At 51.7% G+C, this 129,420-nt stretch overlaps 9 protein-coding genes and 1 long non-coding RNA gene across 24 annotated transcripts in view; 7 read left to right on the top strand and 3 right to left on the bottom strand.

Annotated features, from left to right (window-relative positions):
* SRSF3 (serine and arginine rich splicing factor 3) lies at positions 7,338–13,377 on the bottom strand. Its single transcript, XM_021376949.1, has 6 exons — positions 13,226–13,377; positions 12,282–12,489; positions 11,361–11,495; positions 9,166–9,204; positions 8,406–8,492; positions 7,338–8,161 (listed from the first exon to the last, which is right to left on the bottom strand). The coding sequence occupies exons 2-6, from the start codon at positions 12,485–12,487 to the stop codon at positions 8,134–8,136; spliced, it is 495 nt and encodes a 164-aa protein (XP_021232624.1). The 5' UTR covers positions 12,488–12,489; positions 13,226–13,377; the 3' UTR covers positions 7,338–8,133.
* Positions 21,300–33,413, top strand: STK38 (serine/threonine kinase 38). Of its 2 annotated transcripts, none has more exons than XM_021376915.1 (14): positions 21,300–21,563; positions 22,448–22,580; positions 24,390–24,441; positions 24,577–24,699; positions 24,971–25,054; positions 26,078–26,201; positions 26,340–26,494; positions 27,494–27,596; positions 28,197–28,258; positions 28,733–28,850; positions 29,036–29,159; positions 29,886–29,981; positions 30,207–30,301; positions 30,501–33,413. In XM_021376915.1, the coding sequence occupies exons 2-14, from the start codon at positions 22,450–22,452 to the stop codon at positions 30,629–30,631; spliced, it is 1,398 nt and encodes a 465-aa protein (XP_021232590.1). In that variant the 5' UTR covers positions 21,300–21,563; positions 22,448–22,449; the 3' UTR covers positions 30,632–33,413. The 2 variants fall into 2 exon arrangements, with proteins under 2 accessions (XP_021232590.1, XP_021232591.1); XM_021376916.1 differs by lacking the exon at positions 21,300–21,563 and adding an exon at positions 21,838–22,034.
* KCTD20 (potassium channel tetramerization domain containing 20) lies at positions 33,795–54,509 on the bottom strand. Of its 9 annotated transcripts, XM_021376922.1 has the most exons (11): positions 54,491–54,507; positions 52,956–53,128; positions 51,758–51,830; positions 50,917–51,001; positions 41,348–41,538; positions 40,751–41,021; positions 39,772–39,874; positions 39,196–39,316; positions 38,028–38,225; positions 37,419–37,529; positions 33,795–36,849 (listed from the first exon to the last, which is right to left on the bottom strand). In XM_021376922.1, the coding sequence occupies exons 5-11, from the start codon at positions 41,487–41,489 to the stop codon at positions 36,557–36,559; spliced, it is 1,239 nt and encodes a 412-aa protein (XP_021232597.1). In that variant the 5' UTR covers positions 41,490–41,538; positions 50,917–51,001; positions 51,758–51,830; positions 52,956–53,128; positions 54,491–54,507; the 3' UTR covers positions 33,795–36,556. The 9 variants fall into 9 exon arrangements, with proteins under 9 accessions (XP_021232597.1, XP_021232596.1, XP_021232595.1 ...); XM_021376921.1 differs by lacking the exon at positions 50,917–51,001 and having other exon boundaries at positions 52,956–53,041; positions 54,491–54,509; XM_021376920.1 differs by lacking the exon at positions 50,917–51,001.
* ETV7 (ETS variant 7) lies at positions 54,656–59,532 on the top strand. 5 transcript variants are annotated; one of them, XM_021376934.1, is made up of 8 exons: positions 54,656–55,109; positions 56,580–56,691; positions 56,919–57,083; positions 57,287–57,394; positions 57,510–57,758; positions 58,102–58,244; positions 58,435–58,535; positions 58,961–59,532. In XM_021376934.1, exons 1-8 carry the CDS (start codon positions 55,104–55,106, stop codon positions 59,211–59,213), a joined length of 1,137 nt encoding a protein of 378 aa, XP_021232609.1. In that variant the 5' UTR covers positions 54,656–55,103; the 3' UTR covers positions 59,214–59,532. The 5 variants fall into 5 exon arrangements, with proteins under 5 accessions (XP_021232609.1, XP_021232608.1, XP_021232611.1 ...); XM_021376933.1 differs by having other exon boundaries at positions 56,580–56,700; XM_021376936.1 differs by lacking the exon at positions 56,580–56,691.
* On the top strand, positions 62,606–66,903 carry LOC110388077 (apoptosis facilitator Bcl-2-like protein 14). The gene is made up of 6 exons (XM_021376931.1): positions 62,606–62,689; positions 63,493–64,214; positions 64,743–64,862; positions 65,206–65,267; positions 65,509–65,772; positions 66,364–66,903. Exons 1-6 carry the CDS (start codon positions 62,682–62,684, stop codon positions 66,406–66,408), a joined length of 1,221 nt encoding a protein of 406 aa, XP_021232606.1. The 5' UTR covers positions 62,606–62,681; the 3' UTR covers positions 66,409–66,903.
* On the top strand, positions 69,001–74,637 carry PNPLA1 (patatin like phospholipase domain containing 1). The gene is made up of 4 exons (XM_021376955.1): positions 69,001–69,999; positions 71,599–71,831; positions 73,198–73,263; positions 74,317–74,637. Exons 1-4 carry the CDS (start codon positions 69,798–69,800, stop codon positions 74,620–74,622), a joined length of 807 nt encoding a protein of 268 aa, XP_021232630.1. The 5' UTR covers positions 69,001–69,797; the 3' UTR covers positions 74,623–74,637.
* LOC110388084 (patatin-like phospholipase domain-containing protein 1) lies at positions 74,650–84,515 on the bottom strand. The gene is made up of 7 exons (XM_021376943.1): positions 81,755–84,515; positions 81,085–81,308; positions 80,916–80,981; positions 80,354–80,563; positions 80,211–80,271; positions 79,689–79,843; positions 74,650–78,723 (listed from the first exon to the last, which is right to left on the bottom strand). The coding sequence occupies exons 1-7, from the start codon at positions 81,945–81,947 to the stop codon at positions 78,706–78,708; spliced, it is 927 nt and encodes a 308-aa protein (XP_021232618.1). The 5' UTR covers positions 81,948–84,515; the 3' UTR covers positions 74,650–78,705.
* Positions 109,088–111,044, top strand: LOC110388064 (potassium voltage-gated channel subfamily A member 3-like). Its single transcript, XM_021376902.1, has one exon. It carries the CDS (start codon positions 109,219–109,221, stop codon positions 110,959–110,961), a length of 1,743 nt encoding a protein of 580 aa, XP_021232577.1. The 5' UTR covers positions 109,088–109,218; the 3' UTR covers positions 110,962–111,044.
* On the top strand, positions 111,066–120,524 carry LOC110388100. 2 transcript variants are annotated; one of them, XR_002432778.1, is made up of 2 exons: positions 111,066–112,408; positions 118,724–120,524. It is a non-coding gene; the product is annotated as an uncharacterized LOC110388100 (long non-coding RNA). The 2 variants fall into 2 exon arrangements; XR_002432777.1 differs by having other exon boundaries at positions 118,687–120,524.
* The window catches only part of KCNA2 (potassium voltage-gated channel subfamily A member 2), a 9,821-nt gene continuing 9,642 nt past the window's right edge, over positions 129,242–129,420 (top strand). Inside the window, exon 1 of the mRNA XM_021376908.1 lies at positions 129,242–129,387. The gene's annotated coding sequence lies outside the window, so the exon portion shown is untranslated. The remainder of the gene's footprint in view (positions 129,388–129,420) is intronic.

Below are 129,420 nucleotides of genomic sequence, written 5' to 3'. Positions count from 1 at the left end.
GATGGGATGGGGTTGGGTTGGGGATGCAGTGGCGTTGGGATGGGATGGGGTTGGGTTGGGTTGGGGATGGGATGGGGTTGGGTTGGGGATGCAGTAGCATTGGGATGGGATGGGGTTGAGATGGGGATGGCGTTGCAATGGGATGGCGTTGAGATGCCGGTGTGGAACCGACGCGCAGAGGAAACGGGAAGTGAATAGAGGAATGGCATCAGGGTCTGGGTCAGGCGGTGCACGGTCAAGTCTGCAGTGGCATCGCCAGCAAAAAGGGGAAAAAAAAGTGTGATTAATGCAGAAGGTGGTACAGGAACTAAGGAAAAGCCCAAAGGTGACTCACGACGTTCAGTCCCAACAACGCATGGGGGGAAGAGGTCGGACTGGGGACCAGGCGTGGTGGGAACCAGGAGCAGTACTGGGGACAGTGTTTCCTTCTCACCCCCCACGTCAGAGCTGTCACCCCCGTCCCATCCTCCCCCCCCCCACTGCGAGGGCTGTCCCCAAACCCTGCGGCATCACCATGGGAGAATCCCTCCTTGCAATTTGCTTGGAAAACAGCTCCTAAGGGCTGATGGCAAAAGCGATGTGCTAAATGAATGCAAATTTCCTAACTTCAAAGCATCCTTCTTCTCAGGTGCTTAAAACACACAGGATGTTGCTATCAGGGCTGGGAAAATCCTTTGGGAGCGTCTCCTCGCTTCAGGTGGATCCCAGCGGATGCCGAGGGCAGAGGAAGCCGCCTCAGACACGTATGCAAACAGATTATTCAGAGCAGGCAGGGAGCTGTGAGTCAGCCCGGGCTCAGCAGTGGTGGAGGAGCGTGTCCGGGCACAGTTCCTCTGACACCGAGTTTCATCCTCGCCGGGACGCGGTGAGTGGCGCTGGGCGGAGGATGGAGGCTGCAGGGGAGAGGGAATGGTCTGAGCTGGGGGAGGAAATGGGGCTTCGGGCACTTGGGCATCACGGAGCCACGTAATCCTGAGCCCAAAGCGAAGAATCTGCCAAGGCAGGATGGTAGCTCTCGGTGGGTTGGGTTGCTAAAGCGCAATCCGTGCTCTGAACCGCTTTAAATGTACTCGTACGGGAGGATTTTCTTAAGGCTGAGTACAAAATGCCATTGATAGAGCAGCGTGTGATCGGCCCGGAGATGTTCCCCCAGGAAGAACCCAGTGGTGACGGCAGGAACCAAGCAGAGCTCCTCGCCCAGCGCTCCCCAGCCGAGGCAGGAGGGCTGCTTCGGGAGCCCGGTGGTGCTGGAAGGTGAAATGAGGCATGGATCGTTCCCGGATGGATCCACGTGGAGGGGAGCAGCAGGAAGGCTCAGGTGGATGGGCCCCTTCGTGCCACCCGCGATGACAGTGGCGGCAACACGCCGCGCCACTCTTCGAGGCAGGATGAACTCAAGCTCTACAAAAGCCTCCGTTTCTGCCCAACCTGATAATGAGGGAACTGAGATCACCGCATCCGCTCGTTGGCAGTTTGTCCACGACTCAATACAAAGCCCCTTTGACCGGTGCTCCCCGTCAAGAGCCCTTCGTGCCCCAGAGCCCTTCTGCCCCGCTCCAGCTCTGTGACACGGAGCACGTGGCCTCGGCGGCGCGGTCCTGCAAAGCGCGGCACCCCAAGGACCAGCTGGGGCTGAGCCCGACCCCCACGGGGCACAAAGCGAATCGTCCCCTCCTCAGCACCCCCGAGAGCACCCCAAGCAGCTGTGACAGCGCCCGGCTCGGAGCAGCAGAGCTCCGCCGTCACTCAGCATCGGTGCAGGATGCTCCGCTGGGGACCAAGCCACGAGACAATGCTGTGAACATTCAGGCACTAAAAACCTTCCTCAGCAAGATTCAGATCTCCAACATTTTTGTTGTTGTTGTTATTATTATCTCTGCTAACGAGCTTTTTTTTTTCTTCTATGGGGAGGGAACGTGAAGGCTCTTAATGAAACACTCACGCTCCAGCAAAAGTCTAAATGAGCCCAGTGTTCGGCTGAATGGCGTTTATACCCCGGCGAAGGCTGTTTTCCCATCAGCTCTTTGAAGTGCCCAATTAAGTGATTTTATAACTAATAGGATTTTCCCAGGAAAGAAAGGCAAGAATGACAAAACGCTGAATGCTTGATTAACTCTGCCCCTAAAAGAACTGGGATCGTGTTAATTGACTGTTTCCCTGCCATATACAGCCCTTGTTTGCTCCATTTATGAAGGCATTTTGATGAGACACCGGACCCAGCAGAGTGGAAGCGGAGTCCCAGCGAGCACAAATGGGGGATGAGACAGTCCCTAAAACAAGGCCTTGCACGCTGGAAATGTTCCTGGAGCCGAGCTATGAATTGTTTGCTTCATTCAGCCCCTCACTCATTTTCATCCGAGATTGTTTTTAGCCCCGTTCACAGTCATTAACGTAATTGCTTCACTGACTTTCCATCAGCAGCTCGGGAGCTTTGTGTTGTTATTTTTTTCAGCTGGCAGCAAAGGGGCTCATTGTTCGTTGCAGGGAGTACCTGGGTGCGGAGCTCGCGCTGCTTTGCGTGCTTCTTTACTGGCTGCTCACGGGGTGCCAAGTTCCCGTTATTTGAGGCGGACTCCAAGGCCGGGGGCCAGCAGAGCCTGGCGCTGCCAGGAGGGCTGAAGTCCAGACCTGCAGGCCCAGCCCAGCTCTGGGCCCTTTTACCTCTCCTTTACCTTTTTGCAAAGCTCTTTGCAGGGGAAAAGATCGATCCAGGACGCTCACAGCTTCCCGTCTCAGTCCGGCCCTTCCTTGCGCACAGGAGAGGCTTTCCCATCAGGGTGGCAGTGGGTAGGGGTAGAAGGATGGGGGCAGCTCCGGCCCCACAGGGCCCTTCTGCACGGCAGTGTTCCCTGCAGGTGTCCTGAAGCAAGGAGCATAGGCTGGAGGCGCAGTGAGAAGCTGGTGACCCGTGTCTCCTCCTCCCCCCAGACGACACACGCATATGGCATTGCTGATGGAGGCTGCCTTTCTGCACCAGCCGTGGATCTGCTTGAAATCCACCAGGAGCACGACCTGGCCCTTTGTAGCCACGCAGAAGGATGTTCCTACGGAGCCCTGTTGACTAACGCTTGCTCACGGTGCGTGCCTTCAAAGCAGGGCACCCTCCACCCAAAGCGACCAGACAGGAGAAGCACAGGAGCAGCAGCTCCGCTCATCACGCCCTGACCGTGCCCACGTGGAGCCCCGAGCCCCAGCTCTGCAGGACGTGTGCCAGCCTGCTGCTCCTCTTCAGCACTGCCTCCCCATGTGTCAGCATCTCCTTACCCGTGTCACACGTTTCATTGCAGGCAGGCAGACTGCACAGCGACTCAGCTGCTGCAGAGCCCCGGACGGAGCAGGAGTTGTGTGCACAACATCCTACAGAGCCACCGGCAGCGGTGTGACAGTGACAGCTGCCAGGGAGAGGCTCCTGGTTGGGTTCTCTGCCTTGTCTATGAGAATCCATGTGGAGCCAAGGAAAGATTTGCTGAATTTGGAGGTGCTGTCAGTAGTGAAGTGGAGTGTCCCACACTTCACCCACCAGCAGTGACTCTGTGCAGAACCCTTCCTGTCCTCCCACTGTAACACACAGGAAAAAAAGCAGGAGGGAGATAACAGAGGTGATGAAACAGGAAGCATGAAAACCTGACAAAGTCCACTCCCCTGGTCCATGTCCAGACATCGTGGTGCAGGAGAACTCCCACCACCAAAGCTGGTGAGCCCTCAGCCATGAGTTCCTGAGCAGGACGTGTCACCCTGGCCACCAGAATGAATACTGGCAGGAGCAGCAGCACACCACACCTGAACCCTATCTTTAGCTGGGGCAACCTCCTCCCGAAAAGCTTATAGTAGTCACACATCTAAAAGCCAATCAATTCCCCGCTTGCCAGCACCAGGAAGCACAGCACTCAGCCCAGGCTGCTGCAGCAACCTGGTGTGTTTTAACGTGACAGCAACTGATGTCAGGATTAGTCAGAAACACTGCAAACATCCTACAGCAAACAAGAGCTCCAGCAGTAGGGGAATCGCCGGGCGGAGGAGCTGGGCTTCCTTGCAGACACCTGTCTGCTGTCACCACGCTCACACTTGGTGAATATTCACGAGCAAAGCAGCCCCACACGAGCAGCAGAGATAGTGCTCCTTACTCACAGCTGGTAGCAGCGATCTCCCAGCCAGCGAGAACGTGACACCCAGGGTGACAGGGTACCCCGCCCTGATACCGCCGCTCCACCCTGATACCGCAGCTCACCGAGGCCTTGGCACGGACAAGGATGGAGGTGCTACGCTGGGCAGCTCCTCTGCTGCTGGCAGCGCTCGTGTGCCCGACAGGAGGAACGTCCCACTCCGGTTGTCGCGGGATTAATCCCAGGGCAGCACGTGGGGTAACAGCGCCGGGAGCGGCAGAACGCGGAGGATGGACGCTTCCCTTGTTGGATCGGCTCCCTAAAAGCAAGCAACCAAAACCACACAGCTAAAATCGCTTTCAGGACCGAGCAGAGCCGCCTTGAAGATTTGTTCAACTAATAGTTATGTCAGCTTCTAAATTAGTAAATAATAGATGAATGAATCACTTGGGAACACCGCGTTCTGGCTGCACAGGCTATTTGATGTCTGCCTGGATGTGCTGTTTATTGCAGTCCACATTTGTTTGACCAGCAACAGAATGCAACCAACGGCAGTGGCCCAGCAACCAGGACAGCCTGAGCGAAACTTCACAACTGAAACACCCAGACATTTCTAGGAAGTCAGGAGGCTTCCTGCAAAGGCTGGCAGCTGGGATGCTCGTGAGGTTCTACAGATCAAAGTGCAAGGCCTGCACCTGGCTCACTGCAACACAACTTGTACAAGCCGGGGTGTACGGATGGAGCACAGCCCTGCCCGAAAGCAGCCACGGGTACTGCCGGGTATGAGCCAGGAATGGAACCCTGCCCTGCGGGGACAGGCTGAGAGCTGGGGCTGTGCAGCAGGGGAAGAGGAGGCTGCAGGGAGAGCTGAGAGCGGCCTTCGGTACCTAAAGGGAGCAGGTTCCATGGTTAAACCTGAGCTATGGGAATTGTACTTCTCCCCTTTGCTTTGTTTGCATCGGAGGTTGTTGCTCTAGGTTTGTTCTATCTTCTAGCTAAGCGGCACCGCACCACACGAGAACCCAGCAGGACGGCTCAGGACAGCGACTCTTTTTAGGACACAGTTTCTGCAACGTGATACAAACACGGGTGCCAGGGACACTGCTTAAAGCCAGCAGGGATGGCAGGAAGTTGGTGAAACGCTCCGACACGTTGTGGAAACATCTGTGACGTGATGACGAGACGCTGTGACAGCCTGCGGTGACACGGCCACTCATCTAAGGAACCTTCGGGGAGAGGAGGGGGTGTTCCTGGCAGGAGAAGGTCAACACAAAAACCTCCTTGTTAATTTAATATCAAAGCAGATTCATCATTACTATTATTATTATTATAAGCGTGAGCCACAGTGCTCCCCACCATAGTGTTCCCAGTCCGGTTGCCCTCTTACAGAAGGGAACTGGGAGGTTTAAATCCCAGCATGCATCGTGGCATTAAAAATAACACTTGCTAATTAAGCCCTGCGAGGAGGACTGCACGCAGCTCTTGTTCACACATTTCCCATCTCTAGAAGTTGCTGATCTTGTTTCCGATCTAAACCCCACCTATTAGATAAAAACAGTGGTATGCTCTATGGAAACAGCTGTTTCCATGTGTGTGTGAAACAGCAGCTCTGCTCCAACTTCCTCATTCAAGCAAGCAGTAAAATATGAAGTCAGCAACCTGAAACTGAGAGATATTTCCAGTTCTGCCATCTCTGGTGTGCAAAAACCACAACCTGCTTCTCCACAGTGTACACTGTCTGTGGTGCTACAGATTTCTTTCTCTCCTTTCCCCTTGGTTGTGGAAAATACCCATGGCTACCTGTCCTCTACCCCCAGCAAAACCACACGTGGAAGCAGGATGCCAGCAGACAGGCTAGCTCCCAGCCTCCAAGAGCTTCAACCCTTCCATAAATCAAACCCTGGGAGAAGCACGCGTTAAAAAAGGGAACACAGCTGCACGCGGCACATGACGCCATCCCAGCCCTTAGCTGCCTTTCACCTAACGCAAACAAGCCCACGGGAGACGGGCTGCCAGCATTTTGCGACCAAAGCCGGTCCCGAAGCAGTCAGGGCACGAGCAGCACCCAGCGGCGGGAGCACCCTGACCCCTGCCGGGGACAGAGAGAGCGCGCAGCACAGAACCGCAGCCCGGAGCCCAACGCTTCTGCTGCCGACACAGCCCCTCCTGCCCTGGAGGAGAACGGAACCAACCCCCACGTTCCCTAAAGCTCCGCGTCAGGGACCGCAGGCCGGGCTCAGAGTTCCACCATGAGACGCAGCAGTTGCTTTCCACCACCAGCACAACCCTGCGTAGCAGGATCATTACATACAATGAAATTCCTCTCAAAGCCCAACACGTTCGTATTTAAATTCTTAAGCTCCCTGCCCTCTGCCTGTAGAATGATTTAGACTTGCAAATGACTTCTGCATAACCCACACCTTCCCTGCTTACGGCATCAGGGCCATCCTCCAGCAAAACTTCTAGACCAGAGAACTAAGCAGCTGCAAAAAATAAAAGACACCATGCATCAGCAGCCAAGATGTCTCTGATGCCACTGACAGCAATCATGTGCTGCACATAGAAGTAACAGGAGCTCTTTGTCACAGCTCTGAACTCAAGCCTGCTGCCATAAAAGATGATGGACATAAGGAAATTAACCCACGAGACTGTTAGGTATGATGGATTTAATCTAAGTACACAATGAGAAGTGATGTGGCTCATCTGGATACAGGAGAGGAGCTGCCAGGCTGTTGGGGAGCTCTCACTGCACATCAAGCAAAGTCTTCATGCAAAGCTCATTTACAGATCAGCACTTCCAGAACTGCTATTATGAATACCTCCATGAAGCACCACCAGCCCACACTGAGGATGCAAAAAAAAGAAAGCAGAACAACCAAACCTCCACATCTCCAGCTGGTTTGCAGCCTTCAGCAAGAGGCCAACCTGGCATTTCCTACTGAGCTCACCCAGGCTGCTTCTTACACACGTGTTAGAAACAAGAGGCCCTGGCCCAGAGAAGTGAGGTGGCACGGAACAAAGTTGTAGGCAGGCAGCTTCGAGGTAAAAGGAGATGGTGAGCTGTCTCTAACACTAGAGCAGCATTCTTAACACTTCACTGTTACAGGTTTCACAATGAGACCTTCTGAGTGTAAGCTCTCCCCCCTAGAACCAAGTCACACTGAAAGGTTCAAGTGTGTGTTCTGTAGTGCCCATGTACAGAGCAGGTACCCGAGTTAAATACTGAACAACAAGTTGTAACCAAAACTTTAATCCCAAGGATCTCACAAAAGACATTTTACAAGTGACATGAAAATTCTTGTACAGTAAAGAAATGTTTAATTCACAACTTCTACAATGTACCATTACACATTCAACACATCCACTCCAGTTGTCAGTTCTGCTGTGTATTTGGTCTATTCAGAGGTCCTGGAATAGATGGTCAAGCTATCATCTATTTAAGAAGCATTCTAGTCACACGAAGAACAAAATTAACCGACTCTACAGCTAAAAAGTTGTCTATCTAATACAAAGTAGCTCTGTTCCAGGTAATGGAAGTCAGAACTAGAGCTCTGGATAACAGTGCAGCTCGCTCGTTCCCTTTAAGATGCCACTGGCTCAGGGTGACTGCACCACCAAGCACCTACGCCTCACTCTGCACCAGCACCGCTCCACAACCAACACACCTTGGCTGCACGCTTCCCTCCGCAAGCTGAACCCCAGCAAAAAACATACTGCAGGATGTCAAGACCAGAAACACCGTCTATGCGAGACAAACTGGTAACCATTCAACACAGAACATAAGTATAAGGGTACATTGTAAAACGTGATTAATATTACAATTCATATGATCTGCTTAGAACCATATACAGATTCACACCTTTACATTTGCCACCTGTTACAAGATACAAGGAACAAAGCAAGTTCAACAGCTAAAACATTTTAAAAATGCACCAAGCTTTATGAAATCCCAAAACAAAACAATGTTCTGTACATACTCCCCCAGTACTCAGATCTAACGACTTCCTGTACACAACTCCTCCTCCAAGTCTTATTTCCTCTCATTTGACCTGGAGCGACTGAAAGAAAAAAGAACAAACCACGTATGAGTGTGTTAAGGGCAGCACATTTTGCTTCAAACCTCCCACCCCAACATGTGATAGCCATTTTAAAACTGTTCCAATTATTAAAATAGCATTTAATTTCAAGGTAAATAACCTCATAAGACGCTGAAGACCGTTCTCCCCTACAGCATAATTCAGTGTTGCTAAGATGTAGAAGCAGTCATTTCCACACATCTACTCAAAATGGGGAGCCACCTACCTGCGAGACCTGGAAAAGGAACGGGAAGGCTTATGATTCCTCTCCCGTGAGAGTGATCTCTCTCTTCTTCTGTCTCTGGAGAGGGACCTGTTAGGGATTGCAACACAAGACGATTGTAACACCAGAATGAAGCTCAACTCGTTAAGATGACACAGCTGCCACAAGAGATTCGCCTCAGAACATCAAGGTTTTTGCACTGTTCAGCCAGGGAAAACCTTTCAAAGGCTCTGATGGGAATCATCAGCTTGTGCCATCCCATACAACCCAAGCTGTTGTGAACAAGTTATCCTTTTCTCCACAGCTGCTTAGGTCTGCCTGGTCAGATACCAAGTAACAGTGCCTCAGCTAACTCACTGCATCTATGTAGACTTAAGCATCCTTTGCTACACCTTATTCCATGCTACAGGAAAAAAAAAATCACATACAAACCCACTGTGCCTTCACTACCTAACACACTGCAGCACACGAGAGCTGGACGTGCTCACTGGACAGTCCCTCCCTCACCTGTATTTGCAGCTGAAAGAACTCGAAGGGATTCTGGACAGCTGTGTAACATGAAAACTTACTATTTCCACTCTTAACATACTTCAACAGATAACTGTGGGATCTCCTATTGCTGCTGAGTCAACTCAAGCAAATCCATTTCTCCAGCGTGCTGAGTTACAATGCTCACCCGGGAATCTACGCACAGACACAACCCAAACATGAACCCATCTGTTCAGACAAAGGAGGCCGTGTTCGGTGAGAGATGCACACGTACCTGCTGCGGCTACGAGAAAAGCTTCTCCTTCGCGGTGATCTAGAACCAGAAAGAGAATGTGAGGCTTTTTATCAATCCTTGCAGCATTACTGGGGTGAGGCATTTCCCAACTTGTCAAACTCACTGTTGGGCCCTGGGAACGTGCCAAGAATAACTGGCATCCATCATCCAGTAAAAGGCATGGAAAGATTAGGCAGTAAACAAAGCTCAGTGTGAACAGCACATTTCCAATCACCATTTCACTTATAACTAAGAATGCTTCATAGCAGAGTTGTCCAATGCAACACTTCCATTTCAACTAAATAGACTGCCCAAAACACCACACCAAAGTCCCACAAGTGGTTCCAAAAAATAGCACAGACCAAATGTTTTGGAACCCATGCAAGCCAAAAAAAGTCCACGACAAGACATAAAGAGATACCAAGTGGAAAAAAAGTGAAAATGCGCTCAGTGTAAATATTGATAACGCCATTAAGTGCTACATTAGAACTGCATATCTGTGATTGTCATTCTTAATGCCATAGTGTGTTTAGACTACTTTTAAAAAAAAAGTCAATAACCTTAGCTCGGCCCAGTTCATCCCAAAAAGTAATTGTTTTAAGTTCTGAAAACTGTTAGTAAAACCGTTTAAAGGTGATAGGATTTTTTTTTTTTTTTTGCAAGGAAAAGCTAAGTTTGTTAGAGCTTTATTAAAAATTTAGTTTGGCATCTCACATGCAAATAGACTCGTTTTTACGTTATTTACAGTAAGGCTTTCCATATCACCCTTAAAAGTTTCCTCAAGCAACATAGGTACGTTACCATTCAATTATGCACAGCCAGCCTTTGATTGAGAAAAGTAATTACTTATAAGCCGCTTACTCCTTATTTTAACCAGCAGTAAACTGTATAAGCAGGAAAAACTTACTAGTTTTTGGTTTCAACAAGCTAGAAATGGTGAGGTGAGGCTGCCGGACTGACTGCCAAGAAGAATTTGCTGAAAAGGTTTTGCCAGATGTTGCGTTGTATTTAGTTGGTTGGCGAAGGGGGTGTTGTGGATTTTTCCTGCTTTTTTGTTAGCCGAAGGCTGCTGCTGTAGTTGTTGTGAAGACATTTGGTAAATAAACAGCTGAGCTGATTGGCCGGGAATGTGTGGGCGGTCGAGGTGGCTGCTGCCGATTTGGTTAAGGTTGGAGAGAAGGCTGAGAGAAAACAGCATGCTCGGGAACCAAAGGGCGGTGCAACCTGACGACTGGCCATGCCTGGGTCATGTGAAACGACACCAGCCAAGCTGAATGGGGCGCGCTGGTCACATGACGCTGAAAGGGCTAGTTGACTGGCTAATGCAGACTCAGAGGGTGGTGAGAAGAGACATGATGGTGACTCTGTAACGGGTTCATTTTTATTAATAGATGGACCAAAAAGCATAAAAAAAATGAAAAACAAGCCATCAGTACAACCGTCTATTAGCTAACAAATACTCCTAATGTGTTATTTTTTCAACAGCAAAAGGGTAAGCTCGAAACCCTGACTCATGAGGACTTCACTCACCTGCAACAGGTAAATTCAGTCCTGCAAAAACCACGCTGCAGACTTAACCACCAGACAAGCTAGTCTGGGACCAAGAACGTGCCAGTTACCAAAAACGCTGCTACGCTCTAGAGCTGGGTTTGCAAATCTCAAGTGACAGAACTGCCACACGATGCTTTAATTTCAAACCGATGCTAAGGTGGAAAGGTTCTAGATGTTTAGAGCAACTGTTACTCGATCTATTATTAAACAGCTGCCTACTTATTAAGTATTTAAACCGGGCAAACAAAGCGGAGAAACACATCTGCATGAAAATGCTTAGCTGCTGTATGTCATGTTTTGCCATTATGGAATAAAGGAAAGGAACAACCTAAGTTGAAGTATGGGGAAGAAAGGGAAAATGTGACTAGAAGATGAGCAGATTTTAAGAGGAACGAGGGTAAATCCAGGACAGAGGGCGCTGACTACCAACTTGCATAGTGACCTAAGGACAAAAGCCAACATTCAACACGACTTATGTTCACCTCCATTTTTTTTTCTTGCCTTTTTCTTTTTTTTTAAAAAAGCATTTGGCATCTCCAAATTGGGATCAAATAGATGAATGTTATCAATCATGCTTTTTAAAAAGCCTGCTTCTACGATGCTAAGTGCCAAGAGCTCTACAAGTGTACTTCAACCTCGGGTACCTGCGGCGAGGAGGAGGACTCCTTCTGCGGTAGTCATCTCGGGGACGCCGGCCCCAGGAGGGAGGTGGGCCACGGTTCCGACTCCGTTTTTCACCATTGGAGAGCTCAACTCTGACACGACACCCACAGAGGGTTCTGAGAAGAGAGGTTGACATTGGTTACATTTCCCCCAATAACTATCTGCAAAAAAAACAAGACAGACAAACTACAGAATCAGAGGGGGGGAAAGGAATAGATAACAAGGGTTAAAAACACTGCAGAGAAGGGCTTGGGTGACCTGGTGGCCAACAGGGTGAACATGAGCCAGCAGCGTGCCCCTGTGGCCAATGGTACCCTGGAGTGAGGGAGGTTTTCCTCCCCTCTGCTAGAACCAGCTGCCCAGAGAGGCTGCAGTCTCCATCTCTGGAAATATTCAAAACCCACCTGGGCGTTTTGCTGTGGGCCCTGCTCTAGAGAACCTGCTAGGGGCAGAGTTGGACTGAGGGATCACCAGGGGTTCCCCTCCAACCCCAGTGGGACGGGGATTCTGTAATTAGCAAAGTATGTAGTATTCAGAGTCTCAAAAATAGACTCCAGCTAACAGATAGGAAGTCTGGCCACTTCTGAAAGCTCACCATGCTCTTCAGGAAGCCACAGCAGGAATCAGGAAGTGTCTGAGTCCTGCCTCTTTAAAAAGAAACCGTCTTGAATTTTAACCAAGTCGAAGTCACATCTAACTTGAGTTCCACTCTAAAACATAAAATTAACCATCCCCATGCTATTTTTGCACCATTAAATAGGCCTATTCTTATAACACCGCTCAAATAAATACTGCATAATGGGTATGCTGCCAGCTGAAACTTTCCAATTTTACACTATCGTGAGTCACATTCCCTCTTAATTTCACCAGGCAAACCCCAACACACAGTAATCACGTTTTACCTTCCATCTAGTTCTCTTACAGCATCAGCTGCATCTCGTGGATCTTCGAATTCCACAAAGGCAAAACCGGGAGGATTCCTCGCCACCCACACACTGCGCAGTGGTCCGTAGTAGCCAAACGCTCGCTCTAGTTCAGTTTTGTTGCCATTGTTCCCAAGGTTACCCACATAAACCTTGCAGTCCAGCGGACAAGAGTCACGATGCATGGCTAAGACAAGAAAGAGGGAAAAAAACTCACGCATTTAACAACACAAAACGTTGTTCAAGAAGGAATCATTCAGTTAGATGCTTTTCTCAGGAGTTTTAACTGAGATACAGGAGAAACGTTACCCGCTGAACGCAGTGAGTGAAAGCGTGGCAAAAACAAACAAAAAAAGCTGGCTGGTATCATGATGATTGGAGCTTACTACTTCGGGGATTCGGGTTTACTTCTACGCCCCCCTACTGTGGAAGAGAATACGGCCCCGCGCCCCGCTCCTAGGCCCCGGGGCCGGGCCTGCAGGGGGAGCGCTGCGCGGGAGAAGCGATCCATTGTTCTCGGAGCGGGGAGAGCCGCCCGCGCCGCGGGGAGAGCAGCGCCGCTCCCGGCCGCAGCCACGCGGAGAGCGCCCGGCGGATACCGCCCGCACCGCCCCACAGCGCTGCGTGTGCGGCCGGGAGAAGCGTAGCGCCATCCACGGGACTCCCGCCCGGCCTCGCCTCACCGGCCGCAGCGGCATAGGAAAGGCGCTGAGCGGGCTCCTCCGGGCGACCCGCGGCCTACCCGCCCTCTCCCCGCCCGGCTCTCCTCAGCGCGGCGGCGGTCGCCGCCCGCGGCCCAGCTTTACAAAATGGCGGCGGCTCTTTGTTCGCCGCCGCCGGGCCCCGCCGCTTCCATCCGCCCTCCTGGGGAGAGGGACCGCGGGCGCCGCTCCCACCCCGCCCTCCGAGGTGAAGGTCCTCACCGATGCTAAGAGGGAGGGCGCGCGAAGGGAGCCCGCGCTAAATTCGCAGCCGACTCGACCCTCAACGAGACTCCCGCTCCGTTTTTCCTCACTGGACAAAATGGCGGCTGGCGCCCGCCCCGCCCGTCTTTATATACGGGCGGTCCCTCCCACATGACGCCGCGCTGAGGCGAATCAGAGGGCGCCGTTCTGCTGATTGACAGGTCGCCGTGTCCCGCCCTCGCTCAACGCGCCTGTTCCCGCCGTCCAGCCCAAAATGGCGTCGGGCGGGATTTTTCTCAGCGGTAAATAAAATTGCTGAGGAAACTGGTGTTAACTCAAGACACTCACAGGTGTAGCTTTGGTACTAACTTCAGCACACAGCGTTTTATTACCTTCCTAAAACATCACTTTGCAGCCATATCTGTAGGCTGTATTTAATCCAGAATTGCCATGATGACTTGGGCCAAACAAGATAAATATATCTGGCACAAGTGCAGTTAATAGTTCTTTGAGTAATGCTGAATGCAATAAGGTATTCTGAACACAAGTTAATGCATAAGCACCGTGTCTTCCAAGCAGGATTTGTGCAGTCCTCCTCCACGTGCTAGAACTGTACCAGCATGTCAAAATGACGCGGCTTAAGGACAGGCAGCACGTACAATTCACTTCAATTTTTGGAAGTCCTTTTGTAGCATCTCGTAAGAGCTTCTTGTCCGTAGAATGCTTCCAAGGGTCAAAACTGGTCCCTGAGCCAACGTGAGCACCAGAGGGCGGCATTCCCCGCTGCTGGGGCCGGTCCCAGGGACACCCCAGGTCCCCCCGGCAATGGGCGATCCTTCGTTTAAGCTCGGTTTTGCTTTGCCGAGGTTCCCTGCGGCCCTCTCCAGCCCTGTACAACCAGGGCTAAGCTCAACACAGCGCAGTGATGTTACAGAGGCGGCACAAGGGACTGGAGGCTTTGTTTCAGCTTCTGTTTGTTTCGCACGCAGAAAATAGTCCATTTGGGGAAGCAGAAAGAATCAGCCCCCAGCTCGGCTCCAGGAGAGGTTGTGCAGGACAATACCACCACCCTCACTGCTGTGTTCAGATAGAGCTGTGAGTCTGACGCTTCTCTAGGTCTGGCTTGAAATCTCTAAATGGAAATTTAAATCTCTGAACCCAACGAACTGCTGTTTCGACTCGTGTTTTAATCCCCTGGACGATCAGAGCGTTCTCTGGGACGACGCAGTGGATTCGGGGACAAGATTTACAACGGCCCACACAATCCAGGGGATTGCACATGGGATTCCTTTCCTCTCCGTCCCCTCTGGATTGCACAAAATTCCCCACACCCAGCAGAAAGAAGGGAAGCCTGCAGCCTGCTCTTTCAAGAAGCTGAATCCCACCTCCCTCCAGCGGTTACCAAGGCGATGCCGCTGCTGCTCCGTCCTCCCGGGGCAGAGGGATGGCGATGGCTGCTGGGTGTGGTGGTGCATAGATCTCTGTGGCCTCCGGGTTTGCTGCCAGGTGTTATTTCCTCTGATCTCTCAATTAAGGAGGCCAGGAAGGGAGAGCAGCCATTCATTAGCAGCTGCCTCACCAGCAGCTCGGGGGAACTATATTTACCATCCAAGTGTGGTCAAACTGTTTCCTCTCAGCAGGGCGGTGCCTTTCTTTCCACACACCGCAGTGAGCAGCTCAGGCGAATTTCAGCCTGGTAGGCTAAGAGAGGACAAAGAAAATGGAGTTTTACATGAGAGAAGCAGCAAGGCTTCTTCTATTGCTGGTGAATCGTGGAAAACTGCACGTGGGAAAGATGCACCCGATCTCTGTCCATCTCCCTGCAGACAGAGGGTCCCTCCTGCAGTATGGAATTAAGTTTTAAAGCCCAGGCCTGGGATTCCTCTTGCTCTTTGCACTTTTTCTTTGTTTTCTGTTCCCTCCCCCCAGCTGGACCTCCAGCCTCTCTCTTTCCCCTTTCACGCTGAGCAGCAAGCCACGTTCCCTTCCTCCCGCACCTGCTTCCCTGGGGAAGGGCCTGAAGAAAACAAAAGAATCACTCATGGGGAAACTGCGATTTGCACAGCCCTCCTCGCCCAAAGCTCACCCTGCAAAAGGTGGCTGAGCAGCAGAGGCAGCAGCCAACGCGAAGTCAGGCCTGGAAATGCCATAGGATGGGAGCAAAGGCCTCTGAAGCCGAGAGTAAAGTCTTTGGTGGCTGCAGGGTGCCCCCTGAGGCCCGAGGGAACCGTATTGCCATCAGCTGGCAATGCTGTTTGCAGTTTGTGGTTGTGGAATTAACGTATCCATCGTAATCAGAAATATTAACAGCTGTGCGTGTGGCTGTGGTATGAGCTGTGTGATCAAGACATCTCGTGTTTTCCTGAGAAATACCGCAAACCGTGGAATAAATCCCTGCAAGCGTCTCTCCCTCGCTGCGCTGTTCGTGCCAGTGTCTTTGCACTGAATGTTTGTCAAAACCGCACCGTTACTGCAGCGCAGTCTGTTCTCAGACACCTCTCAGGGAGCTGTTAGGAAGTCACATAGGTTAATTTCACTTCTTCTAAGTCTTTGGGTGAAAAAAAAACGTCCAATGGAGGCGCGTAGCCACAGCAATGCACTTTGGCCATTACGGAATGCTTCAAGTGCCCATTTACTGAGCTTGTGTCAATGTCTCTGACCTACCTGCAGACACTTGGATTAATGCAATGTCTGTTCTTCCGGTGCAGACACCAGTAAGTGCGGTCAATGAAAGCCCATTATGTGATGGAGACTCGAAAAGTTCAGGGATAAATTAGTCCAGATGTTTTGGTCCTGACTTTGGCCAATGCTCATTAGTCCCTGAAGATGTAACTATGAAACTTTGGCTTCATGGACAGATAACTCAGTGACACTGCAAGCTACCCTGGAAACTAAGATGAGAAGCAGGCCTCTGCTTTAGCAACATTTAACAAATGTCATTTTTAATTGGTGACACGCTTCATACACTTTAATGAGTTACACTCCAACAATTGAGACTCACATCATCAGGAACACTTGTTTGATTGCTGAGAAATAGCAGGGCTCACAACAAGCTGTCACAAGGAATAGAATCAAGAGGGATTTGGTGTCCACAGAAGCTGCGAGAACGCATGAGAAGGTGAGAGCACTGCTAACAGGGCCTGGCCTGTCTGTGCTATCAGGCAATGAGTTTCCACTCACCTGAGACTGAGTTTAATGGGCAGGTGAGGCGGTGCCTATGTGAAATGAACGGGCAGCTTCTGATAACACCAAGCAAAAGGTATCTTCAGTTTTTCCAGGTCTTCTTTTCTCAGAGAAGACAGATACATTCACTTCCATTCACTTGGAGAAATAGGGTCTGGTCTTCTTGAACAGACTTAGTGGTTCAGCCTGGTGCTCCAGTCCATCCATATCCTCAGTATCCAAATTATAATGAATTGCCTGGCTAGATATCATCAAATGAGTATCTAGACTTGCATTTCAGTAAGTCCTATGGTTTCAAATCTCATCAGAATTTGGCTTCTTGCCTGAGCTACTACTTGCATTTTTATCGTTTAGTAAGTTGATAAGGCTTCTCCGTATCTCCCCATGTTGTAAGATTTAAAACAAATACATTGTACTGTGCAACCAATGGATTTGAATGAGATTTGTATTAAGCACTAAAATCCAGCGGGATCTTATTTACAAACTCCTCAGATTTTCTGCAAGTAACTGCCTGTCACAGTGCACTGCATTACAGACTTACAGTATTGCTGACATAGATTCCACCTGTGCAACATCTGTGAGCTATTCATGAGTCCAAGAACAGAGCAAAGCATGCCAGAGACCTGGAACAAGCTTGAATATCCCTCCTCCATCATCTTGGGGCACAATAACAGTGTCAGAAGAAAGGTCTCAAAAAAAAAACCAAAACCCAAAGCAACAAAACAGGGGAGACAGCAAAAGAACAACAACATACTTCCCACAAACTCGTGATCGTTTCCTTAGTCACAGCTGAACATTTTAGAATCCAAGATTTATTATCACTGGAAATAGCGAGCTCTCTCATTTCACCGACACGAGAGGAAAGGTCTTAGTCACAAAGTGCTGTAGTGATGATTGTTTCTGTGGTTCCTGGGCAGGTATAAAAGAAGGTGGAAGGCACTCGCTGTCATTGCAGCTGGAACATCACGAGGGACTGGCACGGAGACGCACCCGTGCAGACCAAGACTTCCCTGCAATCTCTACAAGACCGCCAGTGAGTAGATGATGTTACCCTTGTAACTCAGAGCTGCTTTTTAGTTATTACATGATGTTCTGTTGATCACAGTATGTAAGCATAGCTTAACCGTTGTGTGTGAGCAGATCTACATTTGCATAGGCTAAGATATGATGCAGGACGTAAGCACGTTTGTATCTATGTATGTCTTTGTATGGTACACATCTGTATTTAATATGGATATTTTTAATTGGAAATAGTATGCGTTCTTCTTTCATGCCTGGTTTAATTTGAGCATATTGTCCAAGGAAATCATTCAGAAAGTAATTCTCTTAGATGAGAATAATCGCTGTACACTTTCCAGTTGCATCTCTGAAGCCAGAACTCCACTTCCTTACAGAAAAGATATCCACTATCAATCGAATCCGATCCTCGTGTGCAATGGCTGATTTGGATGTCTGCAACCGCCCTTCTATGGCTCACAGAAAAGGCTGTATTATTCAAGTCCAAATCCCCAGGGCTGTGTCTGCATCTTCACTTGATTTGCACAGTCTGGTCTTAAACTCTTTTTGAGTTTTGTGGCAGACATTTCAGGCAGCAATCCTGATCGTTTTGCTAAATTTCTGCTAGGAAATTTTATCAGGAAGATCTCTTGCCAGTTCCAAATGACATAATCTCCTGTGCCTGCAAATGCACAGGAGTTGGAAGCAGTATATTGAGAAATGTGAGAGGGAAAGGAGATTGAGGATTCTCAGCAAAGAAATGCATACATTTTCCAGGAAACCTGCTCATCTTTTACTGGTATACAAGTCCACACATCTGATGTTCTGGCAGGTTCTGGGGTGAAGTATCAGTGTATTGCTCCACTTTTACTAGTGCTTGAAGGCTGAAATGCATTTTGTCAGGTGAACGAATGACAAGAGAAAGATTTTTGGTCATACTGTCAGCTTCTTGTCCTGTTGATCAGATTTAAAGAAGAGAGGAAATGTTCCTGCCCCAGAGATCTCTGCAGATGGTTACACTTCTGGCAATCATTCTTTTTGCCTGTTTTGCAACATGTCAAGACACTGAAAAGTAAGCACTATCACCCTTTTACTTAATATCATAAGCAGACTGCTTGCCTTTGATTTAGGAGGCTGTATTCTTCACTGCTGTCATTTACTCCAGGCATAGCTGAAGAACATTTGTATACATTTTACTGCCTTTTATACAGTACAGAATCATACCAATTGCATTTTTAGATGCATAGATTACACTATATTCAGTGTCTTTCTGCTGATGCTTTTGAGAACAGCATAGCAAAGCATGCAAAGATGTTCAAGGCAAGCCATGGAAATGGCACGTACTAAAATTCCATAGCTTCCCAGTCAGATCCAAATCTGCAGCAGAAGCCTATAGCTGCAATGCCTCATGTGCAATGGCTGATCTGGATGTCAGTAACAGCACTTGTATTGTTCACGGGAAAGGTTTTACTATTAAAGCTCCAATTCCCACCTTCAGGAGCTGACTGCCTGGCACTGTCCAAGCAGGCTCTGCGTGGGTCGGGCTGGCTCTGGGCAACAGCACACCCAGCCTGTCCCTGAGCGTGGCATCAGGGTTGTCCTCCGTGTCCCATGTAGACCAGTGCTCCTTTCTCAGCGTAGAGAAGAGTCTAAGATTGATGGATGCAAATCAGTGATTTTGAAACAGGAACGCAGAACCAGCTGTGCTTGTTTGCTAACTGAACTCTTTTTGCTGTTGCAGTAAAAGAGCAGTGACGGAGCACCAGCTCATGCATGACAAGGGGAGAGCATTTCAAGGGCTGAAGCGCCTGATGTGGCTCCACAATGCCCTAGGTAGTGTGCACACAGCCAGCAGCAGGGATATTTCCCTTTCAAATGCCATGTGGGATTCGCAGAAGAGCAGAGATCCCTCAGATCTCTACCACAGCATCAGCAGAGATGAGAGTTCAACCCCGATGAAGCAGCTCCTGGAACTGACGGAAGACGAGCAAGGCTTCCCCCCACTGAAAAAGCAGTATTTACTGCAGAATCCAAAGACCCCGGACGGTAACTGGAACCCACAAGATGTTTTTGATCTCCTTCAAATCAAAGAGTTCGGCAGAAAGAGAAATCCTAGCAACCAGCCACAGCACTTTTACCACTAGCCTCCATCCAGCTTAGTCTGTGCACTGCTTTAGATACGTGATGCTTTAAGGAAAAGCTCTCATGCAAAGATGAACTGCAAAAGAAAAAACAGTGTCTATTTGTTCCATTGCCCATTTGTAGGTGTTGAACGGAGAGTCTTTCAAGGACCTGGGTTCTCTCCCTCGCAGGCAGTTTGAGTATTGTGACTGTGAGGTGCAGTGATTTTTAGCAGGCCAGAAATCTTGCTTTTCATGGCAAGGCCCTCCCTGTCTGTTACCAGCATCTTACAGGGCCGTGGCAGATCTGTGTAGCCCGGGCAAAGCAGGAAGTTCGGTTCATTAATCTGCATGTTCACAAGCTCACTTGAAGTTTTGACTTTAAGAAAGCCATTACCTCTTAATAACATTGTCTTCTATTTCACACCTGCCTGCAGCTCTGCCCTTCCTTTGTAGTAGTAGAGATTTTCCTTATACTTCAGGTCCAAAGGTTGGTGGGTTTTTTGTTTGTTTTTTTTTTTTTTAAATCTATCTCATCTCTCAGGTTTTGCTTCAGGGTAGCAAACTTTTGCAATGCCACAGAGGCAGCAGATCCAGCGCTCCCTGCCTAAGCACTAGCCATTATCCTTCTGCTGGTGAAAAAGATGAGAATCACCATCCAGACTCCAATATTCGAGCCTTTTATTTCAAGAATTTCTACCTTTTCTGTGTTCCTGTGGGCCCCCACAGCGTATCGCATTTTCTAAGCAGAAAACCAACCTCATGGGGCCAATTGTGTTTCCCCAGACAGAAACAGATAGCTCATGATTCTATTTTGTTATTCACCTTAAAACTGACCGGCTCCGTCTAGGCAAAGCAACATCGGATTTAGCTGCAAAATCAGTGTTTCAGAAAAGAAATCTCTCAGTTGTGATATGAATATGTCTCCATTTCCATCACATAGGGACTATGCATGGCATTTGAAATCCCGGCATTCCTCTGCTGCTGACAGATTTCAACTGCAACGTGCAAAGAGTATTCCTCAGTGATAGATACAAGCCCCAGCAACTCAGTGTGGTTAATAAAAACGTTTCCACTCTCTGAATTGCTCCTGTTCCTTTGTAGAAACGTACATAAAATGATCATCTGCCCATCTCCAGACATTTGGGATGAATATGGAATCACCTTTCTTTTGCCATGCCGTTCCACTGAGGTCACAGTCCTGTGGCCAATCAAACCATTACTAAAACATCGCCCCAGCAAATAAAGCGAGGGTTTGGAACAGAAAAGGGCTGAGATAAATGCACATTGCACTGCCCAGAGAATGATTTTCTGGGCTGTGATGTGGGAGCCCTCCCTTCCCATACCCCATCTGCAGACTCAGGTTGGGCATCTCCTGCACTTGTGTGGAGGCACCTTGGTGGCACCTGACCCTGGTCACGCCTCATCCCTATAATCACCGCCCTGTAACACAACGCTATGTATCTCTGTAGAGACGAGGAAAAAACACCTTCCCTTTATCACACAGAAAACACAGCCTGAAACCACGCAGCGCCATTTTGGAGAGGGAGAGAGCTCCCCATGGCTGCCGGAGCACTACAGACAGCTCACACCTATAGCTCTAATGTTTCTGGCTGAGCCCAGAAGAGAGCAAGATTAATTTCCAACGGAATTCCTAGATTTTATCATCCCGGAGAACACAACCAACCACCAGCAGCCAACCCCCAGCACCCCACCAGAGAGCACCGCACACGCGCCTAACAGCACGCCCCCCCCACCTCTGAGTGGCACCACGCATGCGCCGCCACGGGGAGGGCGGGGCCAGAGATAACCCCGCCCCTCGGGCGACGGGGGCGAGGCCGTGGGGATGATGGCGCATGCGCGGTGCCGCGGCCGTACTTAGGGCGTTCGGGCCGTGCTGGGCTCCGTGGCTGCGGGGGGCGGCGGGTGCGGCGCGGGGGCTTCGTCGGCTCCCGAGGGGTGCGCGCTCTGCTCGGCCTCGCTCCCGTCACCCCCCCGCCGTGATCACAGCGCTGCGGTCCGCTCCTCACCGCCCCCTTCCCGAGGGGGGGGCTCCGGTAAGCGCCGCCGCCGCTTCCGTGCCCCTCTGCGGGGGGGTGGGAGGGCAGCAGCGGGGGCCGCTCCTCGGGCCGGGCGGGGCCCCTTTGTCCGCCCCGCGGTGCGGGAGCACCTGGCGGTGGTTCTTTCTTCTCCTTTATTTTTATCCTCCCTCCCCCCCCGCCTGCAGCTCTTGAATCACTCCCACTCTGTTCTGTGGGAAACGAAACCAAGCGGCGCCCCGCAGGTCGGGGAGGGGGGGGGGGGGGTCACAAAGAGCCGCTCCGTGCGGTCCAACGGGAGCGATCCCCGCGCTCGCCCGGTGCTCCAAGGGAAGGCGGAGGTTGCGCTTTTCGCCTGGAAGCTCTGAGTTCTGGTGCGCTCCGGAGAGCGGAGTGACGCCGCCAGGTGTGCCCGCACCTGTGCTGCCCGCGGCACGCTGCGGAATGGGCCCGAAGAGTCCCGAGTGCGACCGCGGGGAGCGGAGCGAGGTGCGGGGGGTGCTGCTCTGTTGGCTTTTGGGAGCTGGGTGAGCGTCACCGCCGTGGTGGGACAGGCGCTCCTGGGTCAGACGTAGCAGTGCGGTTAGCAGAGCAACGCTGCGAGAGCACTCCCTGGGAAAAACGAGTGCTTTCAGTGCTGCCTGAAATTGTGGTTTCTGGGGCACCGCGTTTCTTAAGTTTCCTTCCCTCTTAGTCTCAGGTCAGAAATGTGCAAAACAGGAAGCTTGGCTTTACCTTTCTTTTGTAAGACGCTTCCCTGCTCAATCTGAGCACAAGCAGCTCTCCTGTTTGTGTCCCATTAGTGTCCTCTGGTCCCTCCGCTCAGCATCTCTCCCCTGACCAGCTCTCTGGTTTGAAGTCTGTCTGCTGCTGCTCTCACCTGTTTCCTCCTGTCCTTGCAGCCATGGCAATGACGGGCCCGACGCCGTGCTCCTCCATGAGCAACCACACCAAGGAGCGGGTGACGATGACGAAGGTGACGCTGGAGAACTTCTACAGCAATCTCATCGCGCAGCACGAAGAGCGGGAGATGAGGTAACAGCACCAAGGGGAGAGGGCTGTGACCGAGCTTAAAAAAACAAAGGGCATTATCACAGAGTCGTTGAGTTGGAAGGGACCTTCAGCTGTCATCTGGTCCAGCTCCGTGCAGTGGATGGGGACAGCTGCATCAGGTCAGGTTTGGGACTGAGTAGGAGATGCGCTTGGCTTGGTTCTAATGCAGTTCAGAGGTAGAAAGCCAGCATCTCTCCTCTGTCTCTCTGCAGAGGGGGCTGTGTGGGGCCATGCTGTCACCTTGTGCTCCCTTCTTGTGTGTGAAATAACTGAACCTATTGCATCCCTTGAAGTTTGTCGGCCAAAGTCTACCAAGTTGTTCCCCTGACAAGTGTTATTTTTGTTTTCCTTTGGCTGGAAGCCTCTGATTTGCTGGGTACCCTCGAGTGGTAGCACAGGGATGTCTGGCGTGCTCCCAGTTTGCCGTGCAGTCTATAATCAGAATTTTCCCAAAGGTTCAGTGCTCATTTGCCTGCAGACTCGCTGCCAGTAACCTGCCTCGATCCAGGAGGATTGCTTGGGAACTGCAAGGACTGCAGAAAGCAGTTTAGAAATTAATACTGTCCTGTGTACACGTTTCCTTCAAAGCTTCACGTTAAAGAGAGATGGAGGTCTAATCCAAACAGAAATATCACTGATTCAATTCCTTGCTTTCTGAGTGCTATTGTCTGCTCTCAAAGCCTCAGTGAGGGCTTTTTTTTCTGTTTTAAGTTAAAACTTTGAAAAAGCATCGTGCCCTTCAGGAGCTGTTTGCTTTGCTTTCCACTCTGATGTGTGCTTTGGAGCTGAAGTGCAGGTGGGACCTCCTGAGGATGCTTAGGGGGATTTCAGCATCTCTCAGTTGAGCTGAGCTCCTTATTTCAGGGCGTTGCAGCAGCAGCCTTCTTTTTCTTGAGTGTGAAATGAGATGCCTGGGTCCTTAAATAAGGGTGAAGCAGTTGAAATGTGCCTGATGGTGGAAGTGATAGCCCCACATATTATCGCATCCCAGCAGCTGCGTGGTGGCACAGGGCACCGGAAGGGGATCTTGCCAAGAATGACTTGCACAGAGTCAGGGAATTTAGCACACTTGTGTTGCACTGAAGGAATATGCCCAGGACAGGAGCAAACAAACCAAAAAAAAACCCTGTAACCCACAGCCCCAGTTCAGCCAGCTGTGAATGTGCTCCGTACTGGGAAGGAGTTCCCATTGATAATCACAGCATGCATTCCCTGAGCCCATTCTCCTCTCTGAAATCTTGTTTCCCTCTTTGCTCCCAATTAGTATCTGATTTTTCTTAGGTGGGAAAATACACTCTGGCATGTTTCCCTTTCTCAAATATTTGCAGTATTGGGAAATAGTGACATTGATGTGTACAAGATGCAGAGAAACTGCGGCATGGATCCGTGGAGGTGACCCTGGAAGAAGTGAGGCTTTGATGCTTCAGTGTTTATTGTGGCTTTGGCCTCGGGGCACTCGTCCAGCTGCCCAAGGCAGAGGCAGGAACTGACCCCGGATCTCCTCGGTCTGTGTTCCCATGCAGTGAAAATGTATGCCTTAATCAGACCTGTGGGACTCGGGCAGGTTTGGATTATCAGAAGCAGAGATGTAAATTGCTGAAGAATGGTAAAGCAGCAGCAGTAGTTTCCTCAGAATTAATCTTGTATCTGATTCTCTGTTCTATATCGTGCACATTTGTTACTCCTTTCACAGCAGGCAGAGGCCAGAGCTGTGTGTTGGGTACATGCATGTGATTGACAGAATGTCCAAGTATTCACCTTTTTTTCTTCCTATGTTTGTTTTTCCTCCAGACAAAAGAAGCTCGAACAAATGATGGAAGAAGAAGGCTTAAAAGATGAGGAGGTAATTAATATGGGGAAAATCACTTCAATAGGGGTGATTTCTGTACAAATGGCAATCTAGCATCTTCGTGTGGAATTCCTGCGGCTGCTATCGAGCACAACTGCAGAGCTGTGTTTTCTTCTCCCTGAACTCTAGAAAAGGATCAGGAGATCGGCGCACGCACAAAAAGAAACAGAATTCCTTCGCCTGAAGAGGACAAGGCTCGGTCTGGAAGACTTTGAGTCTTTGAAAGTGATAGGCAGAGGAGCGTTTGGAGAGGTGGGTCCTGGGGAGATGACTGCCAGTATTTTCACATGACGCTGCAGTTTGCTGGAGGCTTATGTAGCTCGCACAAGCGTCAATTCTGTTAAAATGATTTAATTTCTTGGAGTTAACTGCACTTGCTTGCCGTTGCCATGCAATGTGTGATGCTTTGGGTTTGTGTAGACTGATGCAACGTAATGAAATGGGAGCTGAGGACCTGAGACCCAGATTTGTGGAGGTGTGGTGACGGTGCTGTGTCTGACTCGAACCTGTACGTGCTTTCTAGGTGCGGCTTGTCCAGAAGAAAGACACGGGGCACGTTTATGCCATGAAAATACTGCGTAAAGCTGATATGCTGGAGAAAGAGCAGGTGAATAGCCACCTTAACCAGCAGCGCCATGTCTGTGCCTTGGGTGACTGTGGGAGGTAATGGTGATGGATGTGTAGAGGTGCAGTGATGAGCACCTGTAGCTTCAGGTTACTAGCTAAAGCCACGATGTGGCTTTTTCTTCCCTCGTTTGTATGGGGGAGATGGGAATGTTGTCAGAGGTATTTGCTTCTTGTTCAGCACTGCAATCAGTCTGGGACGTGCTGTGTGTGTGGTCAGAAAATCAGGAACACAATTCTATTTCTGAGCATGCTCATCCCAAACCCAAGCAGCAGCGTGCTCGCTTGGTGCAGTGCTGCCAAATGGGTGCTCTGCTCTCAGCCTGCTATAAGGGGCTGAAGCAAGGTCCTGAAGGGCATGCAGGCTGCTTAGAGAAGGGCTGGTTCTCAAGCCACCCAACTGTTAGATGCCTTCATAAAAACGGAGATATTTCTGTATACACGATGCAGTTGCTTGTATAATCAACCATATGTCTCTCCTTCTGAATTTTCCCATGGTAATACATTGTGTTTTGGAGTGGTCTGTTATCTTAGAACTGCTTCGATAAGGGTTTTTAATGGTGTCCTTTATCACATGTACACTTCTGACTTGAAGGCGACCCAAATGCGTAGAGACTTGAAATATTAAAATGTAACTGTAGTGTCCCTTTCTATATAGGACCTTATTTTTGGGGGGTGGTTTACATTTCTCTTGCTTAAAAGAATGGGGTTGGTGCTCTTGCCTTCCTACACGTATGTTACTGTGTGGCAGCCGTATTCAGGTACACGTGTCCAAAGGCAGCAGTCCCTGAAAGCTTTCCAGTGGAAACTTCTTTGAATATAAAAGGGTCTTTCACATCTTCCTGCTGAAGGCTGATGTGGAGTTGGTGCTCGATGGGATTTTCCAGACTTTGGAAGAACATTCTGGAAAACATAGCAGGATCGATGTGATACTTGAATTTCCCGTGGCATTAAAGCATTAATTAAACACGGGCCTGTAATGAATGAAATGCATCTGTATCTCCAGGTTGGCCACATTCGTGCTGAGCGGGACATCCTCGTGGAGGCGGACAGCTTGTGGGTTGTCAAGATGTTCTACAGCTTTCAGGATAAGCTGAACCTCTACCTTATCATGGAGTTCCTGCCCGGAGGTAACTGCATGAAGTCAAAGGGCTGCTCTCCTTCCCTTTGAGGGTTTCTAATCTCTTAAATACAGATGTGATCTGGGGCTGGGGTTTGTGGATTCATTTGTTTTTTTACCTTTGCTGTCTGGGGGGGGTTGCTTCTAGGGGATATGATGACACTCTTGATGAAAAAAGACACGCTAACAGAAGAAGAGACACAGTTCTATATAGCTGAGACCGTGCTCGCCATTGATTCTATTCATCAGCTGGGCTTTATCCATCGAGATATCAAACCAGACAACCTTCTTCTGGACAGCAAGGTATGCACTAACCATTTGCCAGTGGCTTTGTAGTAGGAGTACTGCTTCTTCCACGGCCTTTACCATGTTGCTGGGGGGAGGAGAAGCCAAGAAATCCATCCTCTGTTGTATTCATTCCTCACTTAGGAGCTGTCTTGTGACCGTTGTTCAGCTATTCTTGGTTATTTCAGCTGCAATTTAAAATAGTTTCAGTTCTTCCCTCTTGGTCAAAGATGTTTCCTTTCTGTCTTGCATCTGTTGTTCTCACCCTTGCCAGCTATTGGGTAGATGATCATATCAAATGTGAAGCGTCTAACTGCTCTGTCAGTGACTCTGAAAGCAGAGATATTATCTCCTTCAGAATCAGGATGTCTTTCTGAAGGCTTGTCGGGTTATCTGTTTGCTTCTAGGTGGTTACTGCAGGCAGTCTGCAGAAAGCTTGCTTGTCGTGCTGCCCTACTGCCTGCTACGAGTTGGCTTAAGATTGAGCTAGTTTGGAAAAGTGTGCCAACAGTAAATTATATTTTGCCAGCGGCCAGGTAATAGCATGCTGCTGGAATTAGTGCTGTAATTCAGTATGTCCCCATCTAGACACAGACAAACTCAGGATTTTGAAAAGGCTTTGCATTTTAGTTACAGAAAAAAAAAATGATTGCAGCCAGTGAGTGTGGTGGTGTCACCACTGGGGCGGATCCCAGGTGCTTTTCCAATCCAGCAGTCACTGCACAGTGCAGGGACCACAGCTCCCTCTGCAGATGTTTGCTGTGAAGCAGTCAGGAGCTTGCAGGAGCAGAGGGTTCTTGATCTGCATTGCTGCTGGAGAACGGGCTTTCCCTGGAGAGTAGTGATGAAAGCATTAATAGCTCAGTTCTGTGTACGCATCCAGTCTTAGGCTAAAACAAGGAGTGTGGAAAGAGCACATCTGCTCCTTACCACAATAAAGGGACTGAGACGTGTCCAGCTTTACTTGCCGTGATAATTCTCACACTGTTGTTGGACTTCGGGCTTTTTTGTTTCTAGGGCCACGTGAAACTCTCGGATTTTGGTCTGTGCACCGGCCTGAAGAAAGCCCACAGAACAGAGTTCTATAGAAACCTGAACCACAGCCTTCCCAGTGACTTCAGTAAGTGATTGGCTTCAGAGCAGGATCTGTTGGCTGGCTCTCGGTGCCCAGTGGCATATTTCAATGTGAACTTAGAACGCTGCAGTTTGGGTCTGATAATCAACACTGCATCTCAAAGTGTAGTTTTGAATTTCTGCAAAACTACTTCATAAAAACGTCAGCTACTTCAGTATACACCTTAATTTCCAGGAGTTTGTGTTTCGGGTGGACAGTGCTGTAGCCTTTCTTGGCATGTGCAATAGAACAAATGAGAGCTCAGTGTAACTTGTAGGTGCCAGCTGTATCTCAAATTAATACATGTGCTCATGGTCTCCTTGAGCATTGACTCATTGAGGCAGGCTGCCTGCTTCGTGGCTCATATTGTGTGAGCTGAATTCAGGTGTGTCTGCTAATAAGTTGGTGGTGAACTTTGGCCATAGGGGCCAGTGGTGAGCAGGTGGGGATGGCAGGAACCTCTGAGGGCACAGCTGAGTGCAAGCAGCTGGGCCATGGTACTCCTTGTGGTGTTGGAAAGGAGATTTTAAGTAGTGTAGTTGTTCTGGAGTAAAAACTGCCTGTTGGGTGATCAGTAGGATTCAGACATATTCCAATCCCCTTTAGCTTTCCAGAACATGAATTCCAAAAGGAAAGCGGAGACATGGAAGAGAAACAGACGGCAGCTGGTGAGTACAACCCTTCATTGGTTTGGAGATGTTCGATTCTGAGCTGTTGCTCTCAAACAGCACGCTTACACATAGCAGGCATTGATCCGTATCTGTTCTGAACCATGCGGGTGTCAAGATTCAGGTTTTTTCTTGTAAAAAGGAATGATTCCTGTCTGTCCTTCGTCCAGCTGCCAAAGAGTTGTGCCTGAGATAGCACTGCATTGATAGCTGGTGTCTGCTGGTAAAACCATTTTCAAGCTAACAATGGGCTAATGACTATGTATAGACAAGGATACCTTTCCAGCTTCCCTAATGGTATTTTAAGACTTCTTAAAATAAAAAATCCAGTCTTTTCCTTTGTATATCTCAATAGAAAGCCTTTAAACAGCTCTGTTAAAGGGTCTTTTAGTCAGTCCGGTGTCTCCCTTGAAATCACCATTGTTGCTTGAGTTCCATATCAGCGGGATATGTAATTTGTGGTATCCATTTCAGGCTTTCTCTACTGTGGGGACTCCGGATTACATTGCTCCTGAAGTTTTCATGCAGACGGGCTACAACAAGCTCTGTGACTGGTGGTCGCTGGGGGTCATCATGTACGAGATGCTGATTGGTAAGAAATGGGCATTGCCTGCGTTCCTGGGAGTCGTGGTGCAGGACACGAGCTGTGTCTGCGTGCTTGGGGTCGGGCTCTCAAAGCATCTCCTCCTTGCGTAGTTTAAGATGTGTTTTGGTGCAGTGCAGACTCAACCCAAAGGAATGATTTCTGCTTTACACAAGATGTTTGTCTTTCCTCAGGTTATCCACCTTTCTGTTCTGAGACTCCTCAAGAAACGTACAAGAAAGTCATGAATTGGAAAGAGACCCTCACGTTTCCTCCAGAAGTCCCAATATCTGATAAAGCCAAGGACCTTATTTTAAGGTGCCAGTTGCACGGTTTGCCAGTTCATACAGTGCTAACTTTGTCTTGCAAACTGTACTCTATAGCTTCCATAGCCAGCTTCACATGGGGGGAAAGCCCTGATGATTATGACAGCTGCATATTTTGTTATGCACCTGTATCAAATGCTCAACTCCCTCATCAAATCCATCTGTCTCGGAGCTCTCACTGGAGCACTGACTGCACCGTGCTCAAAAAGCACTGCACTGTGTTCCCGTGAAAGCAATGCTGGTCTGGCAAAGTGTGGATGTTTCTACTTCCTATTTTGCTTGCAAGTGACTTCATCTTTGTCCAGAGCTAGCTTCTGAACGTAGCAAGAGTTGTGACATGGTACGTGCTGGAGCATGCAGCATCCCAGTGCATGCTGACTCTCATTTTTATGTAAACACCTGATCTTTTCAATCGCCCATTTTTCAGGACAAAAATAGCAATGCTTCAGGTTTTACACGTTCTCTTGCTCTCCGCTTATCCTGAAATAGAAAGGAAACGTTCTCCTGTTGTGGAAGAGCACCACATCTGAACTGCAGCATTTGATGTGATGTTGCTAAGCGTAACTTCATGTGTTGCTTTTGAAATGGGAGTCTTCAGCCTTCTCCATTTATACGTTGGGAAACTGTGGCGGTATCAGTTCGGAAAGCCATTCCATCCAGAAATGGAATGCTTTCACTTTCATTTTTTCCTTCATTTTCATTCTTCCTTTCATCCCAGATTTTGCTGTGAATGGGAGCACAGAATTGGTGCATCTGGTGTGGAGGAAATAAAGAGTAATCCATTCTTTGAAGGGGTTGATTGGGAGCACATAAGGTAAGATGCTTTGCAGAAGAGCTAGCTGCTAGTCCTGCTGAGCAGAACCGAGCAGCCTGGCTGGTGTTTTTCATGCCTAGGTGTGGGTGAGAGTATTCTGGGCTGTATCTGAAGCTTGCTAAGGTCTAGGTGCCTTCAGTCTTTGAGTCTGACAACTGGGAACTGCCTGAATCCTGCTTTCTCCTGCCTTTGAAACCTTAATGCTCAATCTGTTCTTCTTGGCAGGGAGAGACCTGCTGCCATCTCAATAGAAATCAAAAGCATTGATGATACCTCAAACTTTGATGAATTTCCAGAATCTGATATCCTTAAGCCAACAGGTAAATACTTGGGTTCTGCATGTGAGTGATTTGTTCCGTGTGTTTCAAAGCGCACGACTGCAGTTGTTGATTGGGAGTGAAGAATGAAATGGAATGCTCAGATGTAGATCTGCTTCTTTGGAAGCATCCTCTCCTACCTGCAGTGTTTTGTGTTTGTGCTGGGGTTTCTAAATAATTTGTTTTTCTTTTCACTTATCAGTGACAACAAGCAACCATCCAGAGACTGACTACAAGAACAAGGACTGGGTTTTCATCAATTACACCTACAAGCGTTTCGAGGGCCTGACAGCCCGAGGAGCAATACCATCCTATATGAAAGCAGGGAAGTAATTAACCTTTACCTGGGACAACTTCTGAGCCGTGGAATTCTTTTTGTACCTTGGGTTTTGACCCATAAGTGAACTTTTTTTTAAAAAAAATGTTACTTTTTTTTATTTTTTAAAGAAAACTTGAGGGCTATCACCTTTTGGAGGAGTCTTCAGGATGCTGTTCTGTTACACACTCTGGCTGTTACTAAGGATTTGTTCTTTTTGCACCATTGCAAACTTCCACAAACTGTACGCCATCACTGCTGCAAGCATGTTCTGCTGCTTCAAGGAGCAAGAGTTACGAGTTTTCTTCCTAAATTCTTCGCCAGATTGTACAGTCCTTTGGGAGATCACAGCAAGCCTCCATGTGACATTGCAAAGCGTGTGCTGTTCGTGTAGGCCCTTTGCCAGTCCTGCACTGCTATACTCCATCTGCCACTTGTGTCAGCAGTGTTTCCCTGGGGGCAAAGGACTTCAGTACAGAGGAGACAAAGCAATAATCAAAGCTCGAGGCAGACAACTGTGTGGTAAACTATCCAGGAGGAGACGACTTGCATTGCCTTAACTTCAGTTTGTAGTGGTGGGTTTTCTTTTTTTGTGATGCTGCTTGGAAGCCTCTTCAGCAGCATTTCTCAGCTCCGTGGCAGTGGCCTCAAGTTGCAGCGCACTTTACTTTTGGTACTAAAGCAGTGACCCCCCTCAAAGCCATTTAATATTTTTCTAAATTAAAAACAATTGCACAATACTTCTTCATTCTCCAGACAGTGCTAAGAGAAATGGGCCGCTTCCTCCACCACGTACCACCAGTTCTCAGTTCCTGTATGGAAGGATGCATGTAGAAGCAATGCAGATAAGGAAGGCTACAGCTGGATGTGGAGTCAGTGCAGAGAGATGGAGGAAAAACTCATTTCAGCTGCTCTGTGCTGGGGGTGTGGGTCCAGCTGGGTCTGCCATGGGCTTCCTGCTGCTGCCATCTGTTGGCCACTTCGAGATGGGCATCTTCATCAGTTGTAAAAACCATCCTCTGTGGCCTTCTTGCTCTTGGTGTGGAGCAGAAGCAGCTGTCCCTGTGGTCTCCAAAAGACATGGTGCTCATAGGGTCGGTTTGGCGTACTTTAAATTCTGCCTCGTGTCATTTATACAAGTTCTGATCAGGCTGCTCTCCAGGAGAGCCCCAAAGTGCCTTTCCTTGCCAACACCTCTGGGAACACGCCTGCATTTTGGGAGGGAGGATTCTCTCAGATGAGCTTTTGATAATTTCTTTTTATAATCATGAGCTCCGCTTTGCCCCCAGGGGCAGGTGGCATTACCCTTTGGGCTTGCTTGGTACCAGTCTTGTAATGTGCAATTAGACGTTTTCAAAATTATAAGGAGGTCTCTCGAAGCATTTGTTACTTAGAACTGTCCTAAGGTTGTTAAACCTTTGTTGGTGCTGAACACTAATGGCATAGTATGGCCAGAAAAGCTATTTAGAAACAAAATAAGAGCTAGAGCAGTGTTTCAAAGTGATAGGAAGGCTTTCTGTTACACTTAGTCCTAACTTTCTAGATTAGGAAGTGAAAGGAAATAGGGTTTGTTGTGAATTTTTTAATAGGTGCTTTTAAGGGCTTTTCACCTCATTGTCTTTTGAATTGAGTGCCATTGTGGGGGACTGGAGGTTGTCTGTATCTAGCAAAGATTGGGTGGTGACTTGTTGCATCCTCTCCCTGACCACCCCTGTGCTTTTGGGATGTGTCCTAGGAGTTGAACTATTTGCCATGAGCAGCTTAGATACCAGTTGGATCCTAGAAAAGCTGAAATGCAAGACTAGCCTTAACAGAAGCACCAGGAGCACTGTAGTCAGGAGAAATTCCTCATGAATAAGGGCTAACTGAAGTAATGACTTACAGGATCGGGCTTGTTCTCAGCTGGTCAGTAATGTGACATCCTGCCCTCCTTTGTTTCTGTGGAGGGCTGATAGCTACTCCTCAAATTGTCCTGTCCTCATCCTGCAGTTCATTTTGAACCATTGGAAAATGTGGCCTTATAAACCACCAGGAAAGTGAAAGGTATTGATACTGAAACACTTAAAAATTCCCAACAGCTTAGTGACTGCCTTAACATTTAGGAAAGCAAAATCCTTTGAAGCTGCAGTGGATTAGGACAAAGGCTTTGGGGGCAGTAGTGGCATTATTAGCCCTTTACTTAAAGGGACCGGAAATTTCATTTATAAATACCAAAGATGAGAGAAGCTGTACCACTCGAAGTTGTGATAACTTGCTGTGAGAATCTCTAATAATATGTATTGTGCATTTTTAGTGCATGTGTTGTTTTCTTTTTTTTCCTAAAGTCTTCTGAAACCTCAGTTTTCGAGTTGAGTTAAAGCTTTTACAAGGCATAAGGAACAGCTGGGTACCTCATTTCTGTGCCTTTCAGTAGGAGCCACAGGGCTGCATACAATCCTCTGAAAGCCTTGGACATCCCCTTCTGCTGCTGGGCTTTGTATCACACTTGCACCTGCTTCCTCTTGCAGGTGTTAACCAAGCACCTGCTGCTTCCAGGAGCTGTGCTTTAAGGTTTGGGTCTGTTTGTTCCCTCCCCCATCTGACAGCCCAACACTTGTATCAGCTGCTGGCTTGTGTATTGAGCTCATGTGTATCTCTTAGCTCTCTTCAAGCTGCTAGCAGGTTGTTGATTGCATTTCATACCCAGCTGGATTTCTAGGGAAGATTCTCATCGGAATTTCCAGTGAATCTGAACTCAAGTTGTGCTGCCACTTCATCTTTGTACCATGCCTTGCGTAAACCTGCACCAAGTGTTTCTTATCACTGTGCCCCAGCTCTGCCTTAAACTGTAATTTGAAGAAGTGTTTCCTGTAAATATTTAGAAGCTGTTACTAAATTGCACTGTAAAAAAAAATTTGGCAGATGTATTGTGTGAGGGCGGGGGAGCCAACTTTGTAGGGAATGATCTTTGCATTGGGGTATGTAAATAAAATCCTCTTAGTAAACACGCAGTTCTCTGATCCATTAGATGATACCCGGGCTGCTTCCACCTTACTCATAGAAAGGGTTGGGGTGGAAGGGACCTCAGTGATCACCTAGTTCAACGAGGTAGAAGTGGGGAGCATCTTTTGTAGCAATGTATCCCCCTCCCTATTCTATTCCACATAGAAAACAGCTTTTAAAAGAGCCCAAACAGCCACACATTGTTTATGCTTTAATACATGAAGGAAACCATACAGCTGTAGGAGTTGATGGACACCACGGGTAACACTTCAGTATACCTAGAATGAGATACAACACTGGTACCTGAATGGGGGGTGACTATGAGCAAAGGAGGAGAAGCAAATGCAGAATTCTTCACCTTGATGTAGAATCCCAACAGAACTCGCTCTACTAAAACTAAATCCCAAATGCATCTCCAGCTCCTTGGGAAAGCCAACAGAGTACAGTGTCATTTCAGGGTGTCTGCAGAACAGTGCAGGTAAAGCATGGAAGCCAGGCCCCCAGCCTGTGCTCAGGGTCCCCCTGGTTACACAGCACCATAAAGTTCCTACAAGGCAGTGACAGCCTGAGCTGTGTGCCTGCAGAAGGCGTAAGCCCCAATTTCAGCTCAACACCAGCACCCGTTTGCTTCAAACTCACACTGCTGTAAAAATAAATACACTAAAAATCCATAGGGCCTGGAGCCAAGCTCCATCGTGGCCGGGGACAGTCTCCCCATTGGATTTGCTTGACTCTGGGAGCTGCTCATTCCTTAGGTAACGGGCTTGGCCTGGCCCTTTCCTGGAAGATTAATGTGCCGTATCTTTTGTTCTCTAAATACAAGAAAAGAAATTCGTCTAGAGCGATAAAACAAAGTGATTGCACACGACTTATGCTGCCTCTGTGCAGACACTGAAGGACACTTCTCTATGCTGATCCACTAACGCACGGAAAGGACTTTTCACAAGTCACGTGGACCTCAACCCCTAGGACTCTCAGGAGGGCCTGAAGCACTTCTGGAATCTTCCCATAGGCACTTATAAAAGAAGAGAGAGATTTGCTGCACTTAGGAAAGAATGTAAAAGAAACACTGCTGATAACAGGACCCGTACCCATACACATGGGAACTAAACGCATCAGCACGGATAGCATTGGCAGAGATCACATTACTCTTAACCAGGAAGGCATTCATGTCTCTTACACAGGAGAAAAAAAAGAACGATACATCCATAGCAGCAACACAGTAACAGCAAACTTCAATACCAAGCCAACCTTACAGTTTACAGACAGAAAATAATGGAAATGAGCTTGATGCAACCCCGACAACAAAAGGATTAAAGCTTCTAGGGGCTGACTAACGCCTACCTCCACTTTGATAAGTATGGCCAAGGAACTTACACACCAAGCGGCACGAGTTTCAACACCAGTCAATTACAAGAGCAGAACTGACCTGAACTTACAGGAGCTGTCTTCCTCTCAGGCTTTTTGAATATGTTTCAGCCTTTCTTTGTACCAGCACAAGGTCCAAGTTAGCTACAGCGTTGCTTTGGGTCCGTGCAGTCTCTCTGTGGCCATCAGAAATGCTGGCTGTGTAAGGCAGGCCTGTGCTCACTCACCTGCCTGCTTGGCTCTGGCTGTACTGAGTGCACTGTGTGCTCAGCAGTGGGTTAAGCAGCCTGTAGATAACTGCACACAGCGGGAACAGGAGCCTCTACACTGCAGCATAACTGAGCTAAGCAGCCTGGAGCGTGTTTACAGCTACAGCCACAGCTTCGTTGGCCCTGAATCCAAAATGAATACAACCTTAAATACAGACTACTGTATTTGGAGCAGCAGAGGGCAATTGTTCCCAGGTAGGTGCATTTTTTTTCCTACTGAAGTCTCATTCACTGTTGATGTCTCTTACAGGCCTGACTGCAAAAGAGTCCAGTCAGTTCCAAACTGGGAGGAAAGTAACTGGCCTTTAGAAGCTGAAGCAGGTCTGTGAGTAGGGCGCTCCTCGGACAGTCTATGGAAATTTTCACTGCTGAAGGTTGATGCAAACAGTGATTCTGCTCAGCTCCGCTGGCATTAATTTTTTTCTTAGAAAGGAGGAGGAGAAAACAAATTCTTTAACATGCACAGCCACCTTTGGAAAGCTTCTTACATCTTCTAGGCTACTAAACAGACTGACTTTGTGGCTAAAAAACAACTAGTCTTCTTTTTGGCTTTCTCCTCCTCCGCAATCTGCTTGTTTTAACGAACTTAACAGACAATATCTCTAAACAGTCGTTTCATCTTACGCAGAAGTATCCACAGGGAGTTCCTGTGAAGAGTCTCATACTTCCTATTACCACAGAAGGCCTTGGGATGGAAAAGACCTTACAGCCCATCCAGTTCCAGCCCACATCAGGCTGCCCAGTGCCCGATCCAACCTGGCCTTGAACACCTCTATGGAGGTGCTCCCTAAAGCAGTGGTACACGCCGGACACCAAGCCAGGTGGCAGTGCAAACAGGTTCCCTCACGCAGAATTCTGCTGTCATTTCCTCACTCTCAGTATTCCGCTGCCACAACCGTGCTACATTTCTGCTGGCTGATGAAAGAGCATCACCTGTCTTGCTTTGATGTCTGGTGCGGATTATCACAAAAGCAAACCTAAGTGTCTAATGGCAAAGAAAAGCTTTGTCTTGACAGGCCCGCAATTTCCTCTCTCATGTCATTTCTAAATACTTCTGCTCTTCTTTTAGAAGTTTACATAAAATATTCAGCACCCATCAGTCTGGAAGCCTTTGTAGTGGAAACAAGCGACACTTTCTTTTTGTTTGAGATGTTGCTTTTGATTGCACAATTAGGCTAAGGAGTGTGGCTCTTTATTAACATGCTTGAAATATGACAACACAGTAAGAGGATGAACGAGGATAAAGCACCTGGCAAGGAGTCTGTGTTCCATTACTAGGATGAAACTACGCCGAGACGTTCCCACATCAAGCCGGAGCCGTGACTAATCTGGTAGATCGTTAACAGCCATTTGGGAGAATGGTGCATTTAGCCTATCCAGTTCATCTACCTGTGGGGGGTGATGCATGATAACCTCATGGTCCTCTGAAACGTCATCGCCCACAGTGACTAGGTTTGTCAGAGATTTGCTCCGGACGCACTGGAAATCAACGTGACGGCTTTTCCCCTCTTCCTTTTCCCAAGACATCTGGATGAATGGCCGCTGAACGTAGTTGTATATCACTTCTGATCGACCACCCGGCCTCCTCTTCACTTTCTCTTTACAGGTGGGATATCCTGAAAACACAGACAGCCAGTCAGTTGCACCACACACTTGCAACGGGATCCTAAAGGACAGACAGGAGTGACTACGGGGCACAGGGGATGGAGTAGACAAGCGTTCACTTTCCACGTTTACCATTATTGGCTTTCACAGCTGCTTTCTTTTCCCTTGAGAAGAGGATGCAGCTCTATGTGTAGCCATACCATCCCCGGCTGCACGGCATTAACCGTGTTGCAGGCACACGTGACTGGCATCCCCTGCTCCTGAACCCTGATAATATGCTTAGCATAACCAATGGTATGGCAAACATCCATAACCTTTAAGTAGTCACCTATCACTTCCTTTCTCTTCCCTTCCTGGTGTCAGGGTGTGGGGACACCCTGTGGGGACAGGGTAATTAATCTGTTAGCATTATCAAAGCCCAGGTGCTGGAGTGCCTGGATGCGGTGACACAGGAAAGCATAACAGCACACGAGACAGACAATGTTAGCCCTCCTCTGATGCAAATCCAGTAGAAAACAGGCTTTACACACTACAGAGTCACTTGTTTCAGTTATTTCCCTCGTTGAGGAAGTAATTTTACCTTCAATGCCAATACGGATATTTTTCAGGCCCCGCTCCTTTAGCACTGCTTTTGCAACATCGCGGTTCTCAATGTACTTGAAGAATCTGTACAGCTTGGAACTGTAAAGGACTGGAGAAACAAACAGAGCGATGAGAATCTACAAGGAGAGACCTCCTCCCTGTTTTTGACATACTCAGCTGTGGGAGTGCCAGAAAAGCAGGCCTGGTTTCCAGGAACCGCTTCACGTATCTGTTCTCACAACTAGGATTAGCTATGGTTCCTTGGTGGCAGCGCAGCCATACACATTGCAGGATAGAAGGGTGGTGATGGGGGTGTAAAGCAAAAAGCATTCGGACACTAGGAAAAGGCTGAGGCAGTAAACATATGGAAAAGATGCAGCGAATGCTCTCCGTTACCACTGCAGGAAGGCAAAACAAAGCCGTAACTAGACAAGTATCCTGCCTCCAGCAGCTGCCAATTCAGAAGTAAGGTACAAAACAGAACACCACGTGCCAGCCTCTCTTCCTGGAGGAAGACTGCTGTTTGGACAGTGGGTCCTTTCCTAGCAGCCAGATGTCTGGGAGCGTGCAGAACCTGGAGCCAGATGCTCCAGTGTAGAGCCCTTACTTTGAGAGTACTCCTCGCCCATTGGAGGAGGGTGATCTTCATCCCAGTCCACGGTGTCTTCATCTGTCAGCACGACGATATGGCATTCACGCTCCCCCTTCCGGGCACTATCTACCATTATAGGCAGAATTAGCTCCTCCAGGTAGCTGTCAAACTGCTTGTGAGCACCATCATTGGAGAGCTCGTGTAAAAGAGCACCTGAAGGGACATACAACAACATGATGAGCTCTTTTTAAACATGAAAATGCATGTATATGTACATTAAGATACTATATGAAAATACATCCCAGCTCTACGCTTTGCTAAGATATCCAAGAGCACAGCCCTCATCTGTCTTTAGACAAACCCCTCAGTGTATGCTCCAATGCACCAATAGTCTCCAGTTCCAGAACTGGAAAAATCAAATGAGTGCATTTCAAATGGGATGCAAATTACACCGTAGAACCATTATAATACCATTAAAATAATCCAAGGTCCAATCAATACAGCAAAACGAGAGAATAATTAGTTCATTATGATACATGAATTTCCAGCAACCATCTCTGGACTTGAAAGCACATTTTCTGCCATCTGCCCGCTCATCAGAAGACAGAGCAGGAATTCCACTCAAGGTCTGGGCTATGGTATCACAAGTCCCATTTCAGCACTGTGATTTTCACGGATTTGCTTATGTTAAAAGTGCTTTTCTTTGCCAGCATAACCCCCAAAAAGCTGCTCCCAGTCAGTTTCCTTCACTGCTAGGAACTCTCTACTACTTTATAACCTCAGCATCCTCAACATCTACTCTTCCTATTTATCTCTCTGCTTAAATCACTCTCACTTCTCTGGTACACTTTAGACAGGGGCAGTAAACCTGCTTTTAGCCTTCATTTTGTCCAGCTGTAACAGTAAGCTCTTCCAGTTCCCTCCCAAAACAGACACAGAATTTTTACAATTTCCCTTTGCTTTTCTGAGCAACAAGTCTTTCTTCTGCAGGATTCAATCAGAGCACTTTTGGTTGAAGCAGCAGAAAATGGAATCTGCCTAAATGCAACACACCCATCAGTCCTAGCAGAGTCTGTACCCTCACACTCAAACTAAAGCACATGAGAACTGCACCAAATCAGGGTGAGAGTGCTCACCACCCCATGCATGATTTTCCTAAGAGCTGATTTATCTCTATACTTACTTAAATCTTGACATTTGATTGTGTTGAAGTCGAAGTTTATGCAGAGGTAATCACAGGTGTCTCGAAGGTCTGGGATGGAAATCCCATCAGGACAGTTTATTATTCCGGTTTTGTAATAATCCTGCAAATGAAAAGAAAAATTTGGGAGGGAAAATGAAGAATAGCTTGGACTAACACTTGAGTTTCAGGAACTATAAGTAGCTCTGTGAGCAGCAGAAACAGCCTACCTGTCTGAGAAGCTACAGTTCATTGCAGACCCTCTTGGTCTGATAAACTGTGAGCCCCAGTCAAACCTTTCCCATAACACACACAATGGCCATTTATCTACAGCCACAACATCAGAACAAAGCTCACAGGAGAGGTAAAAGGCAACATGAGCAAAGATCCAAAATGTTGACTCCCATCAAAATCAAATATATACATACATACAGAAATATTTATTTTATATAAACCCACAATGCAAAACAGTAATAAAAGAACATGTCCCAGGGGCACAGAGCTGCCTGGGAGATGACTCAGTTTTGCACACGTGACAAAACAACTGCTTCCCCCCCGAGTCTGCAAACTTCATCTTACCAGCACAGTCCGGAACACAGCTGAGCTAATTCCTTCTGCAATTTCATATTCTCCCTTTTCATTTGGCCTGGTGAAATTATATTCTCTTCCTGGTCCAAACATTCTGAACAGATAAAAATACATAAGTGTCTAAGTATATTTATATTCATTATTTCTAGAGAGCAAGAGGTGCAGTGAGGTTACAGAAAACCAGCAGTGACACCTATACACAGTAACCTGAAACTGATACTCACATCTCCTCCATAGTAAATAAGCACAAGAGCTGTCCCAGCTAAGTCCTGCTATGGCTGGATTCAACTGCTACAGCTACGGTACTCAACGGAACAAGCCCCAGCTCAAAGAAACAGGCCAGTCAAGCCTGAGTCAGAAAACTCCCTGTCGACAAAGGCCTTTCACTGAAGCTATGCAAGGTAACGATCGCTTCCTTTACACAACAACCTGTGCAAGGTCAGCAGCCCAACAGAAGCAGGCTCTGCTTGGTCAGAGACAGGAGCGTAGGCGCTGGCAATACAGAAAATGAATGCTGCTTGTTGCGTCAGCAGGGGCTGCCCTCTAACCCACGTTACAGGGAGCTGAGTGACTTCTCTCTTGGGAGAGTATCAAAAGATAACAGCAGGACAGGGATGAAGCATTATCATTTTCCCCACTTTGTAAGGGATGAAGTTATCAGCTGTCAACAGACGCAACATTTACGAACAAGGCAAACACTCAGAGAAGGCAAAAGCAAACTACATCTAGCTAAAAGTGTACATTGTTTGAAGGAAGCAGAACACAGACAGAACGTTATCTAGAGAATTACTAAGCCTCCCTACATCTAGTCATGCCTCCAAGGCCTTACTAACAGCCCTGCTCTGAATGAGGTCAACTTTGCTTTGCTTGTGTGTACACGTGAGGTCACAACACAAACATTACATGCTTATTCCATTTCAGAAAACATCTTACTCTCTCGAGGTATGTTGAAAACGGGGGAATCACCCACCTTCCCAGCATAGTATCAGGGTGAGCAGTGAAAATCTGCGGATTCACCGCGAACCGAGTGCCATCTACCACAAGTGTCACTTTCTCTGGAGCCACCGTCTGTGAATTGATGCTTGGAGACAAAGCATGGCGTTCCTGGGTGCTAAAATATTCTGTCTGTCTTTTATTTCCATCTTGGAAATGACAGTTGTGTGCATCTTCTGAGGCAGACAGCATGCTGCTGAACTGGGGGCTGGCTGGGCAAGCAGTGTGTCGGTAGTCAGAATCTAAACCTGAGAGACACAGGAAGGGAAGACTCAGCTTACTGAAAAACCATCAGTAACGCTTCTTACTGCGCTGAGAAAAATGAGTTAGACAGTAACAAAGGATGTCAATGTAGACTGCTATCAGAATAATGCTATCCGACCTGAGGCATTTTCAAACTGAGACAGAATTTGCGTTTCGGATAAAAATGTTTCCCCACGCTTACTCCTACTTGTTAAAGCGAGGCAGATTCCGTGGTTAAAGAGAAGGAGCACAGAAACTGAACACTCTCTGCACACCCCCCCCTCCAAAATCTCCCTTGAAGATCAGTGTAAGGTAAAGACATTATCCTCACCCTCGTTCCTGAGGCCTGCAGAGGGGCTGTGACCTCCGAGCACCACATTACCTTCCTCTGTCTCATGGACTGCTACAGTTCCATTTTCCACAGAGCAAGCGGATTCCAGATTTCTCTTCCCACCAGCACAGTTAACATTCATGCTGGGCCTCCGTGATGCAAGGTGCTGGCTGCGTTTCCTAAGAGAAGAGCTAGGAGAGAAAACAGCAGGTTGTTAGTTATGGAAGAAGCTCTCACGCAACGGAGAATCAAGGCAAACAAGGAAGCACACCTTAATGCCTGGGTCTGGCTTGTACAACAAACAGCCCAACCATTCAATATGACAAATATATTGCAGTCATGCACACAGCCCAGCAGGGAAACCAGTACACGAAGACTTCAGAAGGCCACACTCGAGCCTGACCAGCTGACAAATGTCCTGCTTTCCTTTCATGCCTACGATCAAGGTGAACTACCTGGAGTGAGAATGAATACCTACAAATAATAATTAGCACTATTCACCTTCAAAGTCTTTGACAGACATTAACCGCTCATTCCTCCTAACAGCCCAGGGAAGCCTTCTTACAGAAGACAATGACAAAAAAAAAAGAAAAAGAGAGAATTTTGGGAGCAACCGGAGCCCCAACGCTGACCCGTAACACGTCCACCCCTCCTGCTCCCTGGCTGCACACAGGCAGCTAACCCAAGAACAGGCCCATGTCAAGAACGGGCTGGGCAACCAGAAAAAGCATCTCTGTTCTCTGAACCATGTGCTGAGCATCAAGGTGAAGTCATTTCTATCAGGGCTTGTTTAAAGCCAGCTTTTTGTCAGGAGGAATACATGGCAGTTATATTTTTTGAATAAAGATTTGCTTCTGATTTGTTTGGCATAGCATCTTTGGCACAAGCCGTTCATGGTGTAAGAGTTTCGCAGAGATAAAGAGAGTGAGCCTTGTTCTCCTTAATTCTTTAAATGAAGGAAGAGTGCTGTAACTGGGATGATGTTCAAACTGGAGACTGAACTCTCATCCAAACCCACTTCCCAAGGCACACAGCTCTCTCAGCTATCAGGAGTGAAGTGTTTCATTCATTGGCCCAACTCCCTCACACCGACACAAACTGCATGGAGGTGGTGTGCGAGGAAGGGATGCAAATAGCATAGCCAGCAAAGGAAACCCAGTACAGATGCAAAACACTTAATCAAGCAAAAGCTAACAGAACATTAGTGCAGACTTGTTGGTTTCTAACGTCTAGTATTAGTTGTTCCTTATCCTCACCCTCGTGCTCTTTATTTTTAATGAGTATTTATTTCTAAAAGCAATTCTGAAACAGCTGAGGAGCCCAGGTTCGCAGAACTGCACAGAAACTTCAAAGAAAAATCATGATCAGATTCTGCTCAAGAGCAGAGCCCTGCCCTGTGACAGCCCACAGCTCCAGCACTGCTCTGCCATCACCTGGCACAAGGAGCAGCGACGCAGGAGGCAGCAGAAATAGTGGAAGAGAACGATCTTAATTCATCACACGGTTTAAAACCAGCAAAGAGTGGCAGCCACGCTGAGCAACTGCACCAGGCAGCCGGCGATCTCCTGCCCTTCCTAAATCACAGCGCAGTGACGACTTCAATAAAGCTCCCAACAACTCATTTTGGGGGGTGACAACGCTCCTGGAAACCCAGGAGAACATTCCCACGTACAGTTCTCAGAAATATGAGCCAGCAGGAAGCGCGTGTGTTCAGGGTGTGCCTGACCTAATTCTGCAGTCTGCCGGCTCCGAACAAGACGTGTTTGCAATGTAATTGCACGCCTCTCGGAGAAGTTGAGCCTCGCTTTAATTTCTTAAAGCGTATCCTTGGAACACGGCCAGAGCTCTTTCACGCAAAGGCAGAAAAACAAGTCAGCGATGACCGGCTCCTCCTCTGGAGAACAAAAGGGAAATCTCACTTAATTAAGATAAATCGTGAGAAGCATTTCCTGTAGGTGAGGATGGGTGAGTGAGGTAGCTATGGCACGGAGACCCCAAGCCAGGGGACCTGCTGGCCCACACTGTGCTGCAAGCCAATGGCAGGTTTCCTTCTGGGGTGCACTCCAGCCCCACAGCAAGCAAGCTCGTTGTAAGGAGGCAGCAGGCCGGGTTTCTAATTTTCATTCAAACCGCTGTATTTGCTTTCCATCGCTGCACGCATTCTTCCTCTTTCTCTCCGGAGAAGCAAGAAGCATCCTGCTTGGCAGCCCGGCAGCAACACAAACCCCCCGTGGGGGGGAAGCAATCCGCAGGGCTGTGCCACAGAGCACAGCCCAGACCTTTAGGAAGTAAAGGTAAGCTGCTGCCCTGACTGCGAGCAGCTCTCTGAGAACAGTAGGGCTGAGCCCGCATCAACGAGATCGGAATCAAACTGTACGAGTTTTGCCCTCAGCTTCTGTTCGTTCCCACACCCTTCACTTTGGAATCTCTTCAGATTTAAAAAATAGAGAAAGTACGGAAAGGAAACGGCACAGAAGGGCATAGGAAAAAACCCAAACCTGCTAGACTTGCCTGCTGTAGCCTTGACCAAGCTTCCCTTCTGCTCTGCTTTGTTCCCTTCTGCATTCCCAGCAAGAGAGAATTACAGCATCATCAACAAATTGTAACTAAAAACTGCCTATTAAAGCAGCCTTCACGCAGAACCATGACGTGTCTAACACTCACCTGGAGTTGAAATTGTCACGTACAAATCAGGCTCCTTCCTTGCTACCTCTCTTTTTAAGCATAGGACTTATTTATGAGATCGGTTCTGCTCTTTCAGAAGGTGAAGTGCCACATGTGAAATGTCACATAGCGAGGGAGGAAGCCAGGGTCACAGGGCTGCCCTGGGCACGGAGCACAGCGGCCTCCCATCACCTCGGGCACGCAGGGTTCATTTACAGAGCAGGAGAGATGAGTGCCCGAGCCCCAGGGGCTGAATCACACAAGGGATGCTCAAGGCAATGCGAGACTCTGTGGGTCTGGTGCTGCCCACCTGTAGATAGGGCTGCACCACAGGAGAACATCATCAAAGTGCATTCACCCAGATTGCATGGGAGAGAAAATCTACTTGGAGCCTCTCACACGCTCTTCTCGTAACTCCTAATAATCCTCGCCTCATTTTCTGTGATAGACGTAAATGTAACCAGACGATCCAAGAGTGCTTTACAGGCTCAGCTCGCACAGACACATTGCAAAGGCTTTTCCCTTGTTATGAAATAGCTCTATCAACATACAGTGGATTCATTTTCCATCTGGTTTCAAATTATAGATGGAAAAGAATGCCCAGCGGGACTGATGCAACGCAGACCAGCCTGCAAATTCCAGCCAGAGACAGCAAGAAGGCTGATGAAATGCTCGATTGTTTTCTCCTATTCTGTGCATAGTGCTTCACTGTTAGCAAAGTTTACAGACCTACTCGCTTACTTGAGTCTTCACAAAAATCCACTGTTTCTCCAAGTGCAATTCAAGGCTACAGCCTGCAGCGTGGCTTTAATGGCTTTACACTGAACATCTCCTCCTGGATGGAAGCCTCGTGCTCTGCCAGGTTCTTCCATAAGTGACAGGGTCTGGTTCACGTGCTGAGAGCTCCGTCGCTGCCGATGGCACTGAGTCACAGCCACGCTCCACGCTGGCACCGCCAGCAGCAGGGCTAAGACACGCAGGAAAACTGGCTGAGATTTATTAACTCGCAGTAGCATACGATGGCCTTTCCCAAAATAGGAAAGTAACACCAAAGCAGACTCAGGGGGAAGAGATGAAGAGCGCTCAGCGCAGTCCTGCTGCTGGGTGTCTCAGAAGGAAACAGCGCTTTCTGAATAAGGCAACAAGTTTGGGATTGCTAGGGCTCCTGCCCTCCCAGTGAGCTGGGGTCAGAGAGCACAGCCAGGTGGCCTTTGAGAACCACTGCTGCTACCCACACCCCTGGGTTAAATGCACTTATCTGAAAAAGTTTTACTGCAGCTGATCCTCAAGAAGAGCATCTCACCACTACAGTGACGGCGGCTTTGCTGGTGCTGCTCAGCTAAATTCAGTCAAAACCTGGGGAAGGATGGTCTGCTGCTAACAGCAGCAGGATCTTCAGTCTCTAGAGTCGGGAGAAACAAAGGGACCCTTTCTCACACACACAAAATACCAAGCCAGCTGAAGCTTTAGGCCAAATGACACCTACGAGTCACGTTTTGTCTTCAGTTGTGTTCGATAAAGCTACAAACCACAAGGCAAAAATCTTCAGCAGGAGCAACAGAGTTTTGAGTTGTATTCAGATCCGCCATTCTCAGCAGGGCTACTTAGAAAGGTTGCAAAAAAAAATAAAAGTTCAAACAAAAATAAAAGCAAGACCTCCCTTATCCCTTTAGATTTTAAAAGGCTGCTTTCTTCCTAGGCAGTTAAACCTAACTTTGTTTCGTATTCACACAAATGCCTACCTCCACACTACAGAAACCAAAGCTTCTGATTACAAGCTGCCTTACAAAGCACAAAGACAACGGAGACAGCTGCAGCAAGCATCAGTGCTGAACAAAAATCACCTCCCACCTTTCCTGCTGTGACCCCCCCCAGCAAACCCTCTGCCAGCACCCAGACATCGCAGCTCCTTACTTACTGGCGGCTCATATGTTCTCAGTGCTACAAGCAGCAGTCCCCCCCCAAAATCCTTCTCTGACAGAGGGAAGCACTCAGGCACTGCCGAGCTTCTGAGTTTAAATTGTTTGTAGGGCAGTGGTCACTCCCCCAAAGTCCAGCTGGCTGATTCATGTAAATATTTCAGTTTAAAAGTCCCCCTCCCCCCCTCATGATTCATGAAAGGCTCGGATACGAAAACCACAGGGCAACAAAGAGCTTTATTTTAAGCCTCCTATTGGCAGGAAAAACCAAACAAGCAAGCCCCGCCATCCTGAATCTCTCCCTCCACGCTCCTGGCTCAGCCTGCTTTTGCAGCAGTCTGCAGGTAGAAGAGCTGCAGCTTCACAAAGCCCTTGGTGCTGCCTGGTTTAACATGCTCTCCCAACTCAGCTCCAGGCAGAAAGGAATCAGCTCCCAGAACTTCTGAACGTGCACGTAACCACGCACAGACAAACTCCCGACCCCAGACCACTTGAGATTTGACATATGCAATAGTTTTAAGACAAGTGGGTTGTTTCTTTGGTACAGAGAATATTCTGAATTGGAGCTCCTCGCTTTTTGCTGCCCGTCCCACGCAGCCCCTGCTTGCCACGACTCTTATTTTGGAAATGCTGTGAGCAGCTCCCAGCTCCACCTTCCTCCTCTGGAAGGGATCCCAGCAAGTAACTGCTAACTCATTCCCAGCTCATCTGCTACAACTCCAACTGCCATTCATTTTTAACCAATTACCCGGCAGCAGCTTGAGCCAACTAATAACAGAGGGAAGATTTTTGAAAGCAGTTACAGGAACTGTTAACCAATGAGATCTCAGACAAACAGAGCATCCAGCATCGGGAATACCAACCAACCAAACACAGTCCAGACCCACAACAGGAAAACCAGCTCATGAAACGCAATTAAATACCAAAGCGTCCTGCCTTGAGAAAGTCCTTAATCTGTAGTGAGACGTGGAGGAACTCGGGGTTAATGATGCACCTGAATAAGCTCTGACCGACCCACACACCCCTGCTGGTGCCCAGGCCTGGTGTAGCTGTACAGAAGGGACGGGACAGCTCCCAGCCCAGCACCAACACCTCCAGCTCAGGCTCTGCCGTCAGGGACCGGAGGGACAGCGGCAGTTTGCATCCAGCACACAAGGAAATGAGGGCAGTGCTGAGAACGTGGCAGAACTCACGGCAGAACCTGGCCCAGGAGGAGTCCTGTCCGGCTTTGGTACGTGGGATCTCGGGGAGGGCGGTTATCTGGCAGCCCCAGCAGGCGCTGCCTATCTCAGCGCAGCACTGAGCAGCTGGAAGAGGTGCAGATGAATCCACGGCAGCTCCAGCTGCACCACGGAGCCGTGGGGATGCTCCTCCCAAGCACAGGCACCAGGGCAGCGTGGTGCGAGGGAACGACCCGAGCGCACTGAGTCAAGAAAGGTGTTGAATACACACGAAGACAAAGGCAACAGAAAGCAAAGCAAACCTCCCAGACTGCGGGCACGTTACAGTAAACGCTGCAAGCAATACTAAAGCAATCCTACAGCCAAACAAACAGGAGAGATTTATTTAGCACAATTGCAGCTCTTCAAGAAGGCTCATCCTGATTTATTTTTGGGATACGAGATGGGGGGGGGGGGGGGGTTAAGATTTCTGCTGGGTAAAGCCAATCATTAGCACTCTGTCAATGCATGTCAGCAGAGGACACGATCCCTCCTTTCCAAGAGCTGAAAAACATCTTGCTCAATGTATGATGGTACCACTGGCATGACATTTCTTGCTTTGTTTACATGTCTGGGTAAATATTTTACACGTCAAGCATAGTTATAACACTTTCTAAGAATACTCCCTTGCGTTCTTTCTTCTGTGACTAATAAGGCTCTCACAAAAATATTTGGCTAGTGTCGTGTTTCAGCGAAATTAGCCAGGAACCGGAGCCATATTTTGTGGGTTTAGAAAGGAAAATAACCACACACACACACACACACAGAAAAAAATAAAATGAAAAAGCTGAGCTAGTGCCTATTTCAACACACATCATGAGGTGTTCGTGCAGGGGAAAGGTAGCCACGTGGGCACGGAACGGGGCTGCTCTTGAAAGTGGAAAGTTCTAAAATTGCCACCTATTCCAGAACAGCCCGCTCCAGCCCATTGGTAATGGGACAAGCAGGCAACCGAAGCGACAGCTGGCATTCACTGCGCTGATCTCAGAGACAACAAGGAAAACAAATGCTCGGATGTTTTCTTGTCGTTTGTTTTAAGGAAATCCTTCCAAGTCGGTCCCCGAGGGGGATGCTCTGCTCTTCTGCTGAATAATCCACAAGATTCACAGATAAATGCCCCTCTTTCAGTCGGATGATTTTAATAAACCCTTAACACGTCTTAGTGCGGAGCCTGTTAATTAAAGGGCCTATTAATGTACAACCCAAGGACTTCATCTCAGCCCAGAAATGACCCAAACCTTGACACTTTAGAGCTCGCAATGCGGACTGCATGAAATGAGCTTGCTATTTCCGAGCTGGTTTTCTAGAAACCACCACCACTGAGTGCCCCTTCCAGTGGTGAACCTGGGGCCCAACTCAGGAGCGATGGGCAGACATCCCAGCACACACCAGCACACACCAGCACGGGTCCATGGGATGCAGCTGGGGCAGCGTGAGGTGCTGCCATGCCCTTGTCACAGCTCCAATGCTCCAGGGATAAGCAAAGCCTTTAAGCCTCGGGGCTGTCAATCTGGCTGGCCTGAGTTCACAAGAGGTTTTGTTTGGAACTGTTATTTTTAATCCCGTTGTGACAGTCTCCGAAGCGAAGGTAACACTGTCTGCAGCGCACACAGCGAGGGACCGAAGATTCTGTTTTCTGTGTGAATAATAGCTTCAGCTTTCAGAAATGCAACCATTTCACTCTGCAAGTGGAAAAATGCCATTTCCTAGAGTCGTCCGCAGTGCCTCCAAAACAGCATTGCTGTGAGTGAACAGCACCAAGCAAAGACAGACACAGATGCCCTGGAATGTCAGACAGCTCTGAAAGCAACTGAGAGTTTCAAAAACAGCTTTTGGGAGCAGAGAGAAGCTCGCCCCGTGATCTTATCAAAGAACATTTTGTAATAGGGACAGACAAACAGATGGGGGACCATTTAAATATAGCACAGCCCTAATGCACTAAGCTCTCTGCAGCTTTATAATTAACAGTAAACAGAAATCCAGTTTCCCCCTTGCTCATCCAATACTAGGTAACAGGAGTCATTAGCCTGCTGTCACTGTGGTACATTGCACAGTGCATTCAAAGCAAACCATCTCAAACCCAGCTGTTTATTGCTGCTCGAGTCTGACAGCAAACCTGCATGTAAGCACATCTTGCTGACAAATGCATTCATTTGGGCCTTGTTCAAGACTTGAGGGGAGCTCACGAACGGGAAGGAGTCCGACTTTTTGCGTGCTCTGATAGCGATAGGGCAAGGGGGAATGGCTTTAAACTGAAAGAGAGGAGATTTAGGTTGGATGTTAGGAAAAAATGCTTTACTCAGAGGGCAGTGAGGCCCCGGCAGTGCTGCCCATAGAAGTGTGGGTGCCCATCCCTGGAGGTTCCCAAGGCCATGGATGGGGCCCTGGGCAGCCTGAGCTGGGGGGGGCACCCAGCCCACAGCAGGGGGGAGCACTGGGCATCTTTAAGGTCCCTTTAAGCCATTCTATAATTCTATACCATGTGCAGCAGGCTGGGAGCTGTGATGCAGAGCTGAGTCACGGCAACCTTCTCACCCTGCAGCAGCCACAGCAGCACGTCTGACCCGCACTGACATTTGGAAATGGACAGGTTGCTGCAGGGACAGGGGTAGGGGCATGCTCAGTCCCCTTCGTGGGACCAGAAATGAGGACTATTCTGGGAAGTGATAGTGCAAAAGCTCGGGTCCCACCTGCTGCTCACACGCGCCCAAGGAATTTGCGTGATCGATATTTCTCCTCCATTAGTGCAGCATCCAAATCAATGGCTTTCAGTCATATCCCAAAAGGAGGTTTAAACTGCCGTGCTGTACAGCTTAAACCAGAGATAAGCAGCATTAAGGGCAACAGATAAAACCTGCCTAGTCCGAAATGACTCACATAGCGCCTAATTAGCACACTGCAAGAACAGGTCTCATTGAAACTGGGGAGATTAGCAAAAAATTGAACTTCTGTGGTGCTTTAACACTAAACAGGCATGACCTGATTGGAAGATCACTGAATAACCTTATTTTTCACATTAGAATTGGCTTGTCTCAAAGAACACGATGGATGCTGAAGAAAACGGCCCATGGAAGAAAAAAAGACTGTGCTCATACACACTGCAGAATCTCTGCATATTAAAACGTAATGGGAAATTGGTGCTTACTGAAATTCAAGTAATCTGTACATTTCTTTTCTAGTGAACAAAGTCACAATGATTACGGTCAGCTTTTCAAAAACTCCCAGCGATTCCCCCTTGACAAACGCTGCCGTCTGTTCTTCCAAACCACATTTGTATGGAGGGTTTGTGCCACTGTGAGCTTCCACCTGCTGAGCCTGTACCAGTCACTATCACCCAATGAAGGGCAGCCCTATCCAAAAGCATTTCACTGTAAGGAGGTTTGCAAGTGCCTGCCAGAACGTTTATGTCAATGGATTGGGGAACTCATTCATAACTACCAACTGCTGCAGCAGATAACGTTCCAGGCAGATGTAACCCTTTCCAAAGCTAGTGGTTATGCAAGGCCATGATTTTTAATCCTCTCATCCAGGGGAAGAAGAAATTAGCCAGCTTACAAAGGCTAAAGCTTCCTTATTCGGTTTTCCTCCTTCATTTGTTCTAGTTATGTTGATCTAGCGGATGACATTCACCACAAACAAACTGGGAGAGATTTGTGAATCTCACCCAGCTAAGCTCATCCCCAGTCCTCCATGAAACACCTTCAGAAATGCTGCAGCTGTGGCAAGGGAGCAAAGGGTTTTCTCCTCCTGCCTTTTCCCTCCTCACCTCCTTGGTGGATCTTTCTCTTCAGTTTCTCCAAGTTTTCAGAACACACTGAGCGGGAACTGCAGTCGTTCAAGTCACAAAACAGCTGGCAAAATATGAATGTCCTCAGTTACTGAACTGAGAAAACTGCTGAAGTCGGTGTACGTGCTTCATCAAGACAGTTGACGGGACATCCTGAAGCACAGCGTGGATACACAGATTAATTTCAGGGCACGTGAGCACCTGCTGTCCCAGCAGACTGAGTCAGGGGGCTGGAATCCCCCAGACCCAACAAGCTGTCAAGACAACATCAGTGATGAGAGCAGGCTGACACTGGACTTGCACACCCCTGCAGCGTACAGCAGAGCGTTAGGCACAAGCTTCACTTCTCTTACTCTTATGGCTGTACTTCCTTCCAGAAACCCTCTGCTTCAATGGACTAGATAACACAGCCCATGGTCACAGCACTGTCTCCTCACAGCCTGCTGCTAACCACGTTCATTTCTTGTAATACACATTTTCTGCCACTGAAGGCACGAGTCAGAAATGTTAACCTGTATTATTTGTCCACGGGCTGCAAATGCAGAACTGACACGCAGCTGCACTCTCCTGTGTCTTTACGTGATTTCCCTCACCACCTCCACTCTTCCCTTACAAGTCTCAGCTTCTCTTAAACAGGCACTGGTAAGACAGAAGCCCTGTAAAGCAATTCAGCTCATCAGAATGGAGATAGGATCACACCAGGCTATGGGACAGAAGCAAAAATTCGGGAACGTTTCCAAACCAGGAGACTAATTGACTGGGAATCCATAATTTGTACAGCGAGACCATCCAAAAGGTGGGGACTTAAAACTGTACTAACCTTGGTGAAAGGTGGCCCACGGACTCTAGCCAATTGTCATGGTGGAATCAGGGAGAATGCTGGAATCAGAAACCTGAAATCAAAGGGGCTTTCATCAGCAGCCCAGCCAAGTCCCCCCCAAAACCAGATACTACAATCACGTTGCTTCTGCAGTGAGTTTCTGAACTCGTAACTAGCTCTAATTGTGCAATTTATGAATAAAGTGGATGAAAAATGGTGGTAGCTCCCCATCCATCTATGTTTCCCCAGAGGAAAGAATTTACTATGTTGCTCTTGCGTATGGGTTAAACTGGCCAGTAATCAACTCATGTTCTAGCTAATTTTACTTTCTATTAAGCAACTCATTTAAAAATCAGGAGACTCTTTGGAAGCTGAAATAGCCTTTATCAGCAGGCACCAATTCAGCATTTTCCCTGGAAAGAAAGAGTTCATGAACACTCTGCTCCCCACACTCTCTTTGGGATCTCTGTGCAGAACACTGCAGTCCCATAGGCTGCTCCCAAGCAAACGTTTTAGGGAGGCTCACGTTGCATTTATTGAACCATTTATTTTCTACCAGGAGGAAGGGTTTCTGACACTGGCCTTAGCAATGACATGGAATAGCACTCTCCTGTACAGTCTACAAGTAGCTCTGCAAGTCCCCCTGCAAGTTATTTGGCTGCTGCCGTGGCCTGCCATCATGCAGTGACTTTCCTACCAGGACTGCAACTTTGTGCTGCAATTATTAATACAGTACCACAATGCTCCAACCACTTCCCTGCCTGCAGGTATGAGCAGTCTACACCAAACAGCTCCAACACCTTGGCTAGAACTTGCTTCTCACCACTGGTGGGTAGTAGTATATAAATAACCACTTGGGTCCTTTTGACGACAGCTTCTTCCAGGCACACGACTGCAGCTGAAGTCCACTCAATTTTATGCAGAATAACCTCAAAACAGTTTTGATAATTTATTGATGGAGCTTGCCATGTGATGAACTCCCACCAGAAAGATCATTCTTAAGCCCCAGTCAAACGCTGGACTCATCCCCTCCAACACAAGCAGCAAAAAAAAAACCCCATACACAACACAACCCCAAACAATCCATGTGCTGCAAATAAGATAAGTCTGTTTTGAAATAAACACCAATTTAGCCAACTCGGTGCACACCTATTTCCATCAAAGCACAACTTACTTCATCCTGCTCTTAATTACTTACAGATAACGTGAAATAAATCTGACATCGTCTTGTGCACAGGTTTCACTTATGAGTCTGCACGCATTGCTCCATTTCAGCCACAGGATCTGATGACAGAAGACCCTTTAATGTGGATGTTACTACAGAAAATAAAGGCAACTGCACCACTGCAAGCAACTGCTGTACAGCCTGCTCTGTAAGAGAGAATTTTTTAGTGATTTAAGTACCTACAAACACCATCAGTCCATTTATTTTACTGAACTGACATTGTTTCCCTAAATAAAACTGGTCCGCTGTAGTAAAGACACGCATAAACCCAGAATAACTTCAAACATCTGCAAGAAGCTTTGCTTACATGCTGACCTGCAGTTTTTGAGCCTCATAACTCACTATTTGCTTGTCCACGTGACTGAAAACACTTCCATGAACCAAGGACGTAAGAATTTATAGCCCTTAAGTGTAAGTGACTCTCAATCAGAGCATGGGGTAAATAAGAACACGCCTCAAAAGGGAAAACTGTGTTTTTTCCGTTAAGTGCCCTTCCTGTAACTGATGTGTGACTGCTGGGAATGCCAGCAGGAAGGACTGTGGCTTTGTGCTGAGGATAAGGCCATGGAGAGCACAGGTGAACTTTCTTCTTTAGGGGTATAACCTGCAGCTACAACAGGATCTGAGCTTGCAGCCACCCTGCCAAAGTAATTCGAAACATTCTTCCTACAGATGTGTGCTCTCAGCCTCCCAGGCAGACGCTCAGAATTATTAACCCCTTCCTGAACAGCTTCAGGTCACCACGAAGGCAGCACAGAGCAAGCAGGATTAAGGACAGGGGGAAGTCACAACAACGACAAGGTGAGCTCTCACCCATTGCTCCTCTTTACAGGAAAATCCCACATCCCTCAGCAACTCCTGCTCTCTTTCGAAGCACTGTAGGGCCAGAAAGGAGGGAAGAAAGGGACGGCAGACTTAACCCTACAGACATGCTTGGGATGCACACGGGATGGCACTGCGAGCAGCACTGGGGCAGAGGACGCTTCCCGCTGCAGGGGGCACAGCAGAACCCTCAGCCAAGGGCACCGCGGCCTCCTGCCGAGCGACGGAGAATGGGATGATGCGCTGGGGATGCACAGCTCGGGAACAAGAGGCCCTAGGCCCTGAGCCGTGCAGGTGAAGCCCCACAGGGCCCGGACACTGAGGCGGGCGCCCTCAGCCCCACGGCACACACTGAGACCCCACGGGGATGCCCTGGTGAGGCCTTCACAGCCCCACGGGCCTCCTCACAGAACGCAGCCGCCCTCAGCGTCCCCGTGGAACAGACGCGGCCCTCCCCGACCCCACCGCGCCCCACAGAGCGCAGCGGCCCCCACACCGCCCCCAGGGCCCGGAGCGGAGCACGACGGGCCCCTCAGGCCCACAGAAGGCTAAGAAAACCCCTCAACAGCGCCAATCTTCACGGAAAGCCGGGAAGGACCCCTACAGCCCCTCCCCCAGGCCTACGGGGGGGTCAGGAGCCCCCACAGAAAGCAGAAAGAACCGCGCCCGCCCCAGGCCGCACTCACCGCGTCCCCACCGAGGCCGCTCCTTCAGGCGCCGGGAGGGCGGGACTTGGAAACGAGGCCGCGCCCCGCCCCCGCCGCACTCTGATTGGCCCCGCGCTTGGAGGCGGCGGGCCAATGGGAAGGGAGGGGCAAAGCGAGAGTGGGGCGTAGCCCAATGGGAGGGGCGTGGCCTAGCAGGAAGGGGCGGGGCTCCGGCTGCGGCGCGTCCGGGGTGCGCGGCGGTGCACGTGGGTGGGGGTGCTCCCGCTTTGCCCCTCGGTCCCCGTAGCGCTGCCCCGTCTCGGCCGTGCCCGGTGGAGGTCGGACCCGGTCCCGGAGGACCGAAAAGCTTAAAACCAACCACTAGGGCTGTGAACCGGTAGCCGTGCTCCGGGAGGAGACCTCGGTGCCGGCAGCGGGCGGGGTCAGAGAGTAAACGGGAACCCCCGGGGGCAGCGGGGACACGGCCCGGTATATATATATACATATATATGTGTGCGTGTGTTGGGAGGGGGATACAGCCCTGGGCGCTCCACCCGTCCCTCCCGGCGCTCCTCTCGTTTCGATTTCGTTTCCCGGAAGGATCTCGCCGAAGCCGCAGCGGGGCAGCGCCGAGCGGCGGGGGGCGGCGGGGATGCAGGTAAGAGCCGCCCGCCCCCGGCTGGGGCACCCGGGGACCCCCTTCCCAGCGGACCCCTCCCGGAGCGGAGCAGCGGAGCCGCTCGTGCTCAGCACCGGGCTCCGCGCTGCCCTTTTACGCCGCTCTCCTCCCGAGCTCCGGCTCCGGAACCTCCCAGGCGAACCGAGCAAATGCCATCACAGAAACACGCCCGAAAATAGCGAAGGAGGAAACAAAACGCCGCCAGATCGACTCTGATAAAATCGGGGCAAAGTTACCGAAGTTAAGAATGTGTCGGTTATGCCCTAGAAACCTTTAGGAGCAAGAGGAGTATTAAGCATTTGGAATTTTTACACTAAATCTCTTGTTATTAGCCATGCCAATGGAAGAAAATGACAGTCCCTTCATTAGAGGAGTTCTAGGCAGAATGCATTGCTAGTTCCCCTTGCTTTTATATTCCTGTAGCTTGCTGCATAGAATGAATCCAAAACACGATTTGCATTGCTGCAAAGCCTCTATAAAGACTTTATCCTGCTGGATTTGCTCTGGTTTCCTCCTGCGATCTCACGCAGCTGCTCGCTTTGCTAAAAACCAAAACCTGGACACAACAGCTAAGCTGCAATGTAACCGCCACCAGAAAACTTGCTAACACTTGCCCTTCTGGTGAAGAAAGTGAAGAAGTTTGAGAGTGATTCAGCCCTTTCTGATCTTTCTTACGAAGAGACCAAGCGGTAGCAGTAGTTCCTCATTGCCATCCGTCAGCAATGTCGGAATATGAAGCACGTCACCAGTGGAAAGAACTCTGGTGACATTCATCCTTCCCCCACGCTTTGACCGAATGCTGCCTGGGGCTCAGCTTATGTCCCCCCCGTGCTCCATCTTTAGGGTCAGCACCTTAGGTGCCACCGCCTTTGCACTGAGGCCATAGCCAAGCTCCGCTGCCTGCTCTCAGTGCACGCTGTGATTTTCTCCACCCCTGGTTCACTTTAGGGCTCAGCTCCCCCCACACCCCATAGAAGGGTGCTGGCTGTGTTACCCCTTCCCCCCCCAGAAATCTTCCCAAGGGCATATGGAAATGCTTGGAGGCAGCTGCTTTAAAAAACACCACTTGCAGGCAAAACTGTTAATTTTCCAGAGAATGAAGCCAAGCAATCGCCAGGATTCATGTTAATAGACTTTAAAGGGGAACCGTTATCCACTTGGCTGCCAGTAATATGTCAGGATGTGGATGGAGCTGCAAGCAGGACCTGAGCTCCACGCCGGCTCATGCCCAGGGGCAGTGTCAGGGGCAGAAAGAAAAGGGAAGAAAGAGGGTGGGGTTCTCTGGCTCCTGTCTGGGGCAACCCGAGGATGGTGAGGATCTAGAGCAAGAGCGCAGACAGCTCGTCACAGCACGGGGAAGTCAGCTCACCCCGGTGCAGGTGTCTCCAATTCCAGGGCAGGGCAGCCCGGAATTTCCATCCATCGATGCGTTTAATCTCTTTTCCCCAGGGTGAAGTGACACTCGGCTCTTCCAGCTCGGTGGCTGCGGCTTCGCTCCCACCCCGGGGCAGGCACACCCCAGCCGGCGAGGGGCACGGCTTGGCACTGCCCGGCAGGCTGAGTGAGTGGGGTGGGTGCTGCTCAGTGGGGCTCCTGCAGCTGGGATGGGGTGGCTGCAGGGGGCCATTCCCTGCATGAGGGTGTAAGGTGGGCTGGTCACCGTGGCTCGCTTTCTTTGCGGTGTTTTGGTCCCCATAGAGGGGAAGGGTGGTGATGGAGACCACTGTCCCACTACACAGGGTTTAGGGGTGCAGACTGAGCTGTTTCAGGGGCTGCCGCTGCTTTCAGGAATCCAGCCCTCGCTGTGGAGCAAGGACGATGTCATCCACTGGCTCAGGTGGGCAGAGAGAGAGTATTCCCTTCAGCAAACGGACGAAAGCAAGTTTGAAATGAACGGCAAAGCCCTGTGCATCCTCACCAAGGACGACTTCAGATTCCGCGCTCCTGGCTCAGGTTTGGTGAGGCAGAAGGGAGTTACAAGGACCAGGTCCATCCCAGGCTGTGGTCTGCTGCGGGAGGGGTGGGTTGGTGCTGGAGACCAGCAAAACCCTCTTACAGGTTGCACGCTCTTTGGGATGGGGGGTAAGGTCTTAGTCTGCGAGTACTGCAGCAATACAAGCAGCAAAAGCACCTGAGCTCGCTTTCCTTCCCCGCAGGCGACGTGTTGTACGAGTTGTTCCAGTACATTAAGACTCAGAGGACAGCTCTGATGTACAGCCCTTTGCTGAATTCACCCTTCCAAGAGGCCAAGAGCACGGGGGAAGGTATGGTGGGCATGGTGCCTGTCCGCGTGGCACAGTGCCTGCCCTCGGCTGCGGCACGCAGCTGGGGTTTGCCAGCTGAACCCATCCCGCAGTCCCTAAGCAAAGCTTATTTCAGGGCTCTGGAAGATGTCCCGGGACCCATCTCAGTGCAGCACGAGGATTTCCCTTGCAGGGATGGGCGGTGGTGCAGAGGCTGCCCTGGTTGCTCCCTCCCCCTGCCTGGGGCACACTGAGCTGTCCCCATCCCGCAGCCGCCACGAGCCCCTGAACCTCTCCCATCCCAGCACTGAGGGTGGCTGCAGGGCAGACCCCATCTGCTCTTTTCCTGCAGCCCCATCAGCACCAGTGAATGGGAAAATAGCAGGTGAACATTATTATTTTTTTTTTTTTGTCCTGTTTCCTTGGGGAAATGGGATTGTGCTTCATCCTGTCTGCCCACCTGTCTCCTTCTATTTATTCAGTCAGTGCGTACTTCTCTGCCTCAGTTTCCCCACCCAAAGAAGCGTAGTTCACACGGACACTTTGAGATGCAGAAATAAAACCTCTGCACATGAGCTCCAGGCTCTTCTTGTATTTACACTTCCCACTAACGTGTTTTCTGTATACATCATTATTTTCTGTATACATCATTATTGCTAACGCCCTGTCACTGGCCGACCTTCACTGGAGCCGTAGTGGGAGCTCTGTGATGTTTCCTGTGTGCTCAGACTGCAGGCTGCTGTGGGATTACATCTACCAGCTCCTGTCCGACAGCCGCTATGAGCCCTACATCAAGTGGGAGGACGAGGAGGCCAAGGTCTTCCGCATCGTTAACCCCAATGGACTTGCCCATCTCTGGGGGAACCACAAGGTAAATGCGGCTGAGGGAGGTGTTAGCCCCAGAAACCGTGGTAGCTGTGGGTCTAGAAGCAAACGTGGGCTGCAGACCCGTGCCAAGGCTTGCACTGTTCAGGCAGCCACCCTGCTAGTGCTGCTGCAGGTCCAGGCCAGGGGTGGGTGCTTGCTTTGGCTCAGCGCCCCGAGTTCTTTTCTCCTTCCAGAACCGGATGAACATGACGTACGAGAAGATGTCCCGAGCGCTCAGGCATTACTACAAGCTTAACATCATCAAAAGGGAGCCGGGGCAGAAGCTGCTGTTCAGGTGAGCTGAAGAAAATCAGAGAAGCAAGTGTGGATAGGGCATGGGAAGGTGCTGGGCTCCAGGTGTTGGCAGCTGGATCCCTGACGGGCCAGAGCTGAGCTGAAATTGCAGCATCTTGGCCGTGTGTTTGGGGAAAAGCATGGGAATGTGGATCTGAAGCCCACCTATGGACAGAAGAGGTGGAGATAAGATGTGAGCTCCCTGTTTCCAGTGCTGGCTGCTTCTCTGGGACTACCCTGAGCTTAAAATACCGGTGCTGGGCTGACGTGTGCCATGCTTTATCACTGAGGGGTTGCATCTGTGCATCCTGAGGGCAAAGCAAGAGCTCTCCAGCAAGCTCCAGAGCTCAGCTCAGGGCAGGGGGCTCCAGCGTTCTCAGCCTGCTTTGCGCAGGCGCTTAGAGAATGACTAAAAACAACTTGCAGATTTCTGAAGAGTCCCGGGGAGATCATCCAGGAGAAATCCTGCAGGCTGGAGCAGCTGGAAAACGAGGAGCACGAGGAGCTCAGGGAAGAGCCCCTGGAGGATTCAGCGCAGGAAACCACGGAGGGTTGTGTTTGCAGCGCTGCGCGGGGGGACTTGTGCTCTGCTGGGAAGTGCCAGCACCTCCTGCTCTCTGCACAGGAGGCGGCAGGGGGGGTCCTGGATTCCAAAACTTGCCTTGAGCCAAAGCTGTGATGCCTCTAGGGCTCAAAGTTGCTGGTAAAAGACTGCTTGGATGTTACAGCACGATGAGCACGCACGCGGGGTCACTGCAGCTCTGAACCGGAGATGTTCCCCTGACCCCAGAGGGGACAGATGTGCTGTGCACTGCGATCTGTCTCCTGTGGAGCTGTCATTAAGGGTGGGGTTGTGCTGAAGGATCGGTCTGGAGCTTCAGGCTGTGCAGATGTGTCCCACTGGGTCTTGTTTAAATTCCTGTCACTCCTTTTAATCACGCTTTGTGTAACCAGATGGCTAAATAACGTGACACGAAACAGGCCAGTACTGAATGTGACCTCCTTTGTTATCAGATGTGTTATTTACTTTGAGGATGAAGTAGCCATACCTGCAGCCCCAGGTATTGGTGGCGAGTTCCTCCAAATGGGTTCCTCCGGAATTACTTTACATCCATTATCTGAAGCCTGAAGCTGCTGGTGGGCTGCACCCAGCAGGAGATGGTTGGGGAAACATCCCTGCTCCAACACAGCGCATCTCCTGCAAGGTTTCACTTCCAGAAAAAAACAGCAGCTTGTCAGCAAAACACAGCGCTGGGCAAGTATAGCAGGGGCAGAGGGATGTGGGGAGCTCTGCTGGGGTGAAGGAGCGCTGCCTCAGAGCCTTGGTGAGGTGCTGGTAGGGAGGGATGCCAAAATTTCTGCTAGGAGCAAAAGCCAGAGGTCACCCAGCACCAGCCAAGCTGCTCCAGGGGTGCTCCTCTCCCATCCTGGCTGTGTGTCACTGCTGGGATAGATGCACACTCATGGGTGCCTTTTTCCTGATTGCTCTCCTAACGTGACATCCCATCTGCTTTCTTGCCATGGAAGCAGCTCTGGTGACTCCTGAGCAGCCCATGGTTCCCCAAGCTGGCATGGGTGGCTTTGCTGGAGCTGGTGGTGACCCCGGCACACGTGGGCAGTGTGCGTGCAGCCGCCTTCCACCTGTTCCTCCAACGATGACTAAGGATCCCGTTGGACTTGGATGGGGATTTCTTCCCGAGCTTGGGAAGCTGCCGAATGCACTCAGCCCTCCTTGAGCTGCGCCGTGCTCTGGAGCGATCTCGGAAAGCAAAAAGCAAAGGGCACTTTTGCAAGGATGAGCTGTGCAATGACAAACTCCTTCCCAGCTCCCAGGACGAGCTCGTGTCTGTCTATCCCAGGGCAACGCGGCCACTGCTCTTCCCACAGAGCGCGGAGGCGGGATGGCCATAAACACGCTGCTTTCCTGGAACATGACCCAGCCCTTTCAGTAAACAGCCCAGCAAGTGCCACCTGTGCTGGGGAACTCCATGTGTGCGTGTGGGCAGGGAGAGTGCACGGTGCTGGGGACTTCTGCTGCGGCTGCGGTCCAAGGGTGGTGGCATGCAGGTAGGGGTCCCATGCTCCGTCCATGCACCAGTGCCCACCAGCATCTTGGACCAGAGGCTTCCATTGAAGCCATGCAGGTGCCATGCGATGGCTGCGCTCTCTTTTCAGCCCATCCTGGGAGAAGTGGCTGCTTCCAGCTCCAGTGTCTTGGTTCAGATCTGAACTGCAGATATTTTTGTGCCCAAGGCTCAGAGGGACCTTTGTGTTTGGTGTCCTCACAATTAAAATGCGGCACCTGCTTGGGTCAGCCACACAGAATCATAGAATCATTAAGGTTGGAAAAGACCATTAAGATCATTCAGTCCAACCATTGACCTATCCCCACCGTGCCCACTGACCAAGTCCCTCAGTGCCACATCTCCGTGGTTCTGGAGCACCTCCAGGGACAGTGACTCCCCCACCTCCCTGCGCAAACCACGGAATGGAGTCGTATAATAGAATCATAGAACAGACCCACAAGGATCATCATCTCCAACCCACACCAGACCACCCCAAATCAATCCCTGTGCACCAGAGGAGGTTCACACTGGACACGAGGAACAATCTCTTTACTATAAGGGTGGAACAGGCCTCCTAGAGAGGTGGCTGAAGCCCTGTGCTTGTCATTGTTCAAGAGGCATCTGGACAACACCTTTGATTATGTGCTTTAGATTTGGTTATCCCTCAATAAGCTGCCTTGGGCAGCGCACCTTCAGGCTACATCCAGAAAAGCAGGAAAGCCTGGAAGAGGCCATAAGTCAATGCTGATCCCCATGCAGCCATGAGAGCTCCTCCACCAACAGGGATGGTGTTTAGACTCAGCCTGGATGATCTGCAAACAGGAGGTGGCTGAACCGTGCTCCGTTCCCAGAGTGATGTGGCTGTTGGTTAGGTGAACATTGCAGAGAAAAAAAGCAGGCTTAAGTTGGTTGTGAAAGTTCTTATCGCTCATTGTGGTCATGTGCTACTTAGGCTCCCCGTGCACGGGTTGTTTACCAGCAGCAGGTGGGGATGCTGAAAAACAGAGCTGGGTATTTCCTAATCAATAGCAGACTGACTCATCAGCGTTAAGGAGAAGTGGAGGGAAATGGGCTACGTCTCTTCAAGCAATAGGAAATTACGACCCAGAGAAACGGTAGAAAGAGATCGAAAGGAAATAATCCTGGAGCCATTGAACTGTGAGCTGGACCAGCTATCAGGATATCACCTGTCATCCAGGATGGTTCAGGGCAGCGTGTCATCCACGCTGAAAACTGGAGAAAACGAAAGCTGGAGAAAAAGAAGCATTGCTCACATGGAAACCCCGCAGGGCTTTCCAAAATTGACGTGCCAGCCGCTGCACAGGTCGCTGCCACCGCCCAGCAAATGCATCCGTGTCCAGCACCGCGCAAGGTGCAGTGCGAGGTATTGCCATCAGATGGCAAAGTAGCAATGAGGATGGCAGGCAGCGTCCTGCAGGAGGAAGCAATGGACGCAGGTGGATGTGGTGTAAGCGAGGCAGGGGAGTTGGAACCTGGTGAGCTCTCTGGTCCCTTCCGACCCAACCCATTCTATGGTTCTGTGAAGGAGGTCCCGTTTCATGTTTTAGGGTGGGCCTCAAGGGCCCCAGGGGGGGTTGCAAGGATGTTGCAGCCCGACCATGTCTGTATGTGCCCCCCATGCCCACTTTCCCGAGTGGGGTGGCAGCGGGGAGCCCCGGTTGCTGCGCTGAGGCCCCATTTCCCCGAGACACTGTGGTTTCTTCGTACAGGAACAGCGCGGCAAAGCCTCCACGGGTCATCAGCCCGTAAGAGATAAAAAGAAATAAACAAAAACTAGCAAGCGGCGGGCTCAGATAGCTGGTTCCAAGGTGCACCAGGTGACACGGATGCTTTACGCTGTTTTGCAGCCGGTTATCACAAGGAAATGTTTTTCCCTTCTACTGAAACTCACGCACGGCAGTTCCCACGCGGAAGTGCCGTCCCGGGTGCTAAAAATAGGGCTGAGTCAGCGGCCTCGGCGGGTATAAAGAGGGTGGGTATAAAGCCGGGGGGGCCGGGGCTCCCCGAGCTCAGTGCTGAGGAGCTGACCTCGACGTAAGCCCAGAAGAGCAGAAATCCCAATGGAGAGGTAAATACCAAAAGAGCAAATCCAGAATGATGAGCCCAACGGGACGGAGTCAGGCGGAGGACGGGGTTGTTGCTTTGCTGCGATTACGTTCGTGAGCGGTGCTCACACGGGTGGTCGGGTGGATTTGGTGTTGGCTTGGGTGGGTGAGAGTTGTCCTTTTGATTCGGGAAATGGCCAAGCTGCGGTGGGCAGATGCGTGCTGAGTGTGCCCATCCCTGCAAGCGGCTCCGGGCTCTGCGTGGCTCAGCCTATAGGTTTTGCCGTTGGCTTCCTGCGCTCTGCTCAGCAATGGAAGCAAACTGCTTTGGGTCTGGCCCTCTGGAGGGTGCAGAGCCACTGCATGGCACAGCTGTGGCTGGTTTGGGTTTTGTTGCTGTGGTCGGCTTTTTTAGCAGTGCATGCTTCAAGGAGAGGTGCTCGAAGGCCTGGGGTCAGGGGCTGTGTAATTTTTCCTTTAGCACGGTGCTGCGTTGTGATGGGAAGACGCAGCGCTGCCGTATCCCCGTTACACCTGTGCAAACCCGGCAGCCCCTTTGGGACCGGCTGAGTTCATCCTCTCTGCGCAGTTTCACTTCTTCCATTAGCAGTGTCTACACCCCATCATAAAACCCTAACCGTGCAGCCGACATGGATAAACACTATAAAAGGGGTTGATCATTTACCAAGGATGGATACACCCTTGGACACCCCAAACACCCTCAGCTTGCAGTCAAAACAGCGGCGGTTTCCATCGCGGCCAACCCACCCACGCTGCGTCCTCGGGAAAGCAAACACGGGGCTGAAAATGTCGTTTTCCTCCGCAGCAAAACGCGGGTTGTGCCCGCGGAGCAGCAGCGATGGGACGCGGCGTGGCAGCCGTCGGGATCCATCCTCTCGCTGGACAGGCAAGGGGCCAAGAAAGTGCTGGAGATCTACGTCAGGCGCTCATTGAGCTGCTGCGAGAACACGCAGGCGGCCAAGGAAAGGCTTCAGGAGAGAGCCAGGGCGCGAGGGAGGAAGGCAGCCGGGCTGCAAAGGTCAGAGAGCGACTTCGGCAAGTATTCGCACGCCAAGCGCAGCCCGAAGAAGGAGCAGGAGGAGGCAGCCAAGGAGCTGGGGCTGGAGGAGGATGTGGTTGAGGAGAGCAAAGCGTTGGCTCCTGGGGAGGATCCCAAAGCGGAGCCGGAACCCAAGAGGAAAAGCACAAAGAGCCCTCCCCAGGGCAAGGCCCAGCGCACCTGGTTCAAGAGCTTCTTAAATCTGCTCTTCAAGAAGAGTCCCGAGGAGCAGAAGGAAAACACGGGGCAAAAGACGAAGGAAAAAGATGCCAGAACTCCTTACAGCAGCAAAACAGAAGGGGCCAGGAGACCCAGAGCCGACACCACCACGTCCCCAACACTGGGCAAAGCCCCCAGGAGGAGACCCAGCCTCAAGAAGGTCTTCTCCTTCAAGAAGCATGCGGAGGAGGAGTGTGGGGAGGTGGGGGCCAGGGCCAAGCGCCCCGGCTGCCTCCCCCTGCGGCACGTCCTTGCGTCCAGCCCCCCAGGTACGAGCCCTTCACCAGCAGGACCTCACCCGGGGTTTGGGAGTGCTGGCTCCTAACCCTATCCAAGCATCGCCCTCTTGTTGCTTTGTGGAGCACTGGGGTTGGTTTGGGAGCTCCCGTCTTGACTCGCTGTCCCAGGAAAGGGTCAATTTTGCGTGAGCTGGAAGATTCCCATGGGTGAGGAGCACAAGCGTGCATCATTACCGTGACTCGTGATGCAGCAAGTTACTGCACGCTGCTCCAGGGCCATTACCCGTGCACAGAATTTAATGTGCACAGGTTTTCCCCCTGCAGCAAAAAAAAGTTCACCCTAGCTTAGTTTCAATCTGCATTTGAGCCCGGAGATTGAATCTGGAACCACCCAAGGGCCATCCCCTGCTGCACTTGTTTTGCTGCAGGGAAGGGTGGAACCACCGTGGCAGCGGCACCTGTGGGAGATCTTTGTCCCTGCCCCGAGCCCTTCCTAAAGGCCAACAGGGGAGGCGATGCCAGGACCCTGGGTATGACTGTGTGCTCTTCCCCCTACAGAGGCCGAGCAGCCGGAGGGTTACTACGCGCGGGTCTCGGAGGAAGTCGGGCTGATCGTGCAGGGCAGCGGGGAGAGCAAGGCCCAGCAGCCGCCGGGGCCAACCTGCACCGATGGAGTCGGTGAGTGCTGCACTTTGGTATTGAAAACATTCTGCTGTGGAATTTGTGCCCGTGCAGAGCCTGCGTGGGACTCACCAATGCCAAGAGCCATAGGGAACCACTGGGGGGATTTACAGCATCAGGGCTTGGTCTGGGGAGAGATAAACCCAAAGGCTGGGGGCAGTTCTTGCAGGCAAAGCGCTCAGCCACAGGCTGAGATGGGTTTTATGGGGATGGAGGGTGACATGTGTTGCTTGGGGGATACTTAGGGGGGCAAAGCAGCCGTGCTGCCCTGAGAGGACCTGAGGACGGGGCTTGTGGATGGGGCTGGAGGTGACGTGGGGTGGCTGTGCTCTCTCTGCAGACGAAGCCATCAGAGAAATCGTGGCCCTGCTGCAGGAAGCCGGAGACAAGCTGGACAGGCAGGTGAGAGCCCGCGGTCGGTGGGAATGGGGCCGGGGGAACCCGTGCTCTGACACGGTGCAACGCCTCCGGCTGGAGACGCTCGGTGAAATCAAGGAAATGGTGCCCTCGAATTCCCCGCCGGGGCGTGATCCTGCCTGCCCTTCTCCATCTGCAATCCCCGTGAGATCTGAAGGCGTCAACCCGAGGCTGACGCGCCGCATTGTTTGCCCTCCGTGAGCGCATTCCTTTGCTTCTTCAACAGGTGAGGGAAGACGCGCGGCTGCGGACGTTCTTCAGAGACATGTCCTACAGCTCCTTCAAGAACCTGGCCGATGCCTACGTCCGCCGGGAGATGACGGCCAGCCGACCCAACGTCAACCCCCAGGAGATCCAGTTCGCCTTCACCGTGCACCTCACCGCCAAAGTGGCCGGCATCTGCAACCAGGCCGTGAACAGGATCATGGGCTTCGGCACCCGCTACCTGGAAGATTCGTTTGCGCCCTTGTCCTACAGCAAGGTCCTCCAGGTAAGGAGGAGGAGCTGGGAGCAGCGAGCTAGGGCAGAGGATGGGATGGGGATGTGATGGGATGGGGGTGTGATGGGATGGGGGTGGGATGGGATGGGGATGTGATGGGATGGGGGTGTGATGGGTTGGGGGTGTGATGGGATGGGGGTGTGATGGGATGGGGGTGTGATGACAGCCAGGGTGGTCAGTCCGGATCATGCTGGGGGTGCTGGGACACGGGGACAAGTTCCTGGAGGCTGGGAGCCCTGTGGGACAGGTGTTCTCCAATGGGAGCGTGGCCATAAGAGAGGAGCCAAGGGCTGCAGAACTGCCCTGGGAGGGCAAAATGAAGGATGTACATGTTCTCACTCTGGAGAGCAGAAAGCTCAGGGGTGGGTCACTGCAGCATGGGCTCAGGAAGGGTCATCACAGCACGCTGGTACTTAAAGAGGACAAAGGCTCTTGGCAAGGGGAAAAGAAGGGTACGAGCTGCCCTGTGAGAAGTTCTGTCTTGAGATATAGGAATGAAGCTCTTCCTTGACCAGCATGGGAGACCCACAGCACCATCTGGTTTGAGAAGGGCCTCAATGCTGCTTCCTCCTCTCCCTGCAGGACAGAGCAAAGTTCAGCACAGACAACTGCGAGAGCCCGGACTGACGGTGCTGCTGCTGTGACCCCAACGACGCACATTAATGACAGGGACGCAGCCTCTATAGGTGGCCTGGATGTCCTGCGGGTTTGTGGATTTAAAATCCATGGAGGAAACCCACAGCAGTCGCCACGGTGGCACGATGGGGTGAAACCCCACCTGGCTGGGGGCAAAGGGCCTGAAAAGCCCACCTTTCTGAGGTCGCCCTAAATTTCCATGTTGGCCCTCGTCAGATGCACGTGTGGAGCCTCGTGGTTTGTTTGTGTGTGTGTACGTGTATTTATTTACCAACTTTTCTATACATATCTGTGAACGGAGGTTATAATTCCTCTAGCTTCTGCTGCCAGCCAAGGGTCCGGTTCAGAAAAAAAAACCATAAAACTCAAATAAATGGGTCCCTATGTGACATCCAGGCTTGTCTAAAGGCAGAGGAAATGTGTGTGCATGTTATACATGGATTAAAGTTTGCTTTGCTACAGCTGTTGTGAGCTTCTCTTCTCAAGCCAACTCAAAGTGACACCAAGTGGGTTTTACGGCAGATACATGGCGAGCTCCTGCCCTTCTTGTCTATTTATGGCCATTCCCTTTCCAGAAAAAGGAGATTTATTTATGAAAGCAGCTTGATCTGAAAGCAAGAGCCGGGGGAAGCTTGCTCCGAGTGTCCTAGAAGCTGCAATCGCTGCAGCTCCCTCCAGGACTGAGGGATTTGTAGCTGCCAGGGTCTCACCTATGAGATCTAAGAAGATGTGAAATGTCAAAGGGATTAAACCCTAATCGGGAGGAATGCTCGCAGCTAATCTTTATCCAGACCCCTAAGCAGGGCCCTGGATTAAGGCATTGCTCTTGGCTTGGGGCCGGAGCGGCCACAGCTCCTTGCTGGGTTTGGACTCAGCCTGGGGCAAAGGTCCCAACATTTGGGGCCATCAGCATGGTCGGGGTCAGCTGCTACATGGGGCTGAAGGGGACGGCCGTGGCTGGGGTCCATGCTGTGCCGGGGCACGGTTCTGCGTGGGCACCCCCTCACCCCCATCCCTGCCCCTGTAAAACCCCAGCTATCCCATCCTCATGTCCCCAGAATGAGCCGGGGAAGCAGAGCCCTTGCCAGAGAGAACATCCCTATGCGCACATCTCAATTCCTCACTCACAAAGTCATGGAGGAAACACTTCCAATCCACGCAAATCCTGCTCCTGCCCGGCGGTGCCAGCGCTGCGCTTCCCCTTGGCCATGTCCCAGCCCGGGGTGACATTTACTGCTGGAGAAACCGAAACCGCTCTCTCCTGTTTGCAGAGCAGCACCTGCCTGGCACACAGCGCCCGGGGCGATGCTGGGTGGGAGCGGGGCCGGGTGGTATCGGGGCAACGGGTCCACGAGCCCCAGGTGCTCTGCATCCATGGGCACGGGTCGGGGTCTGCATGGAGCAGATTTGGGGTTTGTCTCCGCTCCGTCTTCCCGCAGGACATCACTTCTGCAGGTGGGATGCACCCACCGGGCAAAGCACCAGTGAGAAAAATGAGTTTAATTCCCTATTCCCTTTTCCTGTACTTTTCCTGATGACAGCTGAACCAAATCTCCGCCTTCTGCGCTCATCGACGCCATGGGGAACAAGGGGCAAAACCTGTGCACAACCATCCCGTGGTCCCAAATTACACAGCCCCAAGGGGGATGAGGATTGGTGAGGCTCCTGTAGCCCAGATCCCTTCACCCAACCAACCTCAGCATCCTGGCTAAACCCCTTGGTTAAAAACCCAAGACCTCTCTTGCCCGTGGTCACTGAAGATATTAAAGGAGGCATTAAAGCAGGACAAGCTATTAGCCCTGGGGATTTTGAGAGGTTTCCAACTCTATCACCTTCATCCTGCCCTAAAGTCCCCGCTGTGCTTTCCAACAGGCAATCGCCTCTCCCGAAAATCCCCATGGGCCATATGGGCGCTGATCTGCCCGGGTGAGCGCTGCCACGCGGGGCTTCTCCCATCTGCACGCCTGGGACAGCGCTGCCCGACTCATCAGTCCCCACTAATCCAGCTCTTCTGGGTGCCAGGAGGGGGGAGGGCGGCTTAGAAAATCAGCCCGGCACTTAAGGAGGCAATTAATGCCCAATTCGCTGTCACTAAGAGGATGATGACAAGGTTTCATCTCACGGGAGCGTGGCGCTTGGCCAAGGAGCATTCTGTCCATGGGGATGCTGGCAGCAGGGAAGGGAAGGCGCTGTTTCCCTTCACCCCTCTCCCACCCATTGAAGACCCCCGCCCTGTAACTCATTGCAGGATGCGGAATCTGTGGGATGTCCCTGCAGGTCTGAGCTGGTGGTTTTTGGGCTGCTGCCTTTGCCCTGCCAGGGCGGGTGTCCCCCATCCTCATGTCCCTTGTCCTCTTGTGCATCCTACCCTGTGTCCCTTGGCTCTCCTGGTCCAGTCCTGGCTCAGCGTGGGGCTCTTTTCCTTGCCGTGAGCCTTCTTGCACTCACCGTGCATCTCCCCATGTCACCATTTGCCAGCCTTCCTGCGGGGCTCACAACATCCGCAGTAGACTCCACACGTTGAATGTACTCAGACAACAGAAGCAGCGCAGTATTTAGCGATATTCAATGAATCCATTTACAATGGCATCATTTATTCTGTGTGCGCGCAGCGGCGTTAGGCTACGAAGGCTGAAATGATGCTCAGGATGCGCTCCATCTTTCCTTATCTTCAATGAGGAGCGGAGCAGCCCGGAGGCAGCAGCACCGTGGGCATGGGACACGGGGAGCGCAATGCCCTGCAAAGCGCAGAGCCCAGGGGAGAGGAAAGCGAATCCGTCCCCTTGTGCTGCTTCTGCCCAAAGAACATCCAAGGACAAAGCCTCTGATAGGGAGCAATTGCCAGCACTATTTCCAAACCGAGCGGTGCTCTGAGCAACGCCCCGCATCCACCCCTTGTGTAACACCCTCTGGCTTTAAGTGCCTTATACAAGCCTTTACTCACCCAGTGCTGAGCTGTGCCTAAGCCAGGATTGAAGGCGAATCCTATTTAGGAAAACACCCTTGATGAAGGAAGCGTGAAGCAAAGGGGAAGACTGGCGTGGCTGCAGTGACGAGGGGGGCACAGCGCTGCGGGGTCTGACTGCACCGGGCGCTGTGTGGCTGCGGGATCGCTCCTTGTGAGAGGGAATCCTCCATCCAGCCCTGAGCCGCCGAGCTGCCCGCGCTCGAGGATTACACGGACTGTTTAGACCAGGGGACAACTGTTTTTAGCACAGGCGGCAATTAAAATAGCTGGCGAATGTCGACACCTCGGGCTCTGCCATAAAAAAAAAGAGGCCGAAAATTCCGGATTCTGCCACAAGCGGGGATGCACCCGGAGATGGGAGCCTGAGATCTGCCCGGTGAGGAAGGCACCGAGGTGGACGCTTGCCCTGGAGATGGCTGCGGAGGAGCTGCGCGCTCCGGGCACCCCGTTCTCGCTCTCCTTTTCGGGCAGTGGGTTCCTTGCACTGTACCAGGTCGGGGTGGTGCAGTCCCTCTTGGAGCTGGCCCCCGAGCTGCTCAAATCCGCCTGCAAGGTGTACGGCTCGTCCGCGGGATCGCTCATCGCCGCCGCCGTGGTGTGCGGCATCAGCCTGGGTAAGGAGCTGGTTTCCTCGCTACGGAATGGTCCGGGTGGGGGGGGGAACAGGAGGGCTTGGTGCTGGTGGGGTGCTGGGGTGCGTTACCGGAGCAATCCGTATCCCTGATAAGACACAAATGTGCGGGTGATGTCACTTCTGGCAGCCGCCCTGGTGCAATTTTGGGTGGTGCTCCCTGACAGAGGCAGTCGTTGCTGTCTGAGCCTTATCTCAGATGGTCGGGCGATACCGTGTGGGCAAATCTGGACATACCTGTCTGTCCTATTGGCTCACCCTGCAGAAGGAGAACCTCCTCCCCTCTGCTCCCAGCTCTGGGGAGTGCTGAGCTGTGACACGAAGCACACTGAGCTGGGCAGGGGGCACAGCCCTGCCGGTCCCTATGGATGAGCACCCGCAGCTCTGAGGGGCTGCAAGCAGCAGCTGCACAGGTGTTACAGAAATAAACGACCTTAGCAACAATCTGCATGTGGAATTAATTCAGAGCAACTAATCTGCCTGAACGATCGCATCCTACTGTGTTTCTCATCAAACAAGAGAGCACGAGGCTTGGCTTTGAAGGCTGATCCAAGCGATGCGGGTGGAGGAGTGTTTGGGGGTCAATATAGAGAAGGAGAAAGCAAGGAGGGAACGCCAAACACTCGGGACATCCGCTGGATGCTGGAGCCATTCAGCTCTAGAAAAATAATCCAGAGCATTGGCAAATACATTCGGACAAAGCAGCAGGTGACGCGCTGCCCTTCCTGCCCAGATGAACTTCCCAACATTTCAGCGCCCAGCGCTTTCCCATCTGCTTCCTGGGGCCGTGCGAGGGGATGGAGCTGGGACGTGGGATGGCTGCGCTGTCCCCGAAGTGGGGACGCTGCGGTGACCTCGCGTGCAGGCTTTGCCCCATCTCCAGGATGCAGAGCAGCCCGGCAGTGTCTGGGACGTCTGCGGCTCTTTTGGCCGAGGTCCCTGAATGAACCCACCGAGCGTTAATCATCGCTCCACGTGGCCCGAACATCCGCTCAAACAGTGATAACCCCTCTTAATACCCACGCTGCTCCGGTTGCCCTCAGGACACAGCCTGTCTGCCCCTACGAAAGCTGCTGCGGAGGCCCAGGGAGCCCAGGCACCAGGAGGGCTCTTTGCAGCATGGAGGAGATGGAAAAGCTTCCCAAGGCCACACTTTAACTGCCCTAGGATGGCTGTTCCCCCATGCATCCTCCTTATTTCTGCACGCAGCGTGACCGTGGGCTGTGCTGAACCTCTCTTCCCTGTTCTTTCAAACCCACTGATCCCCGGCAGGGCCGGGCAGCTCTGCTCCTTTAATCCAGTTCCTGGGACATGCAGACGCCCATAATGCCCATTAATGCTGCCGGGAGGTCAGCGAGGTGCTGGGACGAGCGGGGACCTCAGCCCAGGGAAGTCTCTTGTCCTTTGAGGACGTTATAGGGATGATATTCCCCATTCCTCCTCAAGTTCCCGTTATAATATCATCCCAGGGTCACGCACAGATCCACAAGAACTGCGTGAGCGGTGATAACAGGATCAAAAATAGAACTTGCGGGGCAGCAGCGATGTTGACCGTCTCTCTGTCTTTTCCCACCCCTATCAGATGACCTGAAAGAAGTTTTCTATGCAAATGCAAGGGAAGTCCGGAAAACCCTGCTGGGCCCCCTGTCCCCCAAGTGCAGCTTGCTGGGCAACATCAGGGCCGTGCTGCAGCGCTGGCTCCCGGAGGATTCCTACCAGGTGGCATCGGGGCGGCTGCACGTCTCACTGACGCGGGTGATGGACGGCCAGAACGTCATGGTGTCTGAGTTCAGCTCCAAGGAGGAGCTCATTCAGGTAAAGGGACCGTCCCCTGGTGACCAGCGGAAGACTTCTGCCCACCCACTGGGGTGGAGGCACTGAAGCATTGGTGAGGATCTAAAGAGGGGTGTGAGAAAGAAGGGGTCTGTTGTACAGGACAAAGGGAAATGGCTTCAAACTAAAAGAGGGGAGATTCAGATAGGACGTAAGGAAGGAGGTTTGTACAATAGGGGCAGTGAGGCACTGGCACAGGCTGCCCAGAGAGGTGGTGGTGCCCCATCCTTGCAGACCCCCCAAGGTCAGGAGGAAGGGATCCGAGCACTGCCGGGATCTGTGGGTGTCCCTGTGCACTGCAGGGAGTGGGACAGGATGGCCTTTAAGGGCCCCTTCCAACTCAAACCATTCCGTGATTCTACGACCTTAACTCTGCTGTTTTCTCCCCAAGATTGGGGGGGGGAGGGGAGGGGGTGAGGAAGGTCTCTTGAAGCCGTGGTCCCACCACCATCAGCTCCACCAGGAGGGAGGAGAGGGACGAGAATGCAGTCAGGTCCAGGAAAGAATAAACCATGCTAAAAGAGAGGGTTTGTTCCCAGCCTCAAGGAGCCGACGTTGGCTTGTTGGCCAGCTGTGAGCAGCAATGGCCCTTGGCAAAGAGTGGTGGTAATACTAACAAGTCCTCTCCACTTTCTGGATGGGACTCTCCTTGGCCAGCAATTTTTTCTCATTTCCTTCACCACTTCCCTGGGAGGAAAGACTGGGGCAAAGTGTCTTTATTGCTGAACCACAAATAGGTGACTAACCCCCAAATTGGGGGCAGGAATCCCAGGGTAAAACCACAGCAGAGCTGACCACGAGCTTGATGGCTTGCCTGGCCCAGAGGACAGCACAGCTCACGGAGCTCAGCCCGCAGTGCTGCCCTGGCTGAACCCACAGTCCCAGATGCTCATTCTTGGCTGATGACATGGGTGAGAAATGGTTCTGCGCCCAGCAGGGTGGCTTTGCCTTTGCAAAACCCCAGCAGGATGAAAATGCATTGTGAGGATGTCTCGGTTTTTCCAAAAAAAAAAAAAAAAAAAAAACAACCCTCAAATTTGAGAAATAACCTCCAAGTTTCACCTTTTAGCAGCAGCTGCGTTTGGACAGTGACATATGGACACGCAGCTCTGATAGCGCTGGCAGCCATACAGCAATAATAAAGTGCTGTGCCCCTACCCAGAGGAGCTTTGTTGAAATTGGATGCTTTGTCCTTCTTGAAACCTTTCATTTGGACACAGCCACACGCACCAGGAGGGATGGAGCCTGGCTCACACATACCTGAAGGTGCAGGCACCCCGTGGAGCAGCCTGTGCTCAGGACAGCCTTGACAGGAACACTGACTTCTGCAATCTTTCTCCTCCCCCAGGCTCTCATCTGCAGCTGCTTTCTTCCTATTTACTGCGGGTTCATCCCTCCGTCCTACCGAGGTGTGGTGAGTGATATTCCCAATAAAATATACCCTTGGAGCAGCAGGTTCCTGGGCTTAATCCCCACGCTCCTCTGAGCAGGGAGGGATATAGGTGTCCAGGCATCTTCTTTAGTTAATGGAGGAAGATAAAGCCTTTTAGCTCCTCTTCATCCCATTATAGCTGGGGTGAACGGCCACCTGGAGAGCCCTCTGCTGCTTTGCCTGTGGCAGAGCCATATGCAGATACATCCCACGGCCGTCTCCAAGCCGTCACCTGGGCAGGACCTGTCTGCAGCTCAGGTGATGTCTTCATTCACTCAGGTGCAGGCTTGCATGGCTGAAATACCAAAAGTTCGTGGGAGGATCCATGTGCGCACTGCCACTCTGCAAAGCACTGCGGCGAAGGCAACTCGTGCAGTCTGGCTCCTTGCTACATCTGAGCGGAGGAGGAGAGCAGCACCTTGCATTTCCCACGCATCACAACCCGTTGGTGCTGGTTTACAGGCAGTACAACACCAGGGCTTGTCCTGCCCTCGGGTGCCAGCTCAGCACTCAGGCTGCAGAGCACAGCTTGCAGCTCACGGGTCCCAGGGCTCAGGGATGGTGCTGCACGAGGCTGCTGTGCACCGGTATTTCACACCCATCTGCTGCAGTGCTTGCAACCTCAAGTCCCACCAAGGTGGGTGGTACATTCAGCTTCCTTTCGGAACACAGCAAATGATGTTTTCCTTGCCCAGTGAGCAATTCTACAGGGACCTATCTGCAGGTGGTTACCCAATGCGGGCACCCTACTGACAGAGCTCACACCAACAACAGAGCAACACCCAACCTGAAACGCAGGACTTGAAACTTATACCGTGCCGCTTGAAACAATTTTACAAAGCTTTGTGAATGGAAATAACTGCATTTCGGTTTTAATAACCGCTCTGTGTGACAGCACCGGGCTGAGAGAGGGAGAAGGGTGAGGGGTGGGAAGCGTGGCTGTGCCGGGCCATCACACCCTTGCTGCTGCTTGCTTGCCTCCTGCTGACGATGCCTTTGCACAAACCCAATCCTGTCTCCGTGCTTCCCCCTCAGCGCTATGTCGACGGGGGATTCACCGGCCTGCAGCCCGTCTCCAGCCTGGAGGAAGCTGTGATCACCGTGTCCCCATTCACGGGAGAGCTGGACATCTGCCCGCGGGATTGCCCCGCCATCTTCTACTGCTTCCAGATCTTTAACGGCAGCATTCAGATCTCGGTGGAAAACCTGTGCAGGATTAGCTACGCTCTGTTTCCTCCCAGCACCATGGTAAGCCAGCCAGGTCCTCTTCCTTTTTGCTTTGGTAATGCGTTGGCACGGGCTGCCCAGGAAGGTGGGGGGGGTTCAGAACTGTGGAGATGAGGCACTGAGGGATGTGCTCAGTGGGCATGGCGAGGTGGGGTTGGACTTGGGGATCTTAGAGGCCTTTTCTAGCCTCAGTGATTCTCTTCTATTCCAAATTAGTGCCGGATCTGCCTTCCCCAGCGTTAGGGTTCATACTGACCTCCACCATTAATCTACCAGGTTTCAAGGGGAGGGCTCAGACCCTGGGGCTGCCCCCACTCTGACTTTTTGGTGGGCGCTGTCGATGAGTGGCCGACCTGGGACAGGGTTCACCCTGCTCTGAACACCTGCAAGGGATCAGTGCTTCGGTAGCTGGAAACCATCAGGTGTTGGCCATGCTCCCGGACCGTCCATCCCAACCCACACAGCCAAGCAGCCTTGGGCAGAACCTCCTCTTTCTTGGATGGAGAGCTTGGCAGTGACCTCAGCTGTTTCTTTTTGCAGGTCCTGAACGACATTTTTTTCCAGGGGTACCAGGACACTGCCCTTTTCCTGTGCAGGAACAGTAAGTGTTACCCCCAGACCCTAAGGGCAGCCTAAAAGCACGACCCAGTGCGTGGCCGACCAGCAGCCCTTCCTTTTTGTGTCTCACAGATGCCTTCGGCGTTAACTACTTCGATGGCAATTTCCGCTTTGCCAGCATGTGTGGGAAGAACGATTTCCCACAGCCCCACGGGATGCTGAACGGTCTGGGCAAGTGCGTCCCGCAGTACCTGGCACTGCGCTTCCTCCCAGGTAAAGGACTCGGGGCACTCACTGTGGGTTTTAGGGTGGCAGCAGGAGTGGCTGGACAGGAGGAATCGTTGCATTCATTGGGTTATTTCTAATGACGGGTCTTTATTTACTCTTGTGTTGTCCCCCTCGGGAGCAGACCTGGCTCGGTGGAAGAAGCAGCAGATGTGCAGACTGCAGGATCCGCTGTCGAAGGTCCTCCTGCAGCCGTACAAGCTGCCAGCGTTTGTCTGGAAGGGGTAAGGACATCTCGATGAAGGCACCAGAGCTGAGACTGATGCACAATCCACTCGTCGTGCGTTCTGCAGTGGCGAGAGGCTCAAGGGATGCGGTGTGAGGCTGGCACTGGGCAGACTGGCATCCCACAGGCGGCACTGGGGCGTGCAGCAGGCTGCAGCATCCTTCAGGCAGCAGCTCCACGGGAAACACCCAGAGCAGCCCTGGGGGCAGAGCAGGCTGCCATGAGTCCCTCTTGTACTGTAAGTCAGGAAAAGGTGATAGGCTTTGCAGCAGCCCCTTTCATTGCAGACATGAAGGCAAGCTCTTAGAGAGCAAGTGAAACTAGCACAGGATTGCTTGAATCTGGAGACGAGCGTTACAGTGTACATTTGCTGTTAACACTCTCCCTCTTTTCGCTGCAGTTACCAGACCTTAAACCTGCTTACTTTGCATTTGCAGGCTGGAGCAGCTGTGGAGGCTGCTGGAAGATATCAGCTCCATGGCAAAACGGTTCCAGAAGCTCCTCCGAACAATGGTGCCTGGTTTGCCTAAGAGAGCAGGGGCCAGGAGGTGAGATAAGGAGCAGAGGGAGGGCAGGGCACAGAGCTAGGAAACCTTGGGAGAGCTCTCACCCATGAGTCACTGATGCTGAGCTTGGCTAAAAACTGCAAATCTGTGGCACCCCACCTTTAAAAGGGACTATTTTTTTTCCCCCCTGTAATGTTTTGCTATTTGTTCAGTAACATCTGCGAGAAGCTACAAACCAGCCTAGTGCCACTTCCCTACAGCAATGTATTGCAGAGCAATTACATGCTGGGCTCTGTCCTAGCAGGACACACGAGGAATCTCCACCAATTGATGTTTTGGCACTAAACTCTCAGCATTCGAGGCAGTAAACTTGCCAGACAGAGTTCTATGAGCCATGCCTACCCAAAGCCTGCTCCACATTACCTTGCACGCAGCTAGCAATGATTTTATTCCACAGGCAGCTATCTCTATGCAACTCCTCAAACATCCTTGGGGTTTCTGGTTCCCTGACTCAATGACCGCTCACTGTTCCCTTAGGTAACCACCCCGGATGGGCCCTGGAGTTCTCCAACACCACGAGGTTTTGCCACCCCAGGAAGCAGTGGACGACAGTGCACATCATTTCACACGGCTGCGTGGATGATGTCCTCACGAAGTTATTTGGGGGTGGTTTTTTCAATTGGAGAAATGGGCTGATTTTGTTTTTAGTGCTACCGCAGCAGTCTCCCCACCCAGGCCTGACCCGCTTTAACATGACGGCCAAGGAAAAGCAGTGCATCTTCAGCCAAGCTGCAGTCTGTGCAGGAGGGATCGGGCATCTTGCATGCACATACAGCCCAGCCACTGTTTTCCCTAGCCACTCTACTTGCTGATCACAAGAATCATCCCTCCTCCTGCTCCAAGCCTGCAGGAACATGCTAAGATGTAATTATTTCATGACTCAGCATACGCATCTGCTGCCTTATGCTTTGCTAAGCCCTCATCTTTTCAGGCAAGCACACGTGGATGCTGTCTCCACTGCACAAGCTTAGGGCTAATGGCACAAAGGAGAAAATGGGCAAAATTTGGCATTTCTTTGAATCATGTTCTGCAGGAGCTTGTTTCACCCTGGGACGGCAAGCTGGAAAACTCAGCTGTACCCAGCTCAAACCAGCTGCAGTAGATCCTGTATTTCTCCTGAAATAGCTGCATTAAAGGTGGGTGATGGGATTCGTATGTGGCCTCTGGGAACACAAGGAGGGTCGTGGCCCTGCCTGTGCTGGTGATGTTCTGTCAGTGTGCTCTTCAGTGCACCTCAGTGGCTGTCTGCAGGCTGTGCTGGAAGTTGCTCTTTTTTTTTTCTTTAAAACATGAACTGGGGCCAAAGGCAGCAGCTGTGTCAAAAATGTTCTTCTGTAGCTGGCGAGGCCCTAAAGGCAGTAAAATCACATCGGTCAATCTGACAGACTCTGCTGATCCTTCTGTAACAAACTGGATTCAAGCACCTGGTCAGGGCTGCTTCCCTCACTGCTGTTATCTGCAGTGTAATAAGATAAACAGGCTTTGAAATCCTTAAAATAACGTTCTCATGCTGCTGTCTTTCTGCTTGGCCCAGTCTGTACTGAAACCTGCAGAGCCACGAAGCTCAAGGAGGCTTGGATAGAGGGTTGGACACAGCCCAAGCTGTAGGAGCTCGCTCTGAAGGTAGATCCCATCAGTGGATCAGGCCCCAGACTCTCCCCTCCCATGCCACGAAGCCAAAACAAAACAAACATGTTCTATCCTGTGTGTGTGCCCCTGGCTTTTTGATGCAACTGTTTTGTCTTGAACTGACTCTGCTCCTAGGCTAGATACTAAGGACTTGCAAAATGTCTTGCTGGGCAGATGGATAAAGAGGCAAATGCTTGTGATTAGTCCACCAATGCCACCTGAGCCTTGCTCCTGTGCAGCAGTCCTTTTGGAGATATTCTGGCTTAATAAGAAAACGTGTGCGAGTCGTGGGTGGATTTGTACTCTTGCTTGTTCAGTAACATCAGTGATGGTACATCATTGTGCAGACAAACAATGAAATAGCCTTTTCTTGACCTAGATCAGGACTTTTCCTTCCCAGGCATGAAAAAATCTGAAGTGCTTTTCCTCTAGAGACTGAGAGCTCTGCTCAACCTCTTGGTTGCTCTCTTGGCCTAACAAATAAGTCGTGATTCCTTCCACAGGGGATCTTAGAATCACAGAATCTTTAGAGTTGGAAGGGACCTTTAAAGCTCATCTAGTCTATCTCAGGTTAATGAAAAATGTTACAGCCCAGCTTCTGCCTTGGAAAAAAGCCCGTTTTCATTCCTTCCCTCCAAACAAGAGACCAAGTGGATCCTGATTGCCCAGATCCTGCCAAACCTCCAGAGAAACTTGGTTCCTACCCTGCTGTTTTCAAAGGCTAAGTGTAGTTCAGACCAATGAGGCCTTTAAACAAGCAAGCGTGTGAATCGTTCTGCATTTCCACAGCAGGTCTCTTCACATCGGTAGAACTGTCAGTGCTTCACAATGGTTTTCAATGGAAATGTCTTGATTTCTTTCATGTTGAGTTTTCCAAGGTTTTATTTTTAGATGTGGAATAGTGAGGGTCTCGTTCTTTTCCTTTAACATTTATCATTTGGTGTGGTCCTCCTAGAAATACAAGAACCATATTTGGGTCTTTTTGGGTTTTTTTTCCATCTTTTCTTCAGTGTATGTGGCAGCATTTTAAATCACCACTGCTGGAAAAGCTGCTCAGTTTTCCCTAAGTGACATATTTTGAATTGCTGAAAAACTCAGAAAAACAAAAGAACTAATAAAAGGAAAAGCAACGCTGCAGTCCAGCACATGCTTCATCATATTCTGCTAGTAACAAAATACCAAACTGGAATCTGAAACGCTGACAGCTCACCAGCTGTCGGCATTATTTTGCACAGGATTTTAGAAAACTAGAAGTTTGGCATTTAAACTTGCCTTATTTTGCTTACAACTGAGTCAGCCAGAGGTTTGTCTGCAGCTCTAACTTGCTTTTCTTGCACTCAAGCATTCACATGTGGTTGCACACTGGAATAACTAAGTAGAAACCTCGGTTTGACTGGCACAGCAAAGCCAGCTGCAATCATTGAGACACACTGCTCCTTCCCTCCCTGTTTCCCTTAATGAAACAACGTGTGGGCAGAACCTGTCATTGCCTTGCAACATAAGTCACTTCCTGATAAGAGCTGTGTTTCTAAAGGGTGTCTCTGATGTGGTCACAGCCTAAGATCTGTGCTTCATCTGTGAGGAAATGATAATGTGGGCAGCTGGGAGTTCAGATGATATTTATCAGAAATCTGCTAGGAAGAAGCGGGGGAAACGTGTACCTGCCATCAAACCTCATAAAAAACAACTCAGCATAGGGCTTCAGTAATAACCACTGATTCGAGAGGGGAATCCCTCTCTTTCCTGATGTTCTCACCTACTGGAGCCTGTAAAAACCCCAGCCTATGAGCACTGGGCAAGAGTCAGCTAATGAAAACTGGCGGGATACAAAATGCATTGGCCCTGTACCTTTCTGAGGGTTGCAGAAGGTGGGGCTTATCTTTTTCCTCCACTTCATCTGCTGCCCAAATGCTTACTGTGTTCTCCTGGGCGATGTCCTGAGACTCTGTTGCTCTGGAGCAAGGTACTCCTGTTCCTGCCTTCCTGTGCAGGGTGCCTTCACCCTTCTGGCACAATTCCTTGTGCAGTGGAAGCATAAGGTCTTCAGAAAGGTAGTTGATACCAAAGGCATCTGGGGGAAGAGAAGGCAGTTCTCACAGTTTGTGGATCAACTACCTGCAATGTAAGGCATGAGCAGGGTCAACTGGAAAACAAAGGGACTGAGGACCACAGTGCATGGCTAATCTTACTTGGGCTTTTAGGGTCAGGGACTGCCAAACATCACAGCTTTGTGGATCATGCATCAAACATTACACAAGACACAAAGCCTATGCTTTTGTCCAGGTCATTGAGACCTATATTCCCTGGAAAGCTCTGCCATTCCCAGCAAGCCCTTCCTTCAGAGGGCAAGGGGTAAACAGGGAGCTCCAGTACTGGCCACGGAAAGAACAGGAGCAAGAATTACACGACCTACCTGCTCTTTGTTCCCAACCACTTACTCAGTCTTTGTAAGAAGGAGACTGCATCCTGGTAGCCATCATGATAAAGCTGTTTACAAACCTGCAGGAGGGAGGCAGCAGTCAGGACAGGTGGGCCAGCTGTAGGGGCCTGGTAGCTCTGAGTACCTGTGGAAGCAGCTCACTTTCTCTGAGGGACACTGGAAAAGGCACTGTATGCGGTACAAGTTTTGTTCTGATATCTGTAAAATCCAATCAGTTATTTGGACAGTGAAGAAGGCAACCGGGCAATCTCTGGGACAGATGTCATATTCGCCAGCTAAAGCAGACACGGTGATGGTGGTCTGGGACGTGTAGCTGGCCTTCCGCATGCCGAATTCCCCATCAATATAACGCTGGAAGAGAAAGCAAGAAACCCTGAGCCTTCCTCTTCTGTGTCATATGCATGGATACGGAGTTTCTTCCCCACTCAGTCCCAAATGGGCCTGAAGGGTTGGGGCTGGGGAAATCTTTCAGGGCACAGCCCTGAGCACTGCCTCCTGTACTCCAGGTCTACACCCACCACCTCCTCCCTTCCTGTTGTGGCTGTGGGGCACCTAGGCTCAGTTCCTCCCTCTGGAGATGCTGTATGCACACAGCACCAAGCAACTTGGGTGGCAAACACCAGGGAACAAAAACACGTAGTGCCACCGAGATGAGCCCTTATCCTGACCCAGGACATGCTCTCATGACCTCAGGAATACTCACCACCCCATGGTACAGAGGAGGGATAAAGCCAAAACACAGAGGGATGAAGCAGCTGCATAACACGGCCTATGGGAAAGACAGCAATTGACTTGGAGAGCAAAGATGCAAAAATCTCTTGCCCCTGTGAGCGCTGACTCACGTGTGGCTCCCACACCTGGGAGGCTCTCACCTGAATGATGTCCTCCTTTGAAGCAAACTCTGAAACTGTCACGCTATTCCAGTCACGCAGGCGGGTGAGGATGATGTGCAGCTTCCCAGATGCCAGCTGGTGGGCATTCACAGGCAGAAATTTATTTAAGGCATCCTTTACGACGCGCAGGACTTTCCCCCGGGCTGTAAGAACCATGCTGAAAAAGAGTTTCCCAGCACTGTAGAGGTACTGCTGCAGCTCATCTAAAGGCAAAGCAAAGCAATTATTAGTTATGTACTTTCTCAGCTGCATTTCTATCTAGTAGAGGGACATTTTAGCAGGCTGGTAAAGAGCCATTGTTGTCAGCAGGGCTGAAGCTCTCAAGAGCAGACCTAGATTCTCACTGGCCACATTCAATATTTTATTTTCTACATGTTTTAGAAATCTACGAAAAACCCAAAATGTCTCATTAGGCACTTCTCTTTCTTACATTAGGAAGACTTATCATTAATTCAAATTAATAGGACACGGTGACTTATTCCATAACTATACCTGTGCAGTTAATTTATCCACGTTTTCCACTCTTAAAGAAGTCAACAAAATAAAATTCAGAGGAATTGACCACTGATAAAGGACAGAGTTAAAAAAGACCTTTTGCAGCTCTGGCACACCTAGACATTTGGTATTTCCATACACAGAACACCCTTACCTATATCACACTCGCACACTGCAAATGCAGCCACAATCGATCCCGACGATATCCCATAGATCTTGGATGCGGATTTCAGTATCTCAGGTGACAACTCCTGCAAAGCCTTTACCACTCCAGCTTCATACATCTGCAGGAAACTGCAGCCTCTAAACATTAAAGAGAAAGATCTCTCGTTTCCATTTGTCTTCATAACTTCTGCTAAAACCAAGAGCTCAAGGCACAAGAAAGCAGCTGTACAGGACGGGTTTGGAGGTCTCTTCTAAAGCAAGCCAACACTTAGCTGTTCCCAATCTACTCCTGTTTCTGGCCGCTCTTGCTGTATTTTATATCTCTGTTTGACACAGATCTCGAAGCCAAATGTCCAATGAAACGACAGCAAAGGCAGGAGCATGTGATGTGTGATGTCTTTTAATACCTAAGGCTACTCATTAAAATAAATGGACTAGACTGCAATACGTTCCTAGGAAAGGCGTGCACTTAGCTGCTGGCTGAAAGCCCCAGGCAGTGTGGAGGGCTGCATGTCTCACTGATGTTGGGGGAGCAGCCCATAGGACAACAGAGAGAAAAGTTGCTATCCTGAGCTGATGAACGGCGTGAGCAGTACCACAAGGTTCCACTTGTTTCCAGCCTATTGGTACGTTAGCAGCAGTGATATTCCCTGGTACACAAGCGTCTTGCAAGATGCTGCTCAAAACTGGTTTGTCTCATTTGTCAGAGGTTACCAAACCCTATCCTAGGGAGTGGAGAACTTGCAGAAGGTATTTGGACTATTAAAGAAATCAAAATCCAAGTTGTTCACTCAGTTTCACAATTTCAGTGTTTTGAGTTTGCTCACAAAACTGGGTGAGTTTTGCGTCTGGATGCAACCCTGATCTACACAAAGGGGCTGCAAAGTACCCTCATGTCAGCATGGCAGCTGTGCTGGACATGTGGTGCCAAAGGGCTGGAGTCTCCACTAAACCCCAGACTCTTGTCTGAGCACCACTGACACTGCTAATCCAGCTCCAAGCCTACATGGGAGGAGCATCACCGACCAGATCCACCCAGCAGCCAAGCTGCTAAGCTCCTTGCACACACCTTGCATGAGCATCACAAATCCCACTGTTGAGCTGCAAAGGTGAAAGAGCAATGAAAAATGGAAAACTCGGGATGATAGGAATAAATAAATTCCTTGAATTGTCAAGAGAACAAATACAATGGAAATAATTTTCAGTCTACCCTTTACTGTTGCCCCTATGAGTTAACTGCAATGAGAAGAGTCAATTCCAGATGCTGCTGTTTACTAGATGGAAGAAGGATTTAGAGTTTGAAATCCACTGGTCAACCACATGAAGAAAGGCCTGGAGATTAAGAAAAAGTGATGTGCAACTCTAGGACAAAGGGGAAAAATAACTCCTGTTTTGCAGAAGCAACAACATTGCTATTGCTTCAAGCACAGGGTTCAGCCCTGTTATTGCGCTATTTTCCAAACAAAGCTAAACAACAGTGCTGCTCCAACCACAAACCAAAAGCACAGATCAGGCTACCCAGGCCATGTTTTGCTCAGTTGCATCTCTACATTACTAAGGAGGTTTGTAAATCCATTTGTTTCAGCTTCCTATCCAGTCTTGTAGAAAGAAGTAACCAGGGCTTGCAGCTGAAAAGTAGAGATGCTGGTCTGTGCCTGTCTGTGTGGGGGAAAGGCAGTTTCACCTCGACTACCTCTCAGCCAGCTCATGTTCTATCAGCACACTACAACACTTCACAGACCCTTTGCAGCTCATTCTCTGCACGCACTCCAGGGCCTCAGTGTCTTTCTTGTAGTGAAGGGCCCAAACTGAACACAGTGCTTGAAGTGCGGTCCCTCCAGTGCCAGGACAGAAGGATAAACACCTCCTGCTCCTGCTGGCTGCACTACTGCTGATACAACTTGGATGTCGCTGGCCTTCTTGGCTGCCTGGGCACACCTCTAGCTCACATTCAGCCAGAAGAAAGGAAAAAGAGATTCATAATCCACCCTAGAACCTGGCCTCACAAATTGCTATTTCTGTGGCTTCAGCAGCTCCCAGAAGGCACAATATCATGCTATTTTTTTTTCTTATAACAGGAACGTGACACACAAAATTCCGCCCTAGGCTTTATTTAGCATCAGCCACAGAAACCCTTGCCCTGCTCATGTGATGAGCACTCATCCAGGCACATGGCATGATGTCACCGTGCACGATGTCACCGTGCTGGGCCAGGTGAACTGCGCTTAAAGCCACAGCCTTCCCCGGTGCCCCACAGCTGCGGGCAAAGGGCGTAGTGCACGCAGGCAAACAGACTTCTGTTGTGACAAGGCCTCCTCTGTGCAGGCGGTTTCCTGCTGTGCCACAGGAGCTTTAAGGTCAAGGTCAGCGATCCTCTTACTGGGGCACACGGCGTTATTTTTACGACTGAAGAAGCCAAAAGACCCGGACACTGCAGTTCCCTGTGATGGGGGAGCAGCACCGAGGCCCGGACTCTCACTACAGCCCGCAATCCTGAGGGCACCTCAGAGCCAGGCCCGAGGGACAGGTACCCCAGCAGGGCCAAGGTCCGCAGCGAACGAGCCAGTGGCACAACCGGACCGCGGGGGAAGGCCACCGCTCAGCGCCGCGGGACGGACGGGCCCAGAAGAAACCAGGCCGCTCCCCAGACGCAGGCAGACCGGAAGCCGCCATCTTCTCGCGCCCCGCCTCGTGACGTCACTTGAGTGCCACCTCTCTCCTTCCCTTTTCCCGCCCTCCACTCGCACAGGCACGCGCACGCGCAGGACTGACTTTTCCTCGTGCCCGCCATGTTTGAAAAGGGCAAAAGTGAGGGCACGTGGCCACGCCCACCTACGGGGGGATATAAAAGGGCCGGGCGGGAGGCGTCGTGCTCACTGGGGGTGTTGGTGCTTGTAGTTATGGGTCGAAAGTAGCGCTTCCGCAGTTTTGGTCCCATGTGCATTACAGATGAGTCGCAATCAGGCATTCCACTGTGAAAATGGAAGGAATAAGACGTCCTGCTGCAGGCTGGGGGGTCAGCGGGGTCCTGGGGCTCCCAGGTGCACTGAGGGGCTGCAAGGCCTGAGGGCTGGGAAGGGCCCCTGGGCCTTCTCTGTGCATGGCTGCTTTCTGTGTTTCCCTGAAGGCCAAGCGGACTTGCAGGCCTGACGTAGGTGTTTAGGGTTATCCTTGCAGGGAGAAAATCCGGGTTGGGGGAGGGAGCTGTGTCCCCCTGCTCTCTGTGGCAGCCAAGGGGCTTGAAATGGGGTTTGGGTGGGTGGAAGAGCTGGGCTTTCAAAAGAAAGCTTGCCTGGCAGGAGGGGCTGATAAACATCAGTCAGTGAGCCCATGTGTCTCAGGGTTCCCCCAAACACTTGGCAGCAATCGCAGTGTTACGGCTTAACAGCTGTGGGGAGAGGCACCAGCTGCTTTGCACTGGGAGGGGATGGAAACAGTAGGGAGAACTCAAAATATTTTAGCAGTGGGGTCTTCAGAAACTTAAATAATAAAACCTGAGCGTTTTGCCTGTTTCAGGCAATTCTGGCTGAGTCTTGGAGCACGGTGCTTTAAAGTAGCAGCGCAGGAAGGGCAGCAGCTCTGCTGCTGCTCGTGGGCGTTTGGTGCTTTCCTATTTCTGTTTCGGCTCTCCAGCCAAAGCTGCTCACTCACAGTGATAGCAAGCTTGTGGAGCCTGGGAAGAAGCAAGACTAAAGCAATTATACAGTAAAGAAGCCTAAGATCAGCTTTCCAGTCTTTAAATGCTTTGCACTTAAGTATGGCACTGAGCTCAGAGCAAGCAGATGGTTTGACCTTCCTCCTGCCTTGCTTGTCGGAGCGGGTTGGGCTGCGAGGCGCTGAGTGTTTGTCTGGGAGCAGAGCAGGGTGGCAATGCCATCTGGCTTGTGGCTCTGGCTGCACTGAATTGCACTGATCCTCATCTTTTGGGATGAGGCTGGCATCGATACGAGCAGCACCTGTGGTTCGGAGCTCAACCAATGAAATGTGGCTCTTGGAAGGAGGAAGACTTGCATGGTGTTACGCCATTGCGTGAGATCACACAGTCTGGCATTAAACTGCGTTTGAAGGAACGGTGTGGCTGTGACAAATAACTGGAGGAGACCAAATTGTTTGTTCCTCTTACATCTGTGGCATTTAAAAGCCAAGAGGTTGTGGTATGTCACATATTGCGTCATCATGCCGAAGTCGAGTAATTGATGGGACCAGTAACAATCCATGAGAGCATTAAATGTCTCGGGAAGATGAAAGGGGCCCTGGGGAGCTGTTGGCATCTGTCACTGACACGTTTGGGAAGGAGGAGAATACAGATTGCTCTGCTGAGTTTGCTTCAGAGTGACTTTCGTAGCCAGCGTGTGTGGATGGATGTTGTGGTCTCTAATGGGGATTGGTATTTTTGAGTCCCAGCCTTTCCTGTGCCTCAGTTTCCCATGTTGTAAAGCAGAGGCACCGCAGGCTGCAGGCATGGGGGGAGCTGCAGATTCAGGTTTACACTGGGTTGGTGCAATAAAACATTTTCTCTGACCAAGAAAATAACTTGTAGATCAGATGGTGGGGCGGCGGGGTTTTGGGTGGATGGAAGGGGGTGTGCTCAGTGTGCGCAGCAGGGCAGCAGGCCCCTGCTTCTCTCCGTAGTCTGTCTCGATTCCTGGATGAGTCATGTCCCTTCTGTTCATAGATGCTGCCAATGAGAGAGATAAGGGTTTGAAGTGGAAATTTGGGCCCTGCTGATATGGCCCACCTTGACACATAAGGTGGATTTAGAGCCAAAGTCTCCTGCTCCTTCTGGACAAAGAAGTGTTTTTGTCTGTAACCTGCAGAGCCCAAGCTGTTTACTGCATGCATCCCTGTTCCCCAGGTTAAACCTGGAGTTAAACCACCAAATATTTTGAGTATTGCCTCCACAGGGCTCCAGTAAGGTCACATAAAGGGGAGGAAGGGATGAACCCTGCAACGTGCCAGTCAGTGAGCCCAGAAAGCTGTAAGCAATCCAGGAGGCTCCTGGAGTGTGTCAAGGATAACTTCCTGAGCCAAGTGATAGGCAGCCCCACCAGGGGCGATGCAGTGCTGGGCCTGTTGCTCACCAGCACGATGAGCTGTAGATGTCCCTGTTCACTGCAGGGCACTTGGACTAGATAACCTTTAAGGGTCCCTTCCAACTCAAAAGTTTCTGGGCTAGGCTGAATGGAGAGAGTAAGAGTTTGTCCCAGCAGTGCAAGGGGGAATTAATCTTCTGAATCGGGGCTTTAAGAAGTGATCAACTGTGGAATAAAATAGGGTTGAGCCCAGTGCAGGCTGTTGCAGGGGATCTGGTCTCCCTTTTTTGGGAGAGATGTTGGTCCTTGAGGCCTCATGCTCTGGAAATCCTGACAAATGTGGTTTAAGGACAGACCCAGGCTCTTAGATCTCTGCCCTGCAAATAAGCTAGTGTGGGAGCATGGAGCTGCAGGAGCTGCAAGTGCTGCTCTAGGCCTGGATTTCTGCAGACCTTCACAAGAGGGCAGAAAACAGCTGCAGAAATGCACGCGGCTCTGGGAGCCTGACAGTGGTTTTAATGGGAAACTCCTGGGGACTTTCTGGTGTGCTCTGAGGCAGAAGCGTGTTGTGGATTTGCCGGGAGAGCTGGTGTAAGCATGCAGCAGAGAGCCATAACAAGAGCAGCAGTCCTGTAGTGTGGAAAATTACGCATTTTGTAAGAGCAGAGGAACTGCTGCACTCATTCGTCTGTTTCCTGGGGAGGACACTGGGGTCCATCCTCGCTCATGAGTGGGGATTTTTTCTAGATAGAAGTTGGGGAGAGAGGAAAAGGAGAAATGAAGCTGTGGAAGGAGATGGAAGGGCGTTTGATCAAGATTGTGGGATGCTGGAGAAGGGGTGGGTGCACCAACTGGACCTGGGGTCAGCAGCATCTGTGCTGCAGCAGGAAGGCTTGTGCCAAGATGGGTTTTGTAGCTTGGATGAGCCCAGGAAAAAAACAGGAATGGGGACCCAGATAGCCTGCACGTGGTGATTTTGATTCCTTGTATGGTGTTAAAACTCAGAAGACTCCGTGCTGATGTCCTGTTGGTGTAACCAGCAGGTTCTGCCTTGTAGGGCTGCTTGGGGCTGAGTGATAGCTACACATCCTGCAAGACAAAGCCTGCTCTCAGAAGCCCTATTTGGTAGGTGGGATTTTCCTGGGTGTCCTGGCAGCCAGGCTGGCTCCCAGGGGGTGCAAAGCTGGAGCTGGGAATGGTGGCAGCTGGGCCACCAGTTTTCCCTTCCAATTTTCTGGTCTAGAGATGGGACTTGCTCATGTGCTTCTGTTTTAGCAAATCAATGCCAGAGCATTTACAATAATTTTCAGACTAGTTTCACTTTTCAGTTTTTTTTTTTTATATAAAGGAACTAAAAATAAGTCTTCAGTTGTAAAGCAAAATAAAAACACTGCCATCTTTCATTCCAGTTATTATACAGTAGCTGGCATTCTTTAGACAAAGCTTAAAATAACCATGAACATACCAGTGAAAATAAATGGGTGAGTCATGTTTGTTAATGCAGGATTAGAAGCATTGCTCTTGGCTCTCTGACTTTGTAACATCGCGTGCTCTCAAGCAGACGCGAGGTTTTGCTGGAAGTGAAAAATTTGGGATGCATCCATTCCAGGTCCTGCTGAGCAGGACCCATGCAAAGGCAGCGAGCGTTTTTGTTGTATTTATTTGTGCAGTCTCTATTTGTATGGCACTGTGGTGTCCTGAGTGTTGCTGTCTGTAGTAATGAGGCTTGTGCCTCACTTTTTGGTTGTGGTTGGTTTTGAAGGTTAAATAAGGAATGTCACTCAAATATACACACATTTCTCATTTCATCCGAGTTCACAAGCATTTCTGGGTGGAAAGAACCAAAGGCATTGCTGTGTTGTCCCAAAACCCAGCCCTGCATTGCAATCTTCCTTCTGAGGAGTGCAATGCTTCCCTGTGTGGTTCCATCATTCCTTTGCTTTTATTACTGCAGTGCATGAGGGGTGAAAGCACCCTGGGGTGAGCGCTGCTTGTCCTCTCCCAGTGGGCAGCTGCTCTGTCTGCACACACTGCTCCTGCCCCCTGAGGCTGTCCAGAGCCTCTTTACTCCTCCAGAGATGGAACGTGAGTTTGAAATCCTGCTCCCAGCCTGGGTTCTGGATCAGACGGAGCGTGATCTTGGTGTTAAAACCAGCAAGAGAAAACTGAATGGGTCGAGGTGGCTTCAGCTGGCACTGGGAATGCCCCACAACAGGTCTGTGGGCTGCTTCCTCGGTGATGGAGGAGACCTCAAACCAGAACTCAGCAATGCCTGGAGAAACTATTCCTCTCCTCTACCTCCCGGCTTTTGTATCCCTTTGGAGTTCTCCTGGTGCGTGGAAAAAGCTGCAAGAAAAGTCAGGGCAGGCCTGCTTGGCTGGAGGCGTCGCAGAGCATCTTGGAATGACCAAGTGGCCTTTGTAATGTCCCCTCCCTAGCAGAGGAGAACTTGTCAGCGTGGCCCTGGCTGCCTGGCCGCAGCCACCTGCCATCCACGTCTGCCTGGTGTTCAGGGCACATCAGGCTGCTCTGTGTGTGCCACCACCTCGCTGGGATCCGTGGCTGGTAGGGTGAGCAGCTCCTGCCTCTGTTTTCCTTTGGCTCCACAGCAGAAGGGAAGAAGCCGGAGGCTGCTCTGCAGTTGCAGTCATTAGGGCTGTTCTCCTGCTTCCTTGACAATGTGTTAATTGCTTGCCTGGCCAGCGGGTCTGCTGTGCTGCTTGCTGCAGAAGACTGCGGGGACTTTTTTGTTTCTGTTCCTATTAAAAAGGAGAAATAAATGTCTGCAAGGCACCTTGTGTTCTTCCCCGTCTCTCCTGGGGTCAGTGAAACATGGCACGTGTCAGACTTGTGTTTCAGATGCTTTAATGTGAACTGCTGTGCCCTTTGTGCCCATCTTATGTGCAAACAGAATGAGGAGGCAGATTCCCCCTTTGCCGGGGCTGAGGATGGATGCTGCTCCCTCCCCACGCCTGGGATCCCTTTGCAAGATTCCCACTTTCCCCTTCTCTTAACCCCTGCCAATGAACAGGAGCAGCACGTTGCAGAAGAGGGGTTTGAAGCCTGCTGAGCAGCTCTTCCTGCAGCCAGCTCCTGCGTGTGCTCACAGCTCTCTGCTGATGCTGCAGCACAGAAGTCACCGGAGCTGTCTCCTGTCCGCCTCCGCGGGGCTGCACGCTCGCCTTGGGTGGCTGTCACACACAGCAGGCAAGGTTATCACGGGTGACAGCCTTGTCACCCCTCTGATAAATCACGCACCGGCGTGGTATCGGTCGTGCTTAAATGCACCGAAGACAGTAAATGAGCCATCTCTCTACTTAGTGGTCTTTTTTTAACAGAGAAAATGCTTTTGTGCTCAAAACCCCGCTTTGAGGCTCTCTGGGCTCGGAGCCTCGCCTGGGCTGGCAGCACCCAGAGCAGTGGTGGGGCTGGTGGGTGGCCATGTGCCACCTGCAGCAGGATGGCAGAGCCCTGCTATGCCCGTGGGCAGCTCTGATGGACTTTGGCAGCCCAGAACAGCGGCCTCTGACTCCTTTCCAAACGTTTTCTTTCTACTCCATGCGGTTTGACTGCACTGTAGCCCCCAAAGGTGGGAGCAGACAGAACAATCCAGGAGGTGGGAGCGTGTGGGTCAGGTTTCTTTGGGTGTCTTCTCTCTCCTCTGTGTCGGCACTTGGGTGTAATTTGTCCTCCTGAGGGGGCTTGCTTTCTCCTGACCCCCACTGCAGGTGGTAAAAATGCTTGCCATTTAATCCTGACTTTGGGTTTGGAGTCAGGTTCTCATGAACCCTGATAGCCTCAAAAATCCAGGGGAAATGGAGAAGCTGCCTTGGTTGTTTGGAGCTCAGAGCTTCTCCAGTGCTTTGACTTCTCCAGTGTATTGACCCCATTGGGGTTTGCAGGCTGTGGCACCGTATGACTGGGAGGTCATGAGCTGGAAGGCTGAGGTTGCATCCAAATCCCACATAAACCATCAGCACTTTTTTGGCAGAGCCTGCAAGACAAGCAATGTACTTTGGTCTCACTTCTAGCAGCATCTGGCAAAGCAAATCCCCTGCTGGGAAGCTGAAGTTGGGGTGCAGGCCTTTTCCATAGCCAAGGGCTTTGAAATTAATCTCTACCAAGGATGTAGAAGCTTGCCCCATGTAACAGCACCCTGCTAAAGGAGATGATGTTGTTTCCTACCTGGTTCTTTTATCCAGAGACCTGCTGGCCCTATAGATTTCAGTGGGGTATGCTTCTATAGCTGCTACAAAAAGGTTGGCATTTGTGAGTGGATAAAGGGATAGAAGCCATGAGCTCCCAGGCTGCTGGTGAGTGTGGATGCTGGACTGTGAGCCCAGAGGTGGACCCTGTGTAATCCTTGCACTAGGGCTTACATCAGCCCTCCTGACTGTGGGGTGGCTGTGCAGAGGGTGGCTCTGGTCTGTGCCCTGCCAGAGCAATGTGTCCCCATGGCTTGTGGTGCAGCAACAGCAAAATCCTCGGAGGGAGGAGATGCATCGTGGTTTTCACTCGCCAGGATGCTTGGTGCTCATTGACTGGTCTTGTGAGCGCTGGTGTGGGACATGGGGACCTCCCTCCTCCATCCGCGCCCCTGCAAGCGTGCATGGGAAAGGGTTTCACGGAGGAAATAGAGCAGAAGGAATTGAGCATAGCATGTGTTCCTTCTAAAGATAGCACGCTGGGGCTCACATCAAGGATCTTGCCACACTCGGCATCCACTACATCTCCATCGCTCTCCATCCGCGACGGCTTTGGGTGCGATGGGAGCACAACAGACACGGCCGGCCTGGGACTTCTGTGCCCTGCTGCAGTGGACTAGAAAACATGTACACAGACCATAATATCGCAGGTGGCCTTGGCGGCCCGTGCTGCAGGTGTGGTTTGGGGGCTGCAGCTCTCTGCTGTGGAGCACGGTGCTGTGACATCCCTATCCAGCTGTGCATCCCAGCGCTGGCACACAGCCCTTGCTGGAGGAGAGCAGTCCAGCCCTGGGGTATGGCCGTGGTGCTGGCTGGTGGCCCCAGGTGCCACTGACTCAGCTGCGAGGCTACCACAGCACGTCCCCAAGGTGCTTCTCTGGGAACAGCGGGATTTCCATGCCCCAGCCCCCTTTTCCCTCGCCACCCGGGGTGTCGGTGTCATGCTGGGATTCCCTGCATGCAGGGAGCCCTGCGGAGGCTGGCTGCAGATGCCAGCGGGCTACCAGAGCAGATGGAGGATCTGGGCCCAGGATTTCTGTGGGATTGCTCAGTGCATTAAACCTAACCATGCTTACTTGCCTGGAGGCCTCCATCTGGCACAACAAGCCTAGGCTTGCTGCTGAGAGGGAACCTGGAAAAGGGAATGGGAGCCGGGACGAGCGTTTGTGGTCAGTGTCCGCCTTAAGCTGTCCGTGTAACTCAAGCTTTTCTGTGCAGCCCTGTCCCACGTGTGCTGCAGCCCTTTGCAGCAGCAGAGCATCGCAGGGTGTCTCCCAGCCATTCACCATCCTATTTTGCATTGAAATCTGTAGGGACTGGATTTTTGGGGAGCTAGGTGTGATTCACAGCATCTCTCCGTGAGGTGCTATGGAAATGCATAGTCTTCATGAAGGGAAGGATGGGAGCAGGGGCTGACCCCCTACTTGCAATTAGAAAGAAGGCAAACATCTTACAGACCTTCCTCCCACAGCCCCCCCTGTGCATTGCTGCCCTCTCCAAGCAGCTGTGATGGCCCTGCTGCAGCGCGGGACGAGGCTGACAGCTTGGCAGCACTCAAGGAACCAGAAAGAGAGAGGAGCAGACAGACAGTGTACCTGGGAAAAAATCATGTCAAGTCACGTTAAAGTGAGAGAATCGCTTGCTGGAGGCTTGAATGGAAAGCACTGTCTAGGGTTTGAGACACGGGCAGCCGTGCCTGTAGAGGGGATTTGCGTTTGTGGTGCGGCCACACTGGGCTCGCTGCTCTTGGAGAGCCCCATTGCTGGGATGGAGAAGGGGCATTTCTTTCAGTGGCTTTAATTAGAGAGGGGTGGCACAGGGTGGGGTACAGCAGTGAGCAGGGAGTGCTGGAGCCATCATGGGAACCAGGGATGTCCCTGGTATCTGGTCCATCAGCCAGGTCGCTCCCTGCCACACCAGGGATGCTGGGCATTGCTATTGTTCCCCATTGAGGCGTGCCATGAAGCTCTGGGGAAGAACCTCGTTGGCTGTGCCTGTGCAGCAGCCCCACCTGAACACATTTCTGGTGGCCTTTGGGTCCAGTCCAAGCTACACATGAAGTCCTCCAACCCATTTCTCTTGTTTTATGAGAGTTGCAGAGTGTTAGATGCATGACCTGGAGCAATGGCAGGACCCTGAAAGCTGCCTCCGTCTACCACTCGATTTTGAGCTGGATGCCAGATTTTAGCGTTTATTATCACCAGCTCTCCTCGCCTCTCCCTGTCTGGATCAGGGTATCTGCACCTCCAGTTTTTGTCCTGGTTTTTATGCCTGGTTGCTTTCTGAATCCAAGCACGGTGCAATAAAACTGCATTTACCAGGGATTAGCTGAGCTAATCTCATAAATGTGCTTTTACTTCATTATCAGATGCAGCATATAGGGCTTTCTCCTTGGCTGTACTGGGTCTGCGAGAGGGTTAGTGGATCACCCTGCAAATGAAAGGGCGGGATGCTGGGGAAACAAGCTTCTCCTTGTGTTTTGGATTATGTTGATCAGGAGAAGGAAAACAGCAGAGTTGCCTGCCTGGGCTCCAAGGTTCAATGTCCCTTTTTTTTTTTTACTTTCCTGCCTTCTCAACCCCCCAGTCAGTGCAAATTTGAGGGAAGAATTAATATGAAAATAAACACAACCATGCTTAACAGAGCGGGCTTAACTGAGACTGGGCTGAAGTCCCAGGATGGTTGGGAAGAAGGATTTCTGAGTTTCCTGAAACAACATGTGCTGTGACTCTAGCACTGTGGGTTTATTGTCTGCTTATTTTTGCTTCTGTTTTACCAACCTTCCCAAATTCCTGTAGAAAAATACCTGCTGGATAGGAGGGATCTCAGCACAATGAGCCTTCTCACTGCGGGGCTGGTGGGACACACGGCTTCCCCTGTGAGCTCAGCCCTGCCTTGGGTGCGAGTTGGGCTGGGCAGGAAGAAAACTGGAGGTTTTGGAACAGGGGCGGGCACCTCAGAGCTGGGCACTGAGATCTGCTCCTCCAGGTTTGGGTTCATGGAATCATGGAACATCCCAAGTTGGAAAGGACCCACAAGGATCACCAAGCCAGCATCTGGCTCCACGCAGCACCACCCAAAATCCAAAGCCTATGTCTGAAAGCGTTGTCCAAACGCTCATTGAGCCCCAGCGGCTTTGGAGCTGAGACCACTGCCCTCTGGTGCAGAACCTTTCCCTCACCCCCAGCCTGACACAGCTCCACGTTGTTACCCCTGCTCCCTTTCTGTGGGGCTCACCCCCCCATGCTGTACATGCACCCATCCCCAGTGCAGGATCCAGCACTTGGGGTTGGTCTCCCCAGGATAGAAGAGGCTGAAGGCGGTGGTCTCTAAGATAGGAGTTAAAGATGAGCACCTGGCTGTGCTCTGAAGCGGTGGCTGTCTCCTCCGCCTTCTCCCTGATGCTGTGTTCACAGCGCTGAAGGTTTGGGACAAGAAGAACACCTCTGCAACAGTCGCACAGCAGCACCTTAAAATAGAGGCGTGCTGGTGTGTCACGCATCCCCCATCACCCCCCTCCTGGGGAGACAGTGCTGGCCAGGAGCCTGGGGTGGAAGCAGATCCTGCTGCAGCACGACTGGTGGAAATGGGCAGGATTCAGCCATCCTTGGGCAAAGGCAACCAAAGGAGCTGCTGTTCAGCTCCGCGGCCGCCGTGTCGGAGTGCACCTCGCCACGCCAGGAGCTGCCTGCATTTCAGTGGCAGGGATGCTGGGGTGCAAGGCAAGAGATCCGCTGCAGGAGGAGGCTGCAGGAGGAAAGCTCGCGCCCCAGTTTCCTCTCTCTAGAATAGGATGACCACTGTTGACTATGGCTTTCCGAAACAAAAATGATGTGTAGGCAAGATTGACACAGTGAGTGGCACAGCGTGGTGGATGGCTGTTGGGTATTGGGGAAGAGTGGATGCACTCCCCTCTTGCTGTGGTGGGGCTACCAGCAGCACCTCACGTGAGAAGACATTGTCCTGTTGCTTGCAGGGCTGTGGAAAGGTGAACCAATGCCTCCTCGCTACATTAGGTGCCCCATTGGATACTGCTGGTGCTGCAGCGCTGGACCTAAGGCTCTGTCCCAGGCTTCTGTGTTGGGGCTCTCCATCTGGGTTGCTGATCTTTGCAGAAGCAATGTCTCTCCAAGCCAGTGCCTGGCTTTCTCAGGCTTTGGGAGCTCGAGGGCACTGGGGCTGGCAGTCAGCAGTGCCAGCTTCACTTCATCTCGACTTGCTGAATGGAATTTGTAATTCGTTTTCTATCAGCCTTGTGTCTGAGCAGCCTCCCAAGGACTTGAATGCTGGAAGTGCCTATTCTCTGAGCATCCCAGGAAGAACAAAGGCTTGTCATTCTCCAGCAGCTTCCTTTGCAAAGTGAAAAACAAGCTGCCTTCTCCCAGCTGTGACTCAAAAATGAACAAGAAGCAAGGTGCAAAACATTTTGTCCCAAATCTTCTCATTAATGATGCTGGGAGAAATGACAGACTCGGAATAGATCTGAAAAGGGGCTGTTAGGACTTGGAAGGATGCAGCTGGCGACTAGCACAATGGAAAATGAGCAGGCTGGCAGCAGACTGGCCGTGTGATTGCTGATGAGAAATGAAAGATTCTATCTGCTTCCTTCAGTGCTTCCCTATCAGCTCCCGCAGATGGACACGTGGGGTTCGACCACCTCTAGATAGCACAGAGGTTAAACAGGCATTTCTCTTAGAGGAAAGCGTTCCTTAAATTGCAATTACGCCTGGGAAGGAACAAAGGTTTGTATCAGTTGGATATTTCTGTGGCAGGGAGATTTGCATCTGAATTTAATGTGTGTGGCTCTGGAGGAGCCTGTGCGGGAGCTGGAGGGGTCGGGGTGGGGTGGGGGGGAAGGCTGGGGATGCCCACCGTGGTGGATGGGCTGGGGAGCGAGCCCTGGTGCGGGTAGGGAGGGCTGAGGAGGAGCCCCAGCTCCTTGGTGTATGGGAAAACAGGGAGAAAGAAAGGAGCAGATGAGGTTGGGAGTCTGAAGCCAAATTTGTAACACATCACCTGGGTGTGTGCTCACATGGCTGAAAAATTTACAAGCCTAATCCCTGGCTTTCCTGGATGGGGAGCATAGGAGTGCCTGTATAGCTGGAGGTCAGCGGAGCGGGATAAACGGAGCAACACAGAGATTATTAGGTAAAATGGAGAGAGTGGGGATTAATGCAAGAACCAGAGAGGATTTGGACACTACTGAGCTTGCTCTGCTTCTGTAATGCACAGAAGCACTTCCTGGCAAGAGCTGTGCAGCATCTTCATGGGGCGTTTCAAAAGCAATAGGTGCAGAAATTAAATCATTGGCTTTGGCCAGCTGCATTCGTTCTGTGCTTCAGACCCAGCTGCTGCTAAAATAGGACAAGAAACGAACTCAGGCTCAGGCTGTCGTGCCATGGTTGTGTTGCATCTTGCAGAGTTTTTCTCCTCAGCAAAATTATGTCTTTCATTCAAACTCTGCGCCTCAAGAGGAATGAATGTGAAGCTGGGCTAAGCTGTGTGCCTGAGGCTGTGTCTGGGAGGCTCATGTGCTATAATACGTGGTGGAGAGGTGTTCCTCCTCTTTTCTTCTATTAAATGATGGCTCCGTTTCTGTGAAGGTCTGAGCTGGAGCCTGAGGATCTGCAGTTCAAAGCCTGTGCTCCTGTTAAGGAGCTCCCTATGGGGGTGCCTGGAGGACACGGCTAAGGAAGCTCAGCTGTGGAATAAAGAGGGAATGGGAAAAATAGGGCAAGATTTGCACCGGGATGTGGTGTAAAGTTAATCCCCAGCTCTTCTCCACCTGGTTTGGGAATTGCAGGGCAAGGAATGGTCGTGAGTTGGACATGGAGAGACGTGAGAAGCCTTCCTGCTGGAACGAAACCTGTTCTGTCCTAACATCAAACCAGATGTGGGAAAGCCCAGCTCAGTCCCTTCAGCTCATTGTCATGTAAGAATGGGTTTAATCCGAGCTTTGGGGACGCAGCCTGGGGGATGTTTCCCAAGAAACAGTCGCACTGAAACTATTGGCATTACAGAGCAATCCTTTCCCAGGGACAGGAATTGTTAGCAACGCAAAGCTCTTTGGGGATGCTTTAATAGCGAGTCAGTGTTTTAGGATTGCTCATTGCAGTGGTGGGAGCCACCATTCTCACCCCTCCTGGATCCCAGTGTGGCTCTGTGCCGCAGCTGGGTCTCCAAACCGTGTCACCTCCCCGCGTTGCTCCGGAGGGGGGCAGTTGGAAACCAGGTCAGCAGCGGCGGAGCACATCGACCGTGAAGCAATGGGGGTGGAAAGGTGCTGAGAAAACTCATAGCGAAGAGTTGGTAATTATCGCGCTCACGTGTGCGGCTGCGACCTCACCTCTCTCAGCATTTGGGATCTGGGGGATGATTCAGGGTAAATGCAAGAGCCGGAATCTGACCTGGTGATCCTTTAAATAACAATAAAAAAAGCTGAACAACCTGCATTTTGGGGAGCTGGTGTGCGCCGCTGCGGTCCATCCTTCCCTTCCCGCTTTTCCTGGCTGCTGAGAGGGACATCCCATCGAGGTGGCTGTGCCAGGGCAGCTGGCGGGGGACACCTGGGACAGGAGGCTTAATGAAGCCAGCGAGAGACAGGCTGGGTGTCCCCGCGTGTCGGGGTTGGCCCACATAACCCATCTGCCCGCAAACACGGTGCCCTCCGCCATCAGGAACGCTGCGTCAGCGGGGGAGCCCCTGGGGGCCGCGTGTCCTACATAGGCACAGCGTGGCAGGAGGGGACGTGGCAGCCCAGGATGACCTCGGGAGAGCACCCGTCCTCAGCACGGGTTGACCTCCCACCGGGGTCACCTCATCGCGCCCACTGCTTGGTGCTGGGGAAAGCAGAGCCCCGGGGAGCAGCAAAATCCTGATGGAGAAATGTCACCAGGGCTCGTTAATTACTGTCCTCGCTTCCTCTTGCCCCAGTTACCCAGGGAGGGCATGGTGCTCTGTGGGCACGCTGCGTGCACGCACACCTCCCTCCCTGCCTTGGGTCGTGGTTTTCCACCCAGACTCCCCAGCCCTCCCGGAGATGTGCTGGAGATTTGCTGCGAGTCGTGCTCACGCTCTTGGCACTTTTGAAGAGCAGACCCCTACGGACTCAAGCTGACCCGGTGGGAGATAAGAGCAAGCAGGAACTTTCATTTGGCTTCATCCCTACCCTTTGTAGGATAAATTCTGAACCTCTGAGGACTGAAGCATTAATTTACAATGTACATTTATAAGGGTAACCTTAAGGCAAAAGCAGCGGCTCGATTTCTCGCAATGCACAACAACTTTCCATCAACACTTCTTTGCACAATGCTCAACTGCTCTGGGTTCCCGTGCCCCGGTGCTCCTGCACATCCCTCCAGAGATGCGTTTCAACCCCAATTACTCCCAGCCAAACGATGCTGCTGCCTTAAACCTCATTTGTTCTAGGTGCCTGTATCAACAAAAAAGCATTGGTGCTGCTCCTGCGTGCATCTGCTACCTATTTGGGTAGCACTGTGTCAGCTTCAGCAGTGGTAGGAACACAAGATACTTTCTCTAGAGTGATTTATACTGGAACAGAGGGGCTAAGGGTTGTACCTGCCTTTCATGAGCCTAGCAGCTAACTTCCCTTCGTTATCCTCTAGCAGCAGCCTTATGTCACTGGGAATTGCTGGTGGGGATGGGCTAATGGTTGGACTTGGTGATCTCAGGGATCTTTTCCAGCCTCAGCAATTGGATGATTTACCAGTGGTGTGAGGGTGAAGCAGCCTGGTGAGGCCTGTTTGGAGGCTCAGAAGTAGGAGAAGCTGAAAGCTGGAAACTGCAGCACCCCAGAAATCCCAGTGATGTGTCCTGGAGATGTAGTAAGCTCAATCAGCAAGGGTCTGTGTCCTGGCAAGAGCCTCTTCTGCGCATATCCCATGGTACATCATATTAGTCATCTTGCATTATTCAGCTCTCGTTGAGCAAAGCCTTGTCTCTGCCTTTTTACTTTTTTTTGCTGTTAGCCTGGAAACCTATATTTAAATACAAAGGGATGGGAGTAGTTTTTAATCGTGGCTATGTAATTCCTAAAACGCAGGGAGGTAAAGCTTCCAAGGTCAGCCACTTGGCGAGCATGATGCTGGTTCCTCCACTGCAAGAGAAGAAACTGGGTTAGAACTGGGGCTGTTCCTTCAATAGCAAGAGAGAAGGAGATGTGGCACAGGCAGGGCCGCAAGCAGGGACTGCAGACCGACCTCAGAGCCGAACATGGAGTACCCCCTGGATCACAGATGCCACCCATGCCATTTGGGTGCAGGGTCCCAAGCCCTGGGATACCAGAAGGACCCCACTGCCCCCGTGGGGCCACACAGGAGGTGAAGGGAGAAGCATCGAGCACCAGGCTCTGCCCCCAAGCTCACCCACGGCGGGCTGCCTCGCCATCCTGTCTACCCCGTAGTCTCAATATGGAGCTTCATGATGAATTACTTTACTCTCATGTGCTTGAAATGGATTTGTTATGCTAAGTACTGGCCAAATGCATCGTGAGGGGCTGGATCGGTCCGCATGTAACGAGGCAGCCATTTAATTACTGCTAGCACTCTCACCCCGACAAAAGCCTCGGCTGCTGCTGTCACTTGTGTTTTGGGACCTTCTCACACACACACACACCAAATCCATCGGAGGCACTCGGCAGCTTCGAGCACCCGCCCCGTTATTTATTGTTATTATTATTATTTATTATTATAAGCATTGCTATTCTTGGCTTACTCACACGTGAGCACGGGGCTGGCACTGCGCCCTGCCTGGGATCTGTGCTGATGAGAAGTGCAGCAGCTTTTGGTGCCGTGGCAGCTCCGGCTCTTCCCATCCATTCCCAGCTCTCAAAGGGCAGCAGAAGAGGGGAACGTGAACCCAGTGTAGGGGCTGCTGGCCACAGCACGTGGGGAATGAGCAGTGAGAAAGCTTTTCATTTTACTAACAGGTATTGAAATCCATCCGGATGGGATCTAAAGCAAAGTTAGGGTGGTGTCACGTGGGGGTATCCGCTGGGATGGAGCTAATTTTCTTTGTGGGGATTTGTATGGTGCTATCGTTTGGATTTCTAGATGAAAACAGTGGGGACGATGCACTTGTGTTTTAGTTGTTGCCGGGCAGTGCTCACAGAGGCAAGGACCTTTCTGCTTCTTGTGCCAGTGAGGGGCTGGGGGGGCACAGGGGGCTGGGGGTGCACAAGGAGCTGGGCACATAGCCCAGAAAGCTGACTCCAAATGGCCCAAGGGGTGTCCCATGCCGCGTGGGTCGTGCTGGGGGAAAGAAGGAGGAGGATAAGGGGATTTTGGGGTGGTTCCCTGGGCTTCAGGGCACTCCACAAAGGGCTGTCTGTACCCACAGCTCGTTTTATGGATGGGGAGAAGGAGGCAGCACTTGCCCATGTCACTGCAGCCCCTCGGTGGCAGTGGGGGAGGAGGATGATGGGCGGCAGTCTGTGTGGAGGTGGGGGTGGGGAAGTTGGGGGTTAGTTCTTATTTCCAGAGATTTTGTGCATCGCCCTTGGGAGTGCTCCTGAACTCCTGTGTTAATGGACCGATGGCGAATGGACCAAACCGGATCCAGATGTCGGCGCTGGGTTGAGCCCTCCATCTTTTCCATGACCCTGGGAGCAGAGCACAGGCAAACATTTGTGGTTTAGGCCTCTGTAAGCGTAGCCAAGCAGCCTCCAAAACACAGGCCTGGGCACTCCTGCCCCTGCTCCTTGAATTTCTCCCTGTTTTTGGGGTCAGCCGGTGAAGGAGGTGGTTGCACATCACCTCCTGGGGCACGCTTGCAAACTCCAGAGCCCCCAAACCCTTTCACCTGATGGCTCTGGAGATTCAGATGAGCTTCAGGTGCAACCCAAAGCGTTGCTCAGCCTCTCCTCCGTGCTGGGGAGCCGTCAGCTTTCCTTCCCAGCTCCCTCGTGACGAGCCGCCAGCACAACTCAACGGCTGGCAGCGGAACCAGGGGCTGCCATGAATCATCCTCATTAAAAAGCAGTTACAATTCAGCTTTGCAGAGAGGCCTCGCACCGTCTTCGCTGGCATAATGGAGCTATTAAAAGCTCCCGTGTCAGGCAGGTGGCAGACAATAGACGTGCACAGGCACAGCCTGGAGCCCCACTGCAGAGGGCATGGGGTGGGCCAGCGTGTGCCCTCACCCTGTCTCTGTGCTCGGAGCAGGAGGAGCTTGGTGCTGCTCTCATGGAGGGACACAGCCTTGCAGCACAGGGGCTCCTGTGGATGTTTGCCTGCAGCTGATGGGGAGAAAGAATGGGTGTCTGTGCCCACTGTGGGAATGGCCATGGGTGTGGGACAGCTGGCGTTACAGCACAGGGGATCCTATGGGTGTTTAACTGTAGGTGATGGTCATCACTATGGGGCTGGCCAAGGGCATGGGACAGGAGAGTGCAGGGAGCTTCCATGGGTCAGGGACACCTCGGTGGACTGAGTGGATGAAGCAAAAGCAGAAATAAATGCTGCCCATTCCAAAGCCATCTCCACGATGTGGTGTTTGCCACAAGAACTGGCTCTGAGCTTTGTTCCCGTGGTGGCATCTCATCTGGGACGTGCTGGGTTCCCATCGCTCTCCATCCAAAATGACTCCACCGGGACAAAAAGCCACGAGAAACGACCACATCTCAGACTTCCTCTCTCCTGGCTGTTCTGGATCTCATTTCTCGCTTCCCCAAGAGAAGAAGGGGAACAAAGCAGCAGAGAAAGAGCAAGATTTGCATTAAAAAGGAAAGCGAATGGCAGACAAAGCAATGAGGTCAAAGGCGAGGAGAGAAGAGAAAGGCTTGCAGTCATTTCTGGGAGAATTCTTCTTTCCAGATGGTCTTCTCAAGCTCCCCCCCCCCCCCGCCTTTCTCGATAGGCCCAGGCCGTTAATAATTCAGTGATTTATATCTGCAGCAAAACCTTCCATCTCGGGAGTCATTTCTCTTTGCAACGACCTCAGCGAGCGAACGCCGGGCGCTGCCTTTTGAACTGGAACGAGTTCGTTGGTGCAATTAAACTCGCCCCGGTGCTCACGGGTACCTCTTCTTTTTCTTTTTCTTTTTTTTTTTTCTCACGTGTTCATGTATAATTGAGGTTTCTCGGGGAAGGAATAGCAAGACTCTCCCGGCGATGCTTTATGTTAAGGGCGAGCTGCGAACGCGAGGCGGGCAGTGAGTCAGCATCCTCTCCTGCCTCTGCCGGCACGGAGCTGTTGCTGGGGTTACTGGCGCAGGTAGCAGCCCTGCTGCTGTCCCCAGGCTGAGCACGGACCTGGTTTTCCCAGTATACCAAAGAAAAGAAAGCAAAGGGCAAAACTCTGAAAAGCCCTCTTGCAAAAGGAACACCCCCCTCCCCCCCCCCGAGCCCACATTGGCGGTTTGGTCTCATGTTGGGTTTAGAAATGGGGAAAAAAGAAGCAGTCGCTTTTACTTTTGCTTCGGATGTTGCACGGGGAGAATGATTTCGGAGAATTTGTGTGTTTCTCGCCAGCGGGTCGCTTTTGTTATCACTCCATCTGCTCGTGCCTTGCCAAAACGGACGTTGGCCAACACAAGGAGGGCCACCGCGGCGCCCATAGGGCAGGATAGTGTCACCCCATTGCGCTGTGGTGTCACCTCATCACCCGTCAGTGTCACCTATCACCCATCAGTGTCACCTATCACCCATCAGTGTCACCGCATCACCCAGCAGTGCCACCCCATTGTCCTGTGGTGTCACCCCATCACCCAACCTTGTCACCTATCACCCAGTGGTGTCACCCCATTGCCCTGCAATGTCACCCCCTCACCCAACATTGTCACCTATCAGCCAGTGGTGTCACCCCCTTGCCCTGCAGTGTCACCCCATCACCCAGCATCACACCCCTGTGTCCCGACGAGGGGTTTGCTCTCAGCTCATACCCAGTGACTCATCAGCAACCCCTATTTCTGGTGTCTTCCTCATTGCAAACACCCCGTGATGCAGAGGGGATTTCAGAGCGAGTTGCAAGAGTTTCTCAGAAATGGGCTCTGCAAGAAGGGGGATCCCAGGCTCGTGTAGCTGCAGAGAAGGAAACCTATCGAAATAAATTGCAGGGCTGAGCTTTGGATCTTGGGTCATGGAGCCCTCCTGCAGCCTCTCCATGATGTTGCACGAGCCAAATTTCTGCTGGTTTGGGTTTCCCTGCTGGAAATGCAGACAGAACGGCCTTAGGACAGAAGTGAATTTCCCCTGGATTTGGAACGATGACAGTATTAGCAATTAGTGCTGGGGTTTTTCAAACATTAACTAATTAACTCACACCGTGAAGCCAGGAGGACAGGGCTGCAGTGCTGTGTTTTGTCCTGGCAAGGCGTGCAAAGTTTAATTTTCTATTGAGCTGTTTCCTTTGAGACTTACAGCCCGAGGACCACGGCGCGGGGGGATCCTGCTGCTGGAGCATCCTCGCAGCACTGCTCTCTGGCTGCATGCAGGCAGCACTTGCCCCATTTCTTATCAAACTTGGATGGAATTTGGGCAGTTTATGGGCTGGCACAGCCTCACAGGGCAGTCAGAACCCTGAGATGGGTTGGGCTGGATCCAGGCTCCCCAGTCCTGCTGGGTGTAGGGGCTGGGATGCTATGGTTCTCCCAAAACCATGTTTGCATGAAGCCGAGCTCCTCAAGCAGGCTCCATCCTGACCCCAAATCTCCTCAGCTGTGGCTCTTCATTCAAGACATGGTCGCTGCAAGTCCCACCCCTGTGAACACAACACAAGGCATCATCCTCCGTTAATTGCTCCCGGGCTGTGATGATCGCACTCCTACAAGCTCAGAGTTGAGGCAGGAGGGACGGGGTGGGCTCCCATCCCTCCCATCCCTCCCATCCCAGCTCCCCAGCATGCATACCAGGGAAAACCAGGCAATTTCCATGATGCAATTTATTTTCCTGAGCGTAACTGGCTGAGCAATGGGAGAAAGGTGAAGAGCGCACGTTCCGAAAATAAACACTTGAGCCTTTACAAGGGCGCTTTGTGGTGCAGCAGCGACTTGTCGATTCTCCAGCATTTCTGTGCAAACCGAATGGAGTTATTTGAGAACAGAACTGTTTGTGCAGCTGAACGGGGCTGGGCACCGACTCACCCAAATATCCTGAGTTCCCCCCTGAAAAATCCACTCGGAATAGTGTTGTGAAGAGACCGATCCCGTATTTTAGGGCAGATTGCTCCAGCTGTGTTTGGATGGAGGGCAGTGGCTGGGCTTGGCTGTCAAGAGGGGCTGCTAGCAGAATTTTTGCTGCTGTTGGCTTCGCTTGGCATAAGTAGGCTGCAAACGCTGCCGTGTGCCAGCTCGGATGGGGACGAGTGCCACCAAAGCCAAGCAGAAGTGACATTCCTGGAATAAATTATTCAGCAGAGCGCAAGGAGTCACTTCTGCTGCCCCAAACGGGGACTGCTGAGCTCTCATCCAACTGGGAATTGATGCTCTCCCTGCATCCCCCAGGCACCCACCCTGCATCCCATGGACCGCAGCCATCCAGTGCCCGCGTGGACATCTGCCCGCCCGTAATGAAAAGGCAGCGCCGCTGCCACGCCGTCTCCATGGATTTGTGGTTAAGTTGCTTTGTGGATGTAATCTTATCGCCTAATGACCAAATAATGGCATGCAACAGGAGCTGCGTAAGAAGCCGCTGGATATCATTTTGCTGTCATTGTGAAGGCCTTGGAATGTGATCCCCATTAAAGGGGGAATTTGCATTAACATTGTTTGGCCAACGTAATCCCGCCCTGTAATCACATTTTTAGGATATTAAAATAGGCCTGACTCGAGCCTGAATTGTAACCCCTTGGTCCCCAAAGGGTTGGATGGGTTCAGCTCCATCAAACCCAATGGAGCCACTGCGTGAAGTCAGCAAGCAACGCGGAGGAGTCCGGGGGATCTGTTCATCCCCCAAATCTGCCCCCATTCTTTGATGGCAGAGTCGTGTACTGCTCTTGCTACACCTACAGCTCCCATCCGTGCTCGGCTACTTGGGGTTAACGATTCGATTTTCACTCGCCCCACCTATTAAGAGCAATGACCGTTCTCTGAACACACGCTGCCTTCGTTTGCAGGTTGGTCCCCACGTGCCTGGTGCCTGCTGCGCTTTGTGCTCAGCGCCCTGTTAAGGGTTTGCCATCCCCATGGGGCTTGCAGCAACGAGCTTCGCCCGTGCGCTGACTGTTAAGCAAACCGCAGTAGCCAGAAAGCGCTGAATTTTTTTTACTTCCTATCCCAGGTTTCAGTTTCTTTCTCATTTTCTGCAACCGCGAGCTCGGCGAAAGGCTGGCGAGGGATTTAAATAGACTGCAGGTGGGAGGCGAGAAGCCTTCTCCTAATGCACGGATGAGAAACTGAGGCACGGAGAGACTCGAGGCCCCGCTCCTACGCAGCCAGACGGCTGTGGGCGCATCTCAGAGCCGCAGCACGGCTCCGCGGGGTGGGGGGGAGCCCCGGAGGCTGCGGGGTGGTCACTCCTGGTCCAGAGGCAGCCTCGTCGTCCCTCATTGCAAAGCCAATAACTGTAATTAAATCAGAGCCAAGCTGGCACGGAAGAACCAGCTGAAGGCTACAGGGAGAGCGAGCAACCAAACCTGGCTGCAGCAAGCAGAGCGGAGCGTGGCGGTAGCGCCCGTTTGTCTGCTCTAGCTGTGTGTTGCTCTGAGCTAATCGTGAGAAGTTGTGTTGGTGCCGAGCTGCTTGATGCTGAAGCCCTGTTTGCAAGTTTCAGCTCTGCCCCGGCAGTGGGGAGCGACCCCAATGGCACCCTCGGCCTCTGATGTTGGTGGGGAGATAGGGTTCCTATGGATGTGAGCAGCAAAGGGAGGGCACGGTGAGCTCGTGGCTCTGGAACGACAGGAGGAGCCACACGAGTGAGTTAATCGTGTCCCCACGGAGCAGCTGGAGCTTTGTGGGCTCCCCGCTGCGAGAGGAGAGACAATACATTTACGGTGCATTAAGGTATTACTGTAACAGCGTTAGCGCTGAAAGGTTTCTGATCCTCGGAAATAAAGACTAGCAGATTTGTCCCAGATTTATCAATGGAGGCAGGGTTCCCATTCAGGCATGAGGGAGGGCAGGGCTCCAACACGTGCGGGCGGCGAGGCTGCAGGATGCAGAGCTCTGAATGGGGCTGGCAAGGGCAGGGCAAGCGCAAGAGGATGCTCTCAGCAAGGCTTCAAGGCAGGGAACCCACGCCTGGGGGTTGGAATGAAGGTTCTGTGCTTGGGGAGGGGTCTGGAGGGGCTGTGGGAGAGGTGAAGCCGTTTGCCCCCTCTGCTTGGAAACCTGCCCCCAGAAAGGCCACTAAAGGAAGGAAGGAGCGGTGCTGGCTCTGCTGCTTTGTGGAAGCTGCAGCTGATGCTGCAGGTCAGCCTGTAGATCATTGCACAGGGGAATTTCCTAAACGGCCGTTAGGGATACAATTGAATTTGTCGAGTCCAGATTCAAGAGAAGAATAGGGTGGAAAAGCAGAGAGGATCTCGCAGGGGGAGGAGGTGGACACCCTGCATTAAACAGAAAAGCCACAGCCTCGAGGAGCGCGTGTGGTGCTGCACTTCGCAGGGAAGTGCTGGGGGCACGGCAGAGGTGTCCCTTCCCGTGGGCTTCTGCCAGCATTGGTGTCACCAGCCTCAAACTCGCCCTGTGACCGTGCCCATGCCTCCCGGTTTGGGGCACAACCCGGGCTGCTTGACCAGCTGGGGCCGGCGGCCTCTCAGCCTGCAGCGAGCTGCTGGCCTGGCAGAGCTTAATTAGATTTGATGGGATTAGGTGGAAGCAGCAGAGGGGAAAACAGGGCCAGGAGGCCACGCGGTGCCTGGGGCCGCTGGGCTGGAGCCGGAATCCTTCAGGCTGATCTGAAACCGCCCGGAGCTGAGGGGTTAATTCCCGCTGCTGGGCTGAGCTGGTGGGGACGGCTTGATCCCGGCTGTAAGGGAAGGGCTTTTCCTCGTGGCATCCCAAAGGTGCTCGGCTCTCTGGGGAGCTGGCGCTGATTTCCAACGAGTTTACCCCGGACCGAGATCCGGAGTGAACTGTTACGATTATGGAAGTTGCGCCTTGTTGCCTCCCTCCAGCCTTTTGTCATCGGTAAATGTTGACGGTATGAAGCAGCCTTGTTTGTTTGCTTTCGACCAGATGACAGCGATTTACTGGCAGAAATCCTAGCGGAGGAAAGAGATGAGCCAGCCGAGTCCTTTAGTAAGTGCTGCACACATGTATGCAGCGAGCAGATGACGGTTGTTGCGTGACCACGAGACCTGCAGAGAGCAGAGCCCAGATTTTGGATGTGAGCTGTCGTTCCCAGGATTTTCCTCAGCCTACGAGCAACCCGAGGGGGAACGAGGCTTGGTTCTTGCTCCGTCCCCATTGGGATGGGTGGGAGATGCTGAGTATTGGGTGCTCCTGTTGGGACGTGCTGCTGCTGAGTGCTGTTAGCTGCCATAGGAATGACTGGGGAGCGAGGCTGGACGCCTGCTGCCCCGACTCCCTCATCCTGGGTGATGTGCAGCCATGAGCAGGACGTGAAGCCAAGGACAGAGGTGACAATAAGAACACACAAGCAGGGCAAGGTGCCACGGCTTGGAGATGAGTGTCCCTGCACGCAAAGCTGCTGCCCTACTGCTGCTGTGACAAGTGCAGCTGGGGCTGGAGGCCACAGCCCGGAGCAGCTTCCCAGCTGGATGCCTCCTCCTGGAGCCCCTCCACCACTTTTTGGGGCAGAAGATTTGGGGTTTTTTGCCCCCTGCCCAATCTGTCAGCAAGAAGAGGAAGGCAAGCTGTGCTTGCTCAAATCTGTTCCCATTTACAGTTCGGGCTCAGCTCCTATAGCAATATTTATTGCTGTTTTCCCCCATGGGTTTGTATATTTTGTACAGCTTGTTTCTAATTTAAAGTATAAATAAGTTTGATCTTTTCATCTGTTTTTTTTTTCTTTTTTTTTCTTTTTTTTTCCCTCCCTACCTTCTGGAGGCTGTGCTGGTTAAAAATAACCACGGTGAGGAGCTGGAGCGGGGCTGGTGGCGAGGATTTCACCTCCTCTGCAGTGGAGCTTTGGGGGGGCCATGGGAGTGGGGTGCCTTTAATGCATCCCTGACCCATGTGCTCAGGCTCCTTCCCCACCTGGGAGCTCCCTGAATTCCCAGAGCCTTGCTTGGCACAAGGACAGGGATGGGAGCGCTCCTGGAGAGCGATCAATGGGGTTTGTGCCATGGGTCGTGGGGATGGAGCACTCGCCAGCCCTGGGATTCTGCAGGGGAGGCTTTCTGCAGGGGAAAAAAAAAAAAAAATCCCATTTGACCAAAAGTGAACTATTTGCCTCAAAAGATGAATTGAGAAAAGCCTTCCAGCTTCCTTGCAGGAAAGGCTGCAACTGCCTTTGCGGAGGGCTGAGCCAGCTTCACTTCTCCATTGATTTTGCTGTGGGGTTGCACACGCACACTCAGACACGCATGTGAATATGCACACACGCATGCACACGCATGCACATACCTATGCACATGGCCATGCACACGTGTGCACACGGGCATACATGCACACACACATGAACATATGCACACGCGTGTGCACACGCATGCACACAGGCATCCTCATATGCACACACGCATGCACACATGTGCACATACGTGTGCACATAGGCACGCACACGTGCACACACACACATGCACATGCATGCACATGTGTGCACACACATGCACACACACATGCACATGCATGCACACGCACACACACACACATGCACACACGCATGTGCACACTCATGCACATAGGCATGCAAACACACACGTATGCACGCACATATGCGCACATACATGTGCACGCACGCACACACGGACACACACACATTCGTGCACACGCACACGCCCTGCTGTGCAGGACTTCCCTCGCCGTTCTCAGCCCCCGCAGCCGCTGGCAGCTCCCCGACCGCACGCCGAGCTCCCCGCGGGCACAACGCGAGCCGCTCCGCGGGGCTCCGGGGGTCCCCGAGCCGGGCGGGGCCGGGGTTGGGGGGGGGGCCTCGGGGAGCGGCGGGGCGAGGCGGTGCCAGCGCTGGGGGCGGACTTTTTGAGCGCAGCCCGGCGCCGCTCAGAGCCGCGGCAGCCGGGAGCGGGGCGGCTGCTTCTCCCTCTCCGCCCCGAGGAGGAGGAAGAGGAGGAAGAAGAGGCTCCGACCGCCGCCTCGCCGTTCCTCTCGCCCTTTCCCCCTCCCTCCCCACACCTTTATGGACGAGCGCCGGAGCTTGCTCCACTCTCCGGCTGCATCCTCCGCCGGCCGGCCCCCCAGCAGCAGCCACCACAACCTGGGCTACACCGAGCAGCCGCCCCCCGGCGCCCCCCAGCCGCCCCCCGGCCACGAGGAGGAAGAGGGCGAGGAGGCGGAGGAAGGCAGCATGACGGTGGTGGGGGGAGCCGGGGACCCTTTGCCGGAGGAACCGCAGCATCCGCACCCGTTGCTGGGGGGGGAACGCTACGAGCACCCCGCGCCGCCCTCGGCCGGCCCCGCAGGGCACGCCGCGGAGGTCGCCGGGGAGCACGAGTGCTGCGAGCGGGTGGTGATCAACATCTCGGGGCTGCGCTTCGAGACCCAGCTCAAAACGTTGGCGCAGTTCCCCGACACGCTGCTGGGGGACCCCCGCAAGAGGATGCGTTACTTCGACCCCCTGCGCAACGAGTATTTTTTCGACCGTAACCGGCCCAGCTTCGACGCCATCCTCTATTACTACCAGTCGGGCGGGCGCATCCGACGACCCGTCAACGTCCCCATCGATATCTTCTCCGAAGAGATTCGTTTCTATCAGCTGGGGGAGGAGGCCATGGAGAAGTTCCGGGAGGACGAGGGTTTCATTCGGGAGGAGCAGCGGCCGCTCCCCGACAAGGAGTTCCAGCGCCAGGTGTGGTTGCTCTTTGAGTACCCCGAGAGCTCCGGACCGGCCCGAGGCATCGCCATCGTCTCCGTCCTGGTCATCCTCATCTCTATCGTCATCTTCTGCTTGGAGACCCTGCCTGAGTTCAGGGACGACCACGACTATGAGGGAACCGGGGGGACCTTTGGGACGGGTGGTGGCCCTCTCCCCCCCGATGTCTTCACCAATTCCTCGTCCTCGGCCGCTTCCATGGTGTCGTCCTTCACCGACCCTTTCTTTGTGGTGGAGACTTTGTGCATCATCTGGTTCTCCTTCGAGCTGCTGGTGCGCTTCTTTGCCTGCCCCAGCAAGGCCACCTTCTCCAAGAACATCATGAACATCATTGACATTGTGGCCATCATTCCTTATTTCATCACGCTGGGCACCGAGCTGGCAGAGAGGCAAGGCAATGGCCAGCAAGCCATGTCCTTGGCCATCCTCCGAGTCATCCGCTTGGTGCGGGTCTTCCGGATCTTCAAGCTGTCCCGGCACTCCAAGGGGCTGCAGATCCTGGGGCAGACCCTCAAGGCCAGCATGCGGGAGCTGGGCTTGCTCATCTTCTTCCTCTTCATCGGCGTCATCCTCTTCTCCAGCGCCGTCTACTTCGCCGAGGCCGATGACCCCAGTTCGGGTTTCAGCAGCATCCCCGACGCCTTCTGGTGGGCGGTGGTGACCATGACCACAGTGGGCTATGGGGACATGCACCCCATCACCATCGGGGGCAAGATCGTGGGGTCTCTGTGTGCCATCGCGGGGGTGCTGACCATCGCCCTGCCCGTGCCCGTCATAGTCTCCAATTTCAACTATTTCTACCACCGGGAGACAGAAGGTGAGGAGCAAGCCCAGTACATGCACGTCGGGAGCTGCCAGCACCTCTCGTCTACCGAAGAGATGAGGAAGGCACGCAGCAATTCCACCCTCAGCAAGTCCGAGTACATGGTGATAGAGGAGGGGGGAATCAACCACAGTGCATTCAAACAGGCTGCCTTTAAGACAGGCAACTGCACAACCACGAACAATCCCAACTGTGTGAACATCAAAAAGATCTTTACGGATGTTTAATAAATACAGAGCGGCAGCGAAACCCGAGGACGTGGTTAAAAAAAAAAAAATAATAACGATAACAATGCAGAAGTGACCGTGTATACTTGGTGTCGTGTGGACCATGCACCATCGTCAGTCTGTGTGCGCCCTTGTTTTTTATACGTTTATTTTTTTAGATTTTATTTTATTTTTTTCCTTTCTAAAGATCCGAAAGGGATTTAAAAATCTCCAAAGAAAAGAGGACGGCCAGCGGGTACGGAGAAGGAAAATGAAGACAAATGGCACCGCTGGAGCAGGTGCCTGTTCTGCAGCGTGTTGCGGGGCTGCCTTTGTCTTCTGGCTTTTGGGGACGTCTCGCTTTGCTCCCGGTTTGTCCCCCCTTCCCTGCAGGCGGTGCGGAGCCCATTTCCCTTCCATCACATAAGCTCACTTGTTGGATTAGCGGCCCCGGATTGGGTGGGGAGACGAGGAAAACATGTTGGCGAGCGCTGGAAGGGGGCTGGGAGGAAACAACCCTTGAATTTCGCACAGTCTCTGTTACCACGTTGTTAAAGGATGCTTCATCCTGGGAGGTGGTGCGCCGGTAGGGACTCGCCATAGATCCCCTTTCCTCCCCTGCTAGATCATTCACGAAATTCTTGTCTGATCAGAAGCCGAGCGCAATCAGTTCTGACTTCAAGAGAAAAAAAAAATCCCCAACCCCTTATTTTCTATCCTTAATTCCCTTCCCTGCAGCCCCGGGACAGGATTCCACCCAGCTCATTCGGTTCGTGTGGGGCGGGATGGGGTGGGTGCTGGGGGGCCGTGGCCCGGGGCTGCAGACAAAGGGATGTTTCCACCTTTTGCTGGGAGAGATGCAGCCGCTTATCTCAAGGAGATTAAAGTGGCGAACACGCCTTCCAGCGGAAGTCACTAATTCGGACCGGAGCGATGCAGTTGCCATGGCGACCCCGGTTTCCTGGGAAACCCCAAAAGGTTGTCATGGCATCCCTTCTCCCATCCCCCTCGGCCCTCAACCCTTCCCTCAAGAGCCCTTCCAGATGGTTCCAGCCTCACCACCCCACGGCTCTGCACCGCACAGGGACCCCACCCTGCACCCCCATCCGTGCCCCCATCCTACAGCCCATCCCCACACCCAAACGCCCACCCGTAGGCAATAAGCACGCCCCAGATCCCCCCTATCCCTCGCAAAGGAGTTCACACCTTGGCGGTGAGATTTGGGAACCTGCAGACACGAGCGGAGAAAGGACCGCGCTCGCCCTGCCCTGCACGAAACCCCAAAGCATCATCCAAGGGCAGAAACGAAAGCTCAGCGGGGAAAGCGCTGCAGCCTTTGGAAACCGGGGGGACAAATGCAGAGCTAGAAAGAGCAGGATTGCAAAGTAAGCCCAAACCCGCCAGGGAAAACGTGCCTCCTTCATCCTTCCGTGCACACCGGGGGCTGCAGGACATCTGACGGGACCAGGTGAGCTTTGCAAGGGGGGAGAGATTTTTCTGCATCGTTGCTTTTTTTGGAGCAAACCTCGTGTTTCCCGCTGCGTGGTGTTGTTTGCCAGCTTCCCCTGCTGCCCTCGTGTGTCTTCGTGCACTTTGGGTGCAATGGGATGGCAGCATCCTAGGGCTCCTCTGGTTCTGCGTGCTTCTCACTCTGCTTTCTGGTGCTGCACGGTTGAGCTCCAGGTGAGCAGTGCTGGGGGAAAGCTGTGCTGCTCTGTGCAGAGATCTGTTCAAATCCGTGCAAAAAGGGTTGTGGCAGTGCTTTGGTGCTCTGGGCTGGTCCCCAGGTGGGGCTGGCGGGGCCCTGCTCCGTCCCACTTGGTTCTGGGGTAAGAACAAAGAGGTCTGTCGGGTGGGGAGTGCACTGGAATGCCAGCAAAGACAAAGAGCACCTGGAGCCCAACCTGGCTGAACCACGTGTTTCCTGAGGGTATGGAAGGGAGGATTTTGGCCATGCCAACACTGGGAGTTTTGCTGGGAATTCCCGCGGACTTTAAAAGGATTGGGACAGTTTGTGCCTCGTCACACTCCCCCTCATCCCCAGCACCCAAACCAGTGAAAAAAAACCTCAGAACCAAAGGAAAACATCCGAGCAGCTTCTTCTCTAACGGCATCTGACAGCATTAGCGGAGCTGCAGCAGTTTTCCCCAGCGGAGGATCTTGCTCCGACCGTGGCGAGGGCGATGCTCCGCAGCCACGCGGGGCTGACAGCCCTCACCCTGACAGCATCCCCGAGCATGGGGCGGCAGGGAACCCCCAGGCACCGTTGCCAGCAGGCTGAGATGTCACTGCCAGCTGCGAGCTCTCCCATCTGATGGTTACCAAAGCTTTTCCACGTGCCCCTTCCTAAAAGGAGCGGGGTTGGAGCTCGAAGCGGTGGGAGCTCTCCCCCCTCCTCGCTGAGTTTTGTCGCAGTTTTTTTGCTGTGGCAGCTGCACGGGTGACACCAGCACAGAAACCACATGCGCGCCTGGAAACGGCAGCGCGCAGTTCTCAGTTTCTGTGCCACTTAAATAAGCAGAAAGCTCGCCAGTCGGTCGTTAGTTTGCTTTCCTGACTGCTCCCCACCTCGTTCAGTGGAGGCAGAATGGCTTCAAACACATTTTCCTGACAGCAAAAGGCGCTTTAGCAGAGAGGTGATGAGGCAGCCGAATCTTCCGCCGTAGTTTTTCGAGCGCTGAATGGCACTGCTGAAAAAACGTCAAAGCGCTGAAGGCACACACACAAATGGGAGAGGGAGCAGCAAGCAGAAGAGCGGGGATATCCCTGCTGCGCTCTGCCCCATTTCTGTCTGCTCCTTCCCTCCGCGCTGTCAGTCTCGCTGGGTGCCGTACGGTGCGCGCTCCGTGCGCCGCGTGGTCTGACAGCTCCGCCGAGCGCGTCCTGCCAGGAGCTGCAAAGTGCTGCCAGACTGCTCCGTGGCAGCCTGCGGGGATGGAGCTCCCTGGGCTGCCTTGCAGCTTCCATCCGCTGTGTGTTCCCTTGCTGCTTGCAGTGTGCATCCACTTGTTGTTCCCTTGCTGTCTTGCAGCATGCATCCACTTGATGTTCCCTTCCTGCCTTGTGGTGTGCATGTACTTGATGTGCCCTTGCTGTCTTGCAGTGTGCATCCACTTGATGTTCCCTTCCTGCCTTGCAGTGTGCATCCACTCAACATTTCCTTGCTGTCTTGCAGCATGCATCCACTTGATGTGCCCTTGCTGCTTGCAGCATGTATCTACTTGATGTTCCCTTCCTGCCTTGCAGTGTGCATCCACTCAACGTTCCCTTGCTGTCTTGCAGCATGCATCCACTTGATGTGCCCTTGCTGTCTTGCAGTGTGCATCCACTCAACGTTCCCTTGCTGCTTGCAGCATGCATCTACTTGATGTGCCCTTGGTGCTTGCAGTGTGCATGTACTTGATGTTCCCTTCCTGCCTTGCAGTGTGCATCCACTCAGCGTTTCCTTGCTATCTTGCAATGTGCATCCACTTGATGTGCCCTTCCTGTCTTGCAGCATGCATCCACTTGATATGTGCCCTTGCTGCTTGCAGTGTGCATCCACTTGATGTGCCCTTCCTGTCTTGCAGTGCATCCACTGTTAGTGTTGCTGTAACCATTGCTCTCAGTGCAGCAGAGCACACTGGGCCTTGAAGCCTGCCCAAAAACAGGTGTTAACCTGGGCTGCTGGTGACCTTTAGGGAGGCACAAGGTCTCTGCCTCCCCATGTTCTGGTCACATCACCTTGAGCACAGGGGAATGCAGGAATCCCCAGCCTGGCCTCTCTGCTTGGTGCTTTTCTCACTTTTTTTCTCCTGCTTATTTACACTTTTTGTGGCCTGGATTCCTCTGAAAAAGTCCTCTGCTCCCCAGCACAGCAGACACCCTTCAGGTGGACAGGATCTGTCCCACCCTGGGGTCACAGAGCAGGGCTGGGGTGTCCCTTTCCTCCTGCAGGCTCGGATTTCTTTGGGCAATTGTTGCTGTTCCATCCCTTGACAAAGGGACAAAGGAAGCCACCGGTTGTTTGTCATCCCCGGTTTAGGAACAGTTTAGGGGGGACGAAGGGCAGAGCGGTGACTTCCCCAGCAGAAGGAAAGGAGCCAAGGGTTGTCCTGGCAGAGCAGGGCACGAGGTTCTGGTAGTGGTTTGTGCGTGCGGAGGGCATTCCGCATGAAATCTGTTTAATTGTGTAGTTTGGAGCCCTCTTCCTGACAAGCTTTTAAAATATGCATATCTATGTGCAAGCACAACCCAGCCCGACGCAAGGCAGTGCCTTTCTCCATTTTTGAATGCTTGAACAGGCTGCAAACCCGCAGTGCAAGCCAATGGGGTGCAAGCACACAGGTAGGACTGAACCTGGCAGCGTTCTGCCTTTCGGTCTCATGCACTTTGTGTAGAGGATGGAGAGCTCAGCAATGGCATCCCCATGCCAAGGCACTCGTGTGAGCAATGGGTGCAGGGAAATAGGGATTTTGGGGACATTATGGGATGCCGGGGGGAGAGCAAGATCCTTAACATTCCTTCACTGCCACGAAGCTGGTGCTGCTCCTCTGCACCTTTCTCTGCTCTGGGTCTTTCCCCAGTGCTTGGCTCTGGTGCATGGCTTTGGGCAGTGATGTGCAGCTGGGGCCAGGGTGCTGTGGTCCTGGGGACATTTGGGTGTCCCTTGGTGCTGGGAATCCCTCCCCAGGCAGTGAGGGCGGGGGGCTAACAGCATTTGGGTGAGCACTGATGTAGGGTTTTCCTAGGGTGCAGCATGGAGTTGCGATGCCATTGCACTGCATGGGGCACGTTTGCTTCATGGGGGGAGCCCAGTGGAGCAGCCCCAGTGAGGGCTCTGCAGCTCATGGGACTGAGCCCTGGGCACAACCGAGAGCTTTTTCTCCCATACTTGGCTTCCCGAGCAGGAAAATGAGTAATGGTTCCTCCGTCAACGCGATATTCATCCCGCCTGACGGGACGCGTGTTTGCTGCTCCGTGCTGGAAGGCGTCAGGGCTGCTGTGCTCCTGCTGTTTGTCAGCAGCAGAAAGCAAACCGCATTTTTTGCTGATGAGCACCATCCTCTGCGCGGAAGAGGGGTGGGAAGAGCGGGGTCCCACGCTGCCCTTTCAGCTGGAGCCATCGTCTCCCTGCTGCTGGCGAAACAGCCAAAAGAGCTCTGAGAAAATCCCCTGCGAGCCCCTGCTTGCCTTTCCTCTCTGAGCAAGGAGCTGCTTTTTGAGATGCCCGCATTTCAGGGCCCCGTCCGTGTCTCGTTACTGGCAGAGCGCTGAGGATGCTCTGCAGGAGGACAGGGAAACCTTCACGCGCGGCTGTCCCTGCAGGGCACCATCAGTTTTCTCCTTCTTATGAAGCAGGACATGCTCCAGTAAATTAAAACCTGTCTCCTATCTCGTTCAGCTTGTCACTCTGCTCGGGAGCAGCTAAAACACTTCCCAATGGCTTCTCTTCACCTCTGCACGGAGGGAACAATCCCCGTGCACGAAGACCCCCGGAGAAGCGATGCCGGCTCGGTTCTGCAGTGATTCATTTCCTCGCGGCTCGTAATCCTGATGCTTTTCTGAGCGTGTCTGTTGGTCTTCCACATTTGTTGCACTTCATTTTTAGCATCGTTACACGTCCTGTGTGGGAAGACTTGGTGCGGATGTGCATGACTGCATCAGCCACTGGCTATCTCTGCTCTTGCTCTCCCGGCAGCAAAGTGCACTCGGCGTTATTTTGATGCTGACCAGCGCCAGCTGTTTGCTTGCCTCTTGCATAGCAGACAGATATGGAAAATCTTTTCGGGTTGTGTCATGGTTTGGTCAGTGGTGGCTCAGCCCTGGGGTGCAGTGGGGCTCCTGCAGCAGCGCCTTTGCTTGGGGTTTTGCTCTCACGAGCACCCGATGGCTGCAGTGAAGCACGGAAAAGACAAATGCATGCTTTGCAAAGCATCTTTGTGTCCACAGAACAATGTGTTTCGCTGCTTGCCCGGCTGGTAGCAAAAAAGGGAGCTGAGAGCACTGCAGTGTGGCTGGGGATGCTGTGCAGGTTGCAGTTAGTCCATGAAATGGGATTCGCGGTGCTGCAGACATGGGGGAAGTGCATCTTTGCACTTGCATTTCCACCCTCATGCCTCATTTCTCCTGAAATCTCTGTGCATTTGTTGCTCCATTTCCATAACCAAGGTGCTGTGCAGCTCATTTGCAGGAGCATATTACAGCAGCATATACCTTTATCAGCCATACCCGGGGCTCATTAAGAGGAGCTTATCAGGTTAATGTGATAAAATCTATTTCCCTCAAAGCTGCACTGTTTGTCATCAATTATATCCCGCACTTCAGTTCTGCATTCATAATCTCAGCCGTTCCAGCATATTTTGGGAGATCAGAGGAAGGCGGACAGACCCATCCTCTTTGTTTATCCCTTAAGGAGTTGGCTCAACGGGAGCTATTTTCCAGTCCTGGGTTTCCCCTGGGTCCAGGACTCAAGGAAGATGCGGTGCACGCGGTCTCGCGAGCTGCTCTGTCAGCTCCAACCTCTTGGCCACGAGTCCTTTGGCTCCACCAACTGAAAAACCTCTGATTTCTGTGGCTGCTGCTTCACATCCTCTGTTACTGTTGGAGGGGGGAGGATTTCATCAGCCCCGTGTGCTGGGAATACATCTGGATGCCTTCAGGAGCCAGAGCAGCAACATCTCCTGCGTGCTCCTGACCTCACTCCCACTACTGTTCTGGCTGAACTGAGTGGAATAATGACACCATTAAGCTGAGGGTTTGGGAGTTCTGTCTACAAGGACAGGGATACATCCTGGAAAGGCATCGGGGTACCCAGAACCGCTGGGAAACCTGGGCTATGCCTGCATTGCTGCCTGTTGCTCTGCATCTGATCAGCCCATGCTGTGCTGAGGTTCCTATCTGGGTGTATGGGACGGCCTCAGGCTCAGCCATTGGGGTTAAGCAGGCTCATATTGGGAAAACTGGCTTATTTTAGGGAAGGGTTTGGTAGCCGGGCTGGGAGAAGTGGGTCTGAGTTCGTTAGTACTCAGTTCATTAACACAGATCCTTCCCACTAATGAAGCACCCGGCTCACATCATCCAATTTGGTGGTAGTGCCCATTAGCACTCACCGGGCTGGTTTTAATGTACTTAATGAACCTCTCCATCAGAAGCATTGCTAATTCTCACTCAACAATTAGCACCAAGGGGCCAACACTCGGGACCCATTCAGTGCTCAGCGCCTCATCCCCAAAAATCGGGGCCGTGCCCCACTGGGGGTGGGCAGAGCGATGCTCCCATTTCCAGGCTATGGGATGGAGGGAGAGGTTCTTTTTTTGGGGGGGGGAATGGGAGTTGATGGAGGTGGTGGGACAGCAGTTGGGTCTCGGGTTGGGGTTAATTTATCAGCCCCTGCTCTCAGCTATAAGCTCAGCCAGTTGTTAATGCCATGTCAATCATATCAGTTCTTCAGGAGCCCAGCTTGGTTAGGATAAAAACATGATGAGGAAAACTCGCTTCATGGTAATTATTCTGGATTGGATTTGCAACTTGCCGTTAATGTGAGATAATAGTTAATAACTGAAATACGTTTAATGAATCTTTCCCTAGCTTTAGCTCTCTTTCGGCTGCGTTGCGTTTAGTCCGTTAAGCGATTTTAATTAGCAAATATTCGCTTTTCATTTCTGGGGAACGGGGATTGAAATCATCCGGAGGGGGACCAATGTGTGACATCCATCCCGCTTTGCCTTGAAACCATAATAATGCACTGCTTGTTTCCAAAGCCAGGCTGTGCACCGACGCTGTTGTTTCCTCTGCCCGACAGAGAGCAGGGAAGCTTCGGTTTGAGAGCTTCAGCACCGTGCTTGGGGATGAAACACCTCTAAAGGAAATGGCACCCGCTGGTGGATGGAGCTCCCGCACCCCGTCCTGCTCCTCGCCTCGTCCGTGTCTTCTCGCAAGTGCATTACGGATGGAAGGTTCCTTTCAGCTCATGTGCAATACGACGAGACGCCGCCAAGCCAGGAGGAGAACAAAAAGACAGAGGTGGAATTTGGTTGGACGCTATTTCAGGGTTTGGGGTTTGGGTTTTTGTTTTCTTTTTTTGGTTAAAAAAGAACAACAGCAACTCTCGAGAGGTTGAGCAACCGGAAGGGAAACGCTGAGCAGAGCCGCCAATGGGCTGTCCAAGTGTTCTGCTTGGGGCGGGGGCGAGACGGGGGCAAGCCGGTTGCTCTCAGCGCTCCCAGTGACACGGGCTGATTTTGGCCATAGGAAGCGAACAAGCTCTGTTCTATTTTTCTGGCTTTCCTGCATACGCTCTTTATAAATAGGTACGTGCTGCACCAAAGGCGTCCGTCCCTGCCTCCTGCAATGGGAGCTGTGTCCCACCCCCCCACCCCTCACCAGGCTGCAGCCCCCCAGCACTGCAACGGATGCCCAAAGGTGTCCAGTGTCTGGGGGTGAGGGCTGAGCCCCTTTCCATCCCTGTGAGCCCCGTGTAACCCAGCGGTGCTCTCCTCCCACAGCGATGGATGGAGCTCGGAGGGACGATGTCTCATCCAGCCCTGCAGAACAGCTGCAAAGCGCTGGGTTTGCAGCCTTCCCGCTGCACTTAGCCTGGTCCTGAGGGTGCAAAAGAGGTCGAACAAACAAATCCGCAGCGATCCCATAGGGGTGAGCTGTCTGCCTGTGGGGGGGTCGGGGCTGCAGACAGCCCAGCACCCCAGGAGCTGGGACCCAGCACCCCCAGCACCCCGGGCGGCAGGCAGGAGGAGAGCTGATTTCCTCTTGGGAAGCCCAGGTCCCGGAGGAGTTGAATTTAGTTTCTTTTGGAACATTAAACAGTAGCCCTTAAAAGTGGGGATAGAATGTATCAGTACAAAAGTTATTTTTTTTCTTTCTCACTGGTGTTACCCTGAGGTTTTTCTGACCAGATGTGTGTGCGTGCACTGTGGTTGTGCCTTGTCCATTCTCAGTGAGCTCCGTGTTAAAGCATCTCTCTGCTTGGGGCTGAAGGGGACGGGAAGAGCAGAACCCTTCTGCTGGGCTCTGAAGCAGCGATGCTCCAGTGGGTGCCAGCAGCTCGCACCCAAACCCAACCTGCCCCATGGGCACCCCAAGTGTCCCCGTCCATTGCAGGCAGTTGGACCCCATGGCCTCTATGGGTCCCCTCCAACTCAATTCCATGATTCTGTGACATCTCCAACCCATGGAAATCACCCAGTTTCAACCTGTTCTCAATGTTGTACATACTGGCTCTGGCAACAAAACCGCCCTTCAGCCCACGTGTGCTCCACGCTGTTGGATTTCTTTTGCTTGATTGCTGACCCGGCTAATTGTTAATGTGCTTCCTCCAAATAAGCAAGAGTTTGATAGTCTTTAACTGTCGGTCCGGTGCATTGTCTGCGTTGCCACGACTCCGAATACAGCCCTGTGTGTTGTGTAGATAACATCATATCAGGACAGCCGTGCAGAAACGTCATTTTGAGGGGAGAGCCGCATTTGGCAAGGGAAGGCAAATTAAAAATGGATCCAGTCGATTAAAAAACAACAACAACAAAAAAAGAAAGGGAGCGATTTAATGACGGCTGACAGCAAGAGAAGATCCAAAAAAAAAAAAAAAAGAAAAAGAAAAAGCGTGTATTTATTGCCATAATCATCCGACTGCAGGCTGCTCATCTTTATTCATAGCCCTTCAAAGCCCCGCTAGGAGATGCTGAGAAACCCGTGCGTCGTGCGGCGCTTGAGACGCCGAACACGTCTGCGTTCCTCCTGCTGTCTGCAGCAAACCAGCCCTCCTCCCTTCCCGTGTCGGTGGGCTTGATGGCAATGGGAGCTTTGCCATGAGGCCCCTCCTGGTGGATTTGCAGGGCAGGGAGCTGGGGTGCTGCATGTGCAGCTGGGATGGCACTGGGATGGCGCTGGGGTGATGTTCATGGACACCGGCCAAGGGATGCGTGGACGTTTTCCAAAATGTGTTTAAGCGCTGCTGTCGTCACTGAATTCTTCTAAAATTGAGGAATTTGTGAGATAGAGCTTTTCTCCTCTGAGCACCTTTGGAAGCCTGCTTGCTCCCCGCTCTCTTGCTTCTCCTCCCGTTGCACAGCTCTGTGATGCGGTGGTTTTGCCCACCCGCCTCTGACACAGGGAGATTGCCCTTCGTTTTTGCTTTTCTTCTTTCCAAAGATGATATCATCAGTGCATCTTCCAAAGGAATGGGCTGAGATCCGCTGTCATCCACTGCTGTTTTCCAGACCTTTGTTTCTGACGACAGCAAAGCCAGGCTGCCAGTGCTGCCATTTTGAAGGGTGTTTTGGGGCAGGACCACTTACCTGGCTCTAGAAAAGCCATTGCCATATGTGAGCCTATGTGCTATTAGGAGGAGAAGTAGCAATGGCATGGAGTTGTGGCCCAGTGTCTGAAATGGGGCAGTTTTAGTCAAACTGGTGTGCGCTCGCTGCCATTCACCTGCCTTTGGTGTATGGGAAATGGGACTTGGCCATTGGTTTGGGTTCCAACAGAGCATTGCCTAAAAGACAAAGCAAACAACCTGGTCTGTAGGGAGGAAAACTGGTGTTGTTGCTGAGGGGGGATGCTCCTGAACTGAGCTCCTCCCGAGGAGAACGGGCTCTTTCTTCAGGACCTGAGGTCCCAAAGCTTTGCAAGAGGGGAACACTGCAACCTGACCAAGCACCCACCTCTTAATTCCCCATCACTTACTATGCAATTCGTTTCCATGAGTTCCCCCTGGCTGGATATAACGTTGACGTTGCTTTCTGTGCCATCAGGCAGCGCTTTGGCTGGTGACGAGAAGTCCCCAGGGCTGTCTCAGCAGCAACACACACACAGATCTTCCAACAGTGACATCCTGCCTTGCAAAACCCAACGCACCAACCCGGCGGCGCAGCAGCCTTCTCTGCACCGAGCCCGAATCCCGAGCAACCACGCTCTGCAGAAACAACGCCATTTGTGGCTGGAGATGCAAAGCTTGGCCTCGTTGCTCCGCTTTCCTCGTCGTTTCAGTTTGGCCAGTGAGCTGTGTGTCACTCGTTTCAATTTGTTCCGTCAGTGGTGGTCTGATGCTGGAACAAAGCGCTGTATTCCATCGTCCTGGTGACCCCCGCGATGCCACGGGCCACGTGTTCCTCTCCTCATCCACACGGGTGGGATTTTGCTTTTCATTTTCTGGTTGTGCGATTTTGGTTTGTTTTTTTTTTTTTATACCTGATGTCAAACTTATTTTTTTAATGGGTTTTGTTTTGTTGTTTTTTTTTCATTAGGACTCAGAACTGTTCTTTCATACGCAAAGTTCAATAAAACGGCTACAAGACATCTCTGGTGCCATAGTGAGGGGGTGGGCGGTGAGGAGGGGGAGGGGAGGAGGGATGCTGGGGGACCAAGGATGTAACAGGGATGGGGGATGAGTTCCCTCCCCCAGCCCAACTCCCTGCTCCTTTTTCATGGTGAAAGAACATGGAATTTAATGCAGTTCTCAGGAATAAAACCGAGCAGCAAAATCTTGGGGTCAAATTTGCCCATTTCCGTCCACCCCACCAACCTGGAAAGCGGCGCTCGCTTTGTAGACCCAAGTCACTCTGAGCAAAGCCTTGAAATCTCCATCGTGAGTGTCACAAGAAGGGATGTCACCGGCGATGCTTTGGCAAAGCCAATGTAAGTGGAGGCACTGAAGCGCTCGTCCTCATTGCAGGCGGGGAGCTTGCGAAACGAGGCTTGAAGTTCATCTGAAAACCTTGCCCTTGGCTTTGTACCACGTCTTTGGGCTTCACCCAAAAGCGAGCCCGGCCAAATAATCTCAGAGCTTTTTTAGGTTACCGCTTGTCTTAAAAATATCGAAGAGTGAGAGAGAATGGAAAAATAAATGACGACTGTACAAGCTGTGTTTAATCTGCAGCAGCTGGGACTGGTCTGCACTTGGGCAATCTGCGAGCAATCTGGAGACCTGCAGAATTTTCTGGTTTCCTTTTGCTTTTAAATCACCTGCACGTTCCCGCTTTGGGGAACACAGCTGGGGGCCATAAAGCCAGCAGAGCCATGGCACAGCTGAAACCCAGAGTTTAAGATGGGTGATACAAGCCAGGGCAATGTGGAGAAGGCTGGGTCTGGGGCAGGACCCATTGCTGGGGGGGCTTACACAGCAAATGCAGAAATGCTGTTCTGCTGCATCCCATGACCCAATGGCCTCTGCAAGTAAGATTTTGTTTTGCTGCACCGCTGACTGAGCTGGGAGCACGAGGGCTCCTGTGCAGGGAGGTTTTGCAAATTCTATTCCTGAGAATGCATCCCCAAACCCTGTGCAAGTCTCCAAGCTGAGAGCCAGGGTTGGGAGCAGAGCAGTGGCTCCGTGCCCGCTCCTGGTAGGCTCAGACTGGGAATTCAGCAATGATGGAGAACCTCGAAGCCTCGAGTTTTACAAATCATCTGCTCTGACCCCACCGGCCTCTCTGTCTGCACCGAGCAGCTCAGGGCTCTCCACTGGGGCCTGAGCTCTGCCTCTGCCTCTGGTTTCTGCATTTGGGCAGGTTCCTGGAAAAGCAGCACTCAGCTTCTCGCTTTTGTGCTGCTTTGGCTTTTTTCTCTCTCTCGGTTTGCTGCCAGCACCGGGGCTGCTGGTGCACGGTGGGGGATGAGAGGAGCTGGTGAGCAAAATCCCTTTGCACCAGCTTCAGTGCCCCTATTTCCTAATTGAGTGGGTGCTTGATGAGCAAACCAGACCACGGCCAGACCCGGCAGCAGGATGAGATCCCGTGTGGGATGCTCGGAGCCCCAGCAGTGGGTTTGGTGGCCCTGGGTGCCCTGACCTTGTTTTGCTCCTTTCTGCATTGGTTCCCCTGAGGGCTGTGGTGCTCCCAGCTGTCGGTTTCGGTTGCTGTGTGGTTAACTGGGGTGGTGCGTCAGCAACCTTGAAAAACAGGATGTCTCAAAGGCTGAGGTGAAGAAAGTGGTGTGGATAGCATCAGCCCAAATGAGTGCTTGCATGAAATGCAGAAGAACCACGATGGGCAGAGGGTGATGTGCTCACACCCGACCCACCGCAGGACCCTGAGCCGTGGGTCCCTTCTGCTCTCCCCATCCAGCTCTCCCAGCTGTGACTTCTCTAGGATGCTGGAGCCTTCTGCAGGGTATTTCCCCTCTCCCCAAACCACCTCTTCCTTAGGAGACCTCAGATTTAACACGTCGCTTCTTATCTTTCAAACAGATGCTAGGAACTGGAAGGATTCTCTTCCGACTGGCGAGATGTGGTTTCCTCCTGCCAGGGGCACTGGCCATCCCCGTGGGATTGCTAAGGTTATCATTTGCTTACCACCACCTGGCCCTGTTACTATTCATTATTTGATCGATTCTCACATTTCTTCTGCTCGTGCTTCAGCTCAGAGCGGTGGGGACTGCAGATGTTCCTGGGATCTTTCTGCAGAACAAAAGCTTTTCCTTTATTTCCTCACTCTCCCCAAAGGAATTAAGCACAAATGAAGGGAGATGCCAGGATCTGGGCCACGGTTCCGAGCAGCTCTTGCCATGGCCACGCAGCCCCCATGGGCGCTCAGGGGCAGCCTGGGTGGGTGCTGCTCATTCAGGAAAGCGTGTGCTGAAAGCAGAGGGTGGGGAGGGGGAGCAGGGGATGCCGAGGCTAAAAATAGCAGTTTTCTAAAGAAGCGGATGAAAACCTCTCTGAAGAAATGAGGGGAGAGGGGGAGGGTTTCCATAGAAACAGAGAAGTCTGTCTCGTCCCAAAAGAGGGGGTGGGAGAGGAAGAAATAGTAAATACAGCAATGAGGTGACGGAGAGGAAGCTGCAGGGCAGCAGGCAGAGCTCTGCCACCACCCGGCGTGGGCATGGCACCTCGTGTACTGCCTGGTGTCACCACGCCTGTCACCTCCCCCTGCCACTGGGACCTGGACAGGGGGTGATCTTGCAAGGTCACAGCAATGGAGCATCTCCCTGGGAAGTGATAACACAATGAATTCCTACCTCATCCCCCAGTGTCTTGTAGGAATTTTCCACCCTAGCAAAGCCATTTCCAGGAGGAACCTTGCAGTGATGGAGCCACACTGGTGGCATGGGCTTGTCTGGAAGATGAAGGAATCAAGGTGGATTGGGCTGGCATGGCACAGGATTTGGCACGGCATGGGGTCTGGCATGGAACAAGGTTTGGCACAGCTCACTCTTTGGCACACTCCCCGATTTGGCTCAGCCATAACTTGGCCCACGCAGTGTCACCTCGTGGCTGAAGCTGCCACTGTGCCCACGGTGCCACCCTGCCCATGGCCCCCGAGCCCTGGGGAAGGCGCTCCCCAGCCAAGCAGTTCCAGCCCACATCTCTCCCTGCACATCTGTGTGTGGGAGTTTGGGAGGATGGAAATGGTCCCCGCAGAGCCCTTTTCCTCCAGCCTTGTTGGCGGTCCCAGTGCTCCCCATGGAGCATTGTTTGTGTCTGTGCCAGTGGAAAACACCACAACTGGGTTCCCCCAGCACCTGCAGTACTGCAGGGACAGACAGACAGGAAGGCACACAGATGTTATACAGGATTTGTGGATGGGATGGGATGGGATGGGATGGGATGGGATGGGATGGGATGGGATGGGATAAAAGAGAGGAGGGGAGCGGAGGAGAGAGGAGGGGAGAAGAGAAGAATAATGGAATGGAATGGAATGGAATGGAATGGAATGGAATGGAATGGAATGGAATGGAATGGAATGGAATGGAATGGAATGGAATGGAATGGAATNATGGAATGGAATGGAATGGAATGGAATGGAATGGAATGGAATGGAATGGAATGGAATGGAATGGAATGGAATGGAATGGAATGGAATGGAATGTCCCAAGCTAGAAGAGACCACAAGGAACACTGAGTCCAAAAGACGAGATCCTGAGGTCACCTACCCTCTGCCCCAAGGCAGAGGCAACCTGTCTGCAGGTTTTTGCTATCTCCACTGAGGGCTTCTCCCATCTCCCCTTACAATTCTCTTCCCCAAGATCAGAAGTTTTCAGCATTAATTATATGTCCCTGCTGTTTTGGTGAACATCGCCCTTCCTAAAGCTGGAGGAGAAGCGATGCTCCATTGAGCACAAGGGAAAGGTCTGGTTCAGGCCTGGGGAAAACAAATCATTGGAGGAAAACGAGGCATGTGGGAAAGCTCATCACTTCTCTTGCATCTCCCACGGGGTCACATGGGGAGCTCTGGTGCTCAACAAAGCCGGCTTTCCATCGGCATCACAGAGAAAAGCACCGCTGGAGCCCTGCAGCAGCTCTGTCTCATGGTGTTTGGAAGGACTTGAGGATGCAGGGACGCAGCTGGGTCCCCTCTGCTGCCCCCAGCCAGCTCGGGGGGACAAGGCAGCTCAGCTGATGCCTTGATAAAGGCCCAGCCCCGGGCAGGGACATGGGGGTTGTACACAGACAAGTGTGGGGTGCACAAGGCAGGCTTGGGAGCAGGACAGATTCCTTCCCAGAGCTGAAAGCGCTCACGCCTGGCTCGAAGGAGACTATTGATTTCCTTTCTGCTTGCTAATTTGGCTTGTCCTGTCCTTATTGTTTGTGCAAGTCAAAGAAAGAGGCTGTGAGAGCCTTTTAGCCAGAGTGGCCGGAGCTGCCGCTCGCCCCGCGCCGCGGCTCCATTAGCAATCCTGCAGCAGCCTGCCATGAAATATTCACAACCTCAATGGGCTCCAAAGACCTCAAGAGCCGAAGTTCTTCACCGTGTTTCGGCTGGGCAAAATGACTTTTTGTTTTCAATGAGCAGCACTGGGCTGAGCGAGCATTTGAGAGGCAGCAATGCTGCAACGCAACAGTCTTCATCAAACAAACATTCAGAGCGGAACCCGGAGTTATTTTCTTTAAATAATCACATATTTTTAACATGGGAAGCATCACAGAGGGAGAATATATGTAATTTTTGCTTTGCAGGTAGGTAGTATTGGCTGGGTTCCCTTTGGCCATGCTGTGCTTAGCCAAGGGCCAATGGATCTTCCCAAGGATTGGGAGCTCTTTGCAGGATCAGGAGACCTCCCCATGGACCCAGCTGCCCCAGGGATCAGGACACGGCCCCATATCCAAGTGCTCTCCTGCTCCTCCTTTCCCTTGTGACCGCGTCACCGTTGTATTTTGGGATTCACCTACAGCATGAGCTATGCAAGAGCAAAGCGTGCTCCCCGCCCCGTGCCACTTTGTTCCCTGGTTGCCTCCATTTTCAGACACTGTTCTGTCACATCGGGGTCACTGCCCTCCCTCGGTGTGTCCTCTTGCCACCACGCACTGATGCACGGTGATGCCCGCACCCTCTGCTGACTTGTGCAGCAGGCAGGAGGTGGGATGCTTTCTCTGGAGGGTGACTCACAGCCCGGGGAGGCCTCTTGTCGTTCTCACAGCTCCTAAAATGTCATGGGTTCTTCCCTCTGGAGGCTCGGATGGAGACAGGAGCAGTGTTTGCTCAGGATCCTGGGAGCCTGGTGATGCTCATGCATGCATCCAAGCCCTGGTCTTGGCTCTTCCTCATGGCACAGCTGCCAGCATCCCTCAGAGCCCCGCTGGCCTTGCAGGAGGTGTCCCCAGGAAGAACACCATGGAGACCTGCCATTGGAACATGCTGCTGATATTTCTTGGTTTTGGAGGGGGGCTGGTGGAGGAGGGATATTTTATTGTTGTTTGTATTGTAGCATCATAGAATACCCCAAATTGGAAGGGACACAGGCGGTTCATTGAGTCCAACTCCTGCCTCCACACCCAAAATCCAAACCCTCGAGTCTGAGAGTGTTGTCTGAATGTGGAACAGCTTTGCTTCTCCTGGGACCTGGGCACCAGATCACCTGGGCATCCCCACACCCAGCACCCAGGAACGTTCCAGCTCAGAAGAAGAAGGAATAGGGTAAGTTTTCCACTGAAGAAAGGTATAAAGTCCATTTGGATAACAGAAAGAATCCAGTGGAAATATATATATTTTTTAATGACAATATTAATGCAAAGGTGTCAGCCATTGAAATACATGTAAATCAGACAAGTAGGTGCAGTGTATTGACTCGCTGCGTTCTCCGAAGCGCTGAGTTACATCTCGAGTTGTCAGCGTGGTGGAGGGAGGCGGGTGCAGACGTACACATTGTAATAATAGCTCCACAATTAGGGTAGTAAATCAGAGAGCATCACTCAATTCAGAGAGGTTTCCTCCGTTTGCTGCAGACAGGATTGGAGCTCTTTGTAGGGAGATGGTTCTGCTGATACGAAAAACCCCACTGGTTGAGCAAAGCCTTGGCAAGGCAGCAGCGGGAATAGCAACTTATAAATTCAGCTCCACTTGAATGGCTCAGCCTCAGTTTCTACATATTGCATAAGTGTCAGCCTTGGGCAAATTGTTTTCTGGATTCTGCCCACCCTGCTATGGCAGATCTATCTCAGGAAAGGCTGAAACAATGCAGGCAAAATTTAAACCCCCTCTTTCTGAGTAGCTTCATACTCAGTGGAATGCACATACAGAAACCCCTGTGTGTGAGAGCTGGTCGTGACAGGGAGCGAGGGGTTCCCCACTTTGCCATGGAGTTAGAAATTCATGTTCAGCTCCAGGATGTGGCTGAGCCTCAGGAAAATATGGGTTAACCCCTCCGTGCCCCCCCCCACCTCCCAGGGCATTACTCTCAGCCCTGGTTTTCTTGGGCTTCCAGGGTGAGCACCAGCAGCACCTTGCAATCTGACTGCTGCAGATGGGAACTGAAGTGTTTCCATCACCTCCTCCAGTGCTTGTGTTTGCTGGATGCTGGGCACCCTGTGTTCCTCGTGGCCGCCCCAGTGCTCTCCTCGGATGGTAATAGCAGAGTGGTCCAAGACTGAGCCAAAGCCTCATGTGCCAGGTTTGTTGTGTGCCACCCCTTTGGGGTGGGGAGATGCCTCCATGTGCAGGGAGGAGGTCTGTAAATGCAAGCTGAGATCAAAATTACTGCTCTAGGGGTGATGGAGAAGAGGGGATGAGTTTTCCTGGTGTGGGTGCATTGCCCACCCCACACTGTGTCCCCCACGAGATGCTGGTGCAAGCAGCTGGGCTGGAGCCTATGGAGCAGCACCGCATCCTTGCCCCAACCGTTGGCACCGTGGCCCACAGGAGCCTGATCCTGCTCCATTGCCCCCCCCCAAAGCCGTGTGGAGCTGCTGCAACCCCAGATCTCCCCAGGCAGATCCAGGCTACACCACAGAACGCGGCACACTCGGAGCCGCGCGCTATAGAGCAGCAGCATCGCGCATCCAGGGATATGATTATTTCCCAGTGGTTGAAATCTAGGTCTCTTGCTTGGGAGGAGGGAGGGGGGGGAGAGATGCTCATATTAATCTTATGAATATTCATTGAGAAGCTCTGTTGCCTTCGGAGCTTTGCTCCCGGGAGCCTGGGGCGAGTTTCGGGGCCAGCGGCGCAGGTGAGGGTGCTGCCAGCGGAGCAGAGCGCGGCTGCTTGTGCATTCGCTGCATGCCTGACTGCAGAGCCAATTGTAAGTTGGTGCCTTTTTCTTCTCCCCCCCCCA

This window comes from Numida meleagris, chromosome 25, assembly GCF_002078875.1.
Source record: "Numida meleagris isolate 19003 breed g44 Domestic line chromosome 25, NumMel1.0, whole genome shotgun sequence".
NCBI lineage: Eukaryota > Metazoa > Chordata > Aves > Galliformes > Numididae > Numida > Numida meleagris.
Note: the sequence above shows the minus strand (reverse complement) of the source record. Positions and strands in the feature narration are given on the sequence as shown.

Bases quoted from the DNA above. Each gene is read 5' to 3' on its own strand.
- SRSF3 (XM_021376949.1), bottom strand. From the start codon at position 12,487: ATGCATCGTGACTCTTGTCCGCTGGACTGCAAGGTTTATGTGGGTAAC. The intron at 9,205-11,360 runs GTACCCGAGGTT...TTCTGGTTCTAG, and splicing joins AGTCCTCCTCCTCGCCGCAG to ATCACCGCGAAGGAGAAGCT. The intron at 8,162-8,405 runs GTAGGTGGCTCC...TTTTTCTTTCAG, and splicing joins TCCTTTTCCAGGTCTCGCAG to TCGCTCCAGGTCAAATGAGA.
- STK38 (XM_021376915.1), top strand. From the start codon at position 22,450: ATGGCAATGACGGGCCCGACGCCGTGCTCCTCCATGAGCAACCACACC. The intron at 28,259-28,732 runs GTGAGTACAACC...TATCCATTTCAG, and splicing joins AGAGAAACAGACGGCAGCTG to GCTTTCTCTACTGTGGGGAC. The intron at 29,982-30,206 runs GTAAGATGCTTT...TCTTCTTGGCAG, and splicing joins GTTGATTGGGAGCACATAAG to GGAGAGACCTGCTGCCATCT.
- PNPLA1 (XM_021376955.1), top strand. From the start codon at position 69,798: ATGGCTGCGGAGGAGCTGCGCGCTCCGGGCACCCCGTTCTCGCTCTCC. The intron at 70,000-71,598 runs GTAAGGAGCTGG...CACCCCTATCAG, and splicing joins GGTGTGCGGCATCAGCCTGG to ATGACCTGAAAGAAGTTTTC. The intron at 73,264-74,316 runs GTGAGTGATATT...CTTCCCCCTCAG, and splicing joins CTCCGTCCTACCGAGGTGTG to CGCTATGTCGACGGGGGATT.
- LOC110388064 (XM_021376902.1), top strand. From the start codon at position 109,219: ATGGACGAGCGCCGGAGCTTGCTCCACTCTCCGGCTGCATCCTCCGCC.
- LOC110388077 (XM_021376931.1), top strand. The intron at 64,215-64,742 runs GTACGAGCCCTT...TTCCCCCTACAG, and splicing joins CCTTGCGTCCAGCCCCCCAG to AGGCCGAGCAGCCGGAGGGT. The intron at 64,863-65,205 runs GTGAGTGCTGCA...CTCTCTCTGCAG, and splicing joins AACCTGCACCGATGGAGTCG to ACGAAGCCATCAGAGAAATC.
- LOC110388084 (XM_021376943.1), bottom strand. From the start codon at position 81,947: ATGAAGACAAATGGAAACGAGAGATCTTTCTCTTTAATGTTTAGAGGC. The intron at 80,564-80,915 runs GTGAGTATTCCT...TTTCTCTTCCAG, and splicing joins CTCCTCTGTACCATGGGGTG to CGTTATATTGATGGGGAATT. The intron at 79,844-80,210 runs GTAAGTGGTTGG...CTCTTCCCCCAG, and splicing joins CTCCTTCTTACAAAGACTGA to ATGCCTTTGGTATCAACTAC.
- ETV7 (XM_021376932.1), top strand. From the start codon at position 56,556: ATGCGTTTAATCTCTTTTCCCCAGGGTGAAGTGACACTCGGCTCTTCC. The intron at 57,084-57,286 runs GTTTGGTGAGGC...CCTTCCCCGCAG, and splicing joins ATTCCGCGCTCCTGGCTCAG to GCGACGTGTTGTACGAGTTG. The intron at 58,245-58,434 runs GTAAATGCGGCT...TTCTCCTTCCAG, and splicing joins ATCTCTGGGGGAACCACAAG to AACCGGATGAACATGACGTA.
- KCTD20 (XM_021376926.1), bottom strand. From the start codon at position 43,912: ATGCAGAAGGGAACAAAGCAGAGCAGAAGGGAAGCTTGGTCAAGGCTA. The intron at 39,317-39,771 runs GTAAGATGAAGT...TTTCATTTGCAG, and splicing joins CTGTGTTCCGGACTGTGCTG to GATTATTACAAAACCGGAAT. The intron at 38,226-39,195 runs GTAAGTATAGAG...ATGTCCCTTCAG, and splicing joins AATCAAATGTCAAGATTTAA to GTGCTCTTTTACACGAGCTC.